This window comes from Rhineura floridana, chromosome 16 (genome assembly GCF_030035675.1).
Source record: "Rhineura floridana isolate rRhiFlo1 chromosome 16, rRhiFlo1.hap2, whole genome shotgun sequence".
Taxonomy (NCBI): domain Eukaryota; kingdom Metazoa; phylum Chordata; class Lepidosauria; order Squamata; family Rhineuridae; genus Rhineura; species Rhineura floridana.
Window position 1 is genome coordinate 4695998 of NC_084495.1, and position 121896 is coordinate 4817893.

The 121896-nt window shown below is 45.2% G+C and overlaps 1 protein-coding gene and 1 pseudogene across 1 annotated transcript; one reads left to right on the forward strand and one right to left on the reverse strand.

Moving 5' to 3' along the window:
- LOC133371500 (transcription factor E2-alpha-like) overlaps nucleotides 1-3813 on the reverse strand; it is a 6011-nt pseudogene extending 2198 nt beyond the window's left edge.
- Nucleotides 3814-12694: 8881 nt separating this feature from the next.
- On the forward strand, nucleotides 12695-121550 carry NALF2 (NALCN channel auxiliary factor 2). The gene is made up of 3 exons (XM_061598895.1): nucleotides 12695-14075; nucleotides 106192-106363; nucleotides 118510-121550. The coding sequence occupies exons 1-3, from the start codon at nucleotides 13347-13349 to the stop codon at nucleotides 118935-118937; spliced, it is 1329 nt and encodes a 442-aa protein (XP_061454879.1). The 5' UTR covers nucleotides 12695-13346; the 3' UTR covers nucleotides 118938-121550.
- The last annotated feature ends 346 nt before the right edge of the window (nucleotides 121551-121896 follow it).

A 121896-nucleotide genomic window follows, 5' to 3' on the forward strand; every position in this document is an offset into this window, starting at 1 on the left:
TAGTAGCCTTTGATGACCATATCTTTCATGCTGAAAAAATCTTTATCACTGCTTCCTCTGGGAGCAAGTTCCATAGTTTAATTATGTGCTGCATGAAGAACTCCTTTCTTTTGTCTGTCCTGAATCTTCCAACATTCAACTTCATTGGATGTCCAAGAGTTCTAGTGTTATAACAGAGGGAGAGAAACTTCTATCCACTCTCTCTATGTCATCTATTATTTTATATACGTCTATCATGTCACCTCTTACTTGCCTTTTCTCTAAACTAAAAAGCCCCAAATGCTGCAGCCTTTCCTCATAAGGGTGTCACTCCATCCCCTTGATAAATTTGGTTGCCCTTTGTTTAACCCTTTCCAACTCTACAATATCCTCTTTTGAGGTGAGGGGACCAGAACTGGTCTCAGTATTCCATATGCGGTCGCACCATAGATTTGTATAATGGCATAATTATATTGGCAGTTTTATTTTCAATACCTTTCCCAATGATCTCTAGCATGGAGTTTTCCTTTTTTCACAACTGCCACACACTAGGTCAACATCTTCATTGAGCTATCCACTACAACCCCAAAGTCTCATTTCAGGTCAGTCACTGCCAATTTGGTGAGAGTATATTTGAAATTAAGTTTTTTTGCCCTGACGTGCATCACTTTGCACTTGCTCACATTTCATAGATTCATAGAATCATAGAACAGTAGAGTTGGAAGGGGCCTATAAGGCCATCAAGTCCAACCCCCTGCACAATGCAAGAATCCAAATCAAAGCATTCCCGACAGATGGCTGTCCAGCTGTCTCTTGAATGTCTCCAGTGTCGGAGAGCCCACTACCTCTCTAGGTAATTGGTTCCATTGTTGTATGGCTCTAACAGTTAGGAAGTTTTTCCTGATGTCCAGTCGAAACCTGTCTTCCTGCAACTTGAGCCCATTATTCCGTGTCCTGCACTCTGGGACGACCGAGAAGAGATCCTGGCCCTCCTCTGTGTGGCAACCTTTCATGTACTTGAAGAGTGCTATCCTATCTCCCCTCAGTCTTCTCTTCTCCAGGCTAAACATGCCCAGTTCTTTCAGTGTCTCCTCATAGGGCTTTGTTTCCAGTCCCCTGATCACCCTTGTTGCCCTCCTCTGACCTTGTTCCAGTTTGTCTGCATCCTTCGTAAAGTGTGGTTTCCAGAACTGGGAGCAGCACTCCAGATGAGGCCGAACCAGTGCCAAATACAGGGGAGCCAATACTTCCATCCAGCAGTTCTTCATTTACTGATATAGGAAGAGGCACTCCTTCAAGTATTTGGGACCCAATTCATTTAGCTCTTTGTAAATTAACATCATACTTTGATTGGCCCAGTAGCACATAAGCAACCAGTGAAGGTATATGGCTGCAATACACTATGCTGCTCAGTCTCCTGCCACACATTAGGGAAATGGAAAATGCAGCAGTGTGGCTGTCCAAACCTTGGCATTCCTAGCTTCTACCATGTGATAAAGGTGATAATCTTTTGATTGCTGGGATTTTATAAGCAGTGTTTCTGGGGGGAAATTGGTTCTGTCTGCTTGGATATGAGCCCACGCATGGAATTTAACACGCACGCAAAGCCTCTTGTTCCCAGCAGTTCAACCCTCCCCAGCCGCAACCATCTTCAAAGTCAAAGGCCTGGCAGCTGTTCTGAGAAGCGGGTGGTGTTTCTGTGCCACAGCTTGGCATGGAGCTCAAAGGCACGATTAGCAACATCTGCTTTGCGTGGATGCAAAACCCTCCTCCCCCAGGGCTCCTCTTGCCCCCCTCCCCCGAGGGCTCACAGCTGGAAGCAGCATGGTGGTGATGGTGGAAGGGTTCCCCCAAAGGCCAAACCTTCACTGCAGAGGCAGAGTGTGCTTCTGCTATACAGCCAGGGTCGTTTGAGCAAAAAGATATTGCAAAGAGCTCCAAAAGGACCTCTCCAAACAGAGGGAATGGGTGGTAAAATGGCAAATGCAATTCATTGTAAACAAATGTGAAGTTATGCATGTTGGGACAAAAAAAACCACTTCATTTCACATATACACTCATAGGATCTGAACACGCGGCGACTGACCAGGAACAAAACTTTGGGATTGTAGTAGATAGCTTGGTGAAGATGTCAACCCAGTGTGTGGTGGCTGTGAAAAAAGGCAAATTCCATGCTACAGATCATTAGGAAAAGGTATTGAAAATAAAACTGCCAACATCATAATGCTGTTATACAAATCTATGGTGCAGGCACATTTGAAATACTGTGTACAGTTATGGTAATCTCACCTCAAAAGAGGATATTGTAATGTGGGAAACGGTTCAGAAAAGAACAACCAAAGTGATCAAGGGGTGGAGCGACTCCCCCATGAGGAAAGGTTGCAGCATTTGGGGCTTTTTACTTTAGAGAAAAGGCGAGTAAGAGGGCGACATGATGTAAGTTTATAAAAATTTCTCCCTCTCTCACAACACTAGAACTCGTGGACATCCAATGATGCTGAATGTTGGAAGATTCAGGACAGACAAAAGGAAGTCCTTCTTCAAGCAGTGTGTAGTTAAACTATGGAATTCACTCCCACAGGAGGCAGTGATGACCACCATTTTGGATGGCTTTAAAAGAGGATTAGACAAGTACAGGTATCAATGGTACTAGCCATGATGGCTATGCTCTGCCTCCACAGTCACAGGCAATCTACTTCTGAATCCTAGCTGCTGGAAACTTCAGGAGAGGAGAGTGCGCTTGCTCTCAGGTCCTGCTTGCCGGCTTCATTTATTTGTTTATTGACTGACTGATTGAATTTATATCCTGCTCTTCCTCCTAGAAGAAGCCCCAGTGCAGCAAACACACACACACTAAAAGCACTCTAAACATTTCCATCAAAACAAAAACTTTAAAACATCTTCAAACATCTTTAAAACACATTGAAACAAAACATAAATTGCAATACAATAAAATACAATATAAGAAATCAAATTTGATAAGAAATCAAAAAGCAATAGAAGTACATAATAAAAATACAGTACGGATATTTAATGTGGGGATGCCACAGGCCACTTGAATGAAGCTCACAGACCACTGGTGGGTCCAGAGGCCACACTTTGGCAACCCCAAAATCTGTGGCCATGCCATAAAGCAGACTTTCCCAACCTTTGGGTCTCCAGATGTTGCTGGACTAGACCTCCCATCAGCCCCAGCCAGCATGGCCGTTGGGAACTGCAGCCCAGCAGAATCCTGGGAGCCAAAGGTTGGGAAAGGCTACCATAAAGCGTCATCAGTGTACGCCTCACCCCCCATGAAAGAACGGCAGTCCCATCCCACCCACCCCAAGACAGGTCCACCTACCTATGCTGCTGTCGGTTCCCCTCCTGCGAGGATTGTCTGCGTACACAAAGTACTGCGACCCACCCTCCACCCCCATTGGCAAGAGTGTGCCCGGGCTCAAAATCCTCATTTCGCCAGGCAGGAAGCTGGGCTGATTGAGAGCAGGCATGTCTCTTCCAAATGGGTAGGTGCATCTCTTTGTGCCTTTCCCTACAATCCCAGACCCCAGGAATGATGACAAAGATATGCAGGTCCCTGTGCTTGCTGTCGTGACAGCCTTTGCCATTGCCCCTGACTTGATCATACGTGGAGTTGCTTTGATCTCCTGTCGACCAAGAACCAGAAGCCAGCCACTCGTCCAAGCCTGCTGTTCCTCCAAATGGTGTGCTAGCGAGCATCATGGCTCTGTTTTTTCAATTGGCCACCGGTTAAGGAAACATCATACTGAAAATCAAGAGGTCACTCAGTTCCTTATCAGTTCCTGCTGCGGCCATCCTCTGTTGCTGGTTCATATTCCCACAGATTCAAGCTATGTCCGTCCTGCTCAGCTTTGAGGTGCAATCCGGAAAAGATGGGGGGTGCACATCACATCCACAATTAGGTTCTGGAGATCCCAGGGCACAGCCAGGATGGGCACCCAGGTCCTTTGGTCCAAAGCCTGCCTACTGTTCTCCCAGAAGCTGTTGTAAGCAAGGCGACAGAGGTGGCTTTTTAACAATGTAAGAAAAGCACCAGAAAGAGGAGAGTGAATGGAAATGGCTAAAATGTAGCAAAAAGGGAGAGGAGAGGGGGAGGAAGGAAGGGAAAATTAAGGCTTCCCATGGGCTACTGTGAGAACTGGATGCTGGACTAGATGGGCCACTGGCCTGATCCCGCAGACTCATCTTCTGTTCTTATGGGATTAGATGGGCAATATTGCTGGGGAAAATGGCTTTACCTTGGTATGACTTGCCATAAAAAAAAAAAAAGATTAGGCAGGAAGAAAATGGTTAATCAAATTCTGAATGTTAATTTAATTAAATCCCAATATGCTTCATGACATTTATTTATTAAATGTATATATCCCAATCTTCCTCCCAAAGTAGCCCAACAAGCAATAAAGCAATAAGAACCATTTAGAAACATTTCCAGTACTGATGCAGATTGGGATTAAAAGTTTCTACTTAAAAGGCTAGTTGAAAAAGGAAGGTCTTCAGTAGGCACCAAAAAGACAAGAGAGATATTTTATGGGAGGGAATTCCAAAGGGTAGACGCCACCACACTAAAGGCCTGATTCTTATGTTATGCAGAACAGATCTCCTGATAGATGGTATCTGCAGGAGGCCCTCACCTGCAGACCACAGTGATCAACTGGGTATATAAGGGATGAGACAATCTTTAAAGTATTCTGGTCCCAAGCGATATAGGGTTTTATACAAAAGAACCAGCACCTTGAACTTAACCCAGTAACTAACTGGCAGTCAATCCAATTCTTTGAGCAGTGATGTAACAGGTTGGCCCTCATCCAGCCCACCACCAAGTCCAGGTATCAGTCCAGGGCACAACTTCCAGGGGGCTCAAAGATACTCACCCAATGCTATTCTCTGAAAATGATCCTGGAGATAGGATCGGGACCACTGTAAAAAAGTGCCTCCAATACCCATCTCACCAAGTCGGTCCAGAAGGATACCATGGTCAATGGTATCAAAAGCTGCTGACAGATCAATAACAGAGTCACACTCCCCCGTACTTCTCCTGATAAAGGTTGACCAAAGCTGATTCAGTCCCATAGCCAGGCCTGAACCCTGGTTGAAATGGGTCAATATAATTGTTTTCATCCAAGAGTACTTGCAATTGCTGCACCACAACCCTTTCAATCACCTTCCCTAAAAAGGGGGTATTTGTGACTGGGTGGTAGTTGTCACAAACTAATGGGTTCAGGCTGGGCTTTTCCACTGGCAATTGGATCACTGCCTCTTTCAGGACAGCCAGGACCACACCCTCCCACAAGGATGTGTTGACCATGCCCTGGATTCATTCACGCACACCACCTTGGCAAGCTTTAATAAGCCAAGAGGGGCAAGGGGCAATGACCACATCGTTGCAAGGACTTTGTCCACATCACCAGGCTACATCAACTGAAATGGGTCTCAAGAAGTTGCAGCAGATGCTGCAGTGGATGCTTTGCTGGAGACTGCAGTGAACATGGATGTGATGTCTAGATTACCACAGAGGCAAACAACTTAACCTTTGAAGTGCCTTGGAAGCATTTCACAGTGAGCTTCCAAGCTTCTAAGACTCCATTTCCTGAAGTAGATGTTAAATTAACAGACCCTGAGAGTGATGGGAAGCAGGGAGAATAGACCCCTGCACCTCAAGGCTACAGAAGTCTTAAGAAGATGCAAGCTTTAATCACGTCACAGCTGTCTGCTGAGAGAGAAGGCTTTCTGCCTGCTTTTCATGGAGTCAGTGAAAAAGAATCTGTAGATGGTAAATTTATTGTCTTTGAAATGACAAATGGTGACTGGCTGATAGGCTATCAATATACCACCATAGCATACATGGCAAATGCACATGAAGACATCCTAGGATGGGCATATGGCCATGACCATGAATATGTAAGAGCTGATGTGAGCATCAGAGCCTGTGAGGCAAGAATAGCTGCTAGGTTGGGAGTCATGTCACAGCGTCCGCCTGGAGTGACAAAGTGTGGGTCAGTGGCTGTACGAGCAACAGGTCCCTGGGTTGAAGAGGGAAGACATTAGACCCCATTGATACTAATGCCAGGAGTGGCCAACAGTGATGACTCGGCACAGGACTATGAGATCTTGAGAAGATAATATATACTTATAAGGCAAGAGTTAAATGCAGGAGGCCCTGCACCCACTTCCCTGGAATACAGAGAAGTACCTCAAGTGTTACACATGCAGAGGTCAGAGGAGTAGTAGGACCAACACCGGGCATGAAAGATGTGGCAATGTGGATCTCCAAGAATATGGCTGCTATAGTAGTAGTAGTCCTGGCTCCTTCCGCCAACATATGCAAGACAGTGATCAATGCTTTAGTGCCAGCTCCACTGGCCTTGACTAAAAGTGAGTGTGGCAGTTGGGGTGATGCAGTGGCCACCCTATATTTGAAAGCCCATGGACATGTAGCAGTTGCCAACTTGCAACTAGTGTTGGCCACTACAGCAAAAACAGAGGGAGCAGCCGTGGCATTCCGACTGGGTATGTGTTTAGCCCAGGAACCTATGCGACAGTATATAGATTGACTGATTGATTGATTGTATTTATATACACCCCATAGCCGAAGCTCTCTGGGCTGTTTACAGTAACTAAAAACATTAAAACATATATACAAATTTAAAACACATCTTTTAAAAACAATTTAAAACACAATTTAAAAATTTAAAACAATTTAAAAACACATGCTAAAATGCCTGGGAGAAGAGGAAAGTCTTGACTTGGCACCAAAAAGATAACAGTGTTGGCGCCAGGCACACCTCGTCAGAGAGATCATTCCATAATTTGGGGGCCACCACTGAGAAGGCCCTCTCCCTTGTTGCCAGACTCCCAGCTTCCTTCCCAGTAGGCACCCAGAGGAGGGCCTTAGATGCTGAGAGTAGTATAAGGGTGGGTTCGTGTCAGGAGAGGCGTTCCATCAGGTATTGTGGTCCCAAGTCGTGTAAGGCTTTATAGGTTAAAACCAGCACCTTGAATCAAGCTCGGAAACATACAGGCAGCCAATGCAAGTGGGCCAGAATCGGTTTTATATGTTCGGACTGTCTGGTCCCTGTTACCAATCTGGCCGCTATATAGCGTTATTAAGGCTCCGCTGAGAGGACAGGCCTCAATGATAGCCTTGGAAGTCCTACCTGATGACGGCACACAAGTGGAACAATTGGAGACTGTGTTGACTCAAGCACAGAATACTCTCAGCTTGGATCCACTGGGGCACACCCAGTGAACACCAGACTGTGGACAAAGCAGAAGGCGAAAAACCTACCCCAAGACAGGGAGGAAGACGACGGTGGTCTACCACAAAGGGTTCACAGAGACGCAGAAATCTCACTGAGATAGCAAGAGCCAGCTGATCAGAGGAGGTCCAAAGGAAGACACAAGAGCACTTTCAAGAGCATCACCAACTGACAGCCCAGGTTACAGCACCACCATGTTATGGAGAAGAAAATTCTAAATTCCATGAGTGAAGAGCTGCTTGAGAAGCGAGAGGCCAATCAGTGAGTCCTGCTACCCCCCAAAGAGGAGGAGGACAAGGAAGAGGCCATCGTCCGGCCACCACACCATCAGCAGCCTATCAACCACGGAAGCTAAAGCAGTGATTCACGTACGCGCTATACGCCCGGATGAAGAAGGTGAAGAAGAGGCCACAGAAGACCTCAGGGACAAACAGTTTGCTTAAAGGAACCCCAAGGATCGACCTAGTGTGATATTAAGTCCCACTACCCAGGATCTACAGGGTTCTTGCTACGGGAATAATTCCTAACTGGACAGAAGAGGCCCAATAAGTGTCTGAGGACTACATTCGTGCAAATGAGTGATTGAAATTTGCTATATTTATTAAGCCATGATTGAAAGTTGTGTATTTTCCAGGGCATAGGAAACCATATCAGAATCACTAATACCCTAGCACAGTCAGTGTTGAAAGCCAAATCAAATTTAAGAGCAACTTAAACCCTGCAGTACTAGCAATTAGATCTCTGCGTTAGAAAAATATTGTGCATAGCTGCTGCTGATTTGATGTGATGATATTGTAAAAGTTCTCCCATCTGAAACAGTCAAAACATCCACATCAGTTGGGTTTATATGATTGTACCCCACCAGGTACCGAAAAGCTAACACCGATATTCTCACTGAGCTTGCAGTTCCTTAACTTTGCCCTCAGTGGAGAGGCCCCCCATTGCTGCTGGACAGCAGTGGGTGAGTGGGCATGGAAAGGGAGTCAGTTCACCATGACACCCTTAAAGTGCACAAGAACAAGGTACAGCGGAATAACTATGGAATTAACACAAATGCTTAACATGCTGTCAGCTAATCGGCCTCAGAGCGGTGCATCTGAGGCCCAGAGGTTGTTTGGGAATATATGACTGGCACGAATGGGAGAACTCCTTAATATTAATGTTTGTGTTCACACATGAATGCCATTTGCAACAGGTTATAGCAACCTTTCATCCTTTTAGAATACAGAGCAGAGCCAGCTCTGGAAGAATGGGCTATATAGTCTGGGTTTCCATTGTGGAAATGGAAATGGACCGCCTTCAAGTCGATCCCGATTTCATGGTAAGCAGTATTCAGAGGGGGTTTCCCATTGCCTCCCTCTGAGGCTAGTCCTCCCCACCTGGCTAGGGCCTGCTCAGCTTGCCACAGCTGCACAAGCCAGCCCCTTCCTTGTCCACAACTGCCAGTTGCCAGGGGGGCAACTGGGCTCCTTGGCTCTATGCAGCTTGCCCACGGCTGCACAGGTGGCAGGACACGTAACCCCTGAGCCACTCACTGTGGGGGTGATCCTTAGCTGGCCCTTGACACCCAGGACACATGAGCAGGGATTTGAACTCACAGACTCTGGACTCCCAGCCAGGCTCTCCTCCCGACTGTGCTATACCCATTGTACCAGTGAGTAAATATAAATTCAGTTTTATATAATTGAAAAGGAAGTGTCATTCACCCTAACTGGAGTCGCAAATGTGTCCAAGGATAAGTACTGAAGATCAGCTACAACCGAAAGATATGACAGACACCTCCCAAAGCAGCGTCTCTGAAGATGAATGGATGGAGGAATTGGAGAAACCATACACCCATGGCCTTTGTGTTATGTCCATCCTACTGAAAGAAGCAATGATGTCATCATGATTGATTGAGTTAGGTTGTCTGCATGAATTCCAGCCTCTCAGTGAGCAAGAACAGGGGGGTTATGGGCCATATCCTATATTGGCTTTTATCTGCTTCATATTGCTGTTATTGCTCACATAGGAGCCTGTCATTTCTGTTGTATTCTTTTGTTTCATAGAGCAGTCTCTCTCTCTCCCCCCCCCCATTTCTGGGCAGGTGCTCACACATTGTTCTTTAAACATATAACGCACAGTCCAGGCAGCAGACAGAATTCCTTATAAGACAGGTGATTGTTGTGACGTTTGGGGGTTTCAGGATAGTGGATTCAGGATGGTGGATTCAGGTATCTGAGAACACCACATTGAGCAACCAGGTTGAGAAACTAGAAGGAGGAACCAGATGCACTAGAATGCACACCTTCTGATAAGAAAACATATGAAAAGCCATACCACTTGGAGTACTATACCAGTGGTCTTGTAACACTGGTCGAAGCAAGAAGCCTGTACCCCATCCATCCATGTCATCTGAGGGTGAGAAGTCCTATTGTATATATTACAAGATCTGAACAGGGTGATTCATGACAGATGCTATTGGAGATCACTGATTCATAGGGTCACCATAAGTTGTAATCAACTTGAAGGCACATAACAACAACATAACAAAACCACTTTGTAACCCTGGCTCTGTAGTAAGATTTTGAGTCTGGACTTCGTCCATTCATATATTGTAACCTAAGAGATTTTGTACCTTCAGGGTTTTAAACTTTGATGTTAAATGAATGTAAACAGCAACCTACTTCATGCTGATTTTGTATCCTTATTTTTGCTTTCTGATATGATGGGTAGAGCTACTTAGAGTTCATTTAATAGCTGTGGTGTACAAGACATGAATAAATAGCACATTGTAATAATATTCCACTGTCTGGCTCCCCATTTAATTTACTGATAACTCCCAAGGTCTAAGAATCCTTGGGTGGGGTCTCCAACTATTAAATCTGCCTTTTCAGATGACTGCTATTGGAAACCTGTGAGCTTAGGTGAGCTAACATCTAACATATAAGGATTCTGAGTAAATACGGGTAAGCATGAACCCTCAATCCTGTACATTCACAAGAAGGGGGAAGGCCTTGGTGGTTTCATTGGACAATATGAAAATGCTCCACTGAGTGGTAACTTGAGGATGCGATGGAAGTAGAGAAGTGGACCTGTTCATAGAAGTGCTTGCTTGCTAACCCAGTTCCATTCAGAGACACTTTCCCCATTCATATAAAAAGTCCACCCTGAGCCTTCTTAAAGCGTCTTGAGAGGCGTGTCCAGTTGCTGCAACAACTTGAGCTTGAGTAGTCCTGCTCTGTACAGCGGTGTAGAGATGTAGAATCCTGTGTAACCTGTAAGCTGATTATTTACACAATGCTCTAAGCTGAAATTCCACATTAAACATAGCGGAGAAAAGCACATCAGTGAGTCTGAGTCTGAATCCAGTGGGGTTGGCCAGGGCATTAAGAGCCTGACACATCTCACTACTCCACATTATGACAAGGGCTTCAACAGGGTCTCTGGCTCTATCTACTGAACTCCCCTCCAGGCATTCCAGAATCCATTGGATTCCATTAGTCTCTGGGGGCAGACCATCTTAATCTGTCCACCATCCCTACAGGGGAGGATCAGAGCCACATGTCCAAACTTCACTAGGAAGTGGTCTGACCATGACAATGGAGTAATATCCACCCCCCATCTCCAGACCACCCCTTCCTCCCTCTGGTGCAAAAGCCAAGTCGAGGGTGGACTTGCCCTATTTGTTGGATCAGTGACAACTTGTCATAGAGGCCATGAAGTCCTGAGCCAGAACACTAGAGACAGCCCCACCATTGTGCGGGTAAGAGAGAGAAATCAATATGTGTCAATCTTGTGTAATCTCCACAACCAGGGCTAGCAGGAGACAGCTCATGCTCACTGAATATCCAGGGATGGGAGACAACACAGTGATTCCACTCTCTCTAATATCATGCCGTGCCTAACACAAAACCACTGCAGTATGTTTTCCATAGGGCTGCCTTTGAAGAGTGCCTGGAAACTCCAGTGGGCCCAGGCCCATGGGGGCTCTCCTACTGAAAGAGCCACACTGGCTTCGAGTGCCTTTCTGGTCCCGATCCAAAGTGACGGTGATGTCTTTTAAAGCACTTTATGGTTGGGAAGGGGCTGTCTTCTGCATGACTGTGCCCACCTTTTGAGACTGTTGTCAGAAGCTCCCCTGCATGTGCAAAAGTCCCCAGAAAAGCATCTGGCTCTGTCAGCCCCGAGGCAGCACCAGGCAGCAGAGAGACTCTTGCTTGAGAGCAGGGAAGCAGAGGAGTCAGTCATACCCGGTGCAGGGGGCTGCTCCTTTGGGGAAGATCTCCCGCTTAGGGAAGCTCCCTCCCTGCCCAGGGCAGGTTCCCGCTCCCGCAGGAGGTGCTTCCCTGCAGGGAAAGTTTAGGCATCAAGGTTTCAAGTGGACACAAACCGTTATCCGAGCGCAGAGTCCAAGGAGGCGCGGCCGGGCGCATCCGCCGCGCTGGGCTCGAGGCTCTGGCGAGGCTGGAAGGAAGCCCACGGCCTACCTGGTGAACGGGCGGGCCGGCAAGCTAGGGATGCGAGGTCTGGCCGGTCCGAAGCGAGGCCCCTCCACCGCACCGGGGCTCAGACAGGGAGGAGTAGGCAGGAAGCGACAGGTCCACCCTCTGACTGGCTGGTGCGCGGCGCTCCGGGTTCTTTGCGGCCCGGAGCAAGGGGCGACGCCGGGACCGGACGGGCGGGGGCCGCGGTGTGCACGCCTTCGGCTCAGGAGCAGCTCCGGGCAGGCGGCAGGGAGGGAGGCGAACCTCGGCGTTCAGGGAGGCGCCGAAAAGTCCCGCGCGGAGAAGGGAGCGCGCCTCTGGGGTGCTTCCTTCTGCACTGAAGCGCCCCCCCTCCCGTTCCCGCAAACGCCGGCGGAGGCATGAAGTCCAGACCTCCGGGCGGCCGGAGCCGTCTCCCACCTCCTCGCCCTTCGCCGACTCCTCCCGCCTCCGCCCCTGGCGGGGATTTCGCCGTCGCTCCCTCAGAAAAGAGGGCTCCGCTCCGGGGGGCGGGGGGGAAGGAAGGGCCCGCGATGGCGCCCCTCGCGCAGCGCAGAGGCGAGCGAGCCGTCCAGCGGCCAGAGGCGGAGGAGGCGCCGCCGCGTCCTTCGAGCCGCCCGGAGCTGTCCTTCAGCACCACGAACCCTGCCCGCCCCGACGTGCCCTCCCTGGCAGCGGAGGAGGGCAGGCCGTTTCGGGGTTTTGCGGTGGGAGGAGGCGGAGATGTTGGTCGGAGCCCAGAGCCCCTCCGAGAAGGCGGCGGGGCAGAGGAAGTCTGCCCGCGAGGACGGCGGGGCGCAGATGGAGCCCGCCGGGGCCGCGGCGGGGAGGGGGCGCCACCCGCGCGGCCTGGCCGAGGGAAGGCAGCGCCGCCGGCTGGCTAGGGCGCGGGAGGGAAGAGAAGCGCGCAGGCGCCTCCCCCTCCCCTCCCCTCCCCGATCAATTTCTCAAGGTGTTCTCGGCGCGGCTGAAGATGGCGACAGACTGAAGGCAAAAGTCAGGCGCGGCGGGTGGAGGAGATGGGCCGACAGGGCCACCGCGCCAGGATCGCGCTCCGGAGCAGCCAAGCCGTGGCGACGGCTCCCCAGAAGCAGGGCAAGAGGGAGGACGCGCGAGAGTGAGGGCGGGCCGAGGAGAGCAAGGCGGGCGGGCGACCGAGAGCGAGCGACGCCGGCCCGTCGGGGCTGACGATGGGGAGGGCCGAGCGGTGACGGACGGAGGAGGGTCGCCGCCGGGGAGAAGGCAGGAGGCCGGGCGGCGGGCTGGTGATGCCGGTGCGGCGCGGAGCGGCCTCGCCTCGCCTGGGCCGGCCATGGTGAGGGGCATCGCGGCGGCGCAGCATCATGCCCTGCCTGGCGGGAGCCCTTAGCAGCCCCGCGGCAGGAGGCTGGGGGCATCCGCGGGGGGGGCGGCGACGGCGGCGGCGGCGGCGGCGGAAGAGAGCCGGGCGCCAGGCCAGCGATGCTGCTGCTGCTGCCCATCACCGAGCCACCATGCCGGGGAGGAGGAGGAAGAGGAGGTAGGTGACATTCTTGGGGAGGGGGGGCGGAGAGGAGCCGAGCCGAGAAAAGCCGCCGCCGCCCGCCGCGCGCGCCCTGCCCCCTCCAGGCCGCCCCCGAAAAATATGACCAGCGGCGCTTGGATGTATCCACGAGAAGATGACGCCGCCGCCTTCAAAACCCGCCGCGCGCCCCCGAGCCAGCACGACAAGCCGTGCGCCGACTCCGAGCGGGCCCAGAAATGGCGACTCTCGCTGGCCTCGCTGCTCTTCTTCACCGTCCTCCTCTCCGACCATTTGTGGCTCTGCGCCGCCGGGGCCAAGCTCCGGGCCAAGGAGAGGAGCTTAGCCTGGCCGGCGCCCTGGGCGGCCGCTGCCGAGCCGCGCAACCAGAGCGAGGGCGCCGCCTCGACGGCCCACCACTGCCCGGTCAGCCCGCGGCGCCCGGACCTGAGCTCCGCTTGCACCAAACGGCGCCTCCTGCAAGGCCCGCTGGCCGCCTTCCCCGCCGTGCCTCTCAGGCCCGCCGCCGCCGCCGCCTCCCCGCCGATGGACTTCTTGGAGAAGCACTTTCGGAACTTCAGCCTCGCCTTTTGCGATACTTACACCGCCTGGGACCTGCTGCTGGGCATGGCCGGCCCGGAAAGCCTGGACTGCAGCCTGAAGAACCTCCTGGGGGACTTCTTTGCGGCTGCGGCCGGGGCCCAGCGAGGGGAGGCCTGTAGCAGCTGCCTGGAGGCCTATCAGAGGTTGGACCAACATGCTCAGGAAAAATACGAGGAATTCGATTTCTTGCTGGAGAAATACTTGCAAGCAGAAGACTATTCCGTGCGCTCCTGCCTGAGAGACTGCAAGGTAGGAGGAGGGGGGAGGGAGGGAAGAAGGGGGCGCAGGGTCAGCGGCAGGCAGCCAGAACCCGTTTCTCCTCTTCCCTGCCTCTCAGGCCTCTCCTGCCTGCTTGGAATAATCCCCATTCTGGAAGCTGAACGTGCCCCCTTTCTACCCTTTGCCTGGGGTGGCCAGCAGACCCTTTTTGGACTTGCCTGGGAGCACCCCCAGGCATTGCTGGTTGCCCACACCTGCACACTTTTCTCCTTTGGAGGACCATCTTGGCCTTGTCTTGAATGGGAAGACAAGGACCGCCAGCTTGCCTCTTTCCCCTTCCTCGTGGCTTTGGGGCTGGGGGTCTTGCAAAGGCTGGAGGCTCAGTCTAAGGTGTAGTTTGAAGACAAGCAGAAGCCCAACAGGGACACTGGGGGGGGGAAAGACCAGGGCACCATCAGCCAATTGTGAGCTCACCCCAGGCCTCTGTTGCGCAGTGAATTTGGAACCCTCCTTCCCAAAAAGGCAGTCCAGAGAGAGCGTAGGCTGGGGGCGGGGAAGGAACTCACCATAGGCCAAGAGGAGAGAACCTCTAGGCCTGGGAAGGCGCCTCCCGGACTGGGTCTACCTTGCAATCTGGTGTTGGAGGCCTGGCCTGGCTCAGAGTCTTCTTGAGGCCACCTCCTGTTGCTTCCTGTTCTGTGCGATGAGCCTTTGTCAATTGTATGCCACTTCCCCTTTGGGCTCCCCCCTCCCGCAAGAATTCTGGTAATGTCATTTTGGCTGTTAGCGGCCTAGGCTGGGGCATGGATGGACCTTTCAGGAATATGTAGAGAGAAGCAATTGGAACAAGCGTTACAGACTTATATAATTATTCTATGACAGGGTCAGGAAATCTGTGGCCCTCCAACTCCCATCACCCACAGCCAGTGTGGTCAGCAGTCAGGGATGATGGGAGATGTAGTCCAGTAGCGTCTGGAAGGCTCCATCCCTGCTCTTTGGCAATGGTCTTGCCTGAGCTTGGTATGTTTCAACTGTGAAGAAGTTCCAAGGAGCCCAAAGTCTGTCTGCAGAGTGAAAATTGTCTCTGAGGGGTCCTGCCTTTGTGCATCAGCGTAACATCTCCAACTAAGAATCAGGTATCTCCAGGGCCACACTCTCTCAGAAGCCAGTGGCGCGGGCATCATCTGCCCGTTCCACAGAGTTTCCAGATGTAGACATTACTGCTGTTGTGTGGGAAAGCTGAAACCACACTGCTGGTATAGTTGCGGTGTAGGCCTCCAAGTAATGCCTGAACCATTCCTGTGTTATAAAGATATGTTGCTGTGGTCATTTTTGACATGTTTCTTTCTGCATAACTTTTTTTGAAAAAGCCGAACTGGGAAATCCATACAGCAACATTTTAGTATACCTTTATTAAAATGTTACTTTGGGACATTTCAGCTAGTTCTAACAAAGGTGTTAGGCTACTGTTGTTGTTTAAATTTACCCTCTTCTGATGGATTGACATGGGTGCCTGCATCTTTTGTTTGCTTCTAAGTTTGAAAATAGCTCTGAGAATTAACTTGAGTTTTGAATGACTTTCTCCCTTTGAGGAGATCTCCCCTCATATTCTTAGCTGGGCTGCTGCTGCTGCTGGAAATCACATTTGTAGTTGGTGGCCCCACATTTGGGTGTTCACTCTTCAAAGGGATGGGGGGGGATCTTGGGTGCCTGGGGTTTTTTCATGCCTGGTTCCAGACCCTGGATAACTGCAGAGGAAAAGCAGGCTGGCATGAGAGTGCCGTTAGTGAAGATTTCTCACCGTCAGTGGACACATGAGACTGGCAAGTTTCAATTCTGCACAGGCAGGAGGGAAATAACTTCAACTTCACTGAGTTTTCTTTATCTTGGGTTAGGAATATGCGATGCCTGTGGTTAGTTCTCACATATGCTTGCTTGCAAAGGTGTTGCTCCTTGTCAGTGGCAATTGTATCCCTCTCTCCCCCTCCACCCTCTTGAGGAGGTCCTACGGAGTCATTCTGTCTTTGGCTTTTATCCAGCAGTAAAGTCTGCCACTAGATTAGTAAGACTGCTCAGTAGCTTGCTTGTTTAATTTAGATCCTTCCTTTTTTTCCAAGGAGCTCAGAGCAGTATACATGTTTCTGCTTATTTTATCCTCATAACAGCACTGTGAGGTAGCCAAATTGACTAGCCAAAGTGCACCTGAGGAGCTGAGTGGGGATTTGAACTTGACTCCAGCCACAACACTGGCCTGATCAGTCTGGCTTATAAGTACTGTGTGGCAACTATTCATGGGTTCCAAAGTGTTCTCTTGTTAATGGGGTCTTTGGGGCATGTTTGCACTGCAGAATCTGACTGGTTTATTAGGACGTAATTGCATATATCCAGGGAATTGTAGTACTAGGGAAAGGACTAAGGATCTCTAGGAGAAAATTCTCACCAACTGACTAAACTACAGTTCCCAGGGTTCTTGGGGAGAGAGGCGTAGCAGTTACACTGGTATAAAAGCAACCTGTCAACACCTTTAAATGTTTCAAGGTGTTATGGGTCTCTGCTTGTGTTTTTACACACACATAGAAGACCAAATGTTCAGATCTATACATACCTCCAGTGAGCACCTAGCTTTGAGTGAGTGGCTTACCTAGATGGTATGATATGAGAAAGGCCACTGGACTTGAGCGCTGCATATGGCCACCGTATCCGTGTTGGGAAATAGTCACTCTCCCTTCTGTCAAAGATCTGTAGGAAGCAAATGTAACCAAAGCACAATGACTGAGATCCCCAAAGAAACAGTGTTCCCTCCTCTTCTTGTGGCCTCCCACCTGGTTGGTTGGTTTTCTGAAAGGGGAAGAACCCCAGTCAATCATTTTCTTTTCCTAACCAGTTTTGGGCTTGAATAAAGTGTCTGGAACCCATGGCCTGGGAAGGATCGATTCGGCAGTGGGGGGAGAAGCTGCGTTGTGGTTGATTTTCTCTCTTCTTGCCTCCTTGATTTTCCAAATCGATAGAGCTATAGAAACAGCCTGCTGAGCTCGTTGTGCTTTGTGTCCTACACTTTCGGGGGTGCTCCTAGTGTGTATTTTGTGGAGTTTCCTTCCTTGGCGGTGCATGCTTACACTGCAAGTCAGAACCCCTGGACTCAGTGCTGCTTACTTCCAAGTAAATATGACTAGGGCGTGATGTTGAGGTGGTCTAGGGTAAGAACGGTTTGAGCAGCCCCTCATGTAATGAAAGACCAGAACGTGGCTGCAATTACAAACATGTGCAGAGTGCTGTTCCTCTCTCGGCCTGTCACCACACACTTAGGATTAAGTGTTGGGGCATCTTGAGCAGATGGCAAGAATTCCCAGGCAAGCTAGAAGGGAAGCAGAGTGGATGCCTCTTCAATGCTCAGCCTGGTGATGTGTGCGAATCCAGATTGCCAGAAAGGGAGTTGCTGCCTACCCAACACCATCACCCACCAGCATTTTGGCACAGGGATAAACCTGCTCCAGCTCTGTGCCTGCAGGTGCAGATCCTGTGGCGATGGATCTGCATAGAATGGAGGTGTCAGCTCATCTGGTCCCTGGAAGACAGATGTGCAATAGTTAAACAGCTGTTCTTTTACAAGGGTGAAGCAAACTGGGGCATTACAACTCTTCAGGGCCCATTTGTGGAATTAGTAAGCTGGCCAGAGATATAAGTATTGTGGAGGAATAGTCACACGTGGCCTGAAGCAAAATGGGGGGGGGGACTGTCCCCTTCCAGCAGTTCTCTCTAAATGGCACCTTAGCTCTGTTTGTGTGTGTGTATATATGTACGTTCCCAACACTTGCAGTGAAGTGAAAGTCATAAATTACCCAGTTTTTACAATGACAATTACTAATTCACTAATAATAGGCAAAAAAAGGCTTGGGGTTTAATAACGTACCTATAGCCAACAAATATTTCTATCAAACTTTAAAAAACAGAGAAATTGGGCAGCTATAGAGAATGCACCAGTGGAGCAGGAGACCTAACCTCCTCTCTGAGATATTGTACTGCCCTACAAATTTGTCAAAATGCAAACACAATTTGGGTTGGTCTTTCACAGTCCAATCCACTTCCTGTGTAGCTTGGAAGAATTTGGTAACATGTGCCTCTGAGCATGTTAGGGGGAGGGGAGGAGATTGGGTGGGTGGGCACTGGGCAGAGAGGAAGCCCCTTTCCTTTCCAAAAGGAAAACATTGTTAATAGTATCATTGCTTTTTATTCTACAGCAGGCACATGTAAGTCTCCCACCTAAATTTAAACCAAAACTGTCTCTGGCCACATCCAAACTAGACCTTTATTTCACTTTAGACAATCATAGCTTCTCCCAAAGAATCCTAGGAAGTATAGTTAGTGAAGGGTGCTGAGAGTTGCTAGGAGATGCCCTGTTCCCATCACAGAGCTTCAGTCAGAGCAGCTGACTGTTCAACCACTCTGGCCACTGGAGCTCTGTCAGGGGAATAGGAGTCTCCTCTCAGCCCCCTTCACAAACTACACTTCCCAGGATTCTTTGGGGGAAGCCATGATGGTCTAAAGTAAAATAAATGTTTGGTGTGGGCGTGGCCCATTGATTAGCCAAGCCGAGCAGCTGTGAGTCTGGCCTTAATTGGTTCTTACTGAGCATGCCCAGGCTTACCATTGACTTCAATGCTAAATTTCTTAAATTAATTAAAAATCAGCCAGGCATTTTTTTAACTTTTAAACTGCAGAAGATGAAGGACAGAGTATGGGGCAAGGTCAGTAATAGGATTACATGTACTCTGTGAACATGGCTGATTTTTAATTAATTTCAACAAATTATGAGACCACTGACAAAAAAGTCCACCAGGGGTCTGGATTTCCCCCCCTCTTGTTTTTGACTTTGAACTCTCGATTCTCTCTGACTGTTTTATGTATCACCATGAAAATTTAGAGGGTTGTTAAGCAAGTGTTTCTGAGTTCAGGACTGTAAGTTTAGTAAGGTTTTGTTTTGAAATGAGCTTATGAGAAGTATCAGAATGGCATGGGGGTATTTTCAATTTAACATTTGTGGAATATGAAAAATCCATGCTGACTATAGTATACAGCCACTCTCGTGGCTGGATAATATTCGTTTGCTCTTTTGTCCTGCTTTTGTGCCTAGGATTCAAAGAAATGCAGTCAGACCGTGCTATTCTATTGGTTTCAAAATATTTTCAAACTGTTAGCATTTGGGACATACCTCCCACTTGTTCTGCAGGACTCTTTGTCTGCCCAGCCAGATCCCTCTTGCCATCAAGTGACACTCTTTGGTGGTGTCAGATTATTAACAAAAGGTTTATTTCCACCTTTGTCTGGTACGGGAAGGCGCTATACATGCATGGAAGAAAAGGCCAACCCAGGAAACCACACTCCCTCCACCACATCTTGTGCACACTCTTCTGACCCCATTATGTGCTCACGTTGCACAACATTGGCTGTGGCTCACAGGGGCAGAAGAAGACCCAGAGTTGGCCTTCTTTCTCGGGCTTCCCTGAGAAGCAGTAGCAGGCGCTTAGGATTTTGACAGATGAGCAGGACAAGCCACATGTCAATCATGTGGCATCATAAGGACATCATGTGACTGATAGGTGAACGACCCCACCTACCTGTGAAAGTTGGTTCACCACCCCTGCAATAGAGAAACATAAGCAGTCTCGTCCCTTAGGATCACTATTGAGATCCTGTGGTTTTAATACCTCTTCATAAATGACCTGAAGTTAGGGGGTGAACTGTGAGGTAGTCAAGTTTGCTGAAGACATCAAATTGTTGTTTTTAATAACACCCAATTGATACAGATGGTTAAAACAAAAATGTATTGTGAGGAGCTCCAAAAGTATCACTCCAGACTGCATGGAAGGGCATTAAAATGGCAAACACTGCTCAGTGGAAGCAAGTGTGAAGTGATACACAACAGGGCAACAACACATAGATGCTGATGGGGTCTGAGGTGGCAGTGGGTGACTGACCAGGAAAGAAATCATGGGTTCTGGTGATGGAAATGCCAGCCCAAAATTCCATGTTGGGAATAATTAGGAAAGGAATCAAACATAAACCCCCAAGTTATGCCTTTCATAGAATAATAGGATCATAGAGTTGGAAGGGGCCTGTAAGGCCATCGAGTCCAACCCCCCTGCTCAATTCAGGAATCCAAATTAAAGCATATGTTGGTTGGGACTGCACTTGGAATACTGTGCACAGTTCTGGTCACCACAGCTCAAAAAGGATAGTGTAGAGTTGGAAAAAGTTTCAGAAAGGGGCAACCAAGATGATCAAGTGGCTGGAGCAAGTCTTGAATGATGAAAGGTTTGTCTAGGGTGTTTTAGCTTACGAAAACTGTGGGGACATGGTAAAGATTCAAAAAATTGTGTATGGTGTGGAGAAAGTTTTTCTCCCTTTTTCCTAACACAAGTACATGATGGGGTCATCCAGTGAGGATGAATAGTTGGAGATTTAGGAGAGAATTCTTCTTCACATGGTGCGTGTGAAATTTGCTCACACAAGATGTAGTGATGGCCACCAACTTGCATGGCTTCAGATGCTTCTCGGAGGCACTTGCCTGGCCACTGTGGAGACAGGATGCTGGACTAGATAGGCCGTTAGTCTGATCCAGCAGCCAGGCTCTTCTTAGGTTGTTATGTTCTTATGTTTAAGGATAACCTACAGAATCATATCATGGGAAAACTTTCTCAACCATTATATATGCTCTCTGGACCATCCCAAAGGAGGGAACGCTGGTTTGCAACGGCACAGCGATCCACTAAGGGGGCACTTGTGCTGCAGGCGTGAGCGTTGAGCTTCCAAGACACAAGAACGTCAGGAGAGCCTGCTGATTCAGGCATCTAGTCCAGGATCCTGTTCTCACAGTGGCCAACCAGATGCCCATGGGAAGCCCGCAAGCTGAACCCGAGCGCAATGCTCCGCTCTCCCCTCCTGCTGTTTCCAGCAACTGGTACTGAGAAGCATTATTACAGCTGTATAGGATACGGAGGCGGGTCTCCGGACTAATTTTGCTAGGGTGGGTGGCCTGTTGACTAGGAGAGGGATAGAGGCATGTGCAAGCCGGGGAGGGAGGTGGGGGGCCAAGTTGTAGAAAGTTTGGGCGGCAGGCGCTGGAAGGGTGCTGTTGGCAGACCATGCCGGAATAGGGGAACACGGGATAGATGCATTATATCCATCCCATGTTCTGGGTCTGCTCAGAACCAGACGGTAACTGGGGGACGCAAGGTTCCTACCGACCTTCGACTGCTGTTATGTAATGCCAGGTCTGTAACGCAGAAGACCTCACTCATCCATGACATGATCTTGGATGGGCGGGCAGACCTGGCATGCATTACGGAGACTTGGTTGGACGAAGCCTCTGCTCCCATTCTTGAGGCCATGTGTCCACCAGGTTTCCGTTATGCACAGCAGCCGAGGGTAGGAAGGCGGGGAGGGGGCGTGGCAGTCATCTATCGAGAGTCCTTAGTTTTCGCCAGACCTCCTGTTCATAGGACTCAATTCGTTGATTGTATGTACTGGAGGTTGGGCCCGAAGGGCAGTTTGGGGATCCTGCTGGTGTACCGCCCACCCCGCTGCACAGCAGACTCCCTGGCCGAGGTGCTGGAGGTGGTCTCGGCTGTACGGGCATTGTCCCCAGAGCTGTTAGTTCTGGGTGACTTTAACGTGCATGCTGAGGCTGCTCTCACTGGAGCCCCTCGGGATTTCCTGGAAACCATGGCTTCCTGGGAACTGCACCTTAGTAATACTGAGCCCACCCATGTAGCCGGTCATGCTCTCGACCTTGTGTTTGTCCTGGGAGAGGAGGAAAGTGCTCTGAAGTTGGGAGTGGTTCTTTCCACTCCTGTGTCATGGTCAGATCACCATCTGGTAAACATGGATCTCTCGATGCCACACCCTCTCCACAGGGGTGGTGGACCTATTAGAATGGTCCGCCCCAGGCGCCTGATGGATCCTGATGGATTCCTGACTGCGCTAGGGGAGCTGGAACCTGCTGAAGGTTGCCCGGTTGAAACCCTGGTGATGGAGGGGAATGGAAAGATCACCGGGGCGTTAGACCGGGTGGCTCCGAAACGTCCTCTCCCCCTGAATAGAACTCAGCTGGCACCATGGTATACACCGCAGTTGCATAGTCTGAGACAGGAGGTGAGACGACTAGAACGCCAGTGGCGGAAATCCCGTTCTGAAGATGTCCGGACACAGGTTAGAGCAGCAGTAGCTGCCTACCAGGTGGCAATAAAGGCAGGAAAGAAGGCTTTCTTTACTGCCTCTATTGCGTCCGCGGAGTGCTGTCCCAGGAGGCTGTTCCAGGTGGTCCGAAGCCTGGTCGATCCAGTTGCTCAGGAACCCTTGGAACAGTCAAAGGCCTCCTGTGACATATTAGCAAAGCACTTCGCTGATAAAATTGAACACTTACGGAGCTCGATTCCGTGCGCCGTGGATACAGTGGATGAACCAGAGTTGGCCAGTTGCATGCCGGTAGGTTGGGATCGGTTTCAGCTTCTCCCTTCTGAGGATGTGGACAAGGTGCTTACAACTGTGAAGCCTACCACTTGTCTAACTGATCCTTGCCCATCGTGGCTCCTTATGAGCTGCAGAGAGAAATTGGGCGAGGGGATCAAAGCGGTGGTAAACGCATCCTTGAAAGAGGGTGTGATGCCATCAGCCTTCAAGGAGGCAATTGTAAAGCCCATCTTGAAGAAGCCCTCCTTGGATCCCCAAGTTTTTAATAACTTCCGCCCAATTTCGAATCTACCATTTTTGGGCAAGGTCATTGAGCGAGTGGTGGCCAACCAGCTGTCAGCACACTTGGATGAAACGGATTACTTGGATCCATACCAATCGGGTTTCAGGACTGGTCACGGAACTGAAACAGCCTTGGTCGCTCTGGTAGACCAGGAGGGCATTAGATAGGGGAGAATTCTCCTTTCTTGTCCTCCTCGATCTCTCAGCGGCTTTTGATACTGTCGACCACAGTATCCTTTTACATCGCCTGGAGGGATTGGGAATTGGAGGTACTGTATTGCAGAGGTTCCATTCCTTCCTCTCCGATAGGTTTCAACAGGTAGCATTGGGGGAGGAGGTTTCAGACCCTTGGCCTCTTAATTGTGGTGTGCCACAGGGTTCTATCCTCTCTCCCATGCTATTTAACATTTATATGAAGCCGCTGGGGACAATCATTAGGAGGTTTGGGCTGCAGTGTCACCAATATGCAGATGACACTCAGCTCTACCTCTCGTTTAAATCTTCACCAGAGTCGGCTGTGGAGACCTTGTCCAAGTGCCTGGAATCCGTGAGTGGGTGGATGGGAAGGAACAAGCTGAAGCTGAACCCTGATAAGACCAAGGTGCTGCTTGTGGGGGACAAAAGAAGGCTGGGAGAAGTTGACTTGAAGTTCAGTGGGGTGAGTTTACCCCTGAAGGACCAGGTCCGCAGCCTTGGGGTTGTACTTGATTCCAGGCTGTCCATGGAGGCTCAGATTTCGGCAGTGAGCCGGGCAGCCTGGTATCAACTACACCTCATACGAAGGCTGCAACCCTACCTTCCTGTTCATCAGCTCCCACTAGTAGTACACGCCCTGGTCACCTCTCGTTTGGATTACTGTAATGCGCTCTACGTGGGGTTACCCTTGAAAACGGTCCAGAAACTACAACTTATACAAAATGCGGCGGCTCGACTACTCACGAATAGTCGCCGCCGGGATCACATCACACCAGTGTTGTTCGATCTACACTGGCTTCCAGTTGTTTTCCGGGCCCGATTCAAGGTGTTGGTATTAACCTTTAAATCCCTATACGGTCTCGGCCCAGTTTATCTTACGGAGCGCCTTCAACGCCACCAATTATGCCGCCCGACAAGATCAGCCACACAGGGCCTTCTCTCAATCCCGCCGACAAAAACAGCCAGATTGGCGGGTACTAGAGAGAGGGCCTACTCAGTGGCGGCCCCCATCCTCTGGAACTCCCTCCCACAAGATCTCCGGCACGCCTCTTCCCTAAATACATTTCGTAAAGCCTTAAAGACCTGGCTCTTTCAACAGGCCTTCGGGATTTCCGGGGAGGGTTAATTACTAGATTGAATTGCCTCCTACCCTGTTTTAATATCATTGTCTGCTGCTGTATTGTTTTTCTACTGTTTTTATATTGTACCATTGTATTTTATCTTACTGTGTTTTAACTGTTGTACACAGTCGCCTAGAGTGGCCATTGGCCAGATAGGCGACACAGAAATTAAATGTTATTATTTTATTATTATTATGCCTCCACCCATGGAGGCAGCACATAGCCATCAGGGCTATCAGCCGTTCTGATAGAAACCTCCCTCTAATACTACCCGACAAAGGCTTCACTTGCATGGGGGGGCGGCTTTTTGTTGTCCCACAGATGCTGTAGGTGGGCTACTGCTCTCCCCCCAGGCTGAGACAGCTGAAGTTAGGCATTTCCTAGGGCCACCATGGGCCCACAAATGGCACACAAGGAGAGGCACAGAACACACATGGAAAGTAATGAAACAGTGGAAGCCCCCTAGACGGAACCAGATACGAGCTTCTCTGATTCTCTCAGAGGAAAAGCAGAGCGGAAGGCCAAGGGGCTGTAGTGACATCGGGTGGCTCTCAAGGTCTGAAGCAAAGCCCACTTCTCCCTATGTCGAGAAACAAGTTTCTGAGAAAAGGAAAGGGGTGTTGTTGAAAAGCTGTAGAAATTCAACAGTTAGCTGTTAGCACAGAAAACCATGGGATAAAATACACTTTGTATGAAAGCCCTAAAGGGAAAACGTGCTGCGCTGGTCTTGCACTGTGGATTTCCACGTGCATGAACAATGGAATTCACACCCACAAGAGGCTGTGATGGCCACCAACTTGGATAGGTTTAAAAAAGGATTAGACAGATTCATGGAGGATAAGGATATGGATGGCTACTAGCCATAATCCCGGCCCTCCTCTATGTGACAACCTTTCATGTACTTGAAGAGTGCTATCATATCTCCCCTCAGTCTTCTCTTCTCCAGGCTAAACATGCCCAGTTCTTTCAGTCTCTCCTCACAGGGCTTGGTTTCCAGTCCCCTGATCATCCTTGTTGCCCTCCTGTGAAACTGTTCCAGTTTATCTGCATCCTTCTTGAAGTGCGGAGACCAGAACTGGATGCAGTATTCAAGATGAGGCCTAACCAGTGCTGAATAGAGGGGAACTAATACTTCAGATGATTTGGAAACTATACTTCTGTTAATGCAGAATTATATCTGTTACTTTGTTCTTAATTCTTAATATTGTATGTTTTCTTGATTGGGTTACTAGCTTCACAGAATCACAGAAGAGTGGAGATGGAAGGGGCCTGTAAGGCCATCAAGTCCAACCCCCTGCTAAATGTAGGAATCCAACTTAAAGTAGACTCGACAGGTGGCTGTCCAGCTGTCTCTGAAATGCTTCCAGTGATGGAGAGCCCACCACCTCCCTAGATAATTGGTTCCATTGTCATATCTAGGTGTAGAACTTTACACTTATCCCTGTCAAATTTCATTCTGTTGTTTTCAGCCCAATGCTCCAGCCTATCAAGATTCCTTGCCTTTTTTTTTCTGTCTTCCAAGGTATTAGCTATTCCTCCCAATTTTGTATCATCTGCAGATTTGATAAGCATTCCCTGTACCTCCTCATCCAAGTCATTGATAAAAACGTTGAAGAGCACTGGGCCCAGGTCTGAGCCCTGCAGTACCCTGCTCGTTCCCTCCCTCCAGTTTGAAAAGGAACCATTGAGAAGCACTCTTTGAGTACGATTCTGTAGCCGTGGATCCGATAGTTGTTCCATCCAGCCCACATATAGTTAGCTTGCTAATCAGAATATCATGGGGCACTTTGTCAAAAGTTTTGCTGAAATCAACCTGTATTATGTCCACAGCATTCCCAGTCTATCAGAGAGGTTACCCGATCAAAAAATGAGATAAGATCAGTCTGGCAGGATTTGTTCCTCCTTTTTGTCCTTTTCAAACACAGGGACAACATTTGCCCTCCTCCAGTCATCCAGCACTTCCCCCCATCCTCCATTAGACACTCTTTTAGACACTGGTTCTAAGAGTTCTTCAGCCAGTTCCTTCATTACTCTAGGACAGCCTTTCCCAACCTTTGGGTCCCCAGACGTTGCTGGACTACAACTCCCATCAGCCCCAGCCAGCATGGCCAGTGGTCAGGAATTATGGGAACTGTAGTCCATCAACATCTGGGGACCCAAAGGTTGGGAAAGGCTGCTCTAGGATGGAGTTTATCAGGCCCTGCAGATTTGAACTTGTTCAAAGTAATTAGGTATTCCTTGACCATTTGTCTATCACTCTCAAGCTGCAATCCTGCCCCTTCAACTTGTACTTCACATTTCCCAGGAGGGTCATAGACCCTTTTTTGGAAGAAGACTGAGCCAAAGTAGGAACTGAGCACTACTGCCTTTTCTTTGTCACTTGTTATCATTTTGCCATCCTCATTGAGTAGCTGTACCACCATTTCTTTTCTCTGCCTTTTACTATGGATGTACCTGAAGAAAGTGTTTTTGTTGCTTTTGGCATCCCTCACTAACCTAAGCTCATTCTTAGGGTACATTTATACCTACACTCAACTTTTGCTCCCTTTAAAATCAAGAACTCAAGTATAACATAGTCACTTTCCCCCAGAGTTGGCGTAACTGCCACTTCATCCACTAAATCATCTCTGTTAGTTAGATTCAAGGACAGCTGATCCTCTAGTTCCTTCTTCCACTTTTTGTAGGAGAAAGTTATCTCCAACACAAGTCAGAAATTTCTTGGAGGGGCCATGTTTGTCAGAATTTGTCTCCCAACAGATACCGGGGTAACTGAAGTATCCCATTACTACTACATCATGCCTCCTTGAAACACTGGCAATTTGCTTTTCAAAAGTTTGATCCTCGTCTTCTCCTTGATGGAGTGGTCAGTAATAGACTCCAGTCACCATGTTCCTTTTTTCCCTTGCTCCACTTATTTTCATCTAGATACCCCTGGTGGAGCTAGAAATATATATTTTTAACATATAGCATGATTCCACCTCCCTTTCTATTCCTTCTGTTCTTTTTGAACAAGCTATATCCCCCAACTGCTGCTTCCAGTCATGGGAGTCATTCCACCAAGTTTCAGTTATCCCTATCAAGTCATATTTACCCTCTTGTATTAAGATTTCAACCTTGTCCTCTGTTTCCCATACTCTGGGTATGGGAAGACCATGTGATTTATGGTCTGGCTTCCTTCTGACATTTTTATGAAGGCTATTATTGAGCCCCATTAGAGGTGTTCTCAGTTCCTCTCGGTTCATCAGTTGTTTCCTCCAAGTTTACTTCTCCCCCTTAGGATTCAGTTTAAAGCCCTGCTGATGTAATTCTCCATGCTGTGGCCAAACACATTCTTCCTGGTCCTTGTGAGGTGCACCGTGCAACCAATCACTTGCCAGCAGTCCATCTTCCAGAAAGTGTAGCCCGTGGTCCCAGAATCCAAATCTCTCATATCAGCATCACCTTCGTAGCCAGTCATTCAACCGGAGTATTTTTCTTTCCCTCTGTACTCCTAAGTACTGGAAGGATGGATGAGAAAACTATCTGGGCCCCAAAGTCCTTGAGTTTCCTTCTCAGAGCTTCAAAGTCTGATGTGATTTCTTCATAGCTCCACTTGGCAGTATCATTTGTTCCCACATGGGTGAGAAGAAAGGGATACGTGTCAGTGGGCTTTATGAGTGATCGCAACCCTTCAGTCACATCTCCAATCCGTCCTCCAGGAAGGCAGCATACCTGGTGAACCCATGGGTCTTCTTCGCATATTTGGGTTTCAATCCCACGCAGTAGGGAGTCTCCCCCTATTACTACCCTTCTTCTATTCTTCTTGTGTGGGGAGTGGTTTATTGCCTCTGCTTGACTGAGGTTCAGCTTCTCATTTGCTATCCTGTGTGGTCTCCTATAAATCTTCCTTGGCAGGCTATCCTCCAGTCTCATCCTCAAGTACATGAAAATGGTTCCATAGTTCCACCAGTGAAGGGTGTCTTCTAGTTCTTTTGCTCCTAACTGTCATCCTTTTCCATGGAGTTTCCTCCACAGGCTGCAGGGGTGAAACTGTGCTACGACCATCAAGGGGCAAGCTTCTCCACCTGCCTTGTCCCCTCACCCCTTCTCTTAGTGACATTTTTCTTGAGACTGTCCTTTATCAGGAAGATGAGTGCTTTTGGTTTTTAGCTGCTGTTGCTTTTTAGAAATGCTAGGATTTTGTTGGCTTGAATTTTTGTAAATTGTATTTTTTTTGTATTTTGTATTTGTGTTTTCTATTTGTGTGTAAGCCCCTTGGGGGCCTTTTTGCGGCCTAGAAACATAACATAACATAACATAACACTTCATTGTTCCTCTCTTCAACACTCTTCTTTTCTGCTTCAACGTGCTGTTCTTCCACTTCCTGTATTTCTCTTTGCTGCTGTTGTTCCAGCTTTCTATCTAAGAACTCTTTGACTTCTCTTATACCCCTGAGCGTGGCCACTTGCCACTCCAGGCTTCTCAATTTTTCTTCCAGCAGTGCAACCAGCTTACACTTGTTGCACTTGTACACAATGTTGTTCTCAGGCAAGAAAACAGACATTGCAGCTTGCAAGTCACCACCACTGGAGTGTCCTTTCCGTCCATAGTTCTCTGTTACCGTTTTGTTTCTATCTTTCCAAGTGTATTGGAATGGCCTGTGCTTTGTCCTGTCCTCAGGAGAGGCCCGCTGGCATACGATGAATGCTTCTGCCAAACTCCTGTTGGCTCTCCCTGTTCGCTCACTCTCTGAGAGCTGGCTCACTTGCATCACTTGTAGACCAGCTGAGGCAGCTCTCTCTACTCGGCTCTGATCAGTTAGGAGTCAGGAAACAAAATGAACCTCCCTGTACACACAGCTGCTGATAGTTGTATTCAGCAGTTATCAGGCCACACCCCTTCAGTCAACGCTTATCAGGACACACCCCTTCCACTCAAGCTGCTATGGAGCCCTTCAGACTTTCTACCTACCCAGCTGAGGACATGGTGACTCAGAACAGGTAGCCTTCTGCGTTTACTCCAGGTCACTCCCCTCTTTGCCTTTGTCTCCTCCACCTCAGTATACCTCCACTGCCAAACTCCTGTTAGCTCTCCCTATTTGTTTGTTCTGTGAGAGCTGGCTCCCTTGTATCACTTGTAGGTCAACTGAGGCAGCTTTGTCTTCTCAGTTAGGAGGCAGGAAACAGATTGTGGAAATTTATCTTCTTTCCCCTTTGATATTTTGGTTAAATGAAAGCTTGATGATAGTAATGGCAAGTGAATTCACAACTAGATGGAAAATTGCACTGAAAGAGTACAATAGTTCCTCATCAGACTGGAGGGAAGTTTCAAGTCGGGTGCTGTAGCACTCTGTCCTGGGCCTGGTATCTGCCAACATTTTTTCACAATGACTTAGATGAAGATGTGGAGAGAATCTTTATGAAATTTGCAGATGACACAAACCTGTGCAGAATAGTCAATATCTCAGAAGGCAGGAATAAAATTGACAGTGATCTTGACAGAATGGGGAACTGGCCTGAAATGAATAAAATGACATTCTAACTGGACAAATGGGGAGGTATAGGATGAGGGAATGGGTGGCTTGGCAGTGTGCAAAAGGATCTTGGGATTGCATCAGTCACAAGCTGAACATGAGTAAGCAGTGTCACACAGCAGCAGAAAAGGCAAATGCAATCTGAGTCTGCGTTAATAGAATCATAGTTTCAGTCATGGAAAGCATTGTTATTATTATTATTATCATTTAAATTTATATCCTGCCCTTCCTCCCAAAAGGAGCCTAGGGGACCAGCTCCTGTGATAGATTAAAAGTTTATTCTCCAACTTAAGTAATAGCAATAGTTCAAGTTTATTCTGCAGAAGTTAGATTACGTCTGGAGTACTATGTTCTGGGTGCTGTAGAAGGATATAGACCAGGGGTGGGAAACCTCTTGCCTTCCAGATGTTGCTGAAGTAGAACACATACCAGCCCCTGCAGCCAGCATGGCCAATGGGCAGGAAAGATGAAGTTGTAGTTCAGCCACCTCTGGAGGACTAAAGGCTCCCCACACGTGTTACAGACAAACTGGAATAGGTTTGAGGAAAGCAGGAAAGTCAGACAGCTGTAGGAAGACAAGCCATGTGAGGAAAGGTTAATGGAACTGGGTATGATTAGCCTGGAGAACATCAAATAACTGAAAGGTCATCTCATCCCTCATATACCCAGTCAGTCACTGCGCTCTGCAGGTGAGGGCCTCCTGCAGATACGTCTTATCAGGAGGTTTGTTCCGCACAACATAGGAAATGGACCTTTAGTGTGGCGGCACTTGCCCTGTGGAACTCCCTACCCTTACATATTAGACAGGAGCTATCTCTGTTATGTTTTTGGCACCTTTTAAAGACTTTCCTCTTTCAACAAGCCTTTTAAGTTGAGACCTTATCCCAGTCTGTGTCTGTGTTGGAATTGCTTTTTAATATGCTTTTAAACCTTTAAGACGTCTTGAAAGCTTTTTAAAAAAATGCTTTTAAAGATGTTTTGTTTTAATGTATTTTAAAGTCTGTTTTTATGATGTTTTAAAGTGTTTTTAGTGCTTTTGTTTGCCGCTCTGGGCTCCTGCTGGGAGGAAGGTCGGGATATAAATCAAATAATAAATAGATAAATATACTCCCTCCCATAGTGTGTGACTGTGTGTGAGAGAGAGATTGTGCGTGGGACAAACCCTGTCCACATTTGGGTGTGGCCTGCTCCTTCCTGGAATATGGCACCCAACAGCTTTCCAGCAGGATTATTTGGCTCTTGGCCTAAAAAAGGTCTCTATGCCTGGAGTTGACAGTACTGAACTAGATGGGCAATATTCTGCCTCAATATTTCTAGGTTTCTAGAACATACTTTTCAAATTAAAAAAATCACTGAGGAACATCTGGCTCAACCCCGGTTCGGAAACCTATCTCTGACATAGTGGTGGGGGAATACTTTTTAGAACTGTTAAATGATATTGTGGATGCTACCATTGTGAATTATTCGCAAACATGCTTATCGCCTCTATTGAAAGAGCCCAGTCTTCAGTTCTGCAATCTATTCTAGGTGCCCCCAAATGTGTAGCTGGCTCTGTTCTCAATATTGGAGGTGGGCCTATGCACACTAACAAGCCTGGCTTGGAGCCAGGTTCTGGGTTACTGGATCCGACTGCTATACATGAAAGCTGCGGATTCTTATGTTCATCTGACGCAGAAGGACTCAACATCTCTCTATGGAAAAAAGCTCTGTCACAAAAGATCTCTTCACTTGGCCTTTCTACTGCAGAGCTGTGTAGGCTTTAACAGCTTGCACGCTAACTTTTTGGTCAAGCTGAGAATTCTGGATATTGACAAGGTATGATAGCCCTGTCAAACTGCTCCTGCTTCCCTATAACTCTAGGACTAAATGTTCCCCTAGCAAACAATGTGCCCTTTATTTCGGCAAACTATCTGTGCCAAAGAATAGGAGAGCTTTTTTTTTTGGCTAGGGTTAATGCCATGCCCTCTCTGATGATGGAAAGACGCTTGCAAGGCACACCTCATGATCAGAGACTGTGTCCATGTGGTTCTGGTGCTGTGGAGTACAGCACACATGCTTTTCTATTGTAGTTTTTATAAGGGTGCGAGGGACAGGCTGCTGCATCCCATTTTGGAACAGTTTCCTAATTGAGCTGTTCTGAAAGTATGTTTAAACTGTAATAGTCCCTATGCCATTTTAAATTATGCCAAATTTTTAAGCATTGTTATTGACACTAAGGCTAAAATGCTTGCCGATTAGCAGTTTATAGAGTAACTGGTTTTGTAACATCTGTTCAATTATTTGTAATGGTCTCTAGATCAATAAACAATAAGCACCCAGGTAATAGTGAGAAATTGGATTGCTGGAGTTGCATACATGAAATCTGCATTAATGGATGCATTAGTCTTGGAGTATAATAATTTGTGTGAAATATGTCTCTTCACTGGACTAATTTGGTACATGCCATTTTTCTTTCTGTCCCGTTTCTTTCAACGAGTTATGTGTTTTGTAAACATATATTTCAGTTTTATATTACACATACCAAGAAAGTTTTCTTACTAATAAAAGGCGCAGCTGTATGCAGAGAGAGGGCCTACATATTGCAAAGACTTGTTGGAACTGGATGTCTGTGCCTCTGCAATCTCTGCCCAGGGAGTCCATGCTGTGCCTCTCCGGAGATCTCCATCAGTGAGGTCTTGCAACCTCAGACATGGCGAGCGTTTCTGGATTCATTTGATAGATACATTTCTATCCTGCTCTTCAGTCTCAAAGAGTTCCCAGAGTGCCTAGCAATGAAGATCATTTAGGATGCAATCCTATGGCACCCCGGAGAGTGTATATATCAGACACAGCTCTGACATCAGAGGGGGCGGGGCAGAACCACCCTTTCAGCTGCCGCAGCAGCATTCCATCCTGTGGCCTGACTAACTTCAGAGTTTCTCCCAAGTTCAGCGGGTGTGTTAGGCATCTCTTCACAGTTTGGAAGGCATGTTCCTGATCTGGGGAGCTCCTCTCCAGTTTAGGAGTGTCTCTCCTGGTTTGGGGCAGGTGAGAGGGTACTAGGACAGCACTGGATCCTTTGCTCCAAGCTGTTTGCCTGTCCTCTCCTGGAATGCCCACCAACTTTCCCTGACATTGGTAGGGCCAAAAAGGGGTGGTTTGGGGCAGTTTGGAGGTGTGCGCCAAGTGAGCACTAGGAAACTAGGATTGTGCAAGTCCCCCCAATCTGATTCGGGATCCAATTTGGCAGTCCTGATCTGGCTCCAATTCAGTTTGGATTGATCCGGACCCAGATCTGCATCTGGCAATCTGAATCTTGCACACCCTTAACTTTAAAAAAAAATTCATTAAAAAATGTAAATGTACTGCCTTCAAGTCTATTCTGATTTATGGCAACCTTATGAATAGGGTTTTCATGAGGCTGAGAGGCAGTGACTGGCCCAACGTCACCCAGTGAGCTTCATGGCTATGTGGGGGATTTGAACCCAAATTTCAGACAGATAGCTGCAAGAGCTAGTCAGCCGCCATTAAAGCTTGCTTTTTTTAAAAAAAAAAAGTTAAATACTGTCATGCAATGATATATGTAATATTACACTGTATGAGTGCTGCTTGTATGCTGACTGTGTACAATGGACTCAGAAAGACTTACACACACACACACACGACAAACTACCAATAAAGACAGACACAAAACAGTGCACAGCTGTCCAGAGCTTGGAAAAGTTACTTTTTTGAACTACAACTCCCATCAGCCCTAGGCAACATGGACACTGGATTAGGCTGATGGGAGCTGTAGTTCAAAAAAGTAACTTTTCCAAGCTCTGGTAACTACAATGCAAAGTTAACCCAAATGTCAAAGTAGCAAAAACATTTTGGACAATGTCTAAATAATGTCTAAAGCGCAAACAGCAAACTTTTTTCTTTACTATCAGGATGGGACTGGGATTGATGGGAAAGGGTGGAAGACAAACAGGTTTATTATCATCATCATCGTTATGAGCATTAGCATTTATTCTCTATCCTTCACCCAGGGTGGGTTACAACAACCTTAAAATACAGTGTTAAAAACCATGAAAAACAACCAGAATCACAAAATAGGGTGGGTCCTAACATACCTATGTCTCAGGTGTCAAAGGCCAGGGTAAAGAGGTGCCTCTTCAGCATTCACACAGAACTGTACAATGAAGTTGCCAGATGCAACTCAGTTAGGAAGGAGCTCCACAACTTCAGGGCCATCACAGAGAAGGCCCTCTTCCAGGCCACCATCAGTGGGGGTTCTGAGAGTGGTGGAACTACCAAAAGGGCACTGTCTGCTGATCTCAACCCCTGAGAGAGTCTGTAGGGAAGGAGGCGGTCTTTCAGATATTTCGGACCTCAGTCATTTAGGGCTTTAAACACTAATGTGAGCACCTTGAATTGGGCCCAGAAACAAATTCGCAACCAACACAGCTGTTTCAAAACAGGGATTACCCCCACCAGTAATCTGACCATTGCATTTTGGACCAGTTGAAGTTTCCGAGTTGTCTTCAAGGGCAGCCCCACATAGAGCATATTGCAGTAATCCAATGTGGAGGTTACCGGAGCATGGAGCATGGCCAAAGCTGGCGAACCAGCTGGACCTGGAAAAAGGCACTCCTAGCCACTGAGGCCACCTGAGCCTCCAGTGACAATGTTGGATCCAGGAGTACCCCCAAGCTGCAGACCTGCCCCTTCCAGGGGAGTGCAACCCCTTTCAGAACAGGTCCTCTCCCCACCTCCCAGACGTGAGAGCTCTGCACACATAATACCTCTTGTCTTTTCAGGATTCAACTTCAGTTTATTAACACACATCCAGCCCATCACTCCTCCAAGAACCAGTCCAGCACCTCAGTTGCCTCTCATGTTTCAGATGGAACAGAGAGATACAGCTGGGTGTCATCTGCGTACTGATGCTACTTTACTCCAGATCTCCTGATGATACCTCCCAGCAGCTTCATATGGATGTTAAATAGTATGGGGGGCAAGAAGGAATCCTGTGGAACACTACAGGACAGCTCCCATGGTGCCGAGCAATAGCTTCTCATAACAACTTTTTAGAAGTGGCCCTGGAGGTATGAACAGAGCCACTGAAGCACAGTGCCCCAACTCCCACCTCCTCGAGATGTTCCAGAAGGATACCATGGTCAACAGTATCAAAAGCCATGGAGAGGTCGAGGTCAGTGAGCAGGGTCGCACTCCCCCATCTCTCTCCTGACAGATGCCGTCAACCAGGGTGACCAAGGCAGTGTCAGTGCCATGGCCAGGCCTGAAGCCAGACTGGAATGGATCGTCCAAGCATGCATGAAGCTGAACTGCCACTGTCTTCTCAAGCACCTTGCCTGAAAGGGGGATATTTGCCACTGGGTGATAGTTGTTTAACTCTTCTGTGTCCAGAGAGGTCTTCTTATGGAGGAGAGGCACCACTGCTTCCTTCAAGGTGGACGGTGCTTCCCCCTCCTCCAGTGAAGCATTGATCACTCCCTGGACCCACCCAGTCAAAGAAGCCAAGATGTGCAAGGGTGAAGGGGGCAGGTGGTTGGCCCCACTTCTTCAAGCAGCTTGTCCATATCCTAAGACTGCAATAATTGAAACTGATTCAACACAGGTGGAACAGACAGCTCTGGATACCTCCATTGGACTTGCTCTAACTGTGGCATCCAACTCTGTCCGAATCTGATTGATTTTGTCCCTAAAGTGCCTTACAAAGTTGTTACAGCAGGCCCCTAAGGGTGTCACAGCAACACTGTCTTGGCCAGATGACAAAAGCCCGTCCAGCATTTGGAAAGGCTCTGCTGGTGGTGGTGAAGTATGCTTTCTTTGCCGCTGCCACTGCCACGTGATAAGTATAATGGTGCTTGGTCAGGTTCGGATTGAGATTTGTGCCACCTGTGCTCCAGCCACTGACCCTCCTGTTCCATCACACATAGATCACTGGAGTACCAAGGTGACCTATGTGCTCCACAGTGAGGTGAGTGGACTCAAGACCAATTGTGCTGATGGCTCTATGTTTCTCACCATTTCACAGTGAGACAAGAACCTCAAATGGAGCACCAGCCATGCCAGCTGGAAACCTCCAGAGCATTCAGGAATCCATCAGATTCCATAAGTCTCCAAGGGCAGACCATCTTAATGTGTCCCCCACCTTTGCAGAGTGGAGTAGCTACATTCAGCCCAAACCTTACTAGGGAACGGTATGCCCATGACAACAGACTCACAGCAAGTCCCTCAATCAATGGAGTATTACCTATTCGCTCTGTGGCAAAGACCAGGTTGAGGGTATGCCCAGCAATGTGTGTTGGGCCATTGATGTATTGGGACAGCCCCGTGATTGTCATGGAAGCTGTAAAGTCCCAAACTGCCCAATTTGAGGCACCCTCAGCATGGATATTGAAGTCGCCCAGCACCACTGTGAAAGTGTTCTCCAACACCACATCTGAGATTATCTCCACCACCTTGGTTAGGGTGGTTGTAGCGCAGTGGGGTGGGTGGCACACTAACAACATCCCTATTCTGACTCCCTGGCCCAACACCACCACAAACAATCCCTCGAACCCAGACACCATGCAGATTGGTCTCCTGGTGAAGGAGATGGAGTTTTTATGGGTAATTGCAACTCCCACTTCCTGTTCCTCTGACTTGGAATGGTGCTGCACCAAGTACCCAAGCGGGCACAGCTGGGTTAGCAATAAGCTACCCAGCTCAGCCGCTGAGGTCTCCATTATACACGCCACATCTGCCCTCTCATCCACGATCAAATTGTGGATGACAGGTGTCTTATTTTGGGCAGACCTGGCATTTAACAACACCATCACAAGGTAAGGGGGTTGGCTGACTGGCATCCTCAGATTCTGAAATACAGCAGGCAAATCAGAGGGGGCAAAGGGCTTTGATGTAACTAGCCCTGTTCCTCCCCCCATATACCTCCACTCAGCTCCACAGGGATGGCAGTCCCACTCCTATCCACCCCTGTTCCAGGCCAAAACAAATACTTCCTTGACCCACCTCTTGAAAACAACGGAATACAGGAGAGGTTTAGTTGTAAGAACATCAAACTAGGGGACAATCAAAGAAAATGATTGGACTAGTATAAGGCTGGGTAATCAAATTGAACCAGACTCCACCAAACTAAGAGACACAACTTAAAATATCATAGAACTGAAGAGTTGGAAGGGGGCTATAAGGCCATCCAGTCCAACCCCCCTGCTCAATGCAGGAATCCAACTTAAAGCATCCCTGACAGGTGGCTGTCCAGCTGCCTCTTGAAGGCCTCCAGTGCTGGAGAGCCCACCAGAAGTATAGTTTCTAAGTGATGCGAGGTATCATGAGTGTGAGGCACTGGATGGGACAATTCAGTACCTTTTGTTTGTGATTATGGCTCGGTAACATCTTTTATGGCCTTGCTTTTTTGTGAGTTTGTCAGTGAATTTCTAAAATGAAATACTTTAGCTGTACGCCTGTCTGGACATCACACTGACTGTGTCCCCACCCTTCCCTAAACCTTGCAAATATTTTCCCTCTTCTCAGACATATTAGAGGCCAGTCATGATTACTCGCTGTTCAGTTCTAGTTCAGTTTCAGTTTATTATTACTGCTTGGGCCAAAGGCCATTGAAGATACAAGCAGAAGGATTAAAAGAAGTAAAGCATAGATATAACATATAAAATGAGAAATCTAAATTCTTAAATAAAATTAACAGGGAATTTGATCACGTATAAAATTAAAATAGGTTATAATGTAAAATCAGAGCATTTAGCAAAAACGTTAAATCAAGGCATCTCCCGAACAGGCAAGTGCATTATCAGTGATAAATTTTTCATTTATTTATTTATTATTTATTTATTTATTCTTGGGTTTATTAGTCGCCCATCTGGCTGGTTACCCAGCCACTCTGGGTGACGTACAAAACAGAATAATACATTAGACATTAAGCATACCATAAGCATTAAAATATTAAAACATACAGTAAAAGTTTCAACCCATCCCAAAAGCCTGCCTGAAGAGCCAAGTCTTTAAAGTCCGGCGGAAGCTCATCACAGAGGGGGCATGTCGGAGATCATTTGGGAGGGAGTTCCATAGGGTGGGGGCCAATATTGAGAAAGCCCTCTCTCTGGTCCTCACCAGCCTAGCTGATTTAGCCGGTGGGATCGAGAGAAGGCCTTGAGAGGCTGATCTTGTCGAGCGGCATCCCTGACGGTGCTGGAGGCGCTCCTTCAGATAAATTGGGCCCAAACCATATAGGGTTTTAAAGGTCAAAACCAACACCTTGAATTGGGCCCGGTAAACAACCGGTAACCAATGTAACTCCTTCAAAACTGGAGTAATATGATCTTGTCGGCGGCTACCTTTGATCATATGAGCCGCCGCATTCTGTACCAGTTGCAATTTCCGGACCATTTTCAAGGGTAACCCCACGTAGAGCGCATTACAGTAGTCTAGGTGAGAGGTGACCAGGGCATGTACCACCGGCGGGAGCAAATGGTTGGGAAGGTAGGGGCGCAGCCTCCGTATCAGATGGAGTTGATACAGCGCTGCCCTGCTCACAGCCGAGACTTGAGCCTCCATGGACAGCTGGGAGTCAAGAATGACCCCCAGGCTGCGGACCTGGTCCTTTAGGGACAATCGTACCCCATTGAACATCAGGTCCACATCCCCCAGCCTTCCCTTGTCTCCCACAAACAGTACCTCGGTTTTGTCAGGATTCAGCTTCAGCTTGTTCCTTCCCATCCAGTCACTCACCGAGTTCAGTCACTTGGACATGGTTTCTACAGCCAACCTTGGTGAAGATTTAAATGAGAGATAGAGCTGCGTGTCATCTGCATATTGATGACACTGCAGCCCAAATCTCCTGATGATTGCTCCCAGCGGCTTTACATAGATCTTGAATAGCATTGGGGAGAGGATAGTACCCTGTGGAACCCCACAAGTGAGAGGCCACGGATCTGAAACCTCCTCCTCCAGTGCTACTCTTTGGTACCTACCAGAGAGGAAGGACCGGAACCACTGTAATACAGTGCCTCCTATGCCCAGCCTCTTCAGGTGGTCCAAAAGGATACTGTGGTCAATGGTATCAAAAGCCGCTGAGAGATCAAGGAGGACAAGGAAGGTACCTTCGTTCCTATCCCATGCCCTCCTCATATCATCTACCAAGGCGACCAAGGCTGTTTCAGTCCCATGCCCAGGCCTGAAACCCGATTGAAATGGATCTAGGTAATCCGCTTCCTTCAAGTGTGCTTGCAACTGTTTCGCCACCACCCTCTCAATCATCTTGCCTAAGAATGGCAAGTTTGAGACTGGGCAAAAGTTGTTCAGATCATGAGGATCCAAGGAGGGTTTCTTTAAAATAGGTTTTATTATTGCCTCCTTAAGTGCTGATGGCATTATTCCCTCTTTGAGCGATGTGTTAACCACCATCCTGATCCTCTCACTCAGTCTATCTTTACAGCTCATAAGGAGCCACGATGGGCAAGGATCGAGTAAGCAGGTGGTTGGCTTTAGAGTTGAAAGCACCTTGTCCACTTCATCAGAAGGGAGAAGCTGGAACTGGTCCCACATCACCGGAGCACCACTGGTCACCTCTGGCTCACTCACTGTATGCACAGCGTACGGAATAGCACTCTTAATACGATCGATTTTCTCCGCAAAGTGTTTTGCAAATTCATCACAGGAGACCTTATTATGTTCCATCGGTTCCGGAGCAACTGGACCGACCAGGCTCCGGACCACTTGGAACAGTCTCCTGGGACAGCACTCTGCGGATGCAATAGAGGCAGCATAAAAATCTTTTTTTGCTGCCCTTATTGCCACATGGTAGGTTGCCGCAGCTACTCTAACCTGTGTTCGATCGACGTCAGAGCGACACTTCCGCCACCGGCGCTCTAGCCGTCTCACCTCCCGCCTCAGAGTTCGCAACCGTGGGGTAAACCATGGTGCCGTCTGAGCTCTATTCAGGGGGAGAGGGCGTTTCGGAGCCACCCGGTCTAATGCCCTGGTGATCGCGGTATTCCACCCCTCCACCAGGGCTTCAGCCGAGTGGTTGTGTGCCTGCTCCAGTGAATCCCCAAGCGCATTCAGGAATCCATTTGGATCCATCAGATGCCTGGGGTGGACCATCATAATGGGTCCTCCCCCCCTACGGAGGGTTTGTGGCGTCAAAATATCCATCTTCACCAGATAATGATCTGACCATGACAAGGGGTTGATGGACGTATCCCCAATTTTCAGATCACTCCCCTCCTCTCCCGAGACAAATACTAGGTCGAGTGCATGATCGGCTACGTGGGTGGGCCCCATTGGAATATGGTGCAGTTCCCAGGAAGCCATGGTTTCCATAAAGTCCCGAGGTGCTCCAGCGAGGGTGGTCTCGGAATGCAGATTGAAGTCCCCCAGTACCAAAAGGTTTGGGGACTGCACTCGCACATCCGAGACCAGCCCCAGGACCTCAGCCAGGGAGTCCGTCGTGCAGCGGGGGGGACGGTACACGAGCAGAATCCCTAGACTGCTCTTTGGGCCCAACCTCCAGTACATACACTCAGCCATCTTGGTCTTACAGAGAGGGGGTCTGGTGAGAATCAAGGAGCTTCGGTAAACCGCCACTCCCCCTCAGTGATAAATTTTTCATGAATTTTTGGTGCTGCCAGAGCAAAAAGTGAGACCCTATAGGTTGTATCAGACAAGAGGAGAAAAATCTTCTCTTGGTCAGAGTTAAAAAGCAGGGAAGACAAAATAAAACCCAGAAATTTAGATTGAGGATCTGAATACAATGGACAAAACTGCAAGTAATGAGGCAGGTCTTCGATCTCCGGGCTGCAGATATACAAAGGCGGAATGCCAAAGGAGTCCAGGAGTATCTACCGTCGGTCAATCTGAGACCTATGTTGGTTCGTAACAAACAGCCTAATTTTAATAGACCAACAACTAATCGATGGTTTGACCATGAATGCAGAGCTGCCAGGAGAATACTTATGATTACTCACTAGTGTGATGTGCTCTGCACATGAGCAGAGATTATCACTTCACATTTTCTGGACTGGGCCATGTGTTGCTGTGATGTGCCTTGATGTGCCCAGCTCAAATGAAACCATTTTTATTTGTTGGAATACTTTTTTTTTAATTTAGAGAGAAATGTCTTTTGGATAATGAAAAGTTAAATTGATTTTTCGGGGGAGAAAACTCCATGCCACTAGACACAACTCTTCCTCACATTTTGAAAGTTTTTCTTGTGTTTAGTTTTTTGGGGAATGGATATGTAGGTGTAATACATGAATTCAAAAAACTATGTCATATGGTGCAGCTTAATTTCTAAATAAAAGGCACGGAGTCAGTTCTTATCTGAAGATCATACTTGGACCCTCTCACAGGGAAGCTTTGTCCCTGTCCATAGACGTGCAGAGAATAACTGATTGATTGGTTGATTTTCTTTTTTTTAGTGAGGAAACTATAGCACTTCGCTATGCATAATAGCACATTTTCTTAAATAACTGCTGTTTAAATCCTACTGGGATAAAATTGCAAGGTTAAAAATTGCAGCCCTCTCAATTCAAAATGTTACCAGGTGCCCCCAGGCAACTCTCAGCCTGTACAGTGGCTGTTTCTTCCTTCAGCTGGAGGGGTGTCACTTTTGCCAAGCGCGGCATCTTATTCAAACACCGAGAGATCCCCAGCATTCCTCCTCCTAATCAGCTGCCCGTTCTGGACTATTTATCACCAGCCTGGGTTACAAAGGCAGTTATCAGCTGTGCCATCGCTTTCTCTTCCCAAAATGTGTGGACTCATCCAGGCTGTTTTGTCGTAAGATTGTCCATTGACGCAGGCCCAGGGCCTCATCTGGAAGCAGTGCTGAGTGTGGCCAGAGCTCCATTCCAAGAATTCTGCAGCAGGGCCCCCAAGAAGATGACTTACGAGCTATTTTTTGGTCAGTGTTTTAATTGTCATAAACACACTTTGGGGCAGGACAGATTAAGAAAGATAATTCAGAACAGTGAGAATAAAACCGGCTACAGGAAAGAGAACAGCCCATCTGAGGAGCTGTTCAGAAGATCCTGAAAAGGGATTCCTGCTAAATGGGTGCAAGGTGAAAACCCTTTTCCTCCTTCACATGCAGCCCTCTGGTTGGCCATACAGGTGTTTTATTTGCTTTGGCAAGAAGAAACTGAGGTGATGCCTGTTAGGAGGAAATCATTTCAGATAGCAGAGATGCTGTCCGGAGCACTAATGCAAGCTGCTTCCTGCAACGTTGCAGCGGAACGGCTCACAACCAGGATTTCTGCCTGCTGCCTCTCCCTGCCTCAATAGCTTAGGCAGGATTCCCGAGGAAGGGAGGGTTGTAAGGGGCAGGAAGCTGGTTTGCAGGGTGCTTTCCTACAGGAGTGGAAAAAGTTGTGTGCCATTATGCGGAAGTTGCTGGCATCTGGCTTGTCACATATATTTGTGTTTGGAAATTACAGCACAAGCACAGATAAACTAGGCATGTGGTTTCCACCTGTGGCTGTGTAGGTGTCTCTTCTTTTTTTCTTCCATTTTTTGTGTGAAGAGCTCACCTCCTTACCCTCTCCCCTGCATGGCAATATTAATAGAGGATGACAAAAAGGCAAGGCGAATTGCATCCCAGCGTACGAATGGAACTTGCTGATATACTCTCAGAACCTCTGTCAGTTACCTGGAGAAGACTGAAGGCAGACAAATATTGCTCCAGCCTTCATAAAGGGGAGACTGGAATGACAGACAGGGAACAGTCTTACTTCAGTACCAGAGAAGACTCTAGAACAGATTAAAAAGTAGCCAGCAGTGATTAATAGGGGCCGGCTTGGATTTGTCAATCTAATATTATTGCTTCTTTAATTGGGTTACTAGGTTAGTTGACTGTGGGAATGTAGTGGACATAATTTATCTTGATTTCAGAAAAAGCATTTCAGAAGTTCTGCATGATATTTTGAACAGCATTTGGTCAAATGTAGGCAAAATGATAGTACCTCCAGGTGGATCTGTAGCTGGTTGGAAAACTGTACTCAATCTCCAAAGAGAGAATAAATTCAAAATGACCCTAAGTGAATATAAAATGAGGCTGAAATGAAATGAAATGAAATTCGACAAGATAAAGCAAAGTTATTCAGGTGTAGGGTGAGGAATACCTGGCTTGGCTGCAGTACATGTGAAAAAGATTTTGGAAGTGCCACTGGTCACAAGCTGAACTGTCAGCAGGCTGATGAGGCTGCACAAAAGGCAATGTTGGGGTGCACTCGCAGAACCATTGTTGTTTCAGAGTCATGGGGAGTAATAGTTCCACTTTATTCTGTGCTCATCAGACCTCCTTGTTTCCACTTCTGGGTACTGCACTTTGAGAAGGGTAAGAACATAAGAAGAGCCTGCTGGATCAGGCCGAAAAGGGCCCATCTCACGCAGCAACCTGTTCTTCTCACATGGCCAGCCAGGTGCCTCAGTGGGAAGTTTTGTTCAAGTGGGAGTGGTGCAGTGGCTCCCTGCACAGGGTGTTTAGCTAAGGATGCTGCACACCTTTCAGTAGCTATGGAAGGTTAGCAGGAGTGATACTGTCAGATTGTGTACATGTGTATTTCCTTCCTTGCATTGTTCACACCACAGATCATTTAAGCAGAAACCTGTCAAAATGTCATTTGCTTGTCACCATTTAGTGTATCTACATAGCAAAGGCACAAGGGTGGTTTATGTACATCAGAGGCAGGAGAGTAGGGAAGAGAATCCATCCAACAGCACAGGCAACGAGAGGCAAAAGCAGGCAGAGCCATGGATGCAAATGTTACCTTTGTACATTAGGCTAGTTTCTACATGCACTCACACATGCCCCTCCAGGCAACCAAGAGGCCAGATCGCAGCCCAGCCAGACAAAAACAGTCACGGAGGGTGTGAAGCAAGGCCGGTGAGGGGTGTGGTTGGGGAGAGTTTTGAGGGCCAGGCAGAGAGGCTTAGAGGGCCACATTTGGGTCCTGGGCCTGAGATCTCCAGTCCTGAACGAAGACATTTGGTAGCATAGTGTAGTGGTTAAGGTGTTGGACAACGACCTGGGAGACCAGGGTTCGAATCCCCACATAGCCATGAAGCTCACTAGGTGACCTTGGGCCAGTCACTGCCTCTCAGCCTCATGAAAACCCTATTCGTAGGGTCACCATAAGTCAGAATTGACTTGAAGGCAGTAATTTACATTTACATTATTTCTTGTGACCCGTGGATGTTGACTATCTCTACTCTTGCCTTAGAAATGGGGGGAAAGGAAAGGAAAAAAGGAAATGGACTGCCTTCAAGTCAATTCCGACTTATGGCGTTTTCATGGTAAGTAGTATTCAGAGGTTGTTTACCATTCAGAAATGATCGACGTGCTTCCATTTTTTCTCACTTGGGGATAAGGGACTAGGGATTGGGTTGTGCTTCCTCCAAATTCCAAGCCCCATTCTGGCAGAGCTTCTTTCTGCTTCCTGGGACTCAGCCTCACAGTCTCTTCTAGTTCTGACCTGCTGCTGCTGGCCCTCTCCGCTACACACTCAGGAAAGAGTCCTCCCTCGAGGCCTGGCCTCACACCACTCCTACGCCTTTCACTGTGGCACCTACCACAGAAGATTACTCTTCAGTGGCACCTTGCCTGGAAATCCTAGGTGGTGTTCACTTGCTTGCTCCTTGAACTCTTTCCCTGGTGGGCCTGGAGCTCTTTCTATGACAAGAAGAGGCCATCTGCTCTGCCACAGAGTCTGTCCTTCAAGCCTCCCCTGTCCTCTCTCCTTACAACAAACTCTGTAACTGGGGCTTCTTGGTCTGGGCTAATTATAAGCCTCCCTGACCAATCTCTGTTGCTGCCCAGACATACAGATTTTACCTTACTGCGATTGGTTTAGACTCCCTTACAGTTGGGCTGCAAGCCTAGCTAATAAGAAGACCTCTCCCTTCCATCCACCCAAGGATACATTTGCAGCCAGCTTAACCCCCAAATTAGCATCTATTCTGTTTCATACACAACTATGTAAAATACTTGCTTCACCATGTCCGGGGAGAGGTCCTGTTATGTCACAGTTACATAGAATCATAGAGTTGGAAGGGGCCTATAAGGCCATCAAGTCCAACCCCCTGCTCAATGCAGGAATCCAACTTAAAGCATACCTGACAAGGTATATAAAGACCTTTTCCACACATGACAAACCAAAAATTAAAACCCAGTTATTTCTGTATTCGCATTTAGATGGACTGAAAATTTGGGATGAAAGAAAAAGGGGAGATGTTGAGAGACATCCACCTATTATGTGGCACTGATATAGGTTTCCCAGGAAGTGCTATTATTTAGGCAGGGTCCATTCTTAATTCAGTCCAGAATTACTCAGTTGATTTGCCCATCAAGAAGTGGTTCTCGATTGCCATGTCTTTATTGACAAACATCTCAGAGGTACACATCATAGGCAGACCGAGCAACACTTCCCTTTTTATGCCACACATTCATTTGCTGAAAAGGACAGCAGCATGTCTGCATCGGCATGCAGAGAAAGCTGAGTTGAAATTCAGGAAAAATGTAAAGGGTCTCTCACCCTAAAAAAAATCACTCATAGCAGGTGCTACATTAATTTACACGGAAGAACCATGTATAAAGTCTCAAGCTTCTTGAAGGAATGATGGAATATAAATATAATAAGTATACAATGATACATAAATAAATAGTTATCGTCATCTTTGAAAGACTTGCTGGTAGTGCTAGCCTTGTTGCAAATATGTTGCAGGAGACACATCATCAAGCCAAGACCCTCTTTTCCACAGGCCAGTTCCCACCCAGACATTCATAGCACAGCAACGTTAGGCAGAAAGAGGAGATGTTGCTGTGTGGATTACTACATGAGAAAGGTAGCTGTGATTTATTCCAGAGAAGGCTGTAAGGTGGAAATAAATGTAGTTGCTTCCACTGTATTTATAAAGCAAAATGCCTGGCTCTCAGCCATTCTTAGAAAATAGCATCTCAAGTCAAACTCTCAAATGGAGTAATCTGGGACAGCTGCGTTGAAATAGATGAGGCCATGCCTTCTGGAAATGTGTCACTAGGTCACTGTGTCTCCAAGGATGAAGAAGAGTTAATTAAGAAACCATTTCTAAGGCCCCTTCCAGACTGTCACTTTTTTGCGGGCATGATTCAATTGTGTACCATCAAATTTAGGTTGTGCAGCTAAAGTGGATTTGGTGCTCTTGCATAACCCACCCACTTCCCCTACTCAACATGATTTTTTTGTGTGTGTGGTAAGAAAAGTGAGGGGGAAATTCACTGGAAAGTGGGGGATGAGAGTTACGGCAGGTGAGATTATATAACATTCTTCCGTGCCAACAAATCAGAAGGAAAGCTCAGTGAACCAGTCATTTGGAGGAACCCTAAGAATTTGTGTCCAATGTGACTGGCGCATCTGCTACCTCAGCATTTCCTGACAAGGAGGATTTTCAGCCTTGTTTTTCAAACAGGGAGTAGCTTTCTGAAAGCCTTGGGTGGGGAGAAAGATGGTATAAAGGACAAAACAATGCAGACATAAGGCCTTTTCAAAAAAAGAGACAGCGCAAAGGACCTAATAACTCTTTCTACTTTCAACCTCCCCGCACTCCTGAATGGTTTCTTTATCTAGCTTTCTACCCTTAGGGAACCTCATTCCACATCAGTTTGCCTACACATTGCAAAAAACTCTGGGAGATATTCTAGGGTGCACATTAGGTTTATGCAGATTGCTGGCCAGGCCTGTTGAATTCTCAATGAACAGAGGATAATCTTTTTTGAATTGGACTGCCTTCAAGTCGATCCCAACTTATGGCAACCCTTTGAATAGGGTTTTCATGGTAAGCGGTATTCAGAGGGGGTTTACCATTGCCTCCCTCTGAGGCTGAGAGGCAGTGACTGGCCCAAGGTCACCCAGTGAGCTTCATGGCTGTGTGGGGATTTGAACCCTGGTCTCCCAGGTCAGAGTCCAACACTCTAACCACTACGCCACACTGGCTTAGTCTTAATCTTAGAATGTGCCAAACTTTCACCTGCACCTGTCTGCTGTGAACATCAACAGGGCTGCAGAGGCCCAGCTACTGTTGTTCAGGGAAGCTGGTCTGCCTTTGCAGATATTTATTTATTTATTTATTTTATTATTTAATTTACATCCCGCCCTTGCTCCCAGCAAGAGCCCAGGGCAGCAAACAAAAGCACTAAAACACTTTAAAACATCATTAAAAACAGACTTTAAAATACATTAAAACATATTTTAAAACATTTTCTAAAGCTTTCAAGACATCTTTTAAAAAAATGTTAAAAACATATTTTTAAAAAGAGGTTAAAAACATGTTAAAAAGCAATTGCAACACAGGGATACGACTGGGATAAGGTCTCAACTTAAAGGGCTTGTTGAAGAGGAAGGTCTTCAATAGGCGCCGAAAAGATAACAGAGATGGCTGGCACCTGCCTAATATTTAAGGGGAGGGAATTCCACAGGGTAGGTGCCGCCACCCTAAAGGTCTGTTTCCTATGTTGTGCAGAACGGACCTCCTGATAAGATGGTATCTGCAGGAGGCCCTCACCTGCAGAGCGCAGTGATTGACTGGGTATGTAAGGGATAAGACAGTCTTTCAGGTATCCTGGCCTCAAGCTGTATAGGGCTTTGTACACCTTGAACTTGGCCCGGTAGCAAATCTTCACACTGAGGAACCTCTGAGGGGTACATTAGACTTTGCCCATGTGTTAGAATGTGGCTCATTCCAAGTTCTTATAAAGCAATGGGGGTGGGGGGCAGTGTAAAGTGCCACATAGACCATGGGAAGGAGTTCACCCTTCCCTTGTCTGTACTTGCCACCCTGACACCACTTTTCTCTGCCTGCTTTTCTCTGTGCAAGTGGTTTTCCGCTCTCAGAAAAACTGCTGGGAGGAACCGTTTCAGGGGAAATAGCATACAGTTCAGCACCCCCACATCAGTCGCCCATTCCCACCACTTGAGACCTGCCACTATCTCATTAGAAAAGATAATAATGCTGGGAAAAACTGAAGCATCCACATACTTGTGTAGGGACCTCAACACACACCAGTCCCCCTTGCTTCTGTCCTTCCCCAGAGACAGACGTTTGCCTTCCTATACGAAAGGTGGGAGCAATCTCTCCCTCCCTCCCTCCCCTGTCTGATTCCAGCCTTTGCAAGGAGGAGCTTCAGATAGTTGCTGGCCTGACTCTCTCTTGGTACTTGCTGGTTGCTATGGAAACCTGCAGGGATGCTGTCTTCCTCCTGACCTCTCCTTCTCCTGCAGCTGCTGCAGGGGCTCTGCTAATGGGGGAGGAAGGGATTTTCCCAGCATACGGGGGAGATTCCAAGATAGCTTTGCAGCTGAGGAGGCCCAGCCCCTCCTCTCCACGGAGGAGTTCAGAGCATGTCCGTATTGTGCTGTAATATCATTCTCTGGCTTCACCAGGCAAAATTAACACCTTCCATACACAGTTAGATCAGCTTGGTGGCACAGGGCAGGCTCCCCTGCCCCTTCACTGTCCTACACCCATGACTTCCTCTGAGCAACTGCTCAGACCCGGGAATTGGTTTTCAGTGGGAAGGTTTTCATTCAGCCTCAAAAAATGCTGTGTAACATATTTGAGCGTTTGCATTAGCACCTCCGTGGCCCTTTCCGGTCTTAATGCTTTCTTGGTGGGGAGAAGATGAAGTGGCCTACTTTCAGTACCAGGACCACATAGAACATAAGTGCTGCAATTTGTAGAGTTTATTTATTCATTTGTTATTTGATATATGTCCCACCCTGAGGTGGACTATGTGGACTGGCAGCAACTGTTGCAGACTTAATTTAATAAAAAATAATAAAACTCCTGTCTGGTGATAGCTTGTTACAGCTGCAGTCTCCCACTTATCTGGGAGTAAGCCCCATTGAACTTAGGGAGGCTTACTTCTGAGTAGACATGTATAGGACTGTGCTGCAAATAGGGATGGAGAAGGAATCCACTGTGCTTGGATTCCAAAGCAGACTCAAGTGGGTCAATTGTCCACTTCAAAATCTGCAGTCTGGTGGATTCCATTATAAGGCCATTGAAGGATTGCAAGGTACCTCCATTTCCCCTCCAAAAAAGAGCTTTTCCTTCAAACCTTCAGAAAGAAGGGGGCAGCCTTTTTTTTTTGCTATACAATTCTCCCTGGGAGCAATGGAATGTCTCAAGTCCTGTTACTCCCAGGGGAATGTGCATCAAAGCATGCCTTAGCAAGAAGCCCTGTGCGCGAGCCTCAGGCTGAGGATGACTAGATATACACTTTTTTTGAAGTTTCTGAAATACTCCTACAGTATGGCTGTGCACGTACCCCCACCCCCATCTGATATGTGATTCCGATTTGTAAATACAGATCATGCCCAATCCTGTCTGGACAGATTGGGACCCAATCCAACCCAATTTGAATCCGAATCTGCATCAGATTCTGGGGATAGTACAGATCCCCAGAAATCCCATTGACTTACATTGCAAAACCAAAATGGCCATAACTTCCTTGTTTTTTTACCTAGAGACATGACATTTGGAGACATGGTATCTGCTATATAGCGGATTAAACCTGCCAGGGGTTTTCATGCAATCCACTTTTAAATTTGGCTTTTTCAAAAAAATATTTAAAAGACTGAGTGCTCAGACACACCAATTCTCATGCTCTTGTGTTTCCCCACTTCCATTCTTCAAAAGGATGGAGGGGGGGGGAATTGAGGGTGTTTTAAAATTAGGTTTGCAATGTTAGACGTGACTGGGTAGCATCAGGCAGGCATGGGCTGGCAGCACCATGGAGATAATATGCACATAGGGACATGGAATTTGGGGATATGGTGGCCCCTATAGAGGGGATTAACTCTGCCAAATTTCAGGTGAGTAGCTCCAGGGGTTTACATGCTAGCCACCTTGAAATTTGTATTTTTCCAAGAAAGATTTTTTTTAAAGAAAGATCCTGTCTGTATAGGTGGCAGATTGCCAACAGGAGCAGTGAGCGAAGGAAAAATGAAAATACTCTTCAATAATATTCATGGTGGTTAGCAATAGAAAAGTAGTAATAGTAGTAGTAGTAATGCTGAATTTAGAAAGCTGTAGCAAAATATGCCTGCAAGGTTTAATAATATTTTTTTAATCAGAATTGAATAAAATAAAAAAGCACAGACACATGTTTAAATATATATATGTAAATAAGGATAGGACTGGAACTGATTGGTAAAGAACAGAAACATACACAAGATGAGCAAATTCCACTCAACCCCTATCAAACATTTCTGAGAGACAAACTTACACAAGATTTCTGCTTTTTTACAACTTCCTTCCAAGCACTGTGATTGGAGTGTGTTGGGTGGGGTGACAGCATTCTAGCCTTCCTCCCTCTCTCCTCACCCTGGTGTTCTCCTCATATGGTGTTGTAATTGCTCCATTTCAGAGATTCCCTGTGTAGGTTCACTAGAGACCGTTTTGAACTACAGATCTGTACAAATCTCTACAAATCAATTTGGGGTTAGCCAATACACTCTGTAGAGATCTATAGTTGCTTCAACCTAATCTGGATAGGATACAAATAGACCCAAATCAGCCCTATTTGGTTTGTTATTTGTGACTTGTACAAATACAGTGCGTAGCCCTATCCTATAGTTAAGACAAGTAGCCAAACCAGGGTTCTGTCATTATAAGCTTTAAAATTCCATAATTTATAAAATGGAATTTGTTGGGCTAATAACTTGAAATATATTATACATGATTTAATTGATAAGTAAGAAAGTTATTAAGATTTTCCTTCCCCATTAAGATCTAGAAAACAAGTACTAGCAAAATAGTATTGTGTATGACACAAAGCAAAAGTGAAGCCAAAATTTCATTGACTACAATGTTTGCAGAGGGCGCCACCTAATGGATGCTATGTGCAATGCATATTCCTTTAGTTATTAATTATCAGTGTGAGGTAGCTCATCAACCTTTTTAGGTCCATGGGCACATTTGGAAACTTGAGAAATTGGAGATTACACCCCATAACTATACATGCCTCCCTCCTGAAACACCCTCGACAGACAGACACACACAATGTGTGCAGTGGTTAGACAAGGGGTCACCAGCTTTTTCGGTCTTTTTACATATTTGGAAACCTGAGAAAATGACATGAGGACTACTGCCCCCCCAGAAAGGCATGCATGCACTTACCATTGTAACCCCCTCACACCCCTCCTACCACAACAACCCCATGCATACCCTGGCCTGCAGTGAACCCTCCCACACACACACACACTGGCCCTTCACATGAAACCCGCCTCACCCCATCCCATACTAATTCTACACATCCTGGGATTTGCCAGGAGAACAGTGGCAATTTTGTTCAGGATTTTATCTCACAACAACCCTGAGGTGGACTATGTGGACTGGCAGCAACTGTTGCAATGCATCCTTACAAGAAGCATGCCATATGTTTAACCAATTAAATGGTCAAACCACTAGAGGGGACCAATTCCACAACCACTCTACAAACACTCAACTTCTATTCCATGCTGCAAACCCCCAAACATCCTGCCCCACACTGAAACACACCCCCACACGAGGTTCACTAGGATGCTAGTGGTAATTATCCTCCAGAATTTAATCTCACTGCAACACAGGGAGGTAAGTTATGTGGAGAGATAATGACTGTGGGAATGTATTCCTGTGAACCACATGCTATGTGTTCAACCAGTCCAATAGTCAAACCACTAGACCATACTGTTCCTTTCCAAAGTGGAGAGGCAGTGTAATGTAGTGGTTTGATAGCTGGACATGGCATCTATTTCACAGGAATACATTGCCACAGTAGCTATCTCTGGGAGGAGAGAGAGAGAGAGTTTTGAAAGCAACAAACAGAACTTCACTCAAGCTTGCTCTGGAGCCCTATAAGGATTCCGTTAATCACCTAAAAATGTATGAATGTAATTGTGATTAACAAAAAAGAGGTTTTTATTGTATTAACAAAACGTTTCAGCTTCCACCTTCATCAGCTGCTAACATACAAATGCTGTTACCAAGGTGGCAGTTATAGAGCTTTGAGGATGGAATGCTCAGAGGGGCTTCCTTTGCACAAGCTAAGTAGTGGTGGTACTGTCCTCCAGGTTCAGGCCATGTGGTGCCAATGTGTCCAGAGAGTATATTCACTAATAGGCAAAAAACCTTGCGGTTTAAGAATGTACCTATAGCCAGAGCTTGGAAAAGTTACTTTTTTGAACTACAACTCCCATCAGCCCAATCTAGTGGCCATGCTGGCTGGGGCTGATGGGAGTTGTAGTTTAAAAAAGCAACTTTTCTAAGCTCTGCCTATAGCCCACAGCTATTTCTATCAAACTTTAAAAAGCAGGGAAATTGGGCAGCTATAGTGAATGCACCAGGGGAGCAGGAGACCTGAACTCCTCTCTGAGATATTGTACTGCCCTACAAATTGGTCAAAATGCAAACACCATTTGGGTTGGTCTTTTACAGTCCAATCCACTTGCTGTGTCGCTTGGAAGAATTTGGTAACGTGCCTCTGAGCATATGGTGAGTGGTGGCAACACCTGCCATCTCCAAATATAGAGAATTATATTTTTGTATGTTTGTTGGTTTTCTTCTTACTTTGCTTCTTTTCTGTGTTACTACTGTTTGTACAGAGAATCTAAACTAGAAAATTTTATTTTCCTCATTATTCATCCCAGAAATCTGTGTCAAATTTATTTTGTATTAATTTCAAAGCCTTTTTATTGGTCAGTGTCATATGATGGTGAAGACAGCCTTTTGTGTTTCAAATTGGAGGTTATGTTCTATTTCTATTTTGGGTGCATTAACAGTGGAATCTGAAACTGTAGTTTGATGTAAAATCAGACTGATTACAATATGCTGCTACTTCAGCAATGACTCTAGCTGTTGGGAAAAAGAGGATGCATGTTTCCAGCCTGCTATGTTTAAACCACTTCATTTAAGGCAAGGTGGGCACAGTCAATTAAAAACATAGAGCACACCTAGCATTTTGCTAGAATATATTTCACCTCCCACTATTTTATCTTGTGCAGATTGACACACTCCTGAGGTCCACTGGAGACTATTCTGCAGAAGTCAGTGCCATATTATGTTTGGAGTTTTTCTAGTGTAAATTTTGCAAAGTGTTGCTGTACTTCACATATTCACAGAAATAGAAACAAAAAAAATGATTTCCTATAGGAAACTTCACTAAAATTGCAAAGGAAATCAGACATATTCGAAGTGACCATCTGAACTATATCAACTGTCTTAATAATGTTGCTTCCTCCCTGCTAAAACAAGATCAGCACAGGACATATCTTCTTTCTATTATTTGGGCTGATTGCAGGTGTTGCCACCACTCACCATATGCTCAGAGCACATGTTACCAAATTCTTCCAAGCTACACAGCAAGTGGGTTGGACTGTGAAAGACCAACCCAAATTGTGTTTTCATTTTGACCAATTTGTAGGGCAGTACAATATCTCAGAGAGGAGTTCAGGTCTCCTGCTCCCCTGCTGCATTCACTATAGCTGCCCAATTTCCCTGCTTTTTAAAGTTTGATAGAAATAGCTGTGGGCTATAGGTACATTCCTAAACCACAAGGTTTTTTTGCCTATTAGTGAATTTCCCTGCTTTTTAATCCGGGAGGTAAGATACGGGATCCTGTGCAAGTTAGCACCAGCAGCAACAGAAATAGTTCAGCAGTGTATTTTAAATGTTATGTTACCATCAAGAATGCCTTTACTTTTACAAGAGGGTCATGGCTTAGTGGCACAGAACATGCTTTGCATGCAAAAGTCCCCACATTCAATACCCAGCATCTCCAATTAGGGCTGGGAGAGATCGTTATCTGAAACCTTGTGTCAGTACTGAGCTAGGGAGTCTGTTGTTATAGGAGAAGGCATTAAAAAGGATCTTATTCTCAACCCAGCAGCAAAAAAAGAAGGTGGGGCATGGCTGTGACTATCATGAAGAGACCCTGCACTATTTAATTTGCTACTGCACTACTGGTCAGAAACAGAAAAACCACTTGGCCACCTCATTAGTGTAATATGGTGTTACACTAACTGCAAATGTTTGATGCCCATGCAAATGTTTGATGAAGACCTTCTGTTCTCTGCAAAAGATGAAGAGGAAAATGCCTCTTCCCTATACAGCAAAGGCTTTCACAAAAGTGGGAGGCAGTAGCCAACACAGCACTAGTTTCAGATGGGGGCTTCAACACAGGACTAATTTCAGATAGTGAGTGAGTGAAAGAGATTTAAGATTAAACAACCAAGAGCTAAATTCAAGATTAAAGTGTTAAAAACAAAGAGTCGCATCAAATCTCAAAATAACTACAGCAATGCTATGAGCACAGGTCAAACAGCCACACACACTTTAAACAAAAAGTATTTGAGCGTTTGTCATTTATAAACCCATTTAAGGATTTATACCACCAGCATCAACCCAAACACAAGAAGCCTCTATTTTTCTCCCATGAGTGGGAAAGCAATGATCGGAAAAAAGATGGCGTCCTGAGCAGTAGACGTGTTATCTGTGGCTCTACAACTAATATAGTTAATACAGCTAAATACAACTAAAGAATAACGCAGAAGGGTCCAGCTGTTGACATTCTTGACATTCTTCTCTACTGCCGAGGCAAGTCTTCTTCTTTTATCTTGCTAAATAAATTTAAAGTCTAACTAACCTTGAAAGAGAGGAACGCTGAACTATAATTACAAGTACAAGGACACTAAGATATCTGCAGAGAACTATCTTATTTAATTTCAAAAAGAACTTAACTCACTTTTACAAGATCTCTAAGAACATTAAGCCGATAAATAATGGTGCTTACCAGAAGTGCATGTAGAGCCCAAGGTGCTTCCCTCATGTCTGAGCTGCCGGCGTTTTCTGCTGGGCGTGGGACTCTCTCTAGCTACAAACAAACTGAAATTACGCAGTTCTATAAAAGGGAGAGCAATGAATTTAAAAGTGGAGGAAGGAAAGTAACACCAACAGCACCTGACCTCAATTTAGGGGTCGATGAAGATGACCTTGATGTGTCCCTCTGTAGCACAAAGTTATTGATCGGGAGACAAGAAGATTTATCCTGCCCTAATTTAGCTGAAGAGCTAAAATGTGCTGAGCAACTCATCGGGACTACAACCCCTCCTTCTTTACAATTTAAAGACTTGACAGTTAATCTATCTACTGCAACTTCAATGCCTTCCTTAGAATCTACCTACAGAGAACCACTAATAGAATCTTCGACTCCTAGAAGTACAGGAACATTACTACCAACAGTGCCTTCGTTATTAATAAGGAACTCCTTTGAACACCTGGACCTTAGTGTTTGTGAGTTTATAGACTATGTAGATGCTTTATACAAAGACCAAGGAAAAGTTGACGAATCACACAATTTGACTAAAAGCATTTCTAGTCATGAAAACTATCACCAGCTTAAGAATAATCCACCAACAACAGAATGGTCTGCATTGGTGATTCAATACTTATCTCAAATAGTAACATATGTTGCTGAACTAAGTTCGTTAATAACAACATTAACAGAGCTCACTACCAAAATAGACCTACAGACGAACTATCCTAAAATTAATAAGATATATAGATCCCAAGCTTCACAAACCAAGGTTAAGAAAAGGAGGATCAATGCCAAGAATAAGATCTCTAAGAAAGCAAGATCTGATCAGCAAATCAAAAAGAGCAAAAATATGAAAAACCTCAAAATTCCTAGGAAATCACATATGAATTTCAGGAAGTTATATATAACATACTGGACTCCTCACGACGATTAAAAAAAAAGACAAAGAAGAAAAAGAGATCAAAGCCGAACAAGAAACCTACAACCCTTCGGACGATAGAACCTCCTCATGATGCCAATATTGACACATTGAGGCAAAATCTATCTCAAGAGATTCTAATCCAAAAAGAAGGAAAACTGAACTATAATACATCTAGTCAAGAACATTTATACCATAGTGATAACAAGGGGAAGATATCGACACAGTCACAACAAAGGCATTGGAATTTGGTTTTAAATCCAAGTAAATTAGTTTTTATAAACTATCCCAAACCCAAAGGATTTCTTTCACAAACCCAACGTAGAATTCATCTTTGGGAAATAATTCAGAGTATGGCTCCTAATCTCATTGATATAAATGCAATTACAGCAGTGCATTATTATTTCCATAATTATACCTCGGCTAAAGCAATTGTTACTTTTCAGGACTCTAGAATTACAAAGCTCTTATATAACAACAAAGAGAAATTTGAATACTATCTTGTAGGACTTTCAAGGTATTTTGAAAATCATGCCTTGCCACAAAGTCTTTTGAATTCCTCATCCACCCACTTGAACTTACGAACTCAATTGAATCCATCATTGGTGAATGAGAGAAGAAAGAGTGGAAATTCTCCCAGTATAGAGTCAGCTGATTGCCGTTTATTTAGTACAGGTAATACATCGAATACTCTTTTGGAAGAGAAACTTCTCCAAGATTTATATCCAGATTTCACTTCGGAGCAACAGACGGAGACCATTACTAGACTGAAAAAGTTAATACAGACTTTAGAAAATAGTAGAAAACCATCTACTCTACTCGACGTCCAGGAAACTCCAGCTAAACTTAATTCAGGGGATAGATTAAATCCCTATCTGGATTACAATTTAGTACAATTATCAGATGCTAACTTCTCAAATACCTCTTCACTGCTTACCCCTCTTTCTTTACCCTATCGACCCTCGAAGGATAATAAAATTGAATTAGACCCTCTTACAATTAGACAGATTAAACATACTGAAACAATGACACAGAAACAGAAATCCACACGCCCCATTATGAACTGACTAAAACCAAATCCCAAATTGAAGCCATTAAAAATAATATCATGGAATATTGCTGGTTGGAACAGTAATTCCATCAATCAAGACACGAAAATTTTTCTGGCTTCCTATGATGTAATAACTTTGCAAGAAACCTGGATTACAAATGAACCGACATTGGAAGGCTTTCTCTCCTTCTTCTTACACGCAACACCTAGTGAAAAGGGAGGCAGACCCAAAGGTGGGATCTGCACATTTATATCTAATTCTTTGAAGGTTAAGACCACAATCTCTGGGAAGTTACAAGATCTTGCTATCGCTCTTACCCTGGATTTTACAAAATTCTCAGTGTTACTTATTAATACATATTTACCACCTGCTCGAAATAACAATACAGCTAACGAAAGAATTACCCAGCTGGAGATTTTCATTTCGAAATTGATGATGGAGAACCCAGAAAAATATTTGATTTTACAAGGCGATTTCAACGCCCGAATTGGCCCTTCAGATAAGACTTTATACCAAAAATATCACCAACTATCCTTATTGCCATCAGAGATTTTAAATATTCCTGTTCGCTGTTCAACAGACAGTGGAATAAACTATACTGGACTTTCATTGATAAAGATGTGCAACGAAGCAAATCTGATTTTGCTGAATGGGCGAACCCCCGGTGACATCCCAGGGGGATTTACTTACCATGCGACAAACGGATCATCCCTCATTGATTTGGTATTTGGTTCAATAGATCTTTTTTCATTGATAAATAAATTTCATATCGAACACCGACCAGAAAGTGACCATTTACCTGTGATAACAGAAATTAATTTCGACCTAAAAGATCTTCATTTATCTCATAAAACATTCACCAATAATGATATAGAATTTCGTTCAATCAGGGTTAAATGGTTACCTAAGCTTAGCATTGAGATATATAATATGTTAAATTCCTTACCCATTCTTAAAATAAAAAATGATCTCCTGGAATCCACTTCTCCTAATACCTTCTTTCCTACTTTTCAAAAACTCATGATAAATGTTCAAACAATTATTCACAAAAACTCGCCTTCCCGAGCACCTCCTGGCCGATTAAAATCTAAACCATGGTTTGATGACCAATGTGTTCTAATCAAAAAACAAATGACAGACATCTACCAGAGAGCTATTACTACAGGGTCCCGTGAGGATTTGCAAGAATATTGTGAAACAAAGAAAAACTATAAAATTCTTATTAAGAATAAAAAACAACAAGAAATAGACTCCTTATGGCGGAATCTACTTGAAGCTGCCAAATTAAAAAATTCCAGTAAATTTTGGAGCCTTGTCACATCATACTGGCCAAAATCACAATTTCAAAATACTGTAAGTGTACCAGCTCATATCTGGGGAAAAAATTTCTACAATCTATACTTAGATCATATAGATCCAAGTCCAATGATATATTTGTTAAATGAGAACATCCAGGAATGGCCTCCGGTTAGTAACCAAGAAATTATGTACCTAATTTCAAATTTGAAACCCAATAAAGCCCCCGGACCAGACAACATTCCACCTGAACTTTTTAAATCCAACGCAAACTGGTGGGCGCCTGTACTTGCCTCATTATTTACACACATTGACTCAACATTGGAAGTGCCAGAAGATTGGGGACTTGCTATAATCGTTCCTATTTATAAAAAAGGACCTGCCAATGACCCGGCCAACTACAGACCGATTAGTCTGATAAATATAATCAGTAAACTGTACGCAGCTCATCTCCATATAAAACTAAATGAATGGCTCGAACAAAATAAGATATTAGCTATTGAACAAGCAGGATTTCGTACCAAACGATCAATTTTTGATCATATTTTGGTATTGCATCACCTAATCGACAAATATGCAGCTAGAAAAAATGGAATCCTTTATGCAGCGTTCATAGATCTAAAAGCTGCATTTGATTCCATATCTCGCCCCCGTCTCTGGTCGAAATTAAATTACCTCGACATGGACAGACGCCTCCTGGCTTTAATTCGGGGTCTCTATAGTAATACATCACTACCAATAAGATGCAGTGCTAAGGGCCATTTATCTAAGCCAGTCCCAACATCTCAAGGCGTCAAACAGGGCTGTGTACTTGCTCCTGTTCTATTTAATATTGACATCAATGATATAGTAAAACAGCTAGCATCTGTTCCTGCCCATTCTCCTATTTTAGCTAAGAAATCAAGGAACATTTTGTTACATGCGGACGATGTAGCGCTACTTTCTCGAACTTCTGTCGGTCTGAAACGTCTTTTAAACAGCCTGGTAGATTATTGTTCTAGCGAGCTGTTAACAATAAATGATGAGAAATCTAAAATAATTGCTTTTACTCGCAGAAAGATAAACTATCGCTGGCAGATACAGGGCCATAAAATAGAACAAGTAAATTCATTCAAATATCTGGAATACGTATTCCAAGCGTCAGGTAGCTGTCAGTTCCACAATAAACTTGCGGTCTTAAATGCACGAAGAACGATGAAAACTTCGTTGGCGTTCTTCTTCTCCAAAGGTGGACAAGCTTTCCTACCAGCTACAAAAATTTTTAATACCAAAGTAATACCTCAGCTGACCTTTGGTTCCCAAACGAATAAAAATCTGAAATTCAATGAATTTGAATCAATTCAAACTATTTTCTTGAGGTCAATTACGGCAATTCCTTCATGTATCCCAAATAACATATTGAGACTGGAAACGGGAGTATTACTAATTGAAACTAAGATCTGGCTTTTAAGAACCAACGCCTGGTTAAAACTTATCTTTGACCCTATAGGACTTGCTCCTGATATCCTAAGTGATAACTTCCAGTCCCCATGGGCGGATCTTGTAACTGAAAAATTATTAAAAATAGGTTTTTCTACCCAATATGTTCTTTCCCTGGGACATGATGCTGCCTTAGCAAATATTTGCCAGCGCTTGAAAGATTTAGACTTTCAACAACAGCTAGTCCTAGTAAAAAATCAAAGGCATAATGCCAAGTTCTTTATTCCAATGTCCTATTTAACGAATTTAGAAGTGCCAATATATCGCAAAGCCTTTGCTTGGATTAGAATGAATACTCTCCCTTCAGCTGTTATGGACGGTAGATTCTCTAAAATCCCATATAAAGATAGGTTATGTCCCTGTGGGGAAAATGCCGTGGAAAATAACACACGTCCTTTTCCATTGCACCATATATAGGAATCTAAGGCACCAATTAATTACTCCTTTACTGTCTGGTCTCCAGCATAAAAATGAACAATTCTGTCTAGAATATTTACCAAATGACACATCACCAAAGATAACCGTACAACTAGCAAAGTTCAGCTTTATTGCACAAAAATTAAGAAATAATTTTATAAAAATTTCCTAGACCAAGTTACTGCGATTTTAACTTTGAAGACATAATGAATGATAAATTGTAATTTTCAGTAAACTTTATAAAAAAAAATTGTTTTTATACTCATATAACATTTTATCTATTTTACCTCTATTTTATAACATGTATATGTATAACCGACTAAACTTTGTATCCAATACTATTGGACTATGTTGTTGTCAGAATATGTTGTTTATAATGTTTTCATGCTGACCATATGGTCGTAATAAAATCTATCTATCTAAAGCAATGATCCCTCCACCCATTGCCTCCCTGGGCTCCTTCTGGGAGGAATGGTGGGATAAAATTTTAATAAATTAAAGAAATAAATGCTGCTGCTACAGTCAATTTAAAAGTTCTTTTCAAAAAAGAAAAAGAAAAAACACAAAACCAAGAGACTGAACAACACTGGACTACACTTCAGGGTTGTCATACACAACTCCCTCTCAGCCCCCCCCCCCAATATCTGTACAGCCACACTAGGCTACTTTGCAGGGCTGCTGTACCCTGGCTGCTGTAACCTATGCATATATCCACTGCTCCCCACTGCTGCATTATGCATATACTAATGATTGTGTGTGAGTGAGTGAGTAAGAGAGAGAGAGAGAGAGAGATTTAAGAACCAGGATTAAAGTGTTACAAACAAAGAGTCTCATACAATCTCAAAATAACTACAACAATGTTATGAGCACGGGTCAAACAGCCACACACACTGCAAACAAAAATATTTGAGCTTTTGTCATTTATAAATCTATTTAAGGATGGGGGGTGGCAGGGCGATTGAGCCAGCGGAAAAGCAGGCTGCGGGAGACAGCAGGGGTGGGAACACACACACACATCACCGTCACACACCTCCATTCTGCTGCTGCCTTCTCCGTCATCCTTGCCCTCTTGGCTCTCTCCCTCCACAGGCCATTTTTTTTCTCTCTCTCTCTCTCCTGACCGTCTGGCTCTCCATTTCCTCCCTTGTGCTTCCTCACACAGAGCATGAGGGAAGAGCAAGCTCAGCAGAAGGCACCCACATGTCTGTTGCCCACCAATCACAGGAGAAGACTTCCCCTGCTTCCTCCAAGTAACTGGAGGGGGAGGGGGGAGGGGGAGTGAAATGAAAGAACTCCTGTTTCTACTGCGCCTGCGTGACATTATAATCCACGGTAATGCATTTTTAATCTATTAATTAAAAACAAACCATGCCGTTTTTTTACTTTAACCTTCTGAAGATAAAGGTCTGTGTTTGGGGCAAGCTCAGGGATTTGATTAGACATACCTTACAGTCATCTCTGAGTTTTAATGAACAACAACAGATTATGAGAATTTCTCAAGAAAAAAGTCCAAACGGCTTCTTGTTTTTCTCTCTCCCGTTTTTCACTTTAACCTGTGGATTCTCCGTGGGGGGGTTGTGTATCACCAAGAAAACTTTCAGAGTTGTAGAGCAAGCGATTCTGAATCCAACAGTATAGCACTTGTAAGTTTTTGTTTTGAATTGGGACTATACAAAGCACCAGAAAGGGGTGTGGGGGGTATTTTCATTTAACGTAGTAGAATGTGAAAAATCCCTACTGGCTATAGTATACAGCCACTCTCATGGCTTTATATTCCAAACGTTCTCCCTTTTAGTCAGTGTTGCTGGATCTGTTGACATCTCTATCGCTGTTATATAAAACTCCAACAGGCTGTGACCCTCAATGTTGAAATGTTTTGCAACTGGTTGCTCCACTTTTTTTGTTAAGATTGCCGATTTGTGGTTTCTGAAGCGTGTGCGTAGGTCAGTTGTGGTTTTTCCTACGTATTGGATATGACATCCTGGTCTTTTGCATTCGATGACATAAATCATATTGCAGAACCTGTAGGTGATGTTCTGTTTGATGTAATATGTCCTGCCTGTCCTAGTGCTTGTAAAAGTGGCTGTCTCCCTGAGGTACACACAGGTGATACAGCGTTTGGAGTGACATGGATGAGACCCAGGATTGGTGATAGGTGACTTAAGTACAGCTGTCACTAACACTAATTAGGAGACTGGTGAAATGCTACAACAGGAGGCCTGCTGATGGCTCTCGCAAGATGTTCAGAGTGGGCCAGCAATGGGTAGCTCTCCGTGGTTGCTCGGTGATAGTTAGGCGATGCTGGATGGAAATCTACCACAAATGGAATCCGTTGCTCTCTGCTGTTTGACACCTCAGTATGATGGAGGAGGTTTTCTCTGGACAGAATGGAGGCTCGGTGGATGTTGCAGTCGATAATATGTGGAGGATATCCTCTTAGAAGAAGGTGTTCTTTAAGTTCACTGATCCTTCTCTGGTATTTATCTTCAGTGTTGCAAATAAGTTTGATTCTCAGAGCTAAGCTATACACAATGTTTTCCTTTATATGCTTGGGATGGCAGGATTTCCAGTTTAAATAGGTGTGGGCATCAGTGGGTTTGCTGTATTATTATTATTTATTATTATTTATTAGATTTGATTAGACACCCATCTGGCAGAGGTTACTCTGCCACTCTGGGCAACATACAGCAAAACACAAATACAGTTCATATAAAAACATAAACAGAGAGCATTAAAAATTAAAGGTTAAAACACCCCCAAAGCTGCACACTGCCAACCTAACCCCCCTCGCACGTCTGGTTAAAGAGCCAGGTTTTCAAGGCCCGATGGAAACAGAGCAAGGAGGGGGCCTGGCGAAGGTCAGTTGGCAGCGAGTTCCATAGTGAGGGAGCCACTACTGAAAAGGCTCTGGACCTGGTCCTCACCAGTGTCGCTGCTCTTAATGGGGGAATAAGAAGTGATCTGTAGAGATCAGTGGCTATTTTGTTGTTTTCAGTGGTGAGAAAGGCATCCAGAAAAGTGATGTGTGGATTGTCATTTGTACTATTAAATGTAAACTTAATAGATGGATGGACAGAGTTGATGTAATTTTTAAATTGTTCTAAACTCTCTTTACCATTTGTCCAGACCATAAAGATGTCATGAGTGTATCGCCACCATATAAGTGGTTTGTTGATGGCCTTTTTGAGGATCTCCTGTTCCAGTTTACCCATAAAGAGATTCACATATGATGGAGCCATGCGAGTCCACATAGCTGTGCCTTGTAGTTGCAGGTTTGTTGTTTTTGTTATGTGCCTTCAAGTCGATTACAACTTATGGCGACCCTATGAATCAGCGACCTCCAAGAGCATCTGTCATGAACCACCCTGTTCAGATCTTGTAAGTTCAGGTCAGTGGCTTCCTTTATGGAATCAATCCATCTCTTGTTTGGCCTTCCTCTTTTTCTACTTCCTTCTGTTTTTCCCAGCATTATTGTCTTTTCTAGTGAATCATGTCTTTTCATTATGTGTCCAAAGTATGATAACCTCAATTTCATCATTTTAGCTTCTAGTGACAGTTCTGGTTTAATTTGTTCTAACACCCAATTATTTCTCTTTTTTGCAGTCCATGGTATGCGCAAAGCTCTCCTCCAGCACCACATTTCAAATGAGTTGATTTTTCTCTTATCCACCTTTTTCACTGTCCAACTTTCACATCCATACATAGAGATCGGGAATACCATGATCTGAATGATCCTGACTTTGGTGTTCAGTGATAGATCTTTGCATTTGAGGACCTGTAGTTGCAGGTAGTGTTCTCCATTGAATGTAAAGTTGTTGCAAGTCAGAACTAGTGTAGCTAAAGTTGTGAGAACCTCTGTTGGAGGATTGTTCATATCTCTGGTGTTAAGGAACTAATTTAAAGCCTGAATCCCATCATTTTGTGGTATATTGGTGTAAAGAGATGTGACATCTAAAGTAGCTAGTATGGTATTGTGGAATCGATACTGTTTGTTTAAAGACTCAATTTTAAGCAAGAAGTCCTTGGTGCCTTTGATATATGATGGGAGATTTTGCACCATGTTTTGTAAATTTAAGTCAATGTACAGAGAAATCCTTTCAGTGGCTGTGTTGTTACCTGAGACAATTGGGTGACCAGAATTGTTGGCTTTGTGGATTTTAGGCAGCATGTAAAACCTTCTAGGCATAGGATTTGGATTAACAAGGAGATCAGCAGTTTCCTCTTTAAGAAGTTTCCAACTTGTAAGGTTTTGTATAGATGTAATGATGGAAGTATTGAGATCTGTGGCGATGTCTTTGTCAAGAAGTCTATATGTTGTTTCATCCTTTCGTTGTCTTTGACCTTCTGCTATATAGTCTGCAGTGTTAAGTACCACAACAGCACCACCCTTATCTGCAAGCTTGATGACAACATCCCTTCTCATCTGAAGGTTCCTCCGGGCTATTCTTTCTTCTTTTGAAAGATTGTCGTGAGTAGCAGTTGGTGTGTGGTTGTTTATTGATAAGAGAAAGGCTTCTAGGACCGGATTCCTGTTAATGTTCAGTGTCCAAGTTTTAGGTGGCAGAAACTGTAGCAGAGGATCTCTATCATAGAGGTCTATGTTGTTCTTAGAGTCATCATAAAAAAATTCAGCCAATCTGCATCTCCTTTCAAATGCTTTGATGTCACATTTCATCTGTGCTATATTGTGCTCTCTAGGTGTTGGGCAGAAGTTGAGGCCTTTGGATAGAAGCCTAATTTCATTAGGTGACATTTTGCCTGCAGTGAGATCTGTTATTGTTGTGGAGTCATTTCTGTAAGTTATGTCAGGTGATCTTGTTATACGTATGGAAGTTTTGGGAGTAACTTTTTTGAATCTCCTTTTTCTTTTTCTTGTGGTTAGCTTTATATGAATGATGATCCTGGAGAAGTGAGTGTCCTGACACAGGAATAATTAGTGGTTCGAAAGTCAATTAAACTGGAATTGATTGGAGGGGAATTGAAGGGGTGGCCCCTTTTGGCAGTCATTTTGTGAGCCGGCATGCCCAGCTATGGCTGCCGTTTTGTGTTGTTGTCTCCATGGATAAAGAGGGTTCTAAGAGTAGTCTTCAGTTGTGTACCTGTTCCTTGAGATGGAGTGCAACCCATCTGGAACAGGCAATGAAGGACCTGGAGATAGTGAGGCATCTTTGCTGGTCCCAGGCACTCCATCCACCCCATCTGGAATTCGGTCTGAAAGGCCATGGGATCCTGTGCATGTATGGAGGATAAGTTGTAAACAATCACCATTTGTGGCATTGTACAACATCACTGCTGACTGTGGGGCACGTCTCTTATGGTATTGCCCTTGGCTTCCAGTTTCCCAGTTTTGTGAAGTCTGAGCCAAGATAACTGATCTCAAACCAGCAAGTTTTTTGATCATTGAATATGTATGTAAATTGAAACTGGGGGGAGGAGGGAAGAGGATTGTGAGTGTCAGCAGATTAAATAATTGTTAAAAGATTAATAGTATCTTTTAACAAATGTAGTAAGGTCTGGGACCATTAAGATTTGTTTTCCATCAGCTGCACCTGTTGAAATTCCATATGGTACCATCATGGAGCCAGTGACGACGACTCCAACAACAACATTGGCTGGGGAATCTGACGTTCCTGCCTATATTGGACTGGCCTGGTTTTATCTGATTTTAGACTGATTCTCTTATTAGTTCTGATGATTAAGTTATTTTCATTACCAGTTTCCTTCATTTTATACAATTGTTTTATATTTTTAATAGAGAGTAGTATAAAATATTAATAAATACAGTTTTAGAGGAAATGGTGAAAGGGAATTCATTCTCATGCTACTTCCACTTTCAATAAAGACTGCCCATCCTTGACAATCTTGGCTCATGGCCGTCACTGGATTCTTGGTTGTACATTCATAACCCGTCCAGACTAGGCCAGACTAGACTGGGACTAGACTCCCAGAATACAGTTTTCCAAATATCCTCAGGATTCAGTCTGACAGTAGATATAAGACTTCAAGACCACTAGGCTGGCCTGTATGCTCACATTTACTCTTATTGGCCAGCTGTTGGCTAAAGTGCAAGTTTGACCCTACCCCTGTACATGGTAACTTCCAAAGTCTCACAAGTGTTGTATTTGTTGGTGACTAACACTTTTCTTCATCCTGCTCAGCTGGTTGCCTTTACTCTGCGAGATTGTTGAGTGCCCCCCCTGGCTTATTCCCTCCATTTGGTTATGATTCCTGGCCTGCACCCCCTCCCTCTGACTCGTCTGCTACTGATTAGGAGCAAAGGGCTGGCCAACTTGCGCAAATCTGTCAGTGAGATTCAGTTTACTCACAGTTTCTTTCTGTATGTTTGTTTATGTAAAACATTTATATCTATCATGAGCCCCATGGAGAACGCTTGGCAGGACTGGTCCAACGGGGAGAGGGAGGAGGGGGTCTGGGATCCAGGTGAGGGGCTCAGTGGTCTGGGAGTGATGGATGAGGATGGCAGGGGTGGCTGAGTGATCTGCCTGTCAACAGTCTTTCCCCTGAGGTGTCAGCCAAGAGGGATGAAAGGGTTGAACTGTCCGGCCATCCCGTTTTGCTGCTTGAACCAGAGGATCAGCTATACTTCACTTGATTCCAACCACAAGAGATTACTTAGTGGATGAATTGGCAGTTACAGGGACTCAGGGGAAAAGATGGGTAGAAGTTTCTAAAAAAGGGAGTTGTAAAGGCACAATTGCAAACAATTCCAACAAGGAAAAATGGGGGAAGACACAGGGTGGCTTCACAAAAAGCTTAGAGATGGTCTGAAAATAGAAAAGGACACTTACAGGAAGTGGAAGGAAGGCCAGGCCACAAAGGAAGAGTACAGACAGGTAGCACGGAATTGTAGGAATGATGTCAGGACGGCTAAAGCTGAGAATGAGCTGAGGTTACCGAGAGATGCCAAAAGCAACAAAAAAAAAGTTTTCTTCAGGTACATCCATAGTAAAAGGCAGAGAAAAGAAATGGTGGTACAGCTACTCAATGAGGATGGCAAAATGATAACAGATGACAAAGAAAAGGCAGAAGTGCTCAATTCCTACTTTGGCTCAGTCTTCTCCCAAAAGAGGGTCTATGACCCTCCTGGCAAATGTGAAGTACAAGTTGAAGGGGCAGGATTGCAGCTTGAGAGTGATAGACAAATGGTCAAGGAATACCTAATCACTTTGAACAAGTTCAAATCTGCAGAGCCTGATAAACTGCATCCTAGAGTATTGAAGGAACTGGCTGCAGTACTCTCAGAATGACTGTCTATATCTTTGCAAAATCCTGGAAGATGGGTGATGCCAGATGACTGGAGGAGGGCTAATATCCCCCCTATCTTCAAAAAGAACAAGAAGGAGGAACCAGGGAGCTACAGACCAGTCAGCCTGATATTAATCCCTGGGAAAATTCTGAAGCAGATTATAAAGCAGTCCGTTTGTAAGCACCTTTAAAACAATGCAGTGATCGCTAGAAGCCAACATAGAATTGTCAAGAACAAATCCTGCCAGACTCATTTTTGATTGGGTAACCTCCCTTGTAGACTGTGGGAATGCTGTGGACATAATATATCTCAGCTGCAGGAAAGCTTTTGACAAAGTGCCCCATGATATTCTGATTAGCAAGCTAGTTGAATGTGGGTGGGATGGAAGGTAATAAGCTGGGTACCTGGGCCCAGTGCTTCCCAATATTTTTTATGAATGACTTGGATGAAAAGGTGCAGAGAATGCTTATCAGATCTGCAGATGATACAAAATTGGGAGGGATAGTTAATGCCTTGGAGAACAGAAACAAAATTCAAAGTGATCTTGATAAGCTGGAGCATGGGGCTGAAAACAACAGAATGAAATTTAATAGGGATAAGTGCTAAGTTCTACACCCAGAAAAATGAAACCAAGTGCCCAGTTATAAGATGGGGGATACTTGGCTCAGCTATACTACATGCGAGGAGGACTTTGGGATTGTTGTTGATCACAAACTGAATATGAGCCAACAGTGTGATGTGGCTGCAAAAAAGGCAAGTGCTATTTTAGGCTGCATTAATAGAAGTATAGTTTCCAAACTGCACAAAGTACTAGTTCCCCTCTATTCAGCACTGGTTAGGCCTCATCTTGAGTACTACATCCAGTTCTTGACACCACACTTTAAGAAGGATGCAGACAAACTGGAACAGGTTCAGAGGAGGGTAACAAGGATGATCAGGGGACTGGAAACAAAGCCCTATGAAGAGAGACTGAAAGAGCTGGGCATGTTTAGCCTGGAGAAGACCGAGGGGAGATATGATAGCACTTTTCAAGTACATGAAAGGTTGTCACACACAGGCGGGCCAGGATCTCTTCTTGATCGTCCCAGAATGCAAGACACGGAAGAATGGGCTCAAGTTACAGGAAGTCAGATTTCAGCCGTACATCAGGAAAAACCTCCTAACTGTTAGAGTGGTACGACAGTGGAACCAATTACCTGGTGAGGTGGTGGGGTCTCCAACCCTGGAGGCATTCAAGAGGCAGCTGGACAGCCACCTGTCGGGTATGTGTTAATTTGAATTCCTGCATTGAGCAGGGGGTTGGACTCAATGGCCTTATAGGCCCCTTCCAACTCTACTCTTCTATGATTCTGTGATTCAGTGACTTTTCCATCACTGAGCCAGCCTCCTGCAGCTAATCCACCCCCCCGGCCCAGGAGGGGCTGGTGGAAGTAGAACCAGGGAATGATCTGACTGACTCCCCCCTGGCTCCATCTGTCAGCTGCAGAGATGTGAACAGACTGAGCCCATTAACCAGCCCACCCACAGGAGTGCCCACTTGCTTGCCAGTCGACAGTCGAGAGACCAGTCCTGTGCAAATCATTGTGCCCACCCATCCTTTATTAAGGGGATTCAGAGGTGTGTGTCAAGTGCTGCAACAATGTCTTTGTTTGAATAGCCATGCCAAGTAGTGCTTTGCTGTGATCTTAACCCTGTGTGTGCTGTAACCTGATCTACATTCCAGTTCTGGGCTAACCTATGGATTAAAGCCATTGGCAGTCATCAAGCTGAAAACCTGAGCATGAATCTGTTGGTAGGAGGCAGGACAATATTTTAATCACATTGTTTCTTTGCCCCAGTATTGGCCACTCATGTAGTGCAGGTGAAGTACTGCTCACCTTAACCTCCCTCAAAGTGCAAAAGAGCAAAATCCAACTCATCCCTACCCCACTAAAAATATGCAGATAATTAAGGTCCAAAAACCTGGGTGAATAAAAAGTTTCTTGATTTGGTGGTTACAAATAGACAGCGATGGCATCAGGCATGCTTCCCTGCGTAAGACCATTCCACAAATGAGGAGCCACCACTGAGATGGGTTGTTGCCACCCTCTGTAACTGCCTTGGAGGGGGCACACAGACAGGGACTTCAGAAGAAGAATGCAGAGTCTGGGTTCATTCATATGGGAAGAGAGAGTCCTTGAGGTATTGGGGTCCTGAAGTGCATAAGGATTTATAGGTCAAAATCAATCCTATAAATTTTATTTATTTGTTTGTTTGTTTGATTGATTGATTGATATCCCACCCTTCCTCCCAGCGGGAGGCAAACACAAGCACTAAAAACACTTTAAAAATCATAAAAACAGACTTTGAAATACATTAAAACAAAACATCCTTAAAAGTATATTGTTTTAAAAAGCTTTCAAGACATTAAAAAAAGTTTAAAACATCTTAAAAAGCAATTCCAACACAGACACAGACTGGGATAAGGTGTCTACTTAAAAGGCTTGTTGAAAGAGGAAAGTCTGCTATAGGCGCTGAAAAGATAACAAACATGGTGCTTGTCTAATATTTAAGGGGAGGGAATTGGGCCTGGACACTAATTGGTGGCCAGTGGAGTCATGCCAGAATTGATGTCATATGTTCGGATTGTCTTAGACTGCAAACTGGCCACCAGTGGTGGCTGGTGCCCATTGAACTTGGTGGCACTTGTAAGAGGTCATGGAATATGGCCAATGAGAGGTCATGGGGCATGCCCAAGTTCTGGTTTTCTCCCAATCTTCCTTCCTTGCTGTGCACACTTAAGCATTGCATTTTTACTGTCATGGCTGCAAGGAGAAACTCTGGCAAGGTTGGGAGAATGAAGAAAGGGTTATCAACATTGAGGAGGACATGGCCAGCACTGATGAAGGAAATGAGTGAGTTACAGAGGATGTGTCTCCAGATTAGCCTCAAAGCCAGGGGCTGGAGTTACTGAGGAAGGCTCAGAAACCCTTTCCTTGTCTCAGCCGGCTGGTGAGGACTCTGCAGGCACCAAGGCCAAGTGTACCGGCAAAAGAGATACATGCTAACAAAATCATTGCATCTTCTCAGGCAGTGGAAAATGAAAGCGACTCAGCAGAGTCAGAAACTGGCATGTCTCAAAGGTTGTGGAGGATAGAGAAGAGACGATTACAAGTAGCTCAGTTTTGTCCTTCACCACCCGTCGTAGCCCCCACCTTTCAGCTTGTGCTGAAAAGAGTGTGAATTAAAAGTGTAAAGTCCCCACCCTATTTCTGTATATAAGAAGTAGCACTGCTTGTCTTTGCTGTATCAACAACTTGGCTGCTGTTGCTTCCAATGTCAGGTATGCCTGTTCCTGTTTGAATCCCAATTTAGGCCTAGCATGAGATGCTAGATCCCTGTTCTGATTTCTGAAATGAATACAGAGAAACCCAGTCTCCGAGCCCTGAGTCTGCTTCTCTGGTGGGGAGCCAAGACATTCACAAACAGCATCTAATTAAACTGTGAAGAGTTACTTTAGCTCAGAAGGGATTCCGGCTGCTGTTACAGTTGCTTCTCTGCTAGAAGAAAAGTTGTGTGGCCTCCACCAGTTCTGGGTCTTTCTCTGTACTCCTCCTTTGCAAAGAAACAGTGGACACTTAAATACCTGGCACGCAAGGGTCTTACCTTGGGTAATGCCACAGTAACCGTACATTACTCAGAAAACTAGGGACGGATAGAGCTGTCAATTTCAGTTCTCTCGGTTTCTCATTTTTCCAATCTTAAATTCAGTTCTCCAGATTTCTGCAACAATTTATGATTAAAAACAATACTCATGAAAATTCTCCATTTTAGCGCAAATTTCTTCTAACACATTTTTGTATGCATGCTTGACTCATGTACACATCTTTGCAAGCAGTTTCTCATCATATAATGCATTTTTGTATACTCTTTTCAGTCATATATTCATTTTTATGCAAACTTTCCCCATACATATTTTATTTATTTATTTATTATTTTATTTATATCCCGCCCTTCCTCCCAGCAGGAGCCCAGGAGCCCAAAAATACGCATTTTTGTAAACATTGTTGGCAAATGCATTGTAAAATTCATATAAGTGCAAATTTTGATGGATGGCTGTGTTTTGGTTTCTTGTATTGGAAAGTGTGAATTTGATTGATTCAGCTTGAAATGCAAACTGAAATCAAATTTCTCACCCATTCCTACTCAGAGTAAGCCCCAGTGAATTCCATGGGGATTGTTCCTTGGTAAGTATGTAAAAGATTGTAACCTGAATTGGTTAGTCTTAAGCATGCAACAAAGGACTGTTAACAAGGGACCCCATACATTTTCAGACCTATGAGAAAACATTATTACACTTTGTCAGCTTATTAACTTCTACATCATTTGGGTTGAAATCAGCCAGGAAACTCACCCTGGGCCAGTCACTATCTCTCAGCCTAATCTACCTCACATGATTGTTGTGAGGATAACTTGGGAAAAAGGAGACCCATCCATACCACCTTGAACTCCTGGGAGGAAAGGTGGAGTAGATCTAAATGCAATACTGATAAATAAGCAATAATCAAAACAAAAGTTTCCAGCCTGCCTTCCTCCAATTTTGAATTGGGGGAGGGGGGCAGATTTGGAACTATGAAAAAAGCCCAACTTAAAAACCAAAGAAAAAAGAATCTGGAACACAACCAGGATATTCAGGTCTACAAACACTGGTTTTTGATGTACGTCCCAGCAAATGCAATGTGTGGCTGTCTCCTGAGTAGGATGTGCAGGCAGGGTGCAATCCATGCTCCTGTGCTACATATAGACTCCTCACTGAGTTCTCATCTGAACCATCCGCTGTACCATCCTACTTTTTGTAATAGTATTTTAAGTTTGCTTTTTATCCTCACAATTACCCTATAAAGGCGATCATAGCGCAATTTTAGCAAAACAACAAAAGGAACAGTATTCTAGACTAATAAATATATTGTCTTAACCTAGAGTTCACTTCGCCAGATGCATCATTCTTGGTAATCTATTAAAGCTTAGGCAATAATGCATTTTCTAGCCTTTAAAGTGCTGCTGGACTACTGTTTTCGTTTCTACCGTAAGCCATGGCTAGTTGGCACCTGCCTTCTCAATGCGGAATCTCTGTTTGTATTTGATAAGATGATTCCACAACAGTCATTTCAGCCTGGAATATCAGCTCTTCATTGCCAGTCAGGCACATGAGGCATGGAATCACAGGTATTCTTTTACCAAAATGCCAAAGAAAACCCCCCAGAAGCAATTAGCTGTAGCACCCACAGATAGCAATCACTGCCTGTGTTGAGAGCAGCTCCAGGCCTGGTTTTACATAAAAAGTAAATCAGGAGCTGATGTTCCACGCCAGGCAAGGGTGATATGAACACATTAACATGTTTTTCTTGCACAATTATTCTTGCAGTTTAACAGAGGCCTAAAATGGGAGTCTACAGAGTGCCTCAAAAGTCCACACTTGCCTCTTTTCCCCAGAGTCCCTCTTAGTTAAAAGGCAGGCTCAGATGATTCACAGCTAGGCCTTGAGGCAATTGAAGAGACAGATTTCTGGTGGGCTTTTCTCATGCCTAATGTATGTTCCAGTTTGTTCTAAATAAAATGGTTTGGTGACCATCCTTTGTGCAAAGAGAACATCATACAATCTCTACAGTATTTGTTCTGCTTTCATTCTCCATTCATACCAAACTGACAACAGCAGCCAGTACACAATGAATAATCCCAGGTTAACTCATGCTGCAAAAACCATTTCCATCAACTCACAGTTGCTAGACCCACAGGATCCAAAAAGAAATTAATATCCCATCATGCCTTGGAATAAAATCATTCCCCCTTCTCTCTTAGCATAATTAATTATCCTATTTATTCCATCAGCTTTTAATGAGGGTGAACTGCTGCAGGATTAGAAAACACATTTAAAATTTATATTTATTTATTTATTTGATTTCTATCCCGTCCTTCCTCCCAGCAGGAGCCCAGGGTGGCAATAATGTTAATAATAATGTTAAGCCCCACCTTCCCATCCAATAAACAAAAATGGTATAAATAAAAAAGCATTTATTGTGTAAAGTACATTTATTGTACTTACAGAGTGTCCAATGGCGCTCATTCACACAAATAGGCAGTTCAGTGGGGGGGAAATCAGCAAATAAATAAAAATAAGCAAATTTTTATTTTTTATTTATTTATTATCATTATATTTACCCCGCCCTTTTTCCAAAACTGGAACTCACGGCGGCTTCCAGATAAAAGCACACATATATGGATGATCAGAACAGACAGTGATGGCTGTGTGGTCATGGCTTTCAGGGAAACAGCTCTGAGCATTCTCAGACTGGATTTCAAGGCAGCCCTACTAAATTCTATACTGAGGCTGCTGTGTAACCCTCATAACAACAGGTGGAAAGGGGGCCTTCCCAAAAGGGGCTGGAGCACAGGCAGACCCCCCCAATTTACATGGCTTTTCTGCTAAGAGACACATGGGAGGGACCTCTTTGCCATAGCTATACTTTTGGATTTGGATTGCCTGAGTGGTGCAGAGACCTGATTGAACAGGAGTCTGCCAGAATTGCCTCCCCAAGCCTCTGGAAGTTCATTGAAGTATAAAATGTCTGTGGGACACGAAAGAGTTTGTGGTTTTGAGAGAAGGGTTGTGGGGAGAGAGATTTGAAATGCATGGCTTGACATTCTCGTTGAGGGCTTTTCTTCTGTAGCCTCAGCTGAGCAGCCTCCACTGCTGGCTACTGAAATCTGCAGGGGGAGTGTAACCTTATCCAGAACTCCACCCAACTGGTCTAGGAAACCACCCACTAACGACGCCTCAATCTTAGCTGGATTCAGCTTCAGTTTATTGGCTCCCATACAGTCCATTACTGAGGCCAGATATTGATCTAACACATCCACTGCCACACCTGCAGATGTAAAGGAGAAATAGAGCTGTGTGTCATCAGTGTATTATTGCTGACTTCACACTCCAAAACTCCAAATGACCCCACTCAGTGGTTTTGTGTAGCTGTCGGCAGCATGAGGGATAAAATCAAGCCCTGCGGCACTGAAGGCTCCACGGGGCTGACTAACACTCCCCAAGCACCACCTTCTGGAGGCAGTCATCCAAGTGTGACCAGAACCATTGCAAAGCAGTGCCAGCTACTCCCAGTTCAGACAGCTGTTCCAGAAGAATGCCATGGTTGATGGCATCGGAAGCCACTGAGGGATCAAATAGGGACACACTCCCTCTGCCTGTCATCATACACGATGGCCAAGACAGTTTCTGGGCCTAAACCCTGATTCAAATGGATCCAGAAAATTGGTTTCATCCAAGAGAGCCTGGAGCTGGCCTGCAAACATGCACCCAAAAACCTTGTGCAAGAAAGAAGCACTAGGCAACAATTATTTAGAACTTCTGGATCCATGGAAGGTTTTTTAAACAGTGGTCTTACTGGTCTTACTGTGCTGGTCTAGCACAGTGGGGAGGAGAGCCTGGCTGAGAGTCCACAGACTGTGAGTTCAAATCCCTGCTCATGTCTCCTGGATGTCAAGGGCCAGCTAAAAATCACCCCACAGTGAGTGGCTCAGGGTTAAGTGCCCTGCCACCTGTGCAGCCGTGGGCAAGCTGCAGAGTCCCACGGAGCCCAGTTGCCCCCCAGCTGGCAGCTGCGGACAAGGAAGGGGCTGGCTTGTGCAGCTGTGGCAAGCTGAGCAGGCCCTAGCGAGCTGGGGAGGACTAGCCTCAGAGGGAGGCAATGGGAAACCCCCTCTGAATACCGCTTACCATGAAAACCCTATTCATAGGGTTGCCATAAGTTGGGATCGACTTGAAGGCAGTTCATACCAACTCCTTTAGGCAGACAAAACCAACCCATCTCACAAGCAGGCATAACCCCCACACACACTGGCCCAGCTGGCTGTCCCTTTTTTGCTAATTTTTATTAGCCATTAGGTTCAAGGGTCAAGACAGAAGTGGTCACCTGAACAGATCCCAGCACATTGTCCATGAACTTACTAACTGAAACTCATACAAAAACAACAGGACTAGACTGTGCTCTGGGTGCCTCTTGAGATTCATCTGCTGTCATGATGCAGGCAAGGTCGTGGCCAATGTAAGCAATTTTGTCCTCAAAATATTTTGCAAACATGTCACAGTGTCAAGTCAAAAAGTTCCCTTGGCAAATTTAGGGTATGGGTAAAGCGAGCCAGAAACATTTTCTCCAAGTGACAGAGCAGCAAAATGCCCCCTCCCTCCTTCTAGCAATGTGATGGTGCAGAGTACCCAAAACTCACCTATCTGTTTTGGCACTTCAGGCAGAAAATCCCCTTCGCAAGCATTTCTCCCCTTCACTGGCAGTAAAAATGCAACAATAATAAGCTGAGTAACTAATGATTTGCCACCCTTCATAGAAACCAAAACAGCTGCCTTAGATGCTCACTCTGCCCAACGTTAGGGCCAGCTTGCCTAGGGGCTGCAGCTTTCTAGTCCTCCTGGTCTCTGCTGAGCTTGCTGGTTTCTGGTCTAAATATCACTGCCTGCTTCCCTCCCTTTTGACTCTGTACCCTCATTTCTCCAGTGGAAACCCAACATGCACAGGTTTCTATGGTAACCAAGCTATAATGGCAAATGTTGCACTGAACTAAATAGGAGCTGATGTGCAGTGTGTCAACAACAGGGTGAAATTTGGGTGAAGGAAGGGAATGCTGAAAGGACTGAGGTTCCATAGTGAGACTGGGGCTCAGACAGGATCATCTGTTTGCTCCACTGGAAAATCCCCCAGAGCAGTCAGGAACACATCAGGTTCCACATCTGCCATCGCTGAGGGCAGGCCATTCAAACAGGCCCACCATCCTTAGAGGAGGGAATGGCCACTTCTAGTCCAAATTTTACCTGGTAATGGTCCAACCATGATTAAGGAGAGCATTGCTTCCCCCCATCTTCAGCCCACCCTCATATCTCTTGGGGCCAAGACTTCATCAAGGGTGTGCCCTGCCCACTGTATTGGGCCAATGAACATTTGAGACAGCCCCATGGTTGTCACGGAGGCCGTGAAGTCCTGTGCCAGCCTAACAACAGCCTCTGCCTGGATGTTGAAATCACCCAGAACTATCACCCTGGGTTCTCCAACAGCACACCAGAGACCACTTCAGCCAGCTCAGCCAGGGATGCCACTGGGCCACAGGATGATCGACCAGTAGCATTCCAGCCTGTCTCTCTGTGTTAATACCAAGTGCAGACCCTCTATGCCCATCCTGAGGTCAAGAGGTTTCCTGGTGAAGCAGATGGTGCTTCTATGAACAACAGCAACACATACACACACAACCCCTTAGTCTAGCCTGATGCTGTACTGGGTACCCAGATGGGCACAGCCCACCCAGCTTGTGCTTTCAACTGTTTTATCTGTTTTTATAATTATATACTATGTTGCGCTGTATACTATATTGTTGTAACCTGCCCTGGGACCTTATCGTGAAGGTATTGGGCTGATAGTGGTAACAAGAGACCAAGTTCTAGGTCTTTCGGACAAAATAAAAATTGACTCGGGTGCAGATGGCATCCACCTGAGAATTCTCAAATGTGAAATTGCTGATCTTTTAACAAAACTTTGTAACTTGTCCCTCAGATCCACCTCCATACCTGAGGACTGGAAAGTGGCCAATATAGCACCAATCTTTAAAAAGGGATCTGGGGAATATAGGAAACTACAGACCAATTAGCTTAACATCTGTCCTGAGAGAACTGTTGGAAAATATTGTTAAAGATAAAATAACCAAGCATATAGAAGAAGCATGTAGAAGCATGTAGAAGAACAAGCCTTGCTGGAGCAGGACTAGGGTAAGTCCTGATCTCACTAACCTGTTAGAGTTCTTTGAGACTGTCTTCAAGTGCATAGACTGAGGTGATCCAGTGGATGTAGTGTACTTGGACTTTACAAAAGCTTTCAACAAGGCACCTCACCAAAGACTCCTGGGCAAGCTTAGCACTCATGGAATAAGAGGAGAGTCCTCTTGTGGATCAGGAACTGGTTAAGTAACAGGAAGCAAAGAGCACGAATAAATGGACAGTTCTCCCAATGAGGGGATGTAGAAAGTAGAGTCTCTCAAGGATCAGTATTGGGACCTCCTGTGCTTTTTAACTTGTTCATAAACGATCTAGAGTTAGGGGTGAGCAGTGAGGTGGCCAAGATTGCTGATGATACTAAATTGTTGAGGGTTGTTAAAATAAAAAGGGATTGCAAAGAGCTCCAAAAGGACCTCTCCAAACTGAGTGAATAGGTGATAAAATGGCAAATGCAATTCAATTTAAATAAATGTAAAATGATGCATGTGGGAGAAAAAAAATCTTAATTCCACATACATGCTCATGGGATCTGAACTGGTGGTGACTGACCAGGTTGTCGTGGATAGCTCGATGAAGATGTCTATCCAGTGTGCAGCAGCTGTGAGAGAGGCAAAATCCATGCTAGCGATCATTAGGAAAGGAATTGAAAATAAAACTACCAATACCATAATGCTGTTATTCAAATTTGATGTGGCCACATTTGAAATATTGTGCACAGTTTTGGTCCCCTCACCTCAAAAAGGATATTGTGTTGCTGGAAAAGGTTCAAAGAAAGGCAACTAAAATGTTCAAGAGGATGGAGCGAGGATGTTCAAGAGGAAAGGCTACAGCATTTGGGGCTTTCCAGTTTAGAGAAAAGGCGAGTTAGAGGTGACAAGATAGAAGTATATAAAATTATGGATGACATGGAGAGAGTGGACACAGACTTTTTTCTCCCTCTCTTATAACACAAGAACTTGCGGACATCCAATCAAGCTGAATGTCAGAAGATTCAGGACAGACAAAAGGAAGTCCTTCACAAAGTTAAAAGAGGATTAGACAAATTCTTGGAGGATAAGGCTATCAGTGGCTACTAGCCATGAGGGTTATGCTGTACCTCCAGAGTCAAAGCCAACATGCTTCTGAATACCAGCTGCTAGAAACCACAAGAGGGGAGAGTTCTCTTCTGTTTAGGTCTGTTTGCAGGCTTCCCATTGGGGCAGCTTATTGGCCACTGTGAGAACAGGATGCTGGACTAGATGGGCCACTGGCCTGATTCAGTAGAATCCTCGTGTGTTCTTGAGGATGGGTAAGAAGTCTAATAAATCAATAAAAGTGGCAGCCCCTTCCCCTTTCTCTTGAGGCTACCAGAGCTTAGCTTCTCGATCTCTAGCTTGGCCTCCTGGCACTTGCTTTTGCACAGGACACAGTAGCCAGGCCTGTCTGCTGTGAAACAGCCCAAAGGTAACTTCCTAGAGTCTGCTGCAGCTTCAAGGACATATTTCTGAAAATGAGCCTCGTGTTGATCTCTAAGGTCAGCTGAGTGCAGCCTCCTGGCTCAGAGCACCCCGTGCCAAGGCCATTTGAGGAGGACACATAGGGAGGTGCTTCTGACTGTTGCTGTACAGTTATGGCATTCTGCTTCTTTGGAGACTTCGTCCCATGAGTTAGGATGAAGACAGCCGCCGGCGGGATCACATCACCCCAGTGCTTGAAGATCTGCACTGGCTACCAGTTGTTTACCGAGCCCAATTCAAGGTGTTGGTGTTAACCTTTAAAGCCCTACACGGTTTCGGTCCAGTGTATCTAAAGGAGCGCCTCCAGCATCACCAAGTATGCCGCCTGACGAGATCAGCCTCTCAAGACCTTCTCTCGGTCCCACCAGTTAGAACAGCTAGACTGGTGCGGACCAGAGAGAGGCCATTCTTGGTTGTGGCCCCCACCCTCTGGAACTCTTTGCCATATGACCTACGCCATGTCCCCTCCTTGGTAGGTTTCTGCCAAGGACTAAAACCATGGCTGTTTCAGCGGGCCTACAGAATCACAAGTTAATTTTAATTCTATAGTGTACAGATGTGGGTAAATTGAATATGTTATGATTGTATTTATATGTGTATTTAAGTTTTAATTATGTACGCCGCCTAGAGTGGCTGTTTATTCAGCCAGATAGGCGGCCTAAAAATAAAATTTTATTATTATTATTATATATGTTATTTGCCACCCTCAAAAGACATGCCCATTGTAATATTTTGGAGGTGCTCTGAAACAAGGTTCCAGAATGTCGACTTCCGGGAAGGGTGACTTAGCCTGTGCCTGCTTTTGAGACGGGCTCCTGCCTCAAAAGAAGCTTATTCAGATATATCAGTCAGATTTTTTCTTTTTTTTGACTGATTAAACTTCTCCCGGGTAGGGAGAAACGAAGAGATTAACCTCAAAGCCTATTTTTGTTGGGACGACCAGATCTCATTAATTTATGGGACGAGGTCCAGCCGACGAAGGTGGGACGGATTTTTAACAACAAGCTCTATCTGGAAAAGCGAACGTTCATCTTATCTTCTAAGAGAGAACGCACTAACAGGCAAGCACCCTTCTTTCTATATTTTTCTTTTACTTGACTTAAATTGTTGCTGTTTAAAAGAGATTTGCCAGATTGATCGGTTTTTGACATCTCACTGGGGAGCCATAACTTCTCTCTGCTACTCACTAATTAATAGCTTATCTCTGTTTTTGTTGCAAAAAGCTGTCCTGGATTTGCATTCTAAAGATATACACTGAAGAGGGATTTCTATTCCAGATTTTTATTTTGAAGAATATTATATTGCCTGAGACTACTCTCTTTTTGGTCTATTTTATTTTGACGAATCTGTTTTCTGACGACCGCCATTAATTGTTTCGATCCTGGGAACTGCATTTTGTTTACTTAAACATGGAGAGATAAGGCTGTCTGCTCTGTTTATACTGTGATGTCACCAAGTTTGGAGTATTAACCCAATTGTTGCTGAAATAAGAAGTGGTTTTCCTATATTTTTCTTTTAAAATGGCAATTAAGAAAGTGGCTGAGAAGCTGGAAATAACTATGTTTCAGAAAATAATGGATGAGATTGAGATAACGAAACAAAACCTGCGACAGGGTTGTAAGGAACTGAAAATTGAATTGAGTAAAATGAAGCAGGAGATTAAAGATATAGGGGTCCCTGTGAGAGAGGTGACCCTGGAAGGGGTCCCTGTGAGAGAGGAGACCCCGGAGATTGGAACAAACGTGGAACAGGAAAAAGATTTGGAGTCTATGGACTTTAGAAACAAAATTTATTGTTTGGAGACACAGGAGATTAAAGACATAGGGGTTCTTGTGAGAGAGGAGACCCTGGAGACTGGAACAGGGGTCCCTGTGAGAGAGGAGACCCTGGAGACTGGAACAGGGGTCCCTGTGAGAGAGGAGATCCCGGAGATTGGAACAAACGTGGAACAGGAACAAGACTTGGAGTCTATGGACTTTAGAAATAAAATCTATTGTTTGGAACTCAATGTTATCTCTGAAGAAATTAATGAAGATTCTAGAGATAAAGTTATCAATGGCATGGATAATCTTCTGGACTGGAATGATGTGATGGAGCCCAATATAGAGAAAATCTATGGAATTAACTGCAGCCATGTGACAATGGAAAAACTTTCAAGAGATGACCCAGTGTATTTTGAAAAAAAGAACAGAGATATGATTTTACAGCAGTATTTCAGCAACCTATTCAGAATGGATGGCAAGAAAATATTTGGGATAGAGGTAATTCCCATCAGACTCTTACTATATGACTATGGCTTTGACAGCAAGATTATTATGGAATACTGATAATGGAAGATTGGATACTGAAATTACTGGACTTAACAAGACTACTGAAGATGGAAGATGGAAAATGGAACTAATAGGGATAATAGAACAATGGCTACTGAAATTACTGAACTTAACAGATTCTGATGTGATGGATTAATTGAAATGTTTATTTTGACTATGGTTATGACAATAAGATTATCATAATTAGTAATGAGATGGATTAATCGATATGCTTATCTGGAAAAAAAAATTGATAGATATATTTCTTAAAGAATTGAAACCTCTCTTTGACTTTTTGTGGAAAGAATAAAGTAATGTTTATGAGATTTGATGATTAAGTAAGATAACTACTGGAGGAAAGTGATTTTATAATATGACTTAAGAGACAGGATTGTTATATATTATAGACTTATAACTGATTTGATCTTTGACAAATGGGAAGTCAATATTTTACTCTTTATTTTTTATTTTTGTTTTTTTTTTCTTTTTTTCTTTTTGTTTAACTATTTTTGATTTTGTTTTTTGTCTTTGAATGTTTTATGATTTTGTCTTGTATGTTTTATGAAAATCTGAATAAAAATTATTGAAAAAAAAAAAAAAAGAAACAAGGTTCCAGAATGTCAAAGAAAGATGAAAAGCAGCAGGGTCCCTCTTTCGGGGTCCATGATAGCACAATCATATGTCCACGCCAAGCCTTGAAGCATGTTTTTAAAATGTTTGTGAAGGAAGTACAAATGTGAATTCAGTCACATGTGGGTCACTTTAAATTACTTTATTGAAAAAGGGGCTCAGCCCACATGAAGTACAGAGAGACAGGCAAGACTGAGACCTGGTCCAGTGATTTGTGGATTATAGGAGCGCGGAAGAACGTCTACAATTAAGGCGAGTTGCAACAAAAAGATTCCACTGATATAAGGCTTGAAATTCTGTTCCTTATAAAAAGGACATATCTTGTGCTAATAACAGGAATCTTGGCAAAAGAGTTTACTTCGGGGGGGTGGAGCCACCCTGTGGGCCAACTTTGACAGGGCAACCCAATCATGTCAGCGATACGACATTGCATGATTGGCATGTGGATTGTCTCACCTGCGTGTCAAAACCCCTATCCCTTTGGGAGTCCCCCCACTCTTCTCCTTTCCATCCCTGATGTTGGAGGTGGAAAGGGCGGCTTCCAAGAGCAACGTTGGGAGGGAGAAGCAGTTTCCATTGAACAGAAAGCTCTTCCCCCTTGAGCAAGGCATGTTCCTACTGTGCATGAGCTGACGTTTGGCCCACATGCCAGAGGTCCCCACCACCCTTGTCTTCTTGATGAGGTCTATTATTGTGGCAAATTTCAAACAAATCTGGTACAAAGTGCCACAGGTACAGTAAGTTGAAAACTGCTGAAGATGGACACATTTACCCTTTTTACTCCAATTTTTCAAGAAGCATATCATATATTTCTTTCAAATTTTGATGAACACTATTGGTGTGCTTTAAAAGGAAGGCAATCCTTTCCTGCAGGAATGTGGGGACCTCTGATCCTCAGGCCTAGTTTGGCCTGAGAGGTCTGTGAGGCGTCCTTCCCTGGCTCTCCCTGTCAGGTTCCTACCTGCTCGTGGTTACTGCCTGTCACTAGGCACCACCAGGGACTCCACCAGTCCGGACCGCTCTCTCTTATGGTTTCTCTCCCCGCTCTAGCACAGATCTCAACAGATCCCCCTGCTAGGCAACCACCAGTAACGTCCCAATACTAGTATTCCCAGAGACTCTGAATACTGGTATTGTTATTCTCTTCACCGCTGCCACCATTTGTTACAGTTCCCCTTCAGCCTTGGTCATTACCTTACCCTCCCTTCTGGTCTGTGAAACCCCAGCCAAGGATCAGGCCTTTGGTAAACCAAATTAAGTATTTATTACAGATAACAAAGCTAACAAGATTAACAAGATTTCTTCTTAAGGCACATAAGCATATGGTTTTACTCAATACTAATCCGAACTCCACCTCCCTCCTGGCAAACCACTCTCTCAACCCCACCAAGCAATCCACTCTTTCTCTTCTCCCCCCAGATTCCACAATTCACCACCTCACATTCCCCCAGATTTACCTGTCATCCTTTCATTTATACTGTCAGCCATTTTAAACATTCAGCCAATCATCAAGCATTCTATTGCCCATTCACTCCCCCTCCTCTTTCACTACTTACCATGTATACTCTAAACAACCAGCACTTACCATATATACACTAATATATAGGAACATCACAAGGTCATTTCTGACAAACTCAATTTGGCCTGTGAGGTCATTTCACATTTTGTGCAAGCTGCTTTTTTGTGGTTTTGCCCATCTTTATTTAGATCATCAAACACACCGTCTTGTCTGCAACTGGTTTGATGTGCAAAGGTGTTGTGATTTCCACTGCTGTCCTTGGGTATCACAAAGGCTCCAGCAATTAACTGTGCTGCTGCTAGTTCTTGGTAAGACCTTGCTAAGTTGAATTGTGTTGAAATTGCAGTAATTAAGAAGATTTACATTTAAACACTTCCAGATTCTTTGCTCAGCCAACAGCAGCAGCCCTGTTATTTTGCAGCACGTTCCTTTCTTCTGCCTCACACCAAATGCAGCAGACCAAAAGGAAGGGCAGGCACTAAGCTGGGAATGTTCCATGTTGTGACTGGATTCTGATTCAAACAGAGGTGTTGCTTGTTTACGTTTTTTATTCCTTTTGCAATTTCGTTAAGAAGAGGAAAGAAAGAAAAAAGAAAAAGAGAAGAGAGAATTTGTAACAAACCTCTAAGAAATATTAAAATTATCAGTAGAAACAGTTAAAAACAAATAATTAAAATATTTGAAAGATAATTAAAATTGGCTATAAACTAAAAAGATATAGATAGATAGATAGATAGATAGATAGATAGATAGATAGATAGATAGATAGATAGATAGATAGATAGATAGATAGATAGATAGATAGATAGATAGATAGATAGATAGATAGATAGATAGATATAAGACTGTTTTGAAAGCAACAAACAGAACTTCACTCAAGCTTGCTCTGGATCCCTATAAGGATTCCGTTAATCACCCAAAAATATATATGAACGTAATTGTGATTAACCAAACAGAGGTTTTTATTATATTAACAAAACGTTTCAGCTTCCGCCTTCATCAGCTGCTAACATACAAATGCTGTTACCAAAGTGGCAGTTATAGAGCTTTGAGGATGGAATGCTCAGAGGGGCTTCATTGGCAGAAGCTAAGTAGTGGTGGCACTGTCCTCCAGGTTCAGGCCATGGGGTGCCAATGTGTCCAGAGAGTAAATCCAAAAATTCTCCCTTTTGGTCAGTGCTGCTGGATCTGCTGGCATCTCTATCGCTGTAATGGAAAAGTCCAACAGGCTGTGACCCTCGATGTTAAAATGCTTTGCAACTGGTTGCTCCACTTTTTTTTTCAAGATTGCCGACTTGTGGTTCCTGAAGCATGTGCGTAGGTCAGTTGTGGTCTTTCCTACGTATTGGATATGACATCCTGGTCTTTTGCACTTGATGATGTAAACTATATAGCAGGACCTGCCGGTGGTGTTCTGTTTGATGTAATATGTCCTGCCTGTCCTAGTGCTTGTAAAAGTGGCTGTCTCCCTGAGGTACACACAGGTGATACAGCATTTGGAGTGACAAGGATGAGACCCTGGATTGGTGATAGGTGGCTTAAGCACAGCTCTCATCAACAGTCTGTGCAAATTAGGAGGTTGGCAAAATGCTATAACAGGAGGCCTGTTATAATGACATTGTGGGGTCCAATATACCTGAAATACCAATTTTTGCTGAATCAATCTCAATTCTAAATTTGTAAAAACATGTCATTCATTCATTCATTGGTGATCACCCGTGGCCGAGTAAGATTGTCTTCCAAGATAATTTGGTTGGAAGACTCCTGTGTGTGAATTTGTTTTATATGGAGAGATGGGTGCACAACGATAACCACACAATCTTGACAGAAAAAGGCTTTGATCCAATGGCATGGATACCACAACAATTGGAAGTCTTTTATTTGCTGAAGCCATAATCCGGCTTCACAGCCATTGTAACATACACATTGTTATCCTCTGCCTGTTCTGCTGTTGAGGACTTTCTTGGATTGTTCTTTGTCTGGTTCCTCTCCCTTGACCTGACCGCCATGGGTGACCCTGCTGGGAGTACATGACTCCCGACAGCATCGCTCACAGGGTTCATTGGAACATGCAAGCCCACTCACCATTACAAGGTGATGATCTATCGAGTGGGAGTAGAAAATATATATATATATATATATATATATATATATATATATATATATATATATATATATATACACAGTAATACCTCGCATTAACATACTCGTAAAACGGAAATGTCCTTAAAGTGAAGCACTACCTTTTAAAACGTTTTTTCCCTCTCCTTCATGCGGAGCCTCAAAGCCCCGCGCTAAAGCCTCTGCTGCTGCGCTGCCACGCCTCTCATCTGATCACAATCACACCTCCCAGCTGATTTGCGGTGTCACAATCGCATCTATTTCCACCCCCACATGCTAAAGCCTCTGCTGCTGTGCTGCCGCGCCTAACCCTAACCCTGTAAGTGGTTTGCTAGCTGTGTTTCTTGAGAAATACAGGCATATGGAGCATGTATGTTATAGTGAGGTGACGTTAAGTGAAGCGATGTTAAGCGGGGTATGCCTGTATATATATATAATTACATGAATGTAATTGTGATTAACCAAACAGAGGTTTTTATTGTATTGACAAAACGTTTCAGCTTCCGCCTTCATCAGCTGCCAACATACAAATGCTGTTACCAAGGTGGCAGTTATAGAGCTTTGAGGATGGAATGCTCAGAGGGGCTTCACTTGCAGAAGCTGAGTAGTGGTGGTACTGTCCTCCAGGTTCAGGCCATGTGGTGCCATTGTGTCCAGAGAGAAAATCCAAAAGTTCTCCCTTTTGGTCAATGCTGCTGGATCTGCTGGCATCTCTATCACTGTAATGGAAAAGTCCAACAGGCTGAAACATTTTGTTAATACAATAAAAACCTCTGTTTTGTTAATCACAATTACATTCATATATTTTTAGGTGATTAACAGAATCTTTATAGGGATTCAGAGCAAGCTTGAGTGAAGTTCTGTTTGTTGCTTTCAAAACAGTCTATATACATGTATATAGATTTAAAGCAATTTTCTATTATTTAGGTTGTATAGCATATTCTAACTGCCTTTTCCATTCTTCCCTAAGTTCGTGAACTTCCACTTTGTATTCTTCCAGTAAATATTTATAAACTACAATTATGGGTTTGGTTTTCTGTGAAGAACCAATTATTCCAATAATTTAGGGGATGCTGAGGCGCTCAAAGCAGACAGCCATTAGACAGACACTAGCAGGTTTTGCCGTTCAGCACTCACGGATAAGTGATATCTAAACTGCAATATTGGGAACTTCAAAAATTATCCCTATCAGCTGATCTAGGATATAAATCCCACAATCTACCTATTTTGTCCTCTCTGTCTTCAAATCTAGGTTACTGTCATGGGCCCCATGAAGACTCCTTAGCAGGATTGGGAGAATGAAGATGTTGGGAGGGGGGCTGAGGTAACCCTGGGAAAGATGCTTCAAGAAATCTCTGGACGCTCTGTCTTTAGTAACCCCTCGTTGACTACCGACAGGGAGGTTTTTCAGAGAGTTGAAAGCAAAAGTAAGATTACAGATTACACAGGATTCAGCATCATTACTAGTTCCCTCTGTCCCTCTGAGGAGTGCATGTATGCGCGCACACTCCCAACCGTGATACTGTCCTCATGCAAGTAAGGAGGTAAGGCTGGTAAGGAGACATGTCTAACTGCTATGACGTCTTAATGCACTATAGTTATGCCTCACTATTACTAGTTATGATGTTGAATCCTGTGTAATCTGTCTATTAAACCTATTAACTTTCCATTAACTTTCCATTAAACCTATTAAAGAAAAGCATACCCTCGTGTCTGCATCTGTCTTCGACAGGTTAGGGCAGGATAGTTTGTCGCAGTCACTACCTCCCTTACCCAGTGACCCCATGAGTGAGATGGAAGTGATCAGTGGGGCAGAGGAGGACATACAGTGCGCCTTGGAAACCATGTTAGCTGAGCTCCAGCAACTCCGAGCCGAGACCTAGACTCTTTGAGTGGAGAATCAGAACCTACAAGTCCCTGTATAAAGGCCCCTGTGAGACTTCGCCTCAGATACAGTGGGGGGGCAGTTTGTGACATTCATCGTGCAGTGCAAACCGTACATCAGAGTGTGCCAGCTGGACTTTTCCAGTGACTTGCTAAAAGTGGCATCTGTGGTCATTCTCTTGGAGAGGGAGGCAGCGCAGTGGTCTACCCCACTGCCGCTACGGAATGATCCAGTGTTGGGATAATGTGACAGTTTCATTGCTGCCAAGGCAGACATCTTTCAAGATCCTCAGGCAAAAGTCACAGTGACCTGCCAGTTGGGAAACCTGCACCAGGGAAAGGATTCAGTCAGCAATTATACCAATGCTTTCCTAATTTTGGCGCAGGAAATGGATTGGAATGAGTCAGCCCAGATGTACCACTACCAGAAGGGCCTCAACAATGAGATACTGGATGAATTGGCATGAACTCCAGCTCCCAACATCTTATCACAGCTCATCCAGCTGTGTCTGCAGATTGACAACAGGTTTGAAGGTCGTCACTCGGAGTGCAAGGCTTCCTCAGCTCAATTGTTACCATCCATACCTCTCCCCTACACATGCTTCTCTCCCAGCATGGGAACCTGCACTCATTCAGGGGTGGAACGGGTGCAAATCGGAGGGGTGCAGCCATGTCTGATGGAGGAGGAGAAAGAGAAGAGTTGAGAGGGGCTGTGCCTGTACTGTGGAAAGGCAGGGCACTTTGTGAAAGCCTGTCCTTCCAAGTCCAAGAAAGCCCCAGTGCAGGAACATTCCAAATCACAGCTCTCATAGCGGTCAACAAGCTGGAATTGACCGTGAGCATAGGACCTCCCAGTGTTCCCACCCTGCCAAAGCCAGCCTTGCATTTATCACTTCATTTGGGCTTACTCTCAGGTCGGAGCATCCAAGTGCAAACCATGGTGGTTTAGTGGGCTTTGGTAAGCAACATAACATCCCCATCACTTCGCTAGATGCTCTTCTAGCTGTGAAGACTATTGATGGGCAGCCCCTCACCTCAGAAGCAATTACTCAGGCAACCAAGCATCAGGATCCGTTCTCTTTCTTCCTCGCCACCTTTCCCTGCTTTCCTGTGGTCCTGGGGGTGACCTGGGTAATGCAACATGATCTTACAATTTCACGAGGGGATGCTTCCATAACGTTTCAGTCAGATTACTGCAGGCAGCGCTTCCAGCCATGGCCACCATGCCTTTTCTTCTATGCTGTCCATCTTGCCTGCCAAATATCAGTACTATCATGACGTGTTTGACAAGAAGATGGCTGACCAGTTGCCCCCATAGGCCTTATGACTGTGCCATCAACTTGATTCCTGGGGCCCAGATACCTATTCACTGTCCGAACCAGATTTAGCCACTTTAAGGGATTTCCTGGATGTCAATTTGAAGTGGAAGTATATCTGCCCTTCCAAATCCCTAGCCAGGGCCCCCTCGCTGTTTGTCAAGGAGAAGAGCAGCGAACTGCATCTACAATGACTACGGAGAGCTGAATAAGATTACCATCCCTAACAGCTACCCACTCCCCCTCATCAATGAGATGTTGAAGCTCCTGAGAACAGTGAAAATCTACACCAAGCTAAACTTGCGTGGCGCTTACAACCTTGTCAGAATAAGAAAGGGGGATGAGTGTGGAAAACTGTCTTCAAGACTTCGCACAGTCACTTCGAGTACTTGGTCATGCCATTTGGGCTATTGAATGTCCCTGCAGTCTTCGAAAACTTTATGAATGACATCTGTCGGGAATACTTGGATCACTTTGTGATTATTTACTTAGATGACACCCTTATTTACTCTGACTCCCCAGAACAGCATGAGGCTCATGTGAGGGCAACATTACAGAGATTGAGAGAGCATCAATTGTATGCCAAGTTGCAGAAGTATGGGCATAATTTAACCACCCTGACTCTCTCAGCTATCGTATCACCCCAACAGGGGTGGACATGGACCTGGGGAAGGTGTGTTGTGTGCTTTCCTGGCACCTCCTAAGACCAAGAAGGACCTGCAACACTTTCTGGGGTTTGCCAACTTCCACAGATGGTTCATAGCTGCCTTTTCCAAAATGACCACCCCCCCCCAAACAGGCTGGCTTAAGGGTTCCAGCCCTTTTCAATTGACCTTGGCACTCCAACAGGCTTTTGACCATCTTAAAATGTTCTTTTCCTCTGAAGCCATATTGCAACATGCTGACACACATACACAGCCATTTGTGGTGGAAGTGGATGCCTCAGATGAAGCTATAGCATGCTGAGAAGGGAAGGATTTACATCCCTGTAAATTGACTGACTTTGAGCAGAACCACACAATATGTGAGAAGGAACTCCTAGCCATCTGTGACACCTCTGAGATGTGGTGGCATCTCTTAGAGGGGGTGCAGTACATTGTGGAGGTTTGCACTGATCACCAGAACCTTGAAAGTCGTCTGACAGCCTGCAAACTGAATCAGCGCCGAGTGTGCTGGTCTCGATTCTTTGCCAGGTTTCAGTTCCGCATTACCTATGTTCCCCATGCCCAAAACTGCAAAGCTGATGAGCTCTCTTGCAAGCTGGAATACAAAACTAGGCCAGAACTTCCCTTCACCATATCATATTTATTTATTTATTTATTTATTTATTCGACTTATTAGTCGCTTATCTGGCTGAATTGTCAGCCACTCTAAGCGACGTACAAAGCAGAACATGCAAACATCAAAACATTAAGAGACTAACAATAACGGAAAAGCTAAAAAAACAGGAACAGCAAACCAAAAACATCCATCTTCCTGGTAAAGGACAGTCCCCAAACAAATGTCACTAAGAGCAGGGGTGGGGGGCAAGGCAGGTGGAAATGCTTGCCCCTTGATGGTCCCAGCACAGCCTCATCCCTGCAGCAGCACGACTCAGCCTGCAGCTCCTCCTGATAAGGCCCAGGCAGAGGGGTGGGGCAAGGCAGGTGGAAATGCCTGCCCCCCGACGGTCCCAGCACAGTCCCACCCCCGCAGCAGCACGACTCAGCCTGCAGCCCCTCCCAACAAGGCCCAGGCAGAGGGGTGGGGCAAGGCAGGTGGAAATGCTTGCCCCTTGATGGTCCCAGCACAGTCTCATCCCTGCAGCCATACCTTTAGACAAGATTGTGGCAGCTGCCTGTGCCAATCCCTGGATCAAAGAATAGAGAGCCGCCCAGGAGCAAGATCCATTCACCCAAGAGCAGGTCCGAGAACTACAGGAAGCCGCTCATGACAGGGCTCTAGGCTTCACAAGGAGGGAAGGACTGCTTTATCACTACAAGGCTCTGTATCTGCCTCCAGGAGACCTTTGGGCCAAGATTCTGTGGCAGTGTCATGATACCCATTTAAGACTGCAGGCAGTCACAGGAGAATTTTGGTGGCCCAAAACAACAAGGAAAAATATGTACAATCTTGCCCTACTTGCATGAGAGCAAAGCACACCCCAGGATGATCCACAGGTCTATTAGAGCCTTTGCCCACACCTGAAGGGCCATGGAGAATGGTGACTCTGAACTTTATTATAGATTTACCACCCTCCTAGGGAAACACTACCATTCTGGAAGAGGTTATCACCTTCAGTAAAATGACCCACTTCATTCTGTGCTCTGGCCTCTCTACTGCCAAAGAGACTGCTCACTACTTTGGCTCAGTCTTCTCCCAAAAGAGAGTCTGTGACCCTCCTGAGAAATGTGGAGTTGAAGGGCAGGACTGCAGCTTGAGATTGATTGACAAATGGTCAAGAAATATCTAATCACTTTGAATGAGTTCAATTTTCAGGGTCCGACGAACTGCATCCTAGAATAATGAAGGAACTTGTTGCATCTGTACATTTGATTCCCCATATGAGCATCTATACTCACTGGAAACTCAAAGGCCACTTCAGTTTGAGAAGGAACCATTGACAAGCTCTCTTTGAGTACGATTCCACCTGATAGTTGTTCCATCTAGCCCACATTTAATCATTGCTAATCAGAATATTATGGGGCACTTTGTCAAAAGCTTTGCTGAAGCTGAGATATATTATGTCCACAGCATTCCCACAGTCTACAAGGGAGGTTACCCAATCAAAAAATGAGATAATATTGGTCTGGCAGGATTTTTCTTGATAAATCCGTGTTGGCTTCTAGCGATCACTGCATTGTTTTCAAGGTGCTTACAGACTGACTGCTTTATAATCTGCTCCAGAATTTTCCCAGGGATTGGTGTCAGACTGACTGTCCTGCAACTCCCAGGTTCCTCCTCTTGCCCTTTTTGAAGATAGAGACAACATTAGCCCTCCTCCAGTCATCCAGCATTTCACCCATCCTCCACGAAGATAATAGACAGTGGTTCCGAGAGTTCTTCATCCAGTTCCTTCCTTACTCTAGGATGCAGTTCATCGGGCCCTGAAGATTTGAACTCATTCAAAGCTGTTAGGTATTCCTTGACCATTTGTCTATCAATCTCAAGCTGCAGTCCTGCCCCTTCAACTTCACATTTCCCAGGAGGGTCATAGACTGAGGCAAGGTAGGAATTGAGCACTTCTGCCTTTGTTTTGGTCATCTGTTACCATTTTGCCATCCTCATTGAGTAGCTGTGCCACCATTTCTTTTCTCTGCCTTTTGCTATGCATGCACCTGAAGAAAGCTTTTTTGTTGCTTGTAGGATCCGTCACTAACCTCAGCTCATTCTCAGCTTTAGCCTTCCTGACACCATCCTTGCAATTCCGTGCTACCTGTCTATACTCTTTATTAACAGTTCAGATCATTATGGTAGGATGACTTCCTTGTCCTTCTGTTTACTCTGTTCTGCGTAGGGCTCAGTTTGGATGCAGTCCTCAGCCTCCCAGTGGAGGCTGCAAATGGATCCCAACTGTAGCTGTGCTTTGGTGCTGGAGCGGCTTATCTGATACAAACTGGAGAGACTCTATTTAGTTTACATAACGATTTTGCATGTGAAAAATATTGTATTTTAGTTTGATTTGTTTTTTTGTAAACTTCCCAAATCGTAATTCCTAATTAAAATACATAAATTTGGGCTTATTTTTGTCATCACCTAAGAAAACGTCCCTCCTGAAACATCTTTTGTAGTGGCAATATACATATGTAAAATGAAATCAAAAGTGAGTAATATATAAATATTCAGCAATATATTATATATTAATAATATATAGTCTAGTATATTTCTAAAAATTCACATGATTATTACAAAAAAGCATTCTCACATCTAATAATGCAAAACAGAAATTCAAGAAACATCTTGCTGGTTGTCTTGCATTGTATTTTTAACATGGCTGTAAACCACTGGAGGGGAGGAGTCCTTTAAATTAAAAAAAATCTATTCTTACACTAGATGCAATTAACTGTTCAAAAATCTCTAACCCATATTATGGACTTGCAAGAGCCACTGTCTTCACACCTGAGAATTTTTGCGTGGCAAACAAACAGTGCAGCTCAATGCCAACATATCAAAGGAGCGCTCCCGTCCCCACTGATAGCTGTTTACAGGTACTGACAGATAAGACATTTCTCTCGTTCAAATTGTCGGTCAAAGTATTCCTGCAAATATCCATAATACGTGTGACCCTGTGAGAAGGGCCATCCATGGACCATGAACAAAATGTCTCAAGAAGATTCCTGTGTGTTCTTGTTCTCTCCTGACTTTAACTTGTAGGGGTCAGGCCTCCTTTGAAACACTGCCTGGGCCTCCCAAAATGGCTCTTTGACATCTGCTGTTGTGCTGCCTCAGAGAGAGGACTCTCTCTCTCCTCTTGCCCTCATGCGGTGGCAGCCACATGTGCCAACCCTTGGAGAGGTGCCCAAACGTCTCATTAGCAACTCATTTCCCTACATCCACGATTAATGAGGCCTATCCAGTCCAGATGCTCAGCTCCAACAAAGATAAAAATGCAGTGCTTAAAAACTGTGGCCTTTAAGGGATTTTGTTTTTGGGGGGAGACAAAGTTGCTTTGCCTCTTAGAATTGTGTATGGCCACTTCCTCCGTTCTAGTCTGTGCACAGTTTATATGGTTGGTTGTGTTGTTAGACTAAGTTTCCTTGAGACTATTTTCATAGTTGGCATCTCTAATAAGCTGAAATAATCCTAATGCTTATTAGGGATGGAAAGATCTGTCAGTTTCGGTTCTCTCAGTGTCTAATTTTTCCAATCTTAAATTCAGTTCTCCCCATTTCTGCAACAGTTTGTGATTAAAAAAAATACTCATGACAATTCTCCAACATTTTAGTGTGAATTTCTCCTAATAAACACATTTTTGTAAGCAAAGGTACACATTTTTTTTGCAAGCCACTTCTCGTTATCTAATGCATTTTTGCATTTTATTTTCACTCATATATTCATTTTTATACATGCTTTCCCCTCATATATGCATTTTTGTAAATATTGTTTCGTTGGCGAACTGCATCACAAAATTCTAATAAATGCAAATTTCTAAGGATGGCTGTGTTTTAGTTCTCATACTGATTCAGAAAGTGTGAATTTGATAAATTTTGCTTAAAGTGCAAACTGTATCGAAACTGTCACCCATTCCTAATGCTAATACGTGAGGAGGAAATGAAGGTGGTGGCTCGCTGCTGCTGCTGCTGCTTCCCAGGGCAGGAACATGTTGCTTTGTGTGTTTGTGTTGCTAAATTTGTTTAAAGCAGCACAACAGCAGAGAGCAACAGCGGATGTTGAAATGTGAGTGCACCAGCATGTGCATGCATTTACCTAAGAAAGCAGGCTTTTACCCTGCATCAGGATCACTGAGACATGAGACTTAGTAAAATAAGAAAAGCTACTTTATTTATAGAAACACATAGTAGATAGAAAGGCAAACTTAGTTCTAACTAACTAACTAAGTTGGGGGCGTAATGCCCAGGTGCGGGAGTTAGCCTCATGGCTAGGAGAGAGAGCAGAGACAAAAGGATGTCTCCTCTGTCCCGGATAGTCGGAGAAGAAAGAAGTGGAAAGGGCGGAAGGAGAAGGGGCAGGTAAGCTTCCCTAAAGACGTAACGTAACAGTCTAGCGACAGAAGGAAGTCAGTCAGAGCATCACAGGTAAAGGTGAACGAGCCTGTCTGTCTGAAAGACCCTAGCTCTATCTCCCTTCTGGAACATAAACAAAAGAACAAAACAGGAGTTGCTCTTGCCCCACTTCCAACAGAACAGACACCCAGAGCACCCAGAGAGGAAGTGTCCTGTCTAGGTGAAATCTGTCAGAGAACCAGGCGCAAAGGCTGGTGCTGAGTGAGGAGCAGGTTGTGGCCCCACTTCCAGAGCTAGGAGCCTTCAGTTCAGATTCTCTTCACAACTCAAGCTGCTCTCTTCCTGCTCCCCAACTACTATGCCAGGATAACAATTTTGAATGTGGCTGATGTAAGGATGGTGAGTGGGATTCAGATATGCCTAAAATCAATTTGCTCTAGCATCAAAAGCATGCTTGGAGCTTTAGAAGAAGGGGGCAAGAAATGTGTTTGGTGCCATGGGTCAGATCCTTATCAGGATTGGCTCCTGGGGCAAACCTGACAGGTGGGCAGGGCCACCCACTTACCAATCACCTGATGTCACAAGGGCGTCGTGTAATTTGGGTTAGGCTAAAACAGAGGAAAGCCTTCAGGAAGGGTTTTGCATTGAATCCTCCCAAAGTGAGCAGGATTTAAATCTTCCCCCCCACACACACACTGCTGATGGGCGACAGGGCTGGCAGGGGGTGTTAAATTCTACATTTGCTATGAATAGGGGGTTAAATTTTGCCTTTGCTGTGCAGGAGCTGGCATATGCAGTCAATGCACGATTTAACCCCTTAGCAACTAAGAGATGAAGCTATGACTTAGCGAGGCCAGGTTCAAACCTTGCTTCTACTGTGATCTTTCTAAGTGGCCTTAGGGAGACTCCTCCCTCACAGGGTCAATTTACATAAGCTGCTAAATGCATCTTTCTTCTTTCCTTGTTCTCATTTTTTAACCAACAACCACCACCGCAGGTGTGCAGAAACTCCAGCCCAAGTAGGACCCCCTACAGGGGTTCAGTTTGTCTTGTGAGGGCATTTCCCCAAATCACACTCACCCAATGATGTCACTAGTGACAGATGATCTGTTGGAGAGGGTTTAATCCTGCCTTGTCTGGGTGATCCTGAACTCAGCAGGATTTAATCCCCATTAACAGATGAGTGGAGATTAAAACCCTGTGCAAAAGTGCCCTTTGAAGCCTCTTGGGCACGAGAGCTATTCCAAAGAGGCTTTTGCAAAGGCTTTAAGACAGCTCCTGCGCTCCCATTTGCTCAAACAAGAGAGAGAGGGCTGTCTTTTCTAAGTCTCTCTGCACTACTCTTAAATCTCCCTGATCAGGGAGTTAAAGGGTGAAGGGGGAGACTTAAAGAGGCTTTTGCAAATCTCCCTCCTATCCCTTTAAGTTCCTGATCTTAAAGACTTAAGGGAAGCATAAGGGATTTTGAGAAGTGGGTGCCCCCACCCACCTGCCAATTATGTGACATCATCATGATAAAGAAGGATCTGGCCAATGCAGCCAAAAAGGTATCCTGCTCCGGTACTACTGGGTGCTCTGAGCTAGGACCGCAGGGTGGGGAAAGATGGGTTCGGCCAATTTCACCCATGCTGTTATCCCACTGAAATTCCCCCAAGGCTTTGCCTCATTGGCTGCACTTAACAACTCAAAGGGAAAAGTGAAGCTTCAGCAGAATTTTTGGGTGGGAAAATGGCATGGAAAGGAAGGGTTTGAAAAACTCTCTGTCTCCTCCTCTTCCTCCCCCCCCCCCAGACCTATCTGTGGCTGTTGGTAATTCAAGATATTTCTACGATCCTGTCTCTCAGTCCAGACTCTCAAGGTGTGTAACAGCATTTTAAAATAGCCAACATTTTTTTAAAAATATGTTCTTGAAAAGAGACTTACTATGCAGTCCTAACTATGTTTACTCAGAGGTTGGCTGTATTGAATTCAGTGAGGCTTATTCCTAGTAAGTGCGGCTAGGGTTTTTATATCTTATTTTCATTAAGATACGCATTTTTATGCACACTTACCCCAGTATATGCTTTATTGTGCCCATTATGTGGCTGGAGAACTGCACTGCAAAATTCAGAGAAGTGTGAATTTTGAGGGATGGCTGTCTTTCAGTTCTCAGATTGTTTCAGAAAATGTGCATTGTGTAGGTTCCCCTTTAGGCTCACCTCAGAGTAGGAGGTCACTCAAATAGGGTGAGATTTTTTTTTTTATGATGGCACAGGCCATGTGCTTTATGCAAAATACAAGAAGGCAGGTCCCTGCCCCAAGGAGCTTACAATCCAAGATTCTACTCAGGGGTGGCAACAGAGGGTGTGAGGGGGAGGTATTGTTATTTCAGTCACATGACCCTTGGGTTAGGTTCTGTCTTGTTGCTCCATGGGGTAGCTGCAGAAGAGGTGGGTTTTCAGGGGGAATACTAAGCTGCCTTACCAGAAAGGGTTAAAAACCCTACTGCCCTGTTCTGTAGCCCTCCTCCACTCTGATTCCCCACTCCCACCCACTGTCTGCTTTTAACTTAAAACAAAACCACAACCTTGTGGGGAGACCAGTTAGGGGTCTCTCCTGTCAGTTTTGCAGAGGACTGCCAGGGTCTGAAATGCAGCTCAGTGAAGGGGGGACAGGTTTTCCTGCATTGCCAGGGGCTGGCAATTCATCCCCCACCCCACAATCAGGTCCCATTTAACCGCCTTTTCCAGGCAAGCCAGGAGAGCCCTGGATGCCTTAAATCCCAGAGGGAGGGAGGACTGGCTTAACATTCCCTTCAGAAGCTGCAGTTTCCCTTTGGGGATAGGAAATCCTCAGATGGGCGGGAGGGGCGCTGAGTTCATGGCCCAGCTGGAACACAAAGCCTGCCCTTCCTGAGAGCCAGGGGCTTGGGCGAAGGCTGCCATGGCAACCACACCTGCTTCCCGGGGAAACGGGGATTTGCAGGTTGCATGGAGGCTGGCACAGCAGGACACTAGAGGGCCGAGAGGGGGCTGTGGGGTTGGGGGAGAAAAGGAAATGGGGAGCAGGCAGGGGGAGAATTGTTTGGATTAATCTGGTTCCACCCACCATGCCTCTAGTCTCTAGTCTCACTGAGGAAGAAGCAGGGAGGTTTTTTTCCGCCTTTGGGGCCAATGAGAGAGGCACCTCATTTTGGGTTCCCTGAAGTTCTTTATCAGTTTTGAAGATATTATTGGTGATGATGATGATTACTGCTACTGCTGCTACTACTGTTAATTGCATTTGTTAGTCACTTTATACAAAATAGAATTATCCCAAAGTAATTTAACAACAAAATAAAGCACAAGCAGATAAAAAATAAAGGAAAAGCCAGAAAATGTGAAAACAACATAGGTACAACATTTCTAAAATGTTCATCCAACACCCCAATAAAAGATGAAGCAGCACAGTGGAGGCTAACTTGCAGTTCTTAATCGTTAAAACATCTCAAACCATCCAAGGCCTGATTAGGGTGTGTCAGGCAGAAAATTAACAGGTGGTGCTTTTTCTGGTGTGGAGTGATGAATGATAGAAAAATCTACCTCTGTTGGATTTCTGCTTGTGGTGGTGATGTTAAAGGCACAGAGCAAAGCATGGCAATGTCGCTGTGGCATCATCTGATACTTGGAGAAAAAATAAAAACAGACAGTGGCATCCAAGAGAGCTGTTCGCTTCCCCCTCCCCCAGAAGTGATTTCCACGCCGGATGAATTTGCTGCTGCCTTTGTTTCTGGGGAGAAAAAGTAACCTTGGTAGAATGAGGCCAAAAGGAAACCTTAAAACAAAACAGTAAATATTCTGCACCACAAGGTAGTTGAACCTGGCTATTTGCACCCGAGTAAAGCCATTTATTCTAGTCTAGAAATCTGATCCTTCACTCGATGTAAATGAGTAGCCCATTCTATTGCAAAGGTAACACAGCATCACAGAAATTTTGTCAGTGTTTTGCTAAGAACAGCTTGGTTTCATAGATGTGGTGTTTTGTGGTATATTTTTCTATGGGGTACTTTACTCTTACTTGATTTTTGGAACTGCTGTGGGGGAGAGGCCAGTTCTGAGGGAAAGAGATATTCCTTCTTGCCACCCACGGTTTAATTTGTGTGTCTTTTGATTTGCTACCTCTGCCAGGAAGTAATTCCCTTTCCTGCAGGGAGACCTAAAATAGAGAGTTGTAGTTCCTGGACTTCGTTGCTGCATGTTCTTTGAGTCACACATAAACAAATTTGGAAAATGGTTTCTCTGGCTCTGCTGCTCCATGGGTATACTCAGAAACAGCACATACTGGAAATCTTAACTTTTTTTTTTTAATACACACTTATTCACCTTTTTTTAGTCCAGCAGGAACTTGGTCTGAGGAGTTTGTATATTCATATTACTCACTACCACTAAATATCTAGAATGCTCTGGTACCAGATGGGAGTTAGGGAACTGAGAGGAAATTGTCGTTAGAAGGGGAAAAAGCAAAACCTCAGCAGCAGAGGAAATCCGTTTCCCTGTGGACATCTTTGTGAGGATGGATGGAGCTGTGACGTCCTTCCCTGGCACCACCTGTGTCGCTCTCACGCATGGCTACCAGCAGTCAGGATTGTCATGTTTATTTTTACCTCTCTCCGCTCTAGCACAGATCTCAAAAGATCCCCCTGCTAGGCCACACTACCCAACACTCTGTGTATCCAATATAACCTCTAGACTGTACCTTAGTCTCTTCCTGGTTATTTTGATACCTTGTGTCTGTGTGTATAGGTAATTCCCAAGCCCCCTGAAGCCTCTTGCCTATGAAGCTCACAGCTCTGGGTTGCTCTGTGGTATTGGATGTTGATACAATATCTCTTCCTTCACCGCTGCCACCATTTGATACTATTTCTTCTTCAGCCTTGGTTACTCTGCCTCCCCCCTGGTCTGTGCCCCCCAGCTGAGGAATCAGGCTTTAAGTAAACCAAGAAAATATTTATTGATAACACTAAGAATAACAAGATTACTTATAGATTTCATTAACAAGCATATGGTTTCATAAATGTTTCTCTTATGTTCCTAATTCCTAATATTTGCCTCAGAACTCCCAATCCAATCTCTCAACAGCCACCTCTTACTCTCCGCATCAACCTCCCTGTCCACAACCACCCTGTCCAACACCCACCGTCCAACACCCACCCTGACTCAACTGTCATCCTCTCATTTATACCTTCAGCCATTCAAACACACAGCCAATCATCATCCAGCATTCTACAGCCCATGTACTCCCCCTTCTCACTCACTCCACTTACCATATTTCCTATAATAAACCTGCACTTACCATATTTACATTACATTCACATACAGGAACATCACAGGAGCCACTGTATGGTCATAGCTAGGGAAGGCATCTATGAAATTTAGAAAGCATCTTACAGGGACTGAACACAGCATGCATGCACAGGAGTCTAGCAGAACTCCTGAAGCTCTCCAAGCAGTGAAAATGAAATGGACTGCCTTCATCTCGATTCTGACTTATGGCAACCCTATATGCAGTGCATAAGAGGGGATTCTAGCATGCCCTATTTTTCTCATCCCTGCTACAGCACTGTGATACAGCAGGCTACACTTACCAAAACATCAAAGGTGTGCTAAAGGAATATAAGGAGATTGCAGAGAAGCTGAATGAATTCTTTGCACCCATCTTCACAGCAGAGGATGCAGGGCAGATCCCTGTGCCTGACGTAACTTGTGCAGGCAGTGAGTCTGAGGTACTGAGGCAAATAGTGGTGAGGCGAGATGACATACTTGGCCTAACAGACAAAAGAGAAACTGACAAATCGGTCAGGTGTGCTTTAATTTGGATTCCTGCATTGAGAAGGCGGTTGGACTCAGCAGTCTTATAGGCCCCTTCCAACTCTACTGTTCTGTGATTCTGTGAACTTGCCAGGTCCGGATGGCATCCACCCGATAGTTCTCAAAGAACTCAAATATTGAGATTGCCAATCTTCTAACAAGAATATGTAACTTGTCCTGCATTAACAGAAGCGTAGTGTCCAGATTGTGAAAGGTAATGGCACACCTCTCTTTTGCTTTGTCTAGATCTGCCTCAAGTACTGTCTCTTGGGTATCACCATTTCTAAAGAATATTGACTAAATGGGACATGTCCAGAGAAGGGCAACAAAGATAGAGCCCCACATGGAAAGGCTGAAGGATTTGGGTGTTTTGAGACAGAAAAAGATATTATTGAGAGGCAAGATGAAGAGGCCATCTTAAAATTTCAGAAAGGCTCCCATCGCATAAAGTGATATAGCAAATCTGTTCTGTTGCTTCAGAGGGTAGGAGCTGAACCAATAGGTTCAAAGTGCAAGGCAAGGATTTTGACTTCTTGTTATATTTTGTTGTGTCTAACAACAAAATCAAACCATAATTTAACAATTTAAATTATCAGTTACAAAAATATTCCCTAATACACCAAAAACCTTGCAGTTTACCTATAGCCAACAGATATTTCTATAAAACTTTAAAAAGCACGGAAATTGGGTGGCTATAGTAAATGCACCAGGGGAGCAGGAGACCTGACCTCCTCTCTGAGATATTGTACTACCCTACAAATTTCTAAAAATGCAAACGCAATTTGGTTTGGTCTTTCACAGTTCAATCCACTTCCTGTGTACCTTGGAAGAATTTGGTAACTCTTTGGACTTGATCTCATAGGTAGAACCAGGATCACTGTAACACAGCGCCCCCAATTCCTATTCTGTGGAGCTGGTCCAGGAGGATACCATGGTCAATGCAAGCTACAAAATCAGCTTTCTTAGCAGCCCGCACTGCCACATGGTAGGCAGATGGCTTGGCTGCAGTACTCCATGCTCTGGTAACTTCCACATTGAATTATTGCAAGGCGCTCTATGTGCGGCTGCCCTTGAAGACAACTCAGAAACTTCAGCTGGTCCAAAATGCAGCAGCCAGATTACTGGCTGGGATTCCTTTCAGAACTCAGATAACCAGATGCATTGGTTTCCAGTTTGATTCTGGGCTCAATTGAAGGTGCTCACATTAGTGGTTAAAGCCCTAAACGACTTAGGTCCCAAATATCTGAAAGATTGCCTCCTTCCCTGCAGCCCCTCTCAGGTGTTGAAGTCAGCAACTGCTGTGCAGTTTTAGATGAATGCTGAAGATGAACCTCTTTACCCTGAGCTTTGACACCTGAGACAAGTGTTTTTAGGACCCACCCTCTTTTGGAATTTTAAGTTGTTTTAAAATTGTTTTTAATCATAGAATCATACAATCATAGAGTTGGAAGGGGCCTATAAGGCCATCGAGTCCAACCCCCTACTCAATGCAGGAATGCAACTTAAAGCATCCCCGACAGGTGGCTGTCCAGCTGCCTCTTGAATGCCTCCAGTGTTGGAGAGCCCACCACCTCCGTAGGTCATTGGTTCCATTGTCGTACTGCTCTAACAGTTAGGAAGTTTTTCCTGATGTACGGCTGAAATCTGGCTTCCTGTACCTTGAGCCCATTATTCCTTATCCTGCACTCCAGGATGAAGAGATCATGGTCCTTCTCTGTGCGATAACCTTTCAAGCACTTGAAGAGTGCTATCATATCTCCCCTCCTCTTCTCAAGGCCAAACATGCCTTTTCTTTCAGTCTCTCCTCATAGGGCTTTGTTTCCAGTCCTCTGATCATCCTCATTGCCCTCCTCTGAACCTGTTCCGCTTTGTCTGCATTCTTCTTAAAGTGCAGTGTCCAGAACTGGATGCAGTACTCAAGATGAGGCCTAACCAGTGCCAAATAGTCACTGGTCAATGTCATATTTTAAGAATGTTGTAAGCCGCTCTGGGACCTTTGCGTGAATGGTGGGCAATAAATGACAACAACAATGACAAGTGTTTGGTTGGCTTTGAAGTCAGTCTTGCACCACTTGTGCTCTAGTCCTTATCCGGTTTGAAGCCTGCAAGTCACGGCTTCCCCAGTCCAGGTTTAGATGGATGTGTTTTTTCATGATATTTTTATAACTGTTGGTGGTTTAACTTTGGTGTTATGCCGTGAGTTTTCACCCACATTTAATTTCCTTTAATGGGGAATTCTATATATATAAACAATAAGCAAAATATATTCTTTTATAAAGCTATAAAGGTTTATAATATTTTAATAGTTTAGTAGCCAGCCAGAACCCTTTTCTCTTTGGAGCTTTCTTCCCTGGCTGTGCTGATATGTATGGTACAGCTTGAACTCTAAAAGATAACACTGAACATCCTTGTACTCTCCAAAACGTAGAAAGGACTGCATTAACTAAAATGCTTACCTCATAGTGAAAATGTACTGGTATGTGAAGTGCTAAACATTGCCAAATTGACCAGAACATAATGTAGACAGTGTAATACTCATGCAGTGTCTATGTAATGCTCGTGTAATGCTCATGTAATTCCTATGTAATGCTGGCATGTAACGTCCCGATTGGTATATGCTAAAGTCTTTGTCCTGAAATGTATAAAAAACCCTGGCAAACAGTGCCATGTTGCAGCTCTCGGCTCACTCAGAGGGAGACTGACTGTGTGCATGTAACCAATAAAGCCCTAACTTTGCTGCAAGCCTGTGTCTTCAGTTTCCTTAGGGACCCCCGGTCCAATGAATCCCAAAATTCCCCGTCACCTTATCGCCGTGCCCAGTATGCAAAGTTGTCTGGGGCAGTAACAATATTACAAAGGGCTCTTTTAGTGACAGAAGCCAAGAAAGTTAAAGGCATTCACTTGGTGCCAGCAGTGAGGGCCACAAAAGGAGCTACATTAGCCAGTTTGCTAGCCACTACAGTTCTCCAGGAGAAAAGAGTGTCACATTAACAACAGTAAAATGGATTACAGATGTCCTAATAATGGAAGAGCAACGAAGGCCATTCTGACCTCTCCGTGAGAGAGAGAGAGAGAGAGAGAGAGAGAGAGAGAGAGAGAGAGAGAGATGTGCAGACATGCATTCCACTGCTCTGCCACTGGGACACACAGATAAGTCTGCAAAGATGCCCTTCCTTCTGTGCAGGCATGGGGGGGAGGGCAAAAGCTGAATTTCCAGGAATCCTCAAGAGGACAGCAGGATTCAGTGATCTTATAGCCGTTCCCTCATCCCCATGCAGAGGAGATGCAGCATAAATTGCATTTATGTATGTATATCTTACTTTAGACACCTAATGAGAAGACATGATTCACTAGAAAAGACCATAATGCTGGCAAAAACAGAAGGGAGTAGAAAAAGAGGAAGGCCAAGCAAGAGATGGATTGATTCCATAAGGGAAGCCACAGACCTGAACTTACAAGATCTGAACAGGGTGGTTCACGACAGATGCTATTGGAAGTCACTGGTTCATGGGGTCGCCATAAGTCGTAATCGACATGAAGGCACATAACAACAACAATCCTTTTTGTCATTTCCAAGAACCACAAGACAGCAAATATCACAGATATTTTAAAATATATATATAAAATGTTAAAACATTAAATAATTAAAACAGTAAATAAAACACAGACTGTGAGGCCATTAAATGAGTTTGAGAAATTAATACTGTATGAACAAACAAAAATACTGTCTAAAGTTTTTCAAATTATGAGGCGTTTGGGAGACATCAGTTTGGCAGCTTATGTTGTGAAATAGGAGCAAATAATTGGAACAGCTATCCCCAATGAAAACTGGAATTATATTTGGAAAAATATTAATAAATATAGCACTTTATTCACTTTAACAGACATTCAAACAAATAATGGACAATGTGGTGTCTGACACCACTTAGACAATCCAGGATTTACAATACAGGTAATAGTACCTGTTGCAATTGTGGGACACCTAGAGCAAAGAACAGCTGGGAATGTTCTGGAGCAAAGAAGCATTGGCAAGAAATTATAGCAAATATAAGGAGTATTTTGCAGTGTCCACTTCAAGATGATCCAGCTTTCCCCCCCCCTTATTTAATGTTTGGTAATTTTAAAAATGAAATAGGTACAGTTTTGTGGTCCTATTTCTTAGCAGAGATATAAACGCAAGCAGTGGAAGTGAGAGTAAAACCCGCCCACCTTTCCCTAGGCACTAATAACAGCAGACACAACCTTCTTAGGTAAAAAGATAAAGAATGTTTACTCGCGACCTTTCATATGTTCAGGAAACATAGGCTCTAGCTTAGATGAAAGAAAAGGAGTCCATTCGCCTTTGGTAATGATGCTCTCAGGCGAGCATCTTCCATGCTGCCTCTCCCAGAGGTAAAAAAGTAGTGGCAATGGTGGATATGCAGGAATCAGCTAATATCCAGGAGAAAAGAGGAGGAAGCCAGGTAACTAACCCCACCCATTAGGAAGTTACATCATGGCAAACAGGTACATGGGATATTTCCCAAATATCCCTTAAAGGGAACATACAAGTTTGCTTATTCTAACATTTAAAACACAGCGTAGCAGATAGAACCAGCTAGAAAAAGTCAAGGGGATCAAAATTCATGGACCAGTTCAGCCCAAGACCTCTTTGACTTCATTGCCCAGCACCTGGATGCCTTGAAGGAGAGAACCATCTGAATCTCCTGAGGCATGGTACAGTGTTGGTGCTACAACAGAAAGAAACCACTCCTATGTTCCTGTCCACCAACTGAGCCTCCGGTGGTGATGAGACATGAAGCAAGGCCTCTCCAAACTTTTGGTTAGACAGACAGACTTGTTTGGGAGGAGGCGGTCCTGAAGGTATCTTGGTCTCAATTATGCAAACTCAGCACAGTTTCCTTAATGTGCACAGTATAAGAGTCAGCTTTCCTCAGCATAGAACTGTGCATGCCTCACTATATCGTGAAGCTTAGCACATAGCAGTGTCAACAGTGAAGTGCAAAGCAGAACTTGTAGTTCTGAGGACCTGTCTCTGGGCTGGGAAGGAAGGTGCCCCAGTCATAGCTTCCAGACATGGCTATGCATTGCTGGAATATTGAGACCTGACTGATGCTGTAGTGAATGGTGCAACATTTCAGCAGCTGGACTTGAGAAATATTCTGCTAAAGTGCATATATTAATTCCTGACCATTTTCATGTGTCAGTGGCCAGGCTGGCTTCCCACAAGGTGAGGATGAAGAGCTTGTGGCAAGGGAATCACAATTCATGACACAGGGATCCCTTCAAGGTCTTAGGGAATCCAGTGCAGAAGGACCAGGTAGACTTTATGATGTGTCATGGTAGGCTTTTGTTGTTTTGGTTTGTCGTTTTTGGATGCTTTTTTCCCTAGTTTAATGTCTGCCGTGTCTAAGTGTGCTACATCTGAACCCCTCCTATATAACCATGAACGGGCTGCACCCAGACGTCCGCTCAAAAGCCAGTCCTGCTACATTCAGCCAGTGTGTGTTCCCCTCCTACACCAGTGATGCTGCTGAATGGCACAGCACACTTCAGTACTGAACATTAAAATGCTTTTTTTTTTTATAATGAGCGTTAATTTGAGTTGCAGGACAGAACCTGGACCTGGTGTTTGCTACAGGCAGCTTGTTGGTCTTTTATTCTATGGTGGTGTACATGTGTGTTTCACAAGGAGAGAGTAATGCAGGGTGTGTAATTGCTTCTGAATAGTTAGATTCTGAACTAGCCCTTCTTGGTAGGATTAAAAATGATTCCTTTGGACTTGGCAGCATAGCACAGTTGACCAGGTCAGAATACATTTGGCTTTTGTGTCAAAATATACATGAGCACCATTGCATGCATGCTTTTCAGACACTGGTAAATTCAATTTGCAACTCTTGCATACCCATAAAAAGAATGGTTTGTTTCTAACAGCAAGCCAATGGTTTGTTTCTAAAAAGAGGTGTGGAGGGGCTTGAGCCATACCTCCTTATAAAGAAGCCTTGACTACTCTTCTAGAGATTTTTATTTACCTATTTTACTTAAGGTATTCATATACCACTGAATTACCGAAGTTTCTAAGTGGTATAGGGCAGGCTCTAGCTCTTCAGTGGTGTGTCTACTTTGAGTGAATTTACCTACTTACAAACGCAAACACGCATTTGAAATCACAGAGAGGAAAAACCATAGAAGGGTATTTGGAACAGGAAAGGGAAGATCACAAAAGAAGAGCAGCTGTTTTGTGTGTAGAAGAAACCAGGTTGTTATGAGGATCTTGACCAGCAGGTGATGGGACAGGGCTCTCCTTGGGTGAGACCCTCGAGAGCCACAGCTAGCCAGAGGATGGCATATTGGGCTAGGGGTATAGGGGAGAGGGATATGCCATCTGAAAGGGGTTAAATGGCTCCCCCTCCCCACTTATCAAGTCTCAGTTGCTTTCTCTTGAAATGGCTGTTCTAAAAACTGAGCATCAGAGCTTTAATATGCACCTTTGTGCACAATGTATTGTTGACCCCAAAGATATTGAATGTGGCTTTGGTTCACAACCAGCCTCCGTGTGCCTGGCCTTCAGAGGAAGCGTTTCCATTTCAGACAGGGAGCCCCAACACCACTCGTTTTAGAAGGCTGTGCACAACTGAGTTCACTCCTCCACTGATCCAACAGGTCCCTGTTTTCTAATGCACTCTTGCCTCTTCTGGCTTCTTCTTCCCTCCCTGTAGGCTGTCTACAAGGCTTGGCTGTGCTCTGAGTATTTCAATGTGACACAACTACAGTGCCAACACCGGATTCCATGCAAGCAATACTGCCTGGAGGTGCAAACTAGGTGCCCCTTTGTGTTGCCTGACAATGATGAACTGATCTATGGAGGGTTGCCTGGCTTCATCTGCACAGGTAAGGGTTGCAAGGCGGCGAGTGCCCCAAGAGAAAATCCATATGAAGTTAACGTCTGCCTTGTTGGATTTGACCAAGGCCTGCCTACCTGAATGTTTTGTGTCCAATAGCAGCAAGCCCTTGGGAAACTAGAACTGGGCATCAAGGCTCAGGTGCATATGTCAAAGCTATTTTCCTTTCTTAACCGTCTCCCAGGTTTCAGAGTGTGAGGACACCACATTAGCCAATCCTCTGTTCTGGTGCTGCTCCTAATCAATGCTAGGTTGGTGCAAAGTTAATCATCTATGATTTCCTCATGGAGCTGCCCTGCTGTGCAGTGCTGATGCCTGGGTAGATGACCTGGGTGGGTCATCTTCAACCCAGTGGTGTGTCCCATGCTCCTCGGCACAGCACCAGGCTGGGTCAGGTGTGGCTGCTGCTGCCTCCATAAAAATGCCATCATTCTCACAAGGAAGCCAATTTACTCTGTGGCAGAATGTGAGGGTCTGTTTCTGGTGTTGGGAACTAGAGGCAGAATGGAGATTCTGTTGGTGTACCACCCACCTCACTTCCCAACAGTCTCCCTGACTGAGCTGGCAGAGTTGGCTTCAGAAATGGAATTGGAGAATACCTTCACAGTTGTGTTGGGGTATCTAGTGTTTGCTACAGGCAGAGACCTGTTAGTGGGATGGGGGGGTTGTTGAGCCCATTGACATGGACGAATAATTTCCTGGTGCAGTTTGGACTGTCATTAGCTAGACCTCCCTGCAGGGGTGGGGGAAACTATTAAGATGGTCCAACCCTGGAGATTTATGGAATCTGAAGGATTCCTGAATGCTCTGGGTGATTTTCCAAATGATATGTTTGGTGCTGTTCTTGAAGCCAGGCGGGTCTCGTTATGGAATGGCAAGGCAGAAAGGGCTCTCAACAGGATTGCTTTCGATGCTCTCACCAACACTTCGGAGACCAGAAAGCACCTTTCATGGGAATTGTGCGTGATGATGACAGCTGGTATAGCACAGTGGCAAGGAGAGCCTGGCTGGGAGTCCAGAGTCTGCAAGTTCAAATCCCCACTCGTGTCTCCTGGGTGTCAAGGGCCAGCTAAAGATCACCCCCACAGTGAGTGGCTCAGGGGTTACATGCCCTGCCACCTGCGCAGCCGTGGGCAAGCTGCAGAGTCCCAAGGAGCCCAGTTGCCCCCCAGCTGGCAGTTGTGGACAAGGAAGGGGCTGGCTTGTGCAGCTGTGGCAAGCTGAGCAGGCCCTAGCGAGCTGGGGAGGACTAGCCTCAGAGGGAGGCAATGGTAAACCCCCTCTGAATACCACTTACCATGAAAACCTTATTCATAGGGTAGCCATAAGTCGGGATCAACTTGAAGGCGGTCCATTTCCATTTTTTTCATGAAGCAAGTAGGATGATGGCTGGAACATAAGTGGATGAGTCTGACTGAAGACTGGCACAGGCACATTATCACGCCTTACTATGTGGCAGTGATGGTGGTGCCTTCATGGCTGATAAAAGCTAGTCAGAGGAGATTGGCTGGGTGCGTCCAGAGAGTGGAGAATGCCTCGTTGCAGGAGGGGGACATACCAAAGCAAGGCCTTGAAGGAGGCTGTGAAGGATCTCCCTTAACCCAGAAGTGTTAGATAACTATCATCCAGTCAGGAATATCCCCTGTGGGGGCAAGGTACAACTTCAAGCATGCTTGGAGGAAGCTGAGTAGCTGGACCTTCAGGCCTGGGTTTGGCACAGAAACTGCCCTGGCCATCCTAACGGGTGACCTACATCAAGAGAGGGGCAAAGGGCGTGCAGTCCTGTTAATTATCCTTGATCTCTCAGTGGCTTTTGATACCATAGGCCATGGTATTCTCCTGGATCACCTTTGGCGATTGGGTTTTGGGGGCAGTGGTTCCAATTCCATCACCATGGGTGGTTTCAGAAAGTAGCATTGGAAGACTTCTGGTCAGCCCCCTGGGAATTTTGGGGGCACCCACAGGACTCAGGCTTGCTCCAATGCTGTTTAAGATCTATATAAAGCTGTTGGGAGCTGTCGTCAAGAGATTTGGAATGAGGAGTCACCAACCTATACCTGACATCCTGCTTGGTAATGGGCTGGATGTGGGCCAAAAATCAGAAGCTGAATCCAGACAAGATGGAGGTTTTTGGGGTGGGCAGTTCTCAGGTCCAGGAATTGGTGTATGTACCTGTTTTCTATGGGGTTGCACTCCCCTTGAAAAGACCTGGCACATAATTTGGAGGTGCTCCTTGAGTCATCTTTGTCCCTTGATGCTCAGGTGGCCTCAGTGACTAGGAGTGCCTATGCCCAGTTCTGGCTAGTCTCGACTTCAGCAAAGCTTTCGGCAAAGTGCCACATGATATTCTGATTAGCAAATTAGCTGAATGTGGGCTGGATGGAACAACTCTCAGATGGATCCACAGTAGGCTCCAGAATTGTACTCAAAGGGTGCTTATCAAAGGTTCCTTCTCAAACTGGGGAGAGGTAACAAGCCGGGTACCGCAGGGCTCAGTCCTGAGCCCAGTGCTCTTCAACATTTTTGTCAATGACTTGGATGAAGAGGTACAGGGGATGCTTATCAAATTTGCAGATGATACCAAATTGGGAGGGATAGCTAATACCCTGGAAGACAGAAACAAAATTCAAAGGGATCTTGATAGGCTGGAGCATTGAGCTGAAAAGAACAGAATGAAATTTAACAGGGATAAGTGCAAAGTCCTACATCTAGGAAGAAGAAACCAAATGCACAGTTATAAGATGGGGGATATTTGGCTTAGCAGTACTGCATATGTGAAAAGGATCTTGGGATTGTTGTTGATCACAAGCTGAATATGAGCCAACAGTGTGATGTGACTACAAAAAGGCAAATGCTATTTTAGGCTGCATTTTTAAAAAGTATAGTTTCCAAATTGCGTGAAGTATAAGTTCCCCTCTATTCAGTACTGATTAGGCCTCATCTTGAGTACTGCATCACATTGTGGACACCCCACTTTAAGAAGGATGCAGACAAACTGGAATAGGTTCAGAGGAGGGCAATAAGGATGATCAGGGGACTGGAAACAAAGCCCCATGAGGAGAGACTTAAAGAACTGGGCATGTTTAGCCTGGAGAAGAGAAGACTGAGGGGAGATATGATAGCACTCTTCAAGTACATGAAAGGTTGTCACATAGAGGAGGGCCGGGATCTCGATCGTCCCAGAGTGCAGGACACGGAATAATGGGCTCAAGTTGCAGGAAGCCAGATTTCGACTGAACATCAGGAAAAACTTCGTAACTGTTAGAGCAGTACGCCAATGGGACCCATGACCTAGGGAGTTGATGGGCTCTCCAACACTGGAGGCCTTCAAGAGGCAGCTGTACAGGCACCTGTTGGGTGTGCTTTAATTTGGATTCCTGCATTGAGCAGGGGGTTGGATCCGATGGCCTTATAGGCCCCTTCCAACTGTATGATTCTATGAACTATGGCCATTGCTGGACAGAGATAGCTTGGCCACAATGATCCATGCCCTGATCACTTCCACGTTGAACTATTGTATCTTCCAAGTAAGATTTAAGGTTTCATATTGACATTTAAAGCCCTAAGTGACCTTGCCCTCAAGTACCTGATAGACCTCTCCTCCCATATTGTCCTGCCTCTGTGTTAAGAACACCCAATGAGATATGTGGGGTGAGGACCCATGGGTGGGTTTTCTTGGCCGTGAGCGCATGCCACTGGAATGACCTCCCCTCTGAAGTGTGTCTCACCACAATATTGCTGTGATTTCGTCAGCAGATAAAGACATACTTCTTTACTCAGGCTTCTTGGAGAAGGTGGGGTACACTGAATTTTTATTGCTGTTGCTGTTTCATTTGTATGGAATTTTTGCTGGCTTGTTTTAATGTTATGGTTTAACTTTGGTTTTAGTGTTATGTATTTCCATCCTGAGAATTCTGGGCAAAGGGCAGACTATAAATATGGTAAATAAGTAAAGTTTCACTCTAGCATGGCCAAGAAACAGGAGCCCCGGTGGAATCTGTGCAGGTCACCAGAGACAGGGAGCTGATTTCTCTCTCTCTCTCTCTCTCTCTCTCTCTCTCTCTCTCTCTCTCTCTCTCTCTCTCTCACACACACACACACACACACACACACACACACACACACACACACACACTTATAATTCTAGGATCTCTTTCTACCCACGTGGCTCAGTTGTAATTCATTTAGTCACACCCTGTTTATCCCACATTTCCCACAAATATGTTTGTCCTTAAAGCAATTCACAGAAAATACAGTCTATACTAATAGTACGTAATCATACTACACAACAGAAGTTATAACATCACTACCACATAAAACTAACCATTCAACAATTAGTCCATTTAAAATGCATCAAAGGTTAGCATAAAAGCTTACCAAAAACAATATTCAGTACTGCTTTTCTGTGTGGTGAATGAGCTCTTGTCATCGGGCCAAGAGAGCTTTGCTCTTACACCCTCAGAAGCCAGCTGTAACAACTTTGGGAGGTGCTCTAGGTTAGGATTAGGGCTAGGGTTTGGGAGGCAGTAGAGGTGCTAGACTGGAGACAGTGATGGGCTGGATGTGGGCCATCAAACTGAAGCTGAATCCTGAAAAGACAGAGGTGTTGTGTGTTCCAAGTTCTCAAGTGCAGGAGATAGGAGGATGGCCTGTTCTGGATAGGGTTGCTCTTCCTTGGAAGGAGCAGGTTTGTAACTTGGGGATAATCCTCGATCCAGCATGTCACTGGAGGCTCAAGTGGCCTCGGTGGCTAGGAGTGCCTTTTTCCACCTCCTGCTGATTCGCCAGCTTCGACCCCTTTTGGACAGAGATGACTTGGCCACAGTACTCCATGTTCCAGTAAATTCCAGATTGGATTACTGCTATGCGCTTTGCATGTGGCTGCCCTTGAAGACAGCTCAGAAACTTCAACTGATCCAAAATGCAGTGGCCAGATTACTGGCTGGGATTCCTTTCAGAACTCAGATAACCCCTGTTTTAAAACAGCTTCATTGGTTGCCAGTTTGTTTCTGGGCCCAGTTCAAGGTGCTCACGTTAGTGTTTAAAGCCCTAAATCATTTAGGCCCTAAATATTTCAGAGACCATTTCTTTCCCTACAGAGCCTCTTGGGTGTTAAATTCAACAGAGGGGGTCTTCTTTGTAGTTCTGCCACCCTCAGGTGGATGGTGGCCCAGGAGAGGGTTTTTTCCATGACAGCCCCTAAGTTGTTGAATTTCCTGCCTGCAAAAGTGTGTGTGACAACTTCGCTATACAGTTTTTGGCAGACACATCTCTTTAGCCTGGCCTTTGTCTCCTGAGATATATGTTTTCAGAACCCACCCTATTCTTGTGTTTAAATTCTTTTTAATATTGTATTTCAGATTTACCCTGGGACCTATTGGTGAAGGGTGGGATGATGATGATGATGATGATGATGATGATGATAATAATACATTCACATCCCAAAGTAGCCTCAAAGCTAGCTGATGGCACTAGAGACCATTACCCCACCCTCACTTCATCTGTTATACCTGTCATGGGCCCTGCGGAGCATTCCTGGAGTGATCACGAAGATAAGGAGGAAATCTGGGATCCAGGGGAGAGACCCAGTGCTGAACTAGCAGAAGGCTTCAGCACTTTAGGCTGTGACCGCTCCGCTCCCTTAGTTTCAGTTCCAGCTGAAGAAACATTACTGTCTGACGATGAGCTGTCCGTGTTCCTCCTCTGGCCCCTCCCTTGTCGCCTGAGTCACCATTCCCTGAGCAGGGGGAATTGGAGGCTGGACCAGAGATATCGTCTGAGGAAGTTATGCCTGAGCTGCCTCCACTCCTGTCGCCAGCAGATGTACCGACTGGCACAAGTAACACCCTCTCTTCTCCCGGTTTGTAGGAGTGCCCACTTGCTAACCCAGTCCTGTTCAGAGACACCTTCCCCACGCAAATGGAGAGCCTGCCCTGAGCATTCTTAAAGAGTCTCAAGGGGCATGTCTAGCTGCTGCAACAACATCTTAGCTTGAGTAGTCATGCTCTGTACTGCAGTGTAGAGACGCAGAATCCTGTGTAACCTTGTGAAACATTCTAAGCTGAAATTCCACATTAACCATAATGGAGAAAAACACACCAGTGAGTTGGAGTCCAAATCCAACGGGGTGGCCAGGGCAATGCCTAGACCCTAGAAATCCCCCTGCTTATTCTTCCTGTGGAAGAAGCTCCTCAATGAAGAGCTGGAGAGTAGGGCAAGCCCTGCGGAGACATCCACCCCCAATAGGCAAGCACAGAGTCCCCTTCACCTCACAATGCCTTACCAGTCACATGGCTGGTGCTTTTCAAAGTAAGAAAATACAGGTCACTGCCCCTAGAAGCTCACAATCTTAAGAGAACATGAGGGAGGAAGACAGAGATGAGAGAAAGCAGGGGAAGGAGACAGACAAAGTTCAGTTCCAGGCATGTGGGCTTTGTTTCAGCTGGAGGCAAGGCACTGTTGACTAGCGGTGAGGTTCGCTGTTCGGTACCTGTTAGTCTTTTGACCACGGTGCCCTTATTCGAACTCCGTCTGTAGAGGTTTGCATTTCTTGAAATTTGTATGATCTTGGCCAGTGTAGTGATTTGGTAAAAATAACTCTATTGTTTTCAGATTCTCCTGATGGTGGCATGATCACCTCATACATAATGGATATGGTTATGTTCCTATATTTACAGTTCTGCTACTGTATTGATTGCCCATCATCAAGTAGTCATCTGCCCCCAGGGATTGGGAAACAAAACAAAAGATTTAAAATCATTGTGTGAATGACACAGATCATCAGCAAGACATGTCCCATGGGGAAAAACTATTTAACGCAACAACAAACCCAATCCTCTCCCTCTCCCTCCCTTCCTCTTCTTGCATAGCTGTGAATGGCCACTTGCAGAAGAAAAGTCAGCGAGGGTAATAATTTCTAAAAGGCTTTGTAAAGTTCTCTTTATTTACTTTTCCCTGGAGGGAAAAATTCACTTTGGCTATATTCACTTTGGATTAATACTATAGTAGAAGCCAAGAGAAAGATGACTGAACACACATAAAAAAGGGAAATGAAATCAATAAATGGCAACTTCACATCATCCTCAGCACTATATTTACAGATACAAACCCATGGATCCATCTTAACACCAACCTACTTCTCCAGGTTTCCTGGTGGTATCATGTGAATATAGTCCACATTACTATCCCAGCCTTCAGCATTATTTACAACATAGGAATCTTTTGTGGGTCTAATATGCAAACCACAACATTTGTTAGGTTGAATTTTTAATCCTGCAAGGGAGTGAGATTTTTGTTGAATTTGGGTGTTGTATTCCATGTCTTCTTTCCTGTCAAGTGCTAAATCATTGGCAAAGACTAGAACACGAATGTTCCAGCCTTCACCTTTGATGTCTTGACCTACCCCCTCCAACTTAGTCAGCAACAGATCTGTTGCCAGATTGAACATCAGCAGGGATAATGGATCTCCTTGTTTAGCCTAGAATACAACTGGATCCTTCCTGAGTCAACATTACCTAAAGTAAACCTGGTTGTTGCCTCAGTACAGGAATCCATCATTAGCTGGATCATCAATTGGTCCAATCTTCTTTTCTTTAAGACCAACTTAAGATGTCTATGCGATAATCGAAGGCCTATGTCTATCAGGACCAGGCTCAGTTCTTTCCTGCAGCTCTTGACTTGCTATAATAGTTGTTTTATGAGCCACAGATTTCCCCAACAGCCTGCTGCAGCTATAAAATCTCTCTGTTATTAATTGGACAGTTCTCTTGCAAATGAGCCACAAGATCTATGAGAATAGTTTTAATAGAACGGAGCCAATTGTTAATGGCCTCCAATTCCCAAACAATTTTAGTTCTTCCTCATTTGACATTTGGGGGATTAAGGTTGAGCGACTCACTTTCCTTATGTCAGGGATAACTCCGGTGACCATCCACAGGTTCTGCAGACCGTCCCGTCCCTGCCAAAACGTTTCAGGTCCCCTATGTCAATCCCATCAAGGCTAACAATTATCCCGGAGTTCATTTCTTGTGAATTCTCTAGAATCTCCTCCTTAGTCATCAGCTCCTGGAAGCGGGCATGATCCATCCTGCCCCAGGGGATGGACTCCCCTTGTCCCTTAAACTCAGTCTCTGTCTCCCACTTTTACTTATAAACATTATCAATCTCATCTATCTCCAGATTACGTTCTGTTTCTCATTCTCCACGACGCTGGCGCTGATCTGTCGTTACTATATCATTCTTGTACCTGCTGATTGGAAAACCTTTCTCCAGCTCTCTTTTTCATCATTTCTTTTCCATTTTCCCCCTCCTCCTTGTTATTCTTCTGAGTCTTCATAATCTTTTTCTTTCTTCCAGAAGGCCAGCTCACTTCCTCAGTAGCCTCATTTCCTGCCTCCCTAATCGAACCTTCCAGCCATTTGCCAAGTACCTCCTCACACAGCCCTTCTATCGATTTACTTGTTTTTCTCCCTCACTGGCTGGAGTACAGCCTTGATAAAACAGAGTTCAATGGAATACACATTTCAGCAAGGCAATTCCAAAACAATGCCAACAAACAGAGTAACATCAGTATAAGAAGTCATCCTTAAATATGTCCAGGTTTCAAAAACAGCATTTTTTGAAAGTTCATCATTTTTTTTTTACAAAAACAATTGCTAGCGCATGCATGGAAACCAACCAGCTGGCCAGGCTGGTGAACAAGAGAACAGCTGCTGAGCTGGCATTCACAGGTGATTATTGTGACATTTTCCACCATCGCTGCTGCTGCTGGTCCATGGCCCAAATGCAGCCTGCAGGGCCTCCCCATCTGGCTCACACCCTCCCCCCTTGCCCTCCCTTCATGCTACACTTGGACCTTATTGAAGCCAAAAAGTGTGTTTCAAGAGTAAATGTGGTGTGGGGGCTTAGAGGGGGCTGCAGCTGAGGACCCCAGCGGCAGAGCAGTAGTGGTGGGCAGGGACCCTTGGAGCTGCTGGGGGTATCAGTGTCGAGTGCAGAGTACAGAAGTTGGGTTGAATGGACTGAGAGGAGGGGAGAAACTCATGGCCATGGAAGTAAGCAGGGCATGTTGCAGGAATTTAGAGGCAATGCTGCAGGAAAATTGGGCAGATGGAGGATGGGTCAAGGGGCTGTTTTTCTCCCAGGGGGGTGGGGGAAATGGGGGAAACAGTGGCATGATTCTGGAGTGGTAGAATTTCTGTATAGATTACAGCAAAGCCTTTGACTGTGTAGATCATGAAAAACTATGGAATGCTTTAAAAGATATGGGAGTGCCACAGCATCTGATTGTCCTGATGCGCAACCTATACTCTGCACAAGAGGCTACTGTAAGGGTGTGAGACAGGGGTGTATTTTATCACCCTATTTGTTTAATCTGTACGCAGAACATATCATACGGAAAGCAGGAATGGACCAAGATGAAGGAGGTGTGAAAATTGGAGGGAGAAATATCAATAATTTAAGATAAGATAATTTAATTTAATTTAAGATAATAATTTAAGATGATACCATACTATTAGCAGAAACCAGTAATGATTTGAAACAAATGCTGATGAAAGTTAAAGAGGAAAGCACAAAAGCAGGACTACAACTAAACATCAAAAAGACTAAAGTAATGACAACAGAAGATTTATGTAACTTTAAAGTTGACAATGAGGACACTGAACTTGTCAAGGATTATCAATACCTTGGCACAGTCATTAACCAAAATGGAGACAACAGTCAAGAAATCAGAAGGCGGCTAGGACTGGGGAGGGCAGCTATGAGAGAACTAGAAAAGGTCCTCAAATGCAAAGATGTATCACAACACTAAAGTCAGGATCATTCAGACCATGGCATTCCCAATCTATGTATGGATGTGAAAGTTGGACAGTGAAAAAAGTGGATAAGAGAAAAATCAACCCATTTGAAATGCGATGTTGGAGGAGAGCTTTGCGCATACCATAGATTGTGAAAAAGACAAATGATTGAGTGTCAGAACAAATTAAACCAGAATTGTCACTAGAAGCTAAAATGATGAAACTGAGGTTATCATACTTTGAACACATAATGAGAAGACATGATCCATTAGAAAAGACAATAATGCTAGGGAAAACAGCAGGGAGTAGAAAAAGAGGAAGGCCAAACAAGAGATGGATTGATTCCATAAAGGAAGCCACAGACCTGAACTTGCAAGATCTGAGCAGGGTGGTTTACGACAGATGATGTTGGAGGTTGCTGATTCATAGGGTCGCCATAAGTCGTAATTGACTTGAAGGCACATAACAACAACAACCTTGCCATGTTAGTTTCTTTCAGCAGAAACAATTGAAGCGTCTTGTGGCACCTTAAAAACTGACAAATGTATTATGTATCATGACATAAGCTTGTGTAAAGCCCACTTTGTTAGATGCATGAAGTGAAATCTTATTTGGCAGGTATATAAAGGAGAAAATTGTCAGGTGAGATGGCAATGACATGCAGAAGTTATAGTCAGAGCTGAAATGTATGTGAAATAGACACACCTTTAACCTTTTACAGTAGCAGTTTGGTGATAATAGTGGGGAGGATTATATGAACACCTGTACTAGGTAAGGGAACCATTCTCAGGACACCAGCACAGATAGCACAGATATCCTGGAAATGGTCTATTTAATCCACAAGTTATGACCATGAACATCTTGATGATGTGGTATGTTTGAACTCATAGGGAGGGAGGCAGAGGAAGATGCTATGCTGATATTGTGGTGTGTGCGGGGAGAGATTGTGGCTTAGTGGTTTTGCACATGCTTTGTGGACAGAAAGTCCTGAGTTCAACCTGTGGCATCTCCAAGTAGGACTTAGAAAATCCCCTGTGCTTGGCATGATGGGTTAATGGCCTGGCTCAGGTAAGGCAACTTCCTATGACAAGAGAGGGTGATGGGGAGGGGTTAGGCAGGGTCATCTGGGTCATCAACTCATCAAGTGAGATATGGAGGAGAAGAAATGAGGGGGTGTAGGGGGAGCATCAGCTGGAAGGGCTACAGGTGGGGGAGGGGAGGACAGTTGATTTCAGGTGTGGATAATTCCTAAGCTGACATGGTGAGCTCTAGTTGGACATGGATCAGAAGGTGAGAAGACATTTATGATGGGCACATTGAGCCATCTATTTTGTTCTCCCTCAGTGGAGTGGATTTATGCAAAACAAGGAGACAGCAAAGAGAAGGAGTGAGTTTGAGTGGGAGCCTCTAGAGGCTTGGAAGGAACGGCAGAGGCTGAGATAGCCCCACCCTTTCATAGCACCAGCCCTGCCTTAGAACGCCTGTGATTGGGTTCCATTTGTTTCTTCACTTTCCTTCCCGTCCTTTAGGGCACTTGCAGACGCTGGCTTGCTCTGAGGATCGCCATGATTTTAGAGAGTGCTACCCCAAAAGCCAGACACACAAGTGGGTGGAGCTCCCCACTCTGCTCATTGTGTGTGTGTGTGTGTGTGTGTGTGTGTGTGTGTGTGTGTGTGTGTGTGTGTGAGAGAGAGAGAGAGAGAGAGAGAGAGAGAGAGAGAGAGAGAGAGAGATGGTACACCTGATCCCGACTTATGGAGACCATATGAATGGGGTTTTCATGGTAAGCGGTATTCAGAGGGGGTTTCCTATTGCCTCCCTCTGAGGCTAGTCCTCCCCAGCTGGCTAGGGCCTGCTCAGCTTGCCACAGCTGCACAAGCCCGCCCCTTCCTTGTCCGCAATGGCCAGCTGGGGGGCAACTGGGCTCCTTGGGACTCTGCAGCTTGTCCACAGCTGCACAGGTGGCAGGGCAAGTAGCCCCTGAGCCACTCACTGTGATCTTTTGCTGGCCCTTGACGCCCAGGAGACATGAGCGGGGATTGGAACTCACAGACTCTGGACTCCCAGGCAGGCTCTCCTCCCCACTGTGCTCGACCAGCTGTCTTCAGTCTTAAAGGGAGGTTTATTGTTAATATTGATGTTGCTGATATTTTACTGTTATATTAACTGTTTTGTGATTTGTAATGACATTTTTCCACTTGTTACAAAAAGCAATACTACTACTACTTCTATGATGATGATGATTAACTCCTCTGGTAGCACTTTGGGCACCTGTCCTTGGATTTCCTCTGCTGTGTCTTTCCTGATACCAACCCATCCTTGATGTTGTCGTTGGCAGGGTTGCTTGAGAATCAGCTGCCATACCAGGAAGCAAAGTGCTGTGACGTGCAGTGGGACTCCTGTGATCACCCACCAGACAGCAACTACAATGCATCCACCAAATCCACGGAGTCAGAGTCATTCCATAACCAACGCCATGACATCCCCCGTCACCAGCAGCAGCAGCAACAGCAGCAGCAGCAACAGCAGCACTATAACCTCTACTACCATCACCACCACCACCACCATCCACACCCACCTCTGCTGCCAGTCTCCGCAGGGTCTCGTCTCAGCAACAGCAAAATCAGATTCTGTGTCCTGGTCCTTATGCTTCTTCACACCATGGTGTCCTTCTCGAGTGTGCACAGCAGTGGGGCTGCTGCCAATGGGGGGCTAAGCTTGGAGGCCCTGCCCACCATGGATGAGAGCATAGCAAGAGACGAGTGACCCACAAGGGAAAGGAAGCCTCCAGGCAGAACGCGCCTGCTGTTTTCTCACCCGGAGGGGGGGGCTCATGGTGCATGCTATCCCTCCAATGGGAGGCACAGAATTGGGGGTGATGCACATATACCCACCCCTACATGGGATCCCCCCCCAGAGCAGCTCATCCCAGGGGCTGCCCTGTGATGAAGAGTCTCTAAAGCGCACAGGGCTGTGGAAATGGCCTCAGGAAGGGTTCAGTCAGCAACATGCCTTCAGCAGTCGGCTTTCAGCCTCGTAGAGGCTCAGAGGTAGAAGGAGGCCCCAAAGGAGAGGGTCAGGCTTGGAGAGAAGCAGTCTTCTGAAAAGGGCAAATGCCCCGAGATCGCCCTTGGGACGGCTGCTTCTCTTGCTGCCGGGCATGGCGTGTCTCATGATGGGGCAACAACGATCTCTTCCCCATAGTGGGTAACTTGCCCAAGGGGCAGCAGCAATGGCTTGACAGAGATCCCTTTTTTCCTATCATCCTCTCAGCCCCACCCTGCCCTATAATCGTGATGATGCACTGCCCCCTTTCCGGTTGGAGTTCCCCTCCCCCCTCCAGCAGCAGCTGGTTGCTTCTGAGCAAGCTAGTTCATGCTCTAGGTCAAACCAGGATCCACAGTGGCTCCGTCCCTCAGCTTTTGCAACCCGAATTCTCTTGCTCTCAGAAGGGCTTCATGGAGGGCATCATCCTTGTTCTTTGGGAGATGTCTTGGAACATGCCACAAACAGCGGGCTCACCTCTCCTCCTCACCCTAGGTCCTGTCCCTGGTCAGTGCTTCTCTATCTTTTGGGATTTATGTGGCCATCATAGAGAATTTCCTCTCAGTGCAGTTTCACAGTAGTCGTTTTTGACAGGACTGCAGCTGGAACGAAAGGGTTAAACCCCCACCTCCCCACTTTCTGTGATCGTGATAACTATCGGTACCCCCCCCCTTACCTGGCTACTGTTCAGGCACTTGAACAAACCATGCATGTTAAATGCAAAGAAGCATTTAACATATAGGTCTAGTTTGGCCTAGAGTACTTCACTCAAGAGATACCAATCCTTCACCAGGAGTTTCTTGTCATTATTTGAACTGACTGTGCTGTTCTTGATCTATTAAAGAGAATTTCCCCATTTTTACATTTTTATTAACACTAATTGTGTGCATATCCACTTACACGCCGATGCCCTAAAGAGTTTGTTTCTTGGTATGCGGAGGGCCTGCGTGTGTTTCTAATGCCGCATAGTCTTCATTTCTTCACTACCCCACTGAGATATTTCAAGGGACATGCTCCTCTTTTAAGTATCCCCTGAGGATGGAAGTAGGCGCGGCTGTCTTTGTGCATCTTCAGCGCGATGTTTTGTGCTTTTTTAATGAATTCACCTGACCCCCAGATGAAGGAAACAGAAATATTATCATTGAGGTATCCTAGAAACACAGGGAGACTTCTTGCCCATCCAGCCCAGAACTGCCCAGTCTCTCTGGCAGCAGCTCTCTGGGGCCCCAGCATCAGCTGCCTGGTCATTCTGTAAGGTGATGCTGATGGTTGCACCAGCGGCTTTCCACATGCAAAGCAGGTGGGCTGCCACTGAGCTTCGCCCCCTGCCCTAAAGGGGCTTCAGTAGAAGATGGAGGGAACTCTTCAGAACGAGCAGCTGCTGGTGCCAAACTGATGCTCCACAGCCCTTCGAGTCAGTTTGTCAGGGGCTTCCCCAAAGACGACCCACAAACTGTACTTCTGTGAGAGTGCAGGGAATTCTCCCAGCATAGCACGTGGTGCCATTCTGGGGAGGATGCGAGCCTGGCAGAGAGCTGGCTGTCAAGAGTCTTTGACCACCTGGAAGTGGCTGGTGTCTTGGCCAAGGATGCCAGTCCTGTACAAGCCACAAGAGCCTGCTTCGTATTCACGTGGAGATGGCAGGAGGCCAAACACAAGGCTTGGACAACAGCCCTTACTCCCCCCCCCAAAAACCCACTTAGTTTATAAGTAGGGGTCAAGAGAAGTCATATCTGGAGATACTTTGTCTTTTGCACAAAGATAAGAGGTTGGGGGGTGCCTTCTCCCTCATTCCTAGTGCTTCAGGTTTATAGGGAGCAATTGTCCCCATGCAGACCTTGCCTGGCTGCCTGAAGATATGCTCAGGAGCCCATCTTGTTGAACATCAACAGTTGTCCAGACTGGGTTGCCTCAACTCTCCTGCTGCCAGGCTCAAGTCCACTCTCTTTCAGATCTGAGATCCCATCCTTAACATTGATTATCCTGGCTGAGGACAGGAAGCTCTGGGACCACACACCACTCCATCCCAGCCTCTGGTTTGGGGGGCGTTTTTTCCCCTGTGCAGAAGGCAGTGATGTTTCTTCCATCTTTCTGAATTACTATAGCAATATCTGCTATATCTTTAGCGGGACTGAGGCCAGAGGAAAATCTTTACTACATTGAGGTTGAGCTATTTAGCTCTAACTGGAAGTGTAGGGAGCTGTTCCACACCATAAAGAGCTACAAAATTTGGCCTAACAATCTCTTCCCAGTTTCTTGTTTGCACTGTTGCATTGGTACTGGCCTCCATAGCTCTCCTAGTCTGCCTCTTGGGTAGAGGGAGCAGCCCTCCACCTGTGATGTTTAAGGTACTACTGAGGAAGCCCAAAGCTGATTGAGGCCTGGAACTGGAAGCTGCGTAAAGTGAACCTCTCAACTGGTCTTTAACCTAATGGGTGTTCCAAAAGCACTCCTTCCCACTTCGTGTGCCAAGACAAGGTGGCTGGCTATGATCAAAAGCTCTTGTGGGCCCCCAATACCACCTGTTACAGGGGGACCTGCCTAGAGTGCCCACTCTGGTTCCGTTGCTATCGGGGCTGGGCCATTCTGTGTTGGCTGCAGTTGCATAATTCAGTTGCTTCCAGTGCAGCATCACAGAGGCCTTCTGCAGAGGTTGCCTGTTCCATCAGCAATTGGGTCA

Bases quoted from the DNA above. Each gene is read 5' to 3' on its own strand.
- NALF2 (XM_061598895.1), top strand. From the start codon at position 13,347: ATGACCAGCGGCGCTTGGATGTATCCACGAGAAGATGACGCCGCCGCC. The intron at 14,076-106,191 runs GTAGGAGGAGGG...CCCTCCCTGTAG, and splicing joins CCTGCCTGAGAGACTGCAAG to GCTGTCTACAAGGCTTGGCT. The intron at 106,364-118,509 runs GTAAGGGTTGCA...TGTCGTTGGCAG, and splicing joins GCCTGGCTTCATCTGCACAG to GGTTGCTTGAGAATCAGCTG.